The 144,179-nt window shown below is 36.9% G+C and overlaps 7 protein-coding genes, 6 long non-coding RNA genes, 2 other non-coding genes and 1 pseudogene across 23 annotated transcripts; 6 read left to right on the top strand and 10 right to left on the bottom strand.

Moving 5' to 3' along the window:
- Positions 1-15,141: 15,141 nt before the first annotated feature.
- On the bottom strand, positions 15,142-15,932 carry LOC147523769 (uncharacterized). Its single transcript, XR_015196777.1, has 3 exons — positions 15,725-15,932; positions 15,375-15,491; positions 15,142-15,259 (listed from the first exon to the last, which is right to left on the bottom strand). It is a non-coding gene; the product is annotated as an uncharacterized LOC147523769 (long non-coding RNA).
- An 18,900-nt stretch (positions 15,933-34,832) lies between these two features.
- LOC147523768 (uncharacterized) lies at positions 34,833-35,492 on the bottom strand. Its single transcript, XM_086572318.1, has one exon. It carries the CDS (start codon positions 35,490-35,492, stop codon positions 34,833-34,835), a length of 660 nt encoding a protein of 219 aa, XP_086428444.1.
- A 3,379-nt stretch (positions 35,493-38,871) lies between these two features.
- LOC147523767 (uncharacterized) lies at positions 38,872-39,395 on the bottom strand. Its single transcript, XR_015196776.1, has 3 exons — positions 39,316-39,395; positions 39,094-39,239; positions 38,872-38,990 (listed from the first exon to the last, which is right to left on the bottom strand). It is a non-coding gene; the product is annotated as an uncharacterized LOC147523767 (long non-coding RNA).
- Positions 39,396-47,243: 7,848 nt separating this feature from the next.
- On the bottom strand, positions 47,244-48,863 carry LOC147523766 (uncharacterized). The gene has a single exon (XM_086572309.1). The coding sequence runs from the start codon at positions 48,861-48,863 to the stop codon at positions 47,244-47,246; it is 1,620 nt and encodes a 539-aa protein (XP_086428435.1).
- Positions 48,864-49,067: 204 nt separating this feature from the next.
- Positions 49,068-52,511, bottom strand: LOC147523765 (uncharacterized). The gene is made up of 7 exons (XM_086572296.1): positions 52,067-52,511; positions 51,875-51,985; positions 51,655-51,783; positions 50,792-51,546; positions 50,394-50,577; positions 49,485-50,317; positions 49,068-49,391 (listed from the first exon to the last, which is right to left on the bottom strand). Exons 1-7 carry the CDS (start codon positions 52,509-52,511, stop codon positions 49,068-49,070), a joined length of 2,781 nt encoding a protein of 926 aa, XP_086428422.1.
- An 8,806-nt stretch (positions 52,512-61,317) lies between these two features.
- On the bottom strand, positions 61,318-61,399 carry TRNAS-AGA (transfer RNA serine (anticodon AGA)). Its single transcript has one exon. It is a non-coding gene; the product is annotated as a tRNA-Ser (tRNA).
- Positions 61,400-61,697: 298 nt separating this feature from the next.
- On the bottom strand, positions 61,698-64,593 carry LOC147523763 (E3 ubiquitin-protein ligase CSU1-like). The gene is given in 3 exon segments (XM_086599545.1): positions 61,698-62,520; positions 62,523-62,661; positions 64,305-64,593. Coding segments are annotated over 3 exon segments (915 nt in total). The 5' UTR covers positions 64,544-64,593; the 3' UTR covers positions 61,698-61,983.
- Positions 64,594-74,394: 9,801 nt separating this feature from the next.
- Positions 74,395-74,503, top strand: LOC147523762 (small nucleolar RNA R71). The gene has a single exon (XR_015206225.1). It is a non-coding gene; the product is annotated as a small nucleolar RNA R71 (small nucleolar RNA).
- A 4,897-nt stretch (positions 74,504-79,400) lies between these two features.
- LOC147523761 (uncharacterized) lies at positions 79,401-81,028 on the top strand. 2 transcript variants are annotated; one of them, XR_015196775.1, is made up of 3 exons: positions 79,401-79,449; positions 79,549-80,626; positions 80,795-81,028. It is a non-coding gene; the product is annotated as an uncharacterized LOC147523761 (long non-coding RNA). The 2 variants fall into 2 exon arrangements; XR_015196773.1 differs by having other exon boundaries at positions 79,549-80,693.
- Positions 81,029-85,712: 4,684 nt separating this feature from the next.
- Positions 85,713-90,669, top strand: LOC147523760 (DEAD-box ATP-dependent RNA helicase 20-like). 2 transcript variants are annotated; one of them, XR_015217383.1, is made up of 10 exons: positions 85,713-85,939; positions 86,024-86,517; positions 86,612-86,791; positions 86,867-87,028; positions 87,124-87,278; positions 88,455-88,547; positions 88,636-88,721; positions 88,810-89,755; positions 89,918-90,151; positions 90,256-90,669. XR_015217383.1 is itself a non-coding variant. In XM_086599537.1 (10 exons), the coding sequence occupies exons 1-10, from the start codon at positions 85,884-85,886 to the stop codon at positions 90,351-90,353; spliced, it is 1,785 nt and encodes a 594-aa protein (XP_086455663.1). In that variant the 5' UTR covers positions 85,713-85,883; the 3' UTR covers positions 90,354-90,669. The 2 variants fall into 2 exon arrangements, 1 of the variants encoding a protein (XP_086455663.1); XM_086599537.1 differs by having other exon boundaries at positions 88,810-89,036.
- Positions 90,670-93,015: 2,346 nt separating this feature from the next.
- On the bottom strand, positions 93,016-105,543 carry ABCB26 (transporter associated with antigen processing protein 1). Of its 3 annotated transcripts, none has more exons than XM_086599523.1 (18): positions 105,023-105,543; positions 104,808-104,935; positions 104,073-104,115; positions 103,695-103,739; positions 103,426-103,548; positions 103,224-103,327; positions 99,674-99,728; positions 99,517-99,587; positions 99,232-99,334; positions 97,888-98,098; positions 96,945-97,018; positions 95,576-95,632; positions 95,421-95,495; positions 94,321-94,395; positions 93,955-94,236; positions 93,788-93,852; positions 93,650-93,710; positions 93,016-93,509 (listed from the first exon to the last, which is right to left on the bottom strand). In XM_086599523.1, exons 1-18 carry the CDS (start codon positions 105,422-105,424, stop codon positions 93,390-93,392), a joined length of 2,094 nt encoding a protein of 697 aa, XP_086455649.1. In that variant the 5' UTR covers positions 105,425-105,543; the 3' UTR covers positions 93,016-93,389. The 3 variants fall into 3 exon arrangements, with proteins under 3 accessions (XP_086455649.1, XP_086455655.1, XP_086455661.1); XM_086599529.1 differs by having other exon boundaries at positions 93,016-93,470; positions 105,023-105,540; XM_086599535.1 differs by lacking the exon at positions 104,073-104,115 and having other exon boundaries at positions 105,023-105,462.
- A 618-nt stretch (positions 105,544-106,161) lies between these two features.
- On the top strand, positions 106,162-107,242 carry LOC147523758 (uncharacterized). Of its 2 annotated transcripts, XR_015217353.1 has the most exons (3): positions 106,181-106,526; positions 106,633-106,845; positions 106,940-107,242. It is a non-coding gene; the product is annotated as an uncharacterized LOC147523758 (long non-coding RNA). The 2 variants fall into 2 exon arrangements; XR_015217348.1 differs by having other exon boundaries at positions 106,162-106,845.
- Positions 107,243-107,456: 214 nt separating this feature from the next.
- Positions 107,457-109,750, bottom strand: LOC147523757 (putative lysine-specific demethylase JMJ16). Its single transcript, XM_086572290.1, has 5 exons — positions 109,745-109,750; positions 108,909-109,254; positions 108,687-108,790; positions 108,221-108,418; positions 107,457-108,032 (listed from the first exon to the last, which is right to left on the bottom strand). The coding sequence occupies exons 1-5, from the start codon at positions 109,748-109,750 to the stop codon at positions 107,733-107,735; spliced, it is 954 nt and encodes a 317-aa protein (XP_086428416.1). The 3' UTR covers positions 107,457-107,732.
- A 108-nt stretch (positions 109,751-109,858) lies between these two features.
- On the top strand, positions 109,859-110,925 carry LOC147523756 (uncharacterized). Its single transcript, XR_015196772.1, has 3 exons — positions 109,859-110,230; positions 110,354-110,405; positions 110,626-110,925. It is a non-coding gene; the product is annotated as an uncharacterized LOC147523756 (long non-coding RNA).
- Positions 110,926-111,630: 705 nt separating this feature from the next.
- On the bottom strand, positions 111,631-113,416 carry LOC147523755 (uncharacterized). Of its 3 annotated transcripts, none has more exons than XR_015196769.1 (3): positions 113,135-113,416; positions 112,676-112,970; positions 111,631-112,093 (listed from the first exon to the last, which is right to left on the bottom strand). It is a non-coding gene; the product is annotated as an uncharacterized LOC147523755 (long non-coding RNA). The 3 variants fall into 3 exon arrangements; XR_015196770.1 differs by having other exon boundaries at positions 112,676-112,908; XR_015196771.1 differs by having other exon boundaries at positions 112,676-112,905.
- Positions 113,417-115,568: 2,152 nt separating this feature from the next.
- Positions 115,569-116,206, top strand: LOC147523754 (large ribosomal subunit protein uL15x pseudogene; annotated as a pseudogene). The gene has a single exon (XR_015217334.1). The product of XR_015217334.1 is annotated as a large ribosomal subunit protein uL15x pseudogene (transcript).
- Positions 116,207-144,179: the final 27,973 nt, after the last annotated feature.

Raw genomic sequence — 144,179 nt, 5'->3', positions numbered from 1 at the left:
ACCTTAATCTATACTTCCATCCCCTGGTGTGGGCAATGGAACTAATAACTAAAAACATAAATAACTAACCTGATTGGAGAACACCATAAACCAGAAGAATCATTAAACCTTAAGCACCGGCTTCATCTCCTCCCTTGAAGGAGAAGATTAGCCTTCCATAAAGAAGGAAGAACACGAAGAACGAGAAGAAGAAGAGTCAAAGAACATAAGACTAGAAAGACTAATTTATTAAGACTCAGCTAGTTAAAACCGATCTTTTATTATTAATCTCTCTCTGCCTCAAGTTCTGGAGACAAGAATATAAGTGAATTGGAAAATTACATGAGGCACTTAGGTCCTCTATTTATAGGGGTTACAATGAGCTCTAGAAGCATTCCAAACAGTCATTTGTTTCCTAATACAAATAGACTTCTTCCAGAGTCCGACTTCGTCTTCAAAACTGAGAAGGAATTGGCTACAGTGTCGATTCATGCACCTGGACGCATTATTCATGCGTCCCAGACTTAATCAATGCGTCTGGACGCTTAATTTATGCGTCCCAGATGCACTCAATGCGTCTGGACGCTCGATACATGCATCCCAGACGCATAAGCCGATTTTCTCTCTTCTGCTCTATCCTTCTATCCTCTTTATGGGGCTTTGGTCCAAACAACGAATCCTTTGGCCTTGGGCTTCCAAATAGACTTTAAAATAGGTCCAAGTCGCATCTTTAACAGCTCCAATTCCTTGGCCTTCTCCATGATTGTCCACGGGCCTCCCATGTGATCCTTAATGCTCGAATTGCTTCGTTTTTACCCCCATTTTCTCTAATATTCTACAAAACTCTCTTTTCACATGTAGAATCTTAAAACACAACTTATAAACACTATTAGTCCACTAAGATGGCTAAACAAGAGGCATAATCGAGGGTTAAATAGCACTTTTTGAGCACTTATCACAACTCCCAACTAGCCTTTTGCTAGTCTCTTAGCAAATAAGATAAAAAATAGATAAGTGATCAAAATCACATCCTAATAACAAAAAATAAAATCCTAACTCATTTTTTTTAGCAGGCATCGCGATTGCATTTACCATATGCAACAAGGCTTTAAACCTTTATGTTCCCCAAAAAGGACGAAGTTATAGTCTCGTGAGGGTTTTCAAAGTGATATACCCACAAAATCAATCAATAGCATGTTCAAGAATGATAGTATTTTTCGAGAGAGAAATTCCTTACCCACTTAGTGCTTACTCCAAATGCAGACGGTCTCCATTACTAACTACATTGCTTTTAGAAAGACTCATAGATTATGATGGGAGACAAGAAAATTGACAAAATTCTTAATCAAGGCTTATGTGTGTACTTAGTCAATCTCCTATACTCTCCTATCCAAGAAACGGAATCCCTAGTTTACCATAGGTAGATAATCTCGACTTTCAACCCTCTCACCACCATACTCTCGGAAAAGAATCTCTCAGAAGATGGTCTACTATTTTACCTCATGTATGTGGGGAAAAGAATAATGCAACGAACATCCCACATACTACCTTGAAAAACAGACTTCTGAATAAAAGTAGTCTCATGGAAAGAATGTCAATCACATATGAAGTGTCGGGTCCTTCACTTTAGCATCCTCTCACCTATTCTAGACTTCATACCATACTGTAGTGATAAGTCATGGGTTGTAACTTGGCTTGGGTATTGGTTTATGAAGAAAAGGTAAAAAGGATTCTAAGGTTGTTTCTGAAAAACACTAAGGGTTTTGCTTCTTTCTTTGGAAGATTTCTTCAAATTCTGTATTGCAGAGAAAATTCTTCCTTTGTCTTAGCTTTTCCATCCATTCTGTTCAACTTTTTTTTTTTTTTTTTTTTTTTTTTTTTTTAGACTCAGTGGTATATCCTTGATTAGTACTGGATATGCTTGTTTTTCACTAGCTTCTTTCACTTTGAACAGAATGATGGTCTTCATTGTATCTCTCTGATATTTCCTTGTAATCTTCCTTTTGTGGTCTTTCTTCCTCCTTATGCCCCTCGTATTCTCAGAAACATATGGGTATGGATGATAAAGATTTTAGCTATACTCCTTGTCTGGAGTTGGGTAAAGGGTAGGGAGTTTTATGAAAGAAAATGGCTTATTGTAAGGCGCAAAAGGGTTTAACATGATGGTCCTACTAGGTGGGATAAAGGCTGAATGGGTTCACTACTTGGCTTATCAGTCTATCTCCCCAGTTTGATGTCACCGTGATTAACCAAATCAACAAAATAATGAGACTATTTTTAAAACGACATAAAGAACTGAAAGATGTTGAGTCACTAAGACTCGGATTTTTCGTAAGAACTCTCCAAAGAATGGGTATAAAGCTCAAGTCTCACGGGCTAAGTCTAAATATTCTACTTCCAGTTTACTAGGGGTTTAAATCTCTCTTCTAGCAAAAGTATACAAAACTGATCAAGTATTATGGTGGTACCTTAATAAAGAATTCTATCAACAAGAACTATGTCCGAGCATAATAAATAGTCTAAGCGGTAATGAAATCAATAATATCAACTATCTATCAAACTCAACACTAAGCAGTATAGAATATATATCCCAGACTCATCATTAAAATTCATTTTTCTCATGCAACTGATATGGAAACAAAAATATTTTTGTTTTTGAAAACTAATTTTCGAAATTCATTTCTCAAGTACTTCTCAAGTACACCCTCCCCTACTTATGCATGCATTGACCTCAATGTATAAAGAAGTAAATGAAATGGATGAGAAAAAAGGTAGGATATTACCATTGATGCGAATATCGTAATTAGTTCAAGAAACAAATTTTTAGGTCTTTTACGCCGATCCCCAAGACGTAATGTGAGTCTTTTAAAGTCAGATTCTCAAGACTTTATATCATGCATTATCAATTTGGAGTGAAGAGATCAGATTTTCTCACCCAAATCGGCCAATGTTTGTTTGAGGACGAGGAGGTCTCACCTTGTGGGTCATCAAAAATAGTCCTTGATATCTTTGGAAAGATTGTTGGTGAAGTTGCTTCTCTACCTTGAATTATTTTAGGTCCGACGATTGTGTGATAGGCCTTGTGGTTCCTCCGTGTAGAAGATTGATGAAAATCTTTCTTTCTAATAGGATAATAGTATCCGATGTGTCCTTTTACCACCACAAAGAATGATAATGGATGTCCGGGCCGATCACTCAAGGTGGGCGGTAGACCGGTTTACATACTTCTCTTGTTCGGACAATGATGGTGTAGAAGAAGCTTCAACAAAGCAATTCTCCTTATCAATATGGTTCACTTTCTCGCTTTAGAAGACTCATTTCAGTTTTAGATTCTCGTTGTTTTTCCAAAATTTCTTTAAGCCGATTTTCTAGTAACCCATTTTTCTGCGGTAAGTCCGTTGTTCATCCCGAAATGTAGAGTTCATCTTCTCAAGATATGATACTCTCTCTGTCAATTTTCCATTCTTCTCACTTAAATTCTGAATTTTCTGCAGAGATTCCAAGAACATGGCTAGCAACGCCTCGGGTGGGGTTCTCGTGTTCATCACGCTTTTACGTAGATTGAGCACTTTCAATTGTATCTTCGAATGGGATGAATTCTTGTATCATACTATCAAGGAAGTACACCTCTCCACCTTCTCGCTTCATCACAATCCTTATACAACAGGTGAAAGATATTTATGTCCATGGACATCTTACCAAAGTTGATCTTCATTTCACCGTTGTAACAATTTATCAAAGCTTTTAGAATGAGGAAAGGTCGGCCTAGAATAATTGGAATTTTATCAAAGGCTTCCTGGGTGTCTATCACAATGAAATCCATCAGATAGTAGAAATCGGCTACTTGAACAAGAACATCCTCAACTATGCCTCTGGGAATCTTGGTAGAATGGTCGTACTAACTTTAATTTGACTTTTGTAGGCTTTAGGTTCTCCAGCCCAACGCTTGGTACACATGATATGGCAAGAGATTAACACTAGCACCAAGGTCTAAAAAGAGCATTACCCGTGAATTTTTCTCCTATCCCCGCATGATATTGTAGGACTTCCGATCTTTGAGCTTGACCGAGCTTGCGATGGATAATAGATGTTGTTTGTCCAAATAGAAACGCCTTTGGAACATAAGTACTTCTCTTTATGTTGCATGCATCCTTCAAGAATTTGGCATATGATGGCAACTGCTTGATCGCTTTGAAAAGGGGATATTGATGTTATCTTTCTCAAATGCCTCCTTCATCTCTAAAATTGCTTGTCCTTTTTGCTTTGAGCAAAAAAATAGGAAAAGGTGCCTTTTGGTACAAAACACATCACATGTGTTTGCTCTTCTTTCTCTTTGGTCTTCTTGCATATCTTGTCTTGGTCATCTTGACAAATGGGAGTGGAAAGGATTTCCCACTTCCTTTTGAAATTCATTTGAAATCTTGACCCATTGCTCAGAGCAATGTCATCATGAGAAGGTAAGTCAACCTTGTAGTCTATCTTCAATCCTGATCTGAGAGTAGTAACTGAGCTGACATGATCATGGAGGTGATCAATACTAGAAGTTGTCTCAATATGGCATACATCTTCACTCTTCGATATTGGTTCCAATAAGCTAGGTTGAGTGGCTTGTGTCTTTACAGACAAAGCAGTAGTGAGTTGGTCGACCTTAGCCTCTAGAGACTCCATTCGAACATCGACTTGCCCGAGATTGCCGGAGATTGAAATGAGACCGCAATAAGCTCTAGAACACTTTCAAACTTCTGATTTTTCTGTGATAGCAAAGTAATTGCATTCTCCAGGTTGGCAGGTGCGGCATAATTTCTCCTAGGATCAGGCAATAACTCTCCACTTGTATTGGAATTTTGTTGAGAGTATAATTGTTGTTGAGGGACCAACTGTGAAACTTGACTTCTCTGTGGAATATAACTTTGATCTTGAGAACCTGGGGTCCAAAGATTCGCTCCAATAATTACCTTGAAAGTTATTACCACCTTGGTTGGGCCTCTGAAATGAGTTTATATTGTACTCTCCAACTGATGCATGTTGATAGTAACCATGACATTCTAGAGTTGCATGGGAAGTGTCCGAACAGACTTCGCAGTATTGGCTAGCTTGCATGACTGGGAGAGATTTATCTTGAGACTTGTTGAACTTGGAGGGATTCATAGAGAACTGATTAAATTTCTTACTCGAGTTTTCAATCTTTGGCGGGCCAGCCGGCCAATGTAGACTTCAGTTCTTGATCTTATTGTTCATGTGCTTGGTAACCAAATTGCTTTGGCTCCCCCTCCATGCTAGCGACATCCTCGTTGCTAGTAGTCCACTGTTGTGTTTCTTCAGCTAAATTCTCGAGAAAGTTGTAAGCTTCCTCTCCATCCATCGATGTAAACTTGCCTTTGTGCATTGACTGTATCATCTGCTTGTTCATTATCGAGTCCTCGATAGAAAAATGAGCCAAATGCTCTTGTCATATCCATGATGTGGACATGAGACTAGCAGATTATTGAATTTCTCCCAGCTTTGATGATATTCTTCACTCACTTTTCCTTTGAAATTTCTAATGGCTTGCTGCATGGCATCTGTCTTCTGGGGTGGGTAAAACTTGTTCATAAACTTTGTTCTCAACTTCTCCCAATTATCTATTGAATTGATCGGTTGTCGGCAGCTTAACCATTCTGAGGCTTTTACATTCGAAAGTGAGAAGCGAAAAAGAATCAACTTGATACTCTCATCTCAGATATTCTGGTTCTTGAAAGTTCTGAGGACTGATAGAAATTTGTTCATGTGAACATAATGTTGATCATTATCTGAACCGTTGAACTTTGGAAGCATAGAGATTACTGATGCTCTAAGCTCAAACCGTTAGCTTCGCTTTACGAAAAACAATATCGGCAGTGGGTCTCCAATGATTGGTGAATAGAAATCGCTCAACTTCTTCCTCTGTTGTGCTTGCATGGGTGGGATAGCTTCAGGATTATTGGTGTCCAAAACACCTCCATCATTGCGTGCGGCCATTATATCAATCCTGTCTAGTATTCTTGCTATGCGAAGATGATGAAAACTATCCTATTATGCTTGAATGCAATTAAACTAATATGCAACTATTCTAAATTATACTTAATATGCAAAACTACTTTCCTTCAACTTGGTTGGGGCTTGCAGCTAGTATCTCACCGTTGTCTAAAAGTCGTCTCTTCTAGGGTTATGGTGAATCACTTGATTGCTTATACCAATCGCCTACGACGATAGTCCGTTTGTCAAGATTCAGACAAGAAACACTAGAGTTTGATGTTTCGCTGTGTTAGCTTACAACTTCAATTGTTGAAAAGGTCCTAAATGCAATTATACTAGAAAGCAATAAAACTAAACTACGATGCAACTATACTAAGAATTAATGAAATAAAAAGAATGAAGATTCAACTAACCTGGATGGTATATCTTGTCTTCGAGATGTCCTTCAAGTTTCTTTCTTTTTCAAAAGGTTGGATGATGCAACTAAAATTGCCTCAAGATCCAAAGTTCTAATCTTGAAAGAAAACGTTAAACATAAACAACTTAAAACGGCAGCGGCGCCATTTGACACTACCTCTTTTTGTGTGTGTAGATGAGATGATGGGTGATGTAGATAGATGATGATCGTTGAACAAATAGAAGCGTATCAAAACCTAATTATCCCTCAATAAGTAAAGGATGAGTAGGGTATCGTTCCACTTTTAAGTGTATGTTTATATGAAGGACAGGACTTGGAAAGGGGTTTGAGGGATTAAAACTATAATTGTAGAGATTTTAGATTCTAATGCTAAACTAAACTAAACTAACTAAACTTATACTAAAGCTAAGAATTGGAAATAAGGAGAGAATATGAGAGAGATAGATTCAAGAGATTCAAATCCACCAATGCTTTTGATTCAATAACTTTTTTGCTTCATGTTGTTCTCCAAGTAGACTACACCCGGGCAATCGAAGCGAAAAGCCGATGCCTTTTTAGGTGAAACATCGTTAAACAATTAACTCTACTTAAGGTTGTTCCTATGTTCATATTACTAGTATCTTCTTTCCTTTTATGTGAGCTTGGGCAACTATTCAATGAATCACCATCTAAGGCAAACACAAGGAATACTTCCCTTACTTTAAAACACTACACAATTAGAAGAAAAGTAGAGAATAATAGTTTAATATTCAATTACAATAAATAAAACTCTATTCTAGCATTATATTCAATTGCAATAAATAAAAGCATGTTACTAGCAAATATTCAATTGCAATAAATAAAACCCTAAACTAGCATGATATTCAATTGTAATAAATAAAAACCTTAATCTATACTTCCATCCCCCGTGTGGGCAATGGAACTAATAACTAAAACATAAAGAACTAACCCGATTGAAGAACACCATAAACCGTAAGAATCATTAAACCTTAAGCACGGCTTCATCTCCTCCCTTGAAGGAGAAGATTAGCCCTTCCATAAAGAAGGAAGAACACGAAGAATCGAGAAGAAGAAGAGTCAAAGAACATAAGACTAGAAAGACTAATTTATTAAGACTCCGACTAGTTAAAACCGATCTTTTATTATTAATCTCTCTCTCCTCAAGTTCGGAGACAAGAATATAAGTGAATTGAAAATTACATGAGGCACTTAGGTCCTCTATTTATAGGGGTTACAATGAGCTCTAGAAGCATTCCAAACAGTCATTTGTTTCCTAATACAAATAGACTTCTTCCGTGAGTCCGACTTCGCCTTCAAAACCGGAAGGGAATTGGCTACAAGTGTCAATTCATGCATCCGACGCATTATTCATGCGTCCCAGACTTAATCGTCGCGCCCGACGCCGATTTATCGTCCCCAGATGCACTCAATGCGCCCGACGCCGATACATCGTCCCGCACGCATAAGCCGATTTTCTCTCTTCGCTCTATCCTTCTATCCTCTTTTGGCTTTTGGTCCAAACAACTAATCCTTTGGCCTTGGGCTTCCAAATAGACTTTAAAATAGGTCCAAGTCGCATCTTTAACAGCTCCAATTCCTTGGCCTTCTCCATGATTGTCCACGGGCCTCCCATGTGATCCTTAATGCTCCGAATTGCTTCGTTTTACCCCATTTTCTCTAATATTCTACAAAACTCTCTTTTTCACCTGTAGAATCTTAAAACACAACTTATAAACACTATTAGTCCACTAAGATGGCTAAACAAGAGGCATAATCGAGGGTTAAATAGCACTTTTTGAGCACTTATCAGCGAACCAGGACCAAGTGATGCAGACTCTAGGCGATATCCAGGAGCAATTAGCCTCCATGGGAGCTCGTCCTGCACACCGACGCAAGACTCCTGGTTCCTCTTTAGCTGCCCCTGAGGATTCTCAGTAGACTTTTTATTTTCCCGCACTTGTATTTTATTTATGTCAGATATTTTATTTACGTGTTTGCATTTTAATTTTCTAGCCTAGTATGTCTTATATTTCCTACCTTTTCCAAAAAGTTCTGCCTTATCAAATATTATATTAGATCCTATATATTTGCAATATATATATATATATAATATATATATATTTGACATCACACTTAACGGCGAGCGTTACCGTCACTAACGATCTGAAAAACGGTCAGAAATCGGTCAGCAAAACGGTCAAAAAATGGCTCCATTTCCTTTCTATAAATAGGAAGTTCACCACATCCTTCACATTAACTCCTTTCATCTTCTTCTCTCTACATTTTTTTTCCTTAATTCAAATTACGTTTTTTGTTACGTTCCTGCCAAATTTGAGCTTCATGGATGCACTAGAAAAGTTTGAGCATAGGCAAATTGAATATACTACTCAAGTCTTCATGCTAGTTTGTTTTATTATCGTAATGTTGTTAATGTGGCATATAGTCCTATCTAATATTTAGATTTGTATTTTTTTCCGTTATCATTATGGTTTATTTTCACATCTCTATATCGTTGTTTACAAATTAATGTAAGATCTTATCTACATGCTTTATTGATTTATGAATATACAAGTTAAATTACTACCATTGCAACATTCTCTCATTATATTCCATCTCTTCCCACGCCTAATTCACAGTATTAGGGATTTGATTTTCAACCATCTTTTGGGCAAGCACCTTGGCAGAATTATTTTAGGAAATACATGCGGTCTAACTACCATGTGACACCTCGATCCGTATTTTCTAAGCTATCATATTGGTGCCTATATATAGCAGGGCTAGACACCTCTCCAATTCAGTCTTCCCATTTTCATTAAATTAGCTACACCATTCCATTCATTCCATCTTTAATGGCCCTCAATCGAATTTTCGTGCTCGAGCAAAATTTTATGGAAAATTTCCAAAACGGTCTTTTTCATCCATTTTTTGACACATAAATTTTACGTCGAGGATGGTTCCCTCTATTACATCATAAGCAGGCATTTTATTCCAGAGAATTGGTCCTGCTATTCTATACACAAGGTTATTTCCAAAACGGGAAATTCTTTGTCCGTGCAAACGGATGTGAGCGCGAATTGACTCCGAAAATCATCTCCGAGGTCCTTCAAATTCCCATAACAAACCCTAGGGTACATCTTCAGGATTCACCATTCGACAATTTAAGGCATCTAATGTTTGCAACTATCCTTCACGGTGAATATAACTGAAAAAACCACATTGTGTATCAGCAATCCTTGCAAAGGAACCAATTATTTGTGATCCAATGGCTAGCTCATAATGTGCTCGGCACATCCAAGACTTCCGAAATAACAAAACCCCTCCTCCATCTACTCTGGGTCTTGCAGACTAAATGCAATGATTTTTGCATAATTAAATTTCTGCGAACGAACGCAAGCGTGCCAGAAAAGTCAGCTCCTTTGCCAACCATTGTGACACTTATCATGATGCGTTGGGGTTTTCCTATTACTGTTCCTAATACACCTCTCAGAACAGCTAACATTCTCACCATTCACTCAGTTTGTATGAACAGGTTTTGGACTCCAGACGTTGTAAAGAACCATGCCGGTGCAGAAACCAACGAAGCTTGTTCCGCTGTCAACATCTTCACTGAAAATGCAATACACAACATATTTAATCCTATAGAAGGCCTTCATTTAATTCACCAAGGACTAATAACATTATACACACATCAGAATATCATCATCACCAGTCTTCTTGAGTTTCACAATCTGTGGGCGATAAAAGACAAGGAACAAGCACAATTTCTGCACAGCCACAACCAGTTCTTGGCAAATCACACTTTCATAATGGAGAACCAAGCCGAGATTTACCAGACACAGAGTGCCCTATTACAACGGGTTGTTGCACGGATTGACTGCATCGAGAATCTTATAAATGGATTTCTCTCACCTAAGGATCCTCGCCGTTACTTGGGCCATGACACAAATTAGATTATGCAAATTTATGTTCTTTGTCATTTTTTTTTTTTTTAGTTTTTAGTATAGTGCAAAATTTCCTATTGTAATAAATGTCATTTGTTTTTACTTAGTCATTTCCATCGTATTCTAAACTTTGGTTTATCTTTGTCTACAGGTGGTATCTTTCATCACACGTCTTCTGCAATGGCATCTCCAAAGATTATCGCTGAACAATCATTTCATGCTTTGCCGAATTCTCCTGCATATGGACATCTTTTCCGAGTCTGAGACCTTATCACGCAAGTTGGTTGGACCTCCTTCATTCTGCACCCTGAGTAGACATACTCTCCAGGTTTGGCAGCTTATTTTTATGATCATATAGATGATCTACCTACTACACGTGGTTTCTTTTGAACGGATTTGCAACCGTGATTGGTAAATTTCTCCTCCGTGACATCTCTTTTATGAGCCAACAATTGCTATGGCTTTTAGACCTTCCCTATAATCAGCTCAAATCATCCATTCAATACATCATACAAAAACAACTTTAATCACTACTTTTGGGAAGATTTTGCCGACCTCTATGGCTTATGGCCTAACCCAAGTCATTGAACGGGGAATCTACCGATGGCCGATTAAATCAATTTCCTTAGCCCAGATGACAATGAATGCCTGGATCGGCCATGTTGTTTGTCCTTTGAACATCATGGGATCGGCATTTTTCCACTACCACCGGGCGACTTTGTAGGACTTTTCCATGCCTGCTCAAAGAACATACCTCTTTCGACATCACCAACTGATAAGAGTCCAAAAATGTAATATCATTACATTTAGACCAATTATGTGTATAATAAATAAGAGTTAGTACAACAAGCATGGATTTTGTGTGTATTTCATTTGGAGTCAAATATGAAGAAATATATCACTTTTGCATGAGAAAGGAGCAAAAGTTGGTTGCTAAGAAGTTCTATGGTTAGTGCCCCAAGTTTCCAGCAAAAACATTTTTGAAGCCTAGTCAAAGCTGACTACAATTTCGAAGAAGTACAAAATTGTGTATGGCATTCCAATCATTCAATGAGCTCTACAATCGACGACTACACTTTTCTCAATTGAACCCCAACCTTCGAAATCAAAATATTATTCAAAATATATAGTTCTGTAAAATTATATTTTAGCCACGTGGCACATTTCTTAATTAAACTCCAGATATTTACTTTTTGTCGAACTGTGTTCTTCAATGGGTGTGATTCTGTGTATATTATGTACTAATTTCAGTGTTCTTATGAAGTTGTATCCCTATCAGTTGACCAGTGTTCTAAAAGCCCAGGTGGTAGTTGAATTGGTGGGAGGCGCTGGAAGCCTTTTAAACCGATTACCCTAAGCGGGCTGATTTTAGTTTTTTTTTTCCTAATATATATAGTAATACAATATATACTACAAAAATGAATAAAATCATTTACCATAACTCAAAAATAAACACAAACAAAGATATTTATTACAAAAATGCGTAATAGTTGAGGAATATTGACTTCATATAAAACATACTCTTTGTTATAGTGGCATATAATTTACATTAGACTTAAGTCTTTTAAATTCATTCAAATCTTAAGCCTACACGGGTCTTTATTTTTCTACATTTAATCATTAAAAAAAAAAAAAAAAAACTGGATCGGACCGACTAGGTAGCGGTCCACGATTTTTAAATGATTAGGGCCTAAGCGAAGTCGGTTGAACACCGCCTAACACCTAGAGACCGCCTAGACCGATTTTTTAGAAAAGTGCCGTTGACACAACTACACAAAATTAGAAACAGGCTATTATTTCAACTTCACAAAGAAAAATAATAAACTTCCACAGGAACGCAAGCCCACAAGACACTCACGTGGACATGGACTAAAGCAACCGTTATAGGCTCACTGTGCTCCAGCCTCCATGGATTACCATTGAAGATTTGAAGTAACAGTTATAAGTCAGATTACCAAAAAAAGAAGAGTTTTATAACTTCGGGACAAAATCTAATAAGGTGTTAGCTCATTTAGGGTTACACAAGCACTATAACTCAAGAGCCTTTAGACAGAAATCTTTGTTAGAGTTTGAGACATCTTGTTCAGTTAACGGACTTACAATATAATTTGGAGACCCATTCATTTGTCCACTAATTTGGGGTATGCTAACACTTGCTAAGAATTAAGAAAAGAGTCTCTAGTCTCTCACTAAACCTCAAAAGCGGGGTCAAACCATGAGCAAAAATAAATCTTGTTTTTGTTTTAACACGGACTTGTTGCTATATCCTATAGTCTCAATCATTTGGGCGTTATAAGCATCTACGCCTCGTTCCATCTCCCAAGACATCGACTCCAAGTTGGGGCAATTATGGCAATCAATGTAATTGTATACCATTATAGTGAATAGCATGTGATGGAAACATGGAACAATTCATTCTTTTTTTTTTTTCCGCTAAACCCATACTTACCTTTCTTAGAACTTAAAATGAACTTGTGTTTTTTTAGAAGAAAGGCACGTTGAAACCGATTATCACCTTTTCTTTGGTTGTGAGTGGAGTAGAACACTATGGTATGGATCAAACATAAGTTTGAGGGCGATGCAAAAAGAAGAAAAGGATATCGGATGTTGGCTTGATGATTTCATTAGGCTGGGAGAGAGACAAGGATCTACGGCTTCCGGTATCTATGGTTTATGTATGATGCATGAAATGAAAGCAAGAAGCAAACTCAAGTTTGAAAGAAAGAGGAGCGTTTCAGGGGCTACACAATTGTGAATCAAACGATCAAGAGAATCACGAAGCCTATCTTTGCGGAGAACAATCCATCCCCTAATGGTCGGGATCTTCGTCATGTCATAAACAATACTTTAGATTTTAGTGTAAGCCATAGGGAGTTATCTGTAAACAGAATCTCATCTCTTTTGATGGTGCTTTTAACGGATGTGAGAATAAAGGCGTACCACAATATGCAGAAGTCCGGATGGTAAATTCTCAGGCAACATACATGAAATTCAATTGTCAAAACAAATTTATCTGGTGAGAATGTTATGGAGCGAAGTCACAACCGCTCTAATTGAAGCTAAAGCCGGGGCCCTCACTACACGGAAAAGACATTTACTAACGGTTATATCCGTTACTAATATTTTACTAACGGTTATATCCGTTAGTTAAAGGCGTCCTCTCACTTAGGCCAACTTTAGTAACGGATATAACCGTTACTAATTAATAATATTAGTAACGGTTATATCCGTTACTAAAATTATTTGTAACGGATAGCCAACAACTTCGTGACCCCATTAAATTTGTCATTTTATAACGGATATAAGTGTTAGTCAAGTTTGGCGCCGGTTTCTAAGCGGAAAATAATTTGTTTCTCCACGGATATAACCGTTAGTAATGGATGTGGTCACTTGTTTACTAACTATTATTTGTAACGGATATATCCGTTAGTAAACTAACCAAGCCACTAAATAAAAAAAAAAATCACAGGGTCAAATAATATCCAATACAAATTTGGTCAAATAATGTCGGATGAGTAGAAGCGAGAACTATGTGACCGACTTCTCATACTTATATACAATGATATGATGAGTACAAAATTTTCACCGAAATTTGGCAGAGAAAGGAGCTCCCAAAGCCTTCCAGAGTGGTGGACATGAATGTACTAAGTCAGGAGACTATGGAGAAGCAAATTGATTACTGGACCCTCTCCTTCGCCATCGACGCTTCTTCCGAATTCTACAGAGATCTGAAAAGCTTCAAGAGTGGTGATTCTTTACTGATGCTATAGGTACCAGCGTGTATCAGGGGCCCATGTATGACCAAGGTCTAACACAACACAATCTTAACAATAGAAAATCTTTGGACCCCAAGAATACAGATATAAGAAAGAGGGCACCAAAAGATAGAGAACCCAAAGCACAAGTTCTCATCTATAGCCATCTTCACCACTTAGTGACAGTAGAATAGAAGGAAATAACTCTGAAGATTCTTCTCTAGGGTATATACATATGGCAATTTGACTAAGCTTCTGACAAGAAAAGGAACTTGATCCAATTGATTTTAAATGATAACCGAGCTGCAAACAATTAAGCACAAAATTAGAACAACGTTCTTTATCTAGAGGCCCACCACAATAACTATTTAACATCACCTCATTGAAAGACAAAATGCATCAGTATCACTTTAAACAATATAAAATGGAAAGTGAAAGGCAAAAACTGAAACTAGCTAATTTACTGACACTGCACCTAGTCACCTACAAGTGTACAAAAATCGCTATCCCCGAAAATAGCATGTCAACTGTCAACATCATAGATAAAATCAAGGCAAGAGATGAACAGATGCATACTTCCAAGTCCCCATACTACATCAACACTACTAGGACTCGGCTTTTAGATCTTTAGCGTGTCCAATTTAAATATGAGGTATCCGAAACATATGGGTTGTCAATGCAATACAAAAAAAGGTTAAAGCAAGGTTTGGAAAAAGATTTGCAAGCAGCCCGATAATATATTATCAAGAAAATCAAATCATTTAGATTTCAAACCTTTGAAGCCTCAATCTCGTGAATCAGGCATCATCATATAGAGGCCCACCAATAAAGAAACCATCTGGTTCAGTTATGTCGTTTCCAGCACTAATTCACCTTTCTGCAGAGGAGCGTCGCCACTATTATCTGCAGTTACAACTCTTATATCAACACCAGAAATCGGTGGAGAAACTGAACCCTCGATATACAATCCCGATCGACCAGAAAAGGGCAGAATCTTTTCTTGACAACCATCAATTATGGCGAAACCTAGAAAAGAAAAGGTAGTAAATACCATGTTATAGCAACAGCCCACAGATAAGAACAGAGTTCATATTGCTCAAGGAATCATTTTGTACCTCTGTGGCGACAGAAAGATGGCCCTTTCTTCCAGTCTTGTCACCTTTCAACTTCATCTGCAATATGGTTGGCATATTGCCAAGTTAATCAAATAATTTTGCTAAAAATGCTTAATCATATAACTTGTGGAGCGTCCTTATCAATATACCATATTAAGATGCAGCGTTTTACCTTGTAATTATTCTTGTGCACATTAAAACCAAGAGGTTTGGCAGCTTCCTCTATTTTAGACATTATTTCATTTGTAGGGCGCTGAGAAGTAAAACGTGTTTCTCGGCTGACGAGACCCTATAGTTGGAAGGTGTAAACAAACGATTACAAAGGAGCATTCATTAGTCAGTCCGAAAAATGAAATTTTTAGGAGATAAATTGCAAAGGGAAACAGTCATGCTGCTGGTTGTTTTGACCAGTGGCTGGTGAACATAATCATACTCTTACAGTTATAATAACACCACTGAGCACGAGAAATAAAAAAAAAACAAAGCATAAGGGCTCAATTCATCAGAAATTAGTGATCATACCTTTGAGTCGTTAAATACAGCAACAACATCATCGAGGCTTACGTCTTCTCCTTGTTCAAAGTCTGGTGGTCTATACCCTTTCTTAAACCATTCATTTTCTAGTATGTCAGGGATTGTAATTCTCTGGGGAACATAAAAAGGTGTAACATTATAGAAAAGCCAAACACATCAAATCTACGATGCTGATTTCAGTACAAAACGAGCTCAAAGATTGGGCTTGGGGTCAGAAGTTTAACTATAAAACCACTAAGCGTGGAAGAAGCTTTCGAGAGTGGAGACAACTTCTGATAAGAGGATTGGGGTCAAGGATGCGCAATTAGGTTCTTTCTTGTTTGGGCCGAAAACCATGAAGGACACGTAAAATCAGCCTTGTTGATCAGTAGTTTGATGAACTAGATCATGCAACACTTCTCTGATCAAATATTAATATTGAATTAGGAAGGAAATCATATTTAAGTAGTCACCTTTCTGTACAGAGATATTAGATTTGACTCGTCAAAAGGCAAATGCTGCGAGCCATAAGAACAAAAAGAATCACTCCACGGGACCATATATCCGGCTGTTGTTCCATCATAACCTTAATCATTAAGAACCTAATATAAGAAAAACACCCGGGAAAAAATACAAAAATCGTCATAAGATGCAATAGTGAAAACCAATTCATGATTAAAACACATAGAACCCAGAAAAATACCTCTTGAGCAACATAATTTAGTGTCCCACAAGCGGTGTGAAGTAGGCCATCTGCCCTACATAAATTAAAGAGGTTTGCTCTTAGTTTATCATTATCTACCAATAAGCACAAAACAAGTATTTATGAAGGAAGAAAGGAGGAGAATGGATTAACTTTGGAGCCTCCAACTCAAAAAAGTCAAAACCAATAGGCAAGGGGTGGAGTGGCCCCAAGATCTTGGGGCCGATCTCCTAATAAAAGTAGTGCTACAATAAACCCACGGTTTGAAAAGTTGATTGGTAAATAAATTATATAATCCTTTCATTTGGAGCGAACTTTTGCAACCTCTTGAAGAGAAAAACGAATCCTAAAACACGGGCCGGTTTTACTGCATTTTCAAAGCATTAATGTTTGTAATACTATTTCACCTCCTATACAAGCATATAACCTACTAATGACTAACCCATCAAACTGTTTTACGTCCCTATCAATAAATAATGCCAAGTAGTAACAAAACGAATCGATACTAAAGGAACTTCGTAGTAACTATTGTTACGGCTCAAGAAAGCATTAGATTGACACATCAAAAGGTCTACGGTACTTAACAAGAACGGTGTCATCATTTGAAATTTTTGAGCGGATCACTTACCTAGTTAGTGGTTGTGCCTCACAATGGAGCGAAAGGGAGGGTCTTGAGGGGCAGAGAGGTGGTGGAGAATTTACAACATTTGGCTCGAGTGAGAAGCCCAATCCATCCAAACTTATTGCTATGAGAGATTCCAGGTTTGCAGTAATGTCTTGTTGTTGTCCCTAATCTTCTTTCCCTGCGAAGTACATCAACACAGAGACCTCCCCAAGTAAAGCGATTACGCTTCCATTCTTGTCCTCTATAAACAAATTAACATGCCAACAAAGACACAATTAAAAACAGCAGAGATGGATCTTGTTTTAAATAAAAAATCAACCAAGTTGGACAAAAGAAAGCTAGTTATTTGGGACAAAGACCGCTCTGAGAATGTCCGAAACCACAATACTAAAATAGGAAGCTCATTATTACCTTGATGAACCAACGGTTGCACTTTCCGGAATCTCGATAAAGAGTTACGGTATCTTGAAGGACTTGATACCGAAGCTTCAGCACTGGAGATAAGGAAGATAAGTGCATGTAAGAACTCCTTAAATGTCGAAAGCCAATATCATTCAAGGACACATAATCAATTTCTATTACCATGAGAATCTTTGACCGGGAGGGCGAAGTCTTGAGCAGCCACCTGAACATGAAGCCCCACTTGCTGCAAAACAAACAATGATCTTCAATGAAAACATTGCACAAAGGCAAAACAGATTAAACAAAGGCGATAACATGGTCAAATATAGACCTCCATTTGCTTGTTCCTCCAAAATAGAGTTCATTATCCTTGACCTTCTTGAACGAACTAGAATTTCCTTCACTCATCGATCCCTCGTAGGATGTGGACACCGAGCTTTGCTCATATAGCCTCCTTTTCTTAAAAGGATAGCTCCTTTGAGACCTTTGCGCGTGTAACAAGTTTTCCTTCCTGCCCGAAAAAGCAGGCTTCATGTCCCCATCTATAAAATAAGAGAACCCCCAATTAAAATGTGATCATTGAATTAAGATTTAACAAAATACCAACTCAACGGTAGGGGATACGATATAAATAAACCCGAGAAAGAAGCTTACCACTATTAAAAAGATCCCCATCTTTCAATTTCGGGCAACTTTCCGATTATCACGGATGCCAACGGCTTTTCCAGATTCCTGCGGTCACCAATACGTGGTGGTGCCCTAAAAGTCTTCAAAGTCACGGTGCTAGGTTAGGTGCACCCGAAAGAGTTTTCGTCATCATCTTTACTAACTAATTTTACATCATCATGGTACCTAGGAAAAGGACCATGAAGAATGGGGTCGGTGCACAAAGGCACCTTCACACTACTATCGAAACTTACAAGTCGCGGGGGGTTTAGTATCTAAATCCATTGGGTACTTTCAGAACTCGCGTGTCGGGCACATTACCATTTGGTAAGGTACCAATCTTTTCGCCCTCGGCTCCAACTTCCCGTTTGTAGGATTCAGCACATCCCGCGTAACATCTCTTTGTTTTGTTGGTAACCTTCCCAGTTTCTTTTCGCTTTTCACAAACGAATCTTCGGGCAAATACCATTATCCGAACGCGATCCTTATTGCTACCTTGCAAATGAAATTCAGAAGCAAAAACACTCTCATCGAGCTTCCTTGATCCGCGGGGTTCTAGTTTTAGTGGTTTCTCTTCATCTAGCAATTCCTTCTTAATGGTATCTTTGACAATTGTGGGTTGAACTCTACCGAGAAGATACATTACTTGAAGCGAGGAGTACTTTCCCTCTCTTGCAATAACTTTTCGGGGGATACATTACTAGAAATAGGAGTACTTTCTCTCTCTTGCAATAAGTTTCCAAATTTCTGAAAGCAAAGCAACTCAAATGCACACATACTATTGTCTTCAACTTTCTTTTTTATAAGAACGCTTTTCTCCGAAATCGTAAAATACAAATTAGAAGTTGAACCATTTTCATATTTGGTAAAATTAGGAAGACATACAAAAATGGTAGGAGTATTTACCCGAGTTGATCTAGAAGCTTTGGGTATTGTAGGCACGAAAAAGCCATTATATCCATAATCTAGCCTTTTCAGTATCACCATATCTTACAAACATATACCATATAATGATTCAACACGAACGTAGAACCAGCCTTCAAAGACGCATTCACGGTCTACAAAATTGAAAGAAGGCGGATCATTAATTCAAAGAACCCTCAACTAAAATGATCAAACAGACAAGATGATAATGTGCTTGTCACATTACAGCTGACCATAATTCCAATCATAAAAAGCATTGAAACAAAGGAGAAAGAAATGTGCTCCAACTTATGGTGATACTAAGGAGAAAGAAATGCATAACTAACAACAATTCTCTCTAAAAGAAAATGCCTTCACTTGATAAAAAAGAATATTATATAGATTCCACTACAAGTAGAAGCCCATTGAAGATCTCAGATGACACCCAATTCCACATAATGTGCAGCGCCCATATGAAAAAAGCTCAACACCATCACAATTTGATTGAATTGACCAAACTTAAGAAGAAAACTATCGCCTTTCTTAAAAAAAAAAACTGTGGAGCTTCTTCTTTTTTGATGTTTGAGTCCTTTTCCCCTACTATTGTTACTATTATTATCATTAGAAAAAGAAATATAATCAAGCTTTGAAAAATGCACCCAAAACAACAATCTACAAAAATAATTTTTAGCCAACGGATGGTGAGATAAACAAAAAAAAGTTGAATGTCTCGTGTTAACATTATTGTTTCCTTCAATCCAAAATGCACCAATAACAAATCGAAAAATAAAAATATATTGGGCATTGCGGATAAAATTCAATAGCTTGTGTGTTTCTTAATTATTTTTCACTATTGTAACAATCTGGGAGGCAATTAATCGATTGTATTCAAGAATCAAAGCTAAATAATAACTAATTACAATAAAAATCAAATAAAAACAATAAAAATGAAATCTTTATTAAAAAGCAATAAAATAAAACTCACCTCAGTAACACCAGAGAACAAGTCTCCACCGGAAAGATCGAAATCGAATCCAACAACGATTGAATCAGGTTAGTGAAATCACAGGACATATCTCGACCGAATCAGTATGTTAATCTTCCAAATACCAAAAAGAACAAGCCCAATATTCACCACCCAATGTTCATATAAGTAAAGTAAAAAAAAAAAAAAAAATTATACCTGAAAACCCAGAGTAGTTGTTGAACTGCTGTGGAGTTGAAATGGGTAATGGAGATTGTTTCTGAGTTTGGTGGAGTTGAAATGGGTAATGGGAAGGGAGAGTGAAGAGGCGAGATAGTTAGACTTATACTTTCTTTTGATTTTTGGCTTTTAGGCTTTTGTTTTATTTTCTTTTTTTCTCGATTTTTTTCTTTTTTTATCGGTAATTAAAATATATTAAAAGTTGGGTCAAAAAAATAAATTGGGATATATACTAACAAAAAACTTAAGGAGTAACGGATATATCCGTAAGTAAATTGGTAACAGTTATATCCGTTAGAAATGAAAAAAATGGTCTGTTACGAAACAAAGATCGCTTTTTTATCTTTTGCTCTCCTATTTTTTCGTCAAAAGTTAAGCACCGATCACTGATCTTGGGCTTTTTTATCTTTTGTTCTCCTATTTTTTGTCAAAAGTTTTCGAAACTTCCGGTTTTTCACTCTAAATTTTAGTAATTAGTTGTATGACGTGACACTCTCTAAAGGCTCTAAAAATAGAGCCAAGAGGGTTCAGCTATAATATATATATAAGGATATATATATATATGCCTGTTTTATGAATATTTGACTATGGCTTTATATAACAGCTATTAATCTTATTTTAAATGGTGAGTCATCTGGTATCCCAGTCCTTTTTACTATATTTAATTACCAAGTGAAGATTATTATTCTATCTTACACTGAGACAAGTGATTGTCGTTGGCAGTATGCGAGTTAAAATGGCCGTTATGTGGTCTCATTAGCACGTCCTTTTCTTAGTAGGCTCATTTGGTATGTATAATATATTTTTAGCCGAATATTATATTTATTTAAACTAAGTTAGCTATGTAAGAACTCCTTAACAGTTAATTATACAGTAATTGTTGTCTGTTGAACTGGAAAAGTTTTGTAAAAAACACAGTTGATTAGTATTCTTGCCCCAGCTTGCTGCCCGAAAAGTTTTACTAAATCTAGCAAAAATACACCTTCGCAACTGTTTTTTTTTTTTGAAAAAGTTGAAACCATGAAAAAAACTCTGCATTGAAATTTGTTTTCGCATGATACTCTGATTCGTGGGAATTCAAAAGTGTAGTAAGCACACTTACTTGTATAATATAGATCACTTCACCTCTATTTCATAAGAAAATGTAGTGAGTAGACTCTCTTGATGATTTTGTTTATCGCAATAGAGTAGCCAGTTAACTGCAGCAGCTGAGCTCTAACAGAATGTTTATAACAGTACTTGTCATTGATTAGATACTATTTACTTCTACTCCATTTTATGTTTAGACTACTTGCGTCAGGCTGCCAAACTTGCCAAGCTGCCCTTTTTTAATACCTGCAGAGGTTGTGTTGAGAGCTGCACCAGTTTCTTAGCTAAGGAGCCTTGGTCACTGTACGGATCATTCTAGGTGAGGCTGCCTCATTATGGTTTTCTTTCTTAAACAGTTCTGCTCATTCTCCGACCTGTAATTTCTTTAAACTTGGAAAGCATAGCCCTTGTTCCATTCCTTGTTCCAACTGTATATAGTAGTAACTCACATGATTTTCCTTCAGTATTTGTGTTACCTTCACGATCAAGACGCTATAAACTCCTCAGGTCTACAATTTCGAAGAAGTACAAAATTGTGTATGGCATTCCAATCATTCAATGAGCTCTTACAATCGACGACTACACTTTTCTCAATTGAACCCCAACCTTCGAAATCAAAATATTATTCAAAATATATAGTTCTGTAAAATTATATTTTAGCCACGTGGCACATTTCTTAATTAAACTCCAGATATTTACTTTTTTGTCGAACTGTGTTCTTCGAATGGGTGTGATTCTGTGTATATTATGTACTAATTTCAGTGTTCTTCGCAAGTTGTATCCCTATCAGTTGACCAGTGTTCTAAAAAACGCTAGGTGGTAGTCGGGTGGTGGGAGAGCGCCTAGGCCTTTTAGACAGTGCCTAGACGGGCTAGGCGCTAGGCGGTTTTTTTTCCTAATATATATAGTAATACACACATATACTACAAAAAATGAATAAAATCATTTACCATAACTCAAAAAATAAACACAAACAAAGATATTTATTACAAAAATGCGTAATAGTTGAGGAATATTGACTTCATATAAAACATACTCTTTGTTATAGTGGCATATAATTTACATTAGACTTAAGTCTTTTAAATTCATTCAAATCTTAAGCCTACACGGGTCTTTATTTTTCTACATTTAATCATTAAAAAAAAAAAAAAAAAACCGACTAGGTAGCGGTCCACCGATTTTTTAAATGATTAGGGCCTAAGCGAGTCGGTTGAACACCGCCTAACACCTAGAGACCGCCTAGACCGATTTTTAGAAAAGTGCCGTTGACACAACTACACAAAATTAGAAACAGGCTATTATTTCAACTTCACAAAGAAAAATAATAAACTTCCACGAGAACGCGCAAGCCCACAAGACACTCACGTGGACATGGACTAAAGCAACCGTTATAGGCTCACTGTGCTCCAGCCTCCATGGATTACCATTGAAGATTTGAAGTAACAGTTATAAGTCAGATTACCAAAAAAAGAAGAGTTTTATAACTCAGGACAAATCTAATAAGGTGTTAGCTCATTTAGGGTTACACTGCACTTATAACTCAAGAGCCTTTAGACAGAAATACTGTTAGAGTTTAGACATCTTGTTCAGTTAACGGACTTACAATATAATTTCAGAGACCAGCTAGTTTGTCCACTAATTTCGGTATGCTAACACTTGCTAAGAATTAAGAAAAGAGTCTCTAGTCTCTCACTAAACCTCAAAACAGGGTCAAACCATGAGCAAAAAATAAATCTTGTTTTTGTTTTAACACAGACTTGTTGCTATATCCTATAGTCTCAATCTGACTGGACGTTATAAGCATCTACGTCTGTTCCATCTCCGGCACATCGACTCCCGCATTGGGGCAATTATGGCAATCAATGTAATTGTATACCAGTATAGTGAATAGCATGTGATGGAAACATGGAACAATTCAGATTCTTTTTTTTTCCGCTAAACCCATACTTACCTTTCTTAGAACTTAAAATGAACTTGTGTTTTCTGTGAAAGGCACGTTGAAACTGATTATCACCTTTTCTTTGGTTGTGAGTGGAGTAGAACACTATGGTATGGATCAAACATAAGTTTGAGGGCAGATGCAAAAGAAGAAAAGGATATCAGATGTTGGCTTGATGATTTCATTAGGCTCGGAGAGAGACAAGGATCTACGGCTTCCAAAGATCTATGGTTTATGTATGATGCATGAAATCTGAAAGCAAGAAGCAAACTCAAGTTTGAAAGAAAGAGGAGCGGTTTCGGGGCTCTACACAATTGTGAATCAAACAAATAAGAATCAATCACGAAGCCTATCTTTGCGAGAGAACAATCCATCCCCTAATGGTCAGGATCTTCGTCATGTCATAAACAATACTTTAGATTTTAGTGTGCGCCATAGGGAGTTATACAGCAACAGGAATCTCATCTCTTTTGATGGTGCTTTTAACAGATGTGAGAATAAGGGGGCGTCGGCCACAATATGCAGAAGTCCAGATGGTAAATTACTGGGGGCAACATACATGAAATTCAATTGTCAAACAGCTATACAGGCAGAATGTTATGGAGCAGAAGTCACAACTGCTCTAATTCAGAAGCTAAAGCCAGGGCCCTCACTACACCAGAAAAGACATTTACTAACGGTTATATCCGTTACTAATATTTTTACTAACGGTTATATCCGTTAGTTCTGGGGCGTCACTCTCACTTAGGCCAACTTTAGTAACGGATATAACCGTTACTAATTAATAATATTAGTAACGGTTATATCCGTTACTAAAATTATTTGTAACGGATAGCCAACAACTCGTGACCCGATTAAATTTGTCATTTGTAACGGATATAAGTGTTAGTCAAGTTTGGCGCGCTTCAGTTTCTAGCGGGAAAATAATTTGTTTCTCACGGATATAACCGTTAGTAATGGATGTGGTCACTTGTTTACTAACTATTATTTGTAACGGATATATCCGTTAGTAAACTGTAGCCACTAAATAAAAAAAAAAATCCTGGGTCAAATAATATCCAATACAAATTTGGTCAAATAATGTCAGATGAGTAGAAGCAGAACTATGTGACTGACTTCTCATACTTATATACAATGATATGATGAGTACAAAATTTTCACCGAGGCTGGGCAGAGAAAGGAGCTCCCAAAGCCTTCCAGAGTGGTGGACATGAATGTACTAAGTCAGGAGACTATGGAGAAGCAAATTGATTACTGGACCCTCTCCTTCGCCATCGACGCTTCTTCCGAATTCTACAGAGATCTGAAAAGCTTCAAGAGTGGTGATTCTTTACTGATGCTATAGGTACCAGCGTGTATCAGGGGCCCATGTATGACCAAGGTCTAACACAACACAATCTTAACAATAGAAAATCTTTGGACCCCAAGAATACAGATATAAGAAAGAGGGCACCAAAAGATAGAGAACCCAAAGCACAAGTTCTCATCTATAGCCATCTTCACCACTTAGTGACAGTAGAATAGAAGGAAATAACTCTGAAGATTCTTCTCTAGGGTATATACATATGGCAATTTGACTAAGCTTCTGACAAGAAAAGGAACTTGATCCAATTGATTTTAAATGATAACCGAAATGCAAACAATTAAGCACAAAATTAGAACAACGTTCTTTATCTAGAGGCCCACCACAATAACTATTTAACATCACCTCATTGAAAGACAAAATGCATCAAGATTATCACTTTAAACAATATAAAATGGAAAGTGAAAGGCAAAAACTGAAACTAGCTAATTTACTGACACCGCACCTAGTCACCTACAAGTGTACAAATCTTGCTATCCTAAAAATAGCATGTCAACTGTCAACATCATAGATAAAATCAAGGCAAGAGATGAACGGATGCATACTTCCAAGTCCCCATACTACATCAACACTACTAGGACTCGGCTTTTAGATCTTTGCGTGTCCAATTTAAATATGAGGTATCCAAACATATGGGTTGTCAATGCAATACAAAAGGTTCGCAAGGTTTGGAAAAAGATTTGCAAGCAGCCCAGTAATATATTATCAAGAAAATCAAATCATTTAGATTTCAAACCTTTGAAGCCTCAATCTCGTAATCAGCATCATCATATAGAGGCCCACCAATAAAGAAACCATCCGGTTCGGTTATGTCGTTTCGGCACTAATTCACCTTTCTGCAGAGGAGCGTCGCCACTATTATCTGCAGTTACAACTCTTATATCAACACCAGAAATCGGTGGAGAAACTGAACCCTCGATATACAATCCCGATCGACCAGAAAAGGGCAGAATCTTTTCTTGACAACCATCAATTGTAACTGAAACCTAGAAAAGAAAAGGTAGTAAATACCATGTTATAGCAACAGCCCACGATAAGAACGAGTTCATATTGCTCAAGGAATCATTTTGTACCTCTGGCGGCGAAAGATGGCCCTTTCTTCCGGTCTTGTCACCTTTCAACTTCATCTGCAATATGGTTGGCATATTGCCAAGTTAATCAAATAATTTTGCTAAAAATGCTTAATCATATAACTTGTGGGCGTCCTTATCAATATACCATATTAAGATGCAGCGTTTTACCTTGTAATTATTCTTGTGCACATTAAAACCAAGAGGTTTGGCGACTTCCTCTATTTTAGACATTATTTCATTTGTAGGCTGAAAGTAAAAGCGTGTTTCTCGGCCGAGACCCTATAGTTGGAAGGTGTAAACAAACGATTACAAAGGAGCATTCATTAGTCGATCCGAAAAATGAAATTTTTAGGAGATAAATTAAAAGGGGAAACGATCATCTTCTTTGGTTGTTTTGACCCGATGGGTGGTGAACATAATCATACTCTTACGGTTATAATAACACCACCGAGCGAAAAAAAAAAAAACAAAGCATAAAGGGCTCAATTCATCAGAAATTAGTGATCATACCTTTGAGTCGTTAAATACAGAACAACATCATCGAGGCTTACGTCTTCTCCTTGTTCAAAGTCCGGTGGTCTATACCCTTTCTTAAACCATTCATTTTCTAGTATGTCGGGGATTGTAATTCTCACGGGGAACATAAAAGGTGTAACATTATAGAAAGAAAAGCCAAACACATCAAATCTACGATCTTGATTTCATTACAAAACGAGCTCAAAGATTGGGCTTGGGGTCGAGTTTAACTATAAAACCACTAAGCGTGGAAGAAGCTTTCGAGAGTGGAGACAACTTACTGATAAGAGGATTGGGGTCAAGGATGCGCAATTAGGTTCTTTCTTGTTTGGGCCGAAAACCATGAAGGACACGTAAAATCAGCCTTGTTGATCTGTAGTTTTAAAGTGAACTAGATCATGCAACACTTCTCTCTGACGATCAAATATTAATATTGAATTAGGAAGGAAATCATATTTAAGTAGTCACCTTTCTGTAATGCGAGATATTAGATTTGACTCGTCAAAAGGCAAATAGCGAGCCATAAGAACAAAAAAGAATCACTCCACGGGACCATATATCCATTTGTTGTTCCATCATAACCTTAATCATTAAGAACCTAATATAAGAAAAACACCGGAAAAAATACAAACTGTCATAAGATGCAATAGTGAAAACCAATTCATGATTAAACAAAGATAGAACCAGAAAAATACCTCTTGAGCAACATAATTTAGTGTCCCACAAGCGATGTGAAGAAGTAGGCCATCTGCCTCTGATGAAATTAAAGAGGTTTGCTCTTAGTTTATCATTATCTACCAATAAGCACAAAACAAGTATTTATGAAGGAAGAAAGGAGGAGAATGGATTAACTTTGGAGCCTCCAACTCAAAAGTCAAAACCAATAGGCAAGGGGTGGAGTGGCCCCAAGATCTTGGGGCCGATCTCTAATAAAAGTAGTGCTACAATAAACCGGCGGTTTGAAAAGTTGATTGGTAAATAAATTATATAATCCTTTCATTTGGAGCGAACTTTTGCAACCCTCTTTGAAGAAAACCGAATCCTAAAAACACGGGCCGGTTTCTGCATTTTCAAAGCATTAATGTTTGTAATACTATTTCACCTCCTATACAAGCATATAACCTACTAATGACTAACCCATCAAACTGTTTTCGTCCCTATCAATAAATAATGCCAAGTAGTAACAAAAGCGAATCGATACTAAAGGAACTTCGTAGTAACTATTGTTACGGCTCAAGAAAGCATTAGATTGACACATCAAAAGGTCTACGGTACTTAACAAGAACAGTGTCATCATTTGAAATTTTTTGAGCGGATCACTTACCTAGTTAGTGGTTGTGCCTCACAATGGAGCGAAAAGGGAGGGTCTTGAGGGCGAGAGAGGTGGTGGAGAATTTACAACATTTGGCTCGAGTGAGAAGCCCAATCCATCCAAATTATTGCTATGAGAGATTCCAGTTTGCGGTAATGTCTTGTTGTTGTCCCTAATCTTCTTTCCCTGCAGAAGTACATCAACACGAGACCTCCCCAAGTAAAAGCAGTTACGCTTCCATTCTTGTCCTCTATAAACAAATTAACATGCCAACAAAGACACAATTAAAACAGCGAGATGGATCTTGTTTTTAAATAAAAAAAATCAACCAAGTTGGACAAGAAAGCGCTAGTTATTTGGGACAAAGACCGCTCTGAGAATGTCGAAACCACAATACTAAAATAGGAAGCTTCATTATTACCTTGATGAACCAACGGTTGCACTTTCCGGAATCTCGATAAAGAGTTACGGTATCTTGAAGGACTTGATCTTGAGCTTCACCGAGATAAGGAAGATAAGTGCATGTAAGAACTCCTTAAATGTCGGAAGCCAATATCATTCAAGGACACATAATCAATTTCTATTACCATGAGAATCTTTGAATTTGGGAGGGCCGAGTCTTGAGCAGCCACCGAACATGAAGCCCCACTTGCTGCAAAACAAACAATGATCTTGATGAAAACATTGCACAAAGGCGTAAACTTGATTAAACAAAGCTGATAACATGGTCAAATATAGACCTCCATTTGCTTGTTCCTCCAAAATAGAGTTCATTATCCTTGACCTTCTTGAGCGAACTAGAATTTCCTTCACTCTTGATCCCTCGTAGGATGTGGACACCGAGCTTTGCTCATATAGCCTCCTTTTCTTAAAAGGATAGCTCCTTTGAGACCTTTGTAGCGTGTAACAAGTTTTCCTTACTGGAAAAACGGGCTTCATGTCCCCATCTATAAAATAAGAGAACCCCCAATAAAATGTGATCATTGAATTAAGATTTAACAAAATACCAACTCAACGGGCGGGATACGATATAAATAAACCCGAAAAGAAGCTTACCACTATTAAAAAGATCCCCATCTTTCAATTTCAGGGCAACTTTCCGATTCACGGATGCCAACGGCTTTAAATTATCCTGCGGTCACCAATACGTGGTGGTGCCCTAAAAGTCTTCAAAGTCACGGTGCTAGGTTGGGTGCACCCGAAGAGTTTTCGTCATCATCTTTACTAACTAATTTTACATCATCATGGTACCTAGGAAAAGGACCATGAAGAATGGGGTCGGTGCACAAAGGCACCTTCACACTACTATCGGAACTTACAAGTCACGGGGTTTAGTATCTAAATCCATTGGGTACTTTCAGAACTGCGTGTCGGGCACATTACCATTTGGTAAGGTACCAATCTTTTGCCCTCGGCTCCAACTTCCCGTTTGTAGGATTCAAAGACATCCCTTGGAACATCTCTTTGTTTTCTTTGGTAACCTTCCCGATTTCTTTTCGCTTTTCACAAACACTTTGAATCTTGAAGCAAATACCATTATCTGGAACGCGATCCTTATTGCTACCTTGCAAGCCAAATTCGGAAGCAAAAACACTCTCATCGAGAGCTTCCTTGATCCGCGGGGTTCTAGTTTTAGTGGTTTCTCTTCATCTAGCAATTCCTTCTTAATGGTATCTTTGACAATTGTGGGTTGAACTCTACCGGAAGATACATTACTTGAAGCGGGGAGTACTTTCCCTCTCTTGCAATAACTTTTCGGGGGATACATTACTAGAAATAGGAGTACTTTCTCTCTCTTTGCAATAAGTTTCCAGCTACTGATAGCAAGCAACTCAAATGCACACATACTATTGTCTTCAACTTTCTTTTTATAAGAACGTTTTCTCTGAAATCGTAAAATACAAATTAGAAGTTGAACCATTTTCATATTTGGTAAAATTAGGAAGACATACAAAATGGTAGGAGTATTTACCCGAAATGATCTAGAAGCTTTGGGTATTGTAGGCACCCTGAAAGCCATTATATCCATAATCTAGCCTTTTCAGTATCACCATATCTTACAAACATATACCATATAATGATTCAACACGAGCGTTAGAACCGACCTTCAAAGGCGATTCCACGATCTACAAAATTGAAAGACGGATCATTAATTGACAAACCCTCAACTAAAATGATCAAGCGGACAAGATGATAATGTGCTTGTCACATTACGGTGACCATAATTCAATCATAAAAGCATTGAAACAAAGGAGAAAGAAATGTGCTCCAACTTATGGTGATACTAAGGAGAAAGAAATGCATAACTAACAACAATTCTCTCTAAAAGAAAATGCCTTCACTTGATAAAAAAGAATATTATATAGATTCCACTACAAGTAGAAGCCCATTGAAGATCTCAGATGACACCCAATTCCACATAATGTGCAGCGCCCATATGAAAAAAGCTCAACACCATACGAATTTCGATTGAATTGACCAAACTTAAGAAGAAAACTATCGCCTTTCTTAAAAAAAAACTGTGGAGCTTCTTCTTTTGATGTTTGAGTCCTTTTCCCCTACTATTGTTACTATTATTATCATTAGAAAAAGAAATATAATCAAGCTGGAAAATGCACCCAAAACAACAATCTACAAAAAATAATTTTTAGCCAACAGATGGTGAGATAACAGCAAAAGCTGAATGTCTCTGTGTTAACATTATTGTTTCCCTTCAATCCAAAATGCACCAATAACAAATCGAAAAATAAAAATATATTGGGCATTGCAGATAAAATTCAATAGCTTGTGTGTTTCTTAATTATTTTTCACTATTGTAACAATCTGGGGAGGCAATTAATCGATTGTATTCAAGAATCAAAGCTAAATAATAACTAATTACAATAAAAATCAAATAAAAACAATAAAAATGAAATCTTTATTAAAAAGCAATAAAATAAAACTCACCTCAGTAACACCAGAGAACAAGTCTCCACCTGGAAAGATCGAAATCGAATCCAACAACAGTGAATCAGTTAGTGAAATCACAGGACATATATCAGAATCAGCGTATGTTAATCTTCCAAATACCAAAAAAAGAACAAGCCCAATATTCACCACCCAATGTTCATATAAGTAAAGTAAAAAAAAAAAAAAAAAAGTACCTGAAAACCCAGAGTAGTTGTTGAACCTGGCGTGGGAGTTGAAATGGGTAATGGAGATTGTTTCTGAGTTTGGTGGAGTTGAAATGGGTAATGGGAAGGGAGAGTGAAGAGGCGAGATAGTTAGACTTATACTTTCTTTTGATTTTTGGCTTTTAGGCTTTTGTTTTATTTTCTTTTTTTCTCGATTTTTTTCTTTTTTTATCGGTAAAATATATTAAAAGTTGGGTCAAAAAAAAATAAATTGGGATATATACTAACAAAAACTTAAGGAGTAACGGATATATCCGTAAAATAAATTAATAACAATTATATCCGTTAGAAATGAAAAAAATGGTCTGTTACGAAACAAAGATCGCTTTTTTATCTTTTGCTCTCCTATTTTTTCGTCAAAAGTTAAGCACCGATCACTGATCTTGGGCTTTTTTATCTTTTGTTCTCCTATTTTTTGTCAAAAGTTTTCGAAACTTCCGGTTTTTCACTCTAAATTTTAGTAATTAGTTGTATGACGTGACACTCTCTAAAGGCTCTAAAAATAGAGCCAAGAGGGTTCAGCTATAATATATATATAAGGATATATATATATATGCCTGTTTTATGAATATTTGACTATGGCTTTATATAACAGCTATTAATCTTATTTTAAATGGTGAGTCATCTGGTATCCCAGTCCTTTTTACTATATTTAATTACCAAGTGAAGATTATTATTCTATCTTACACTGAGACAAGTGATTGTCGTTGGCAGTATGCGAGTTAAAATGGCCGTTATGTGGTCTCATTAGCACGTCCTTTTCTTAGTAGGCTCATTTGGTATGTATAATATATTTTTAGCCGAATATTATATTTATTTAAACTAAGTTAGCTATGTAAGAACTCCTTAACAGTTAATTATACAGTAATTGTTGTCTGTTGAACTGGAAAAGTTTTGTAAAAAACACAGTTGATTAGTATTCTTGCCCCAGCTTGCTGCCCGAAAAGTTTTACTAAATCTAGCAAAATACACCTTCGCAACTGTTTTTTTCCTTTTGAAAGTTGAAACCATGAAAAAACTCTGCATTGAAATTTGTTTTCGCATGATACTCTGATTCGTGGGAATTCAAAAGTGTAGTAAGCACACTTACTTGTATAATATAGATCACTTCACCTCTATTTCATAAGAAAATGTAGTGAGTAGACTCTCTTGATGATTTTGTTTATCGCAATAGAGTAGCCAGTTAACTGCAGCAGCTGAGCTCTAACAGAATGTTTATAACAGTACTTGTCATTGATTACATACTATTTACTTCTACTCCATTTTATGTTTAGACTACTTGCGTCAGGCTGCCAAACTTGCCAAGCTGCCCTTTTTTAATACCTGCAGAGGTTGTGTTGAGAGCTGCACCAGTTTCTTAGCTAAGGAGCCTTGGTCACTGTACGGATCATTCTAGGTGAGGCTGCCTCATTATGGTTTTCTTTCTTAAACAGTTCTGCTCATTCTCCGACCTGTAATTTCTTTAAACTTGGAAAGCATAGCCCTTGTTCCATTCCTTGTTCCAACTGTATATAGTAGTAACTCACATGATTTTCCTTCAGTATTTGTGTTACCTTCACGATCAAGACGCTATAAACTCCTCAGGTCTACAATTTCGAAGAAGTACAAAATTGTGTATGGCATTCCAATCATTCAATGAGCTCTTACAATCGACGACTACACTTTTCTCAATTGAACCCCAACCTTCGAAATCAAAATATTATTCAAAAATATATAGTTCTGTAAAATTATATTTTAGCCACGTGGCACATTTCTTAATTAAACTCCAGATATTTACTTTTTTGTCGAACTGTGTTCTTCGAATGGGTGTGATTCTGTGTATATTATGTACTAATTTCAGTGTTCTTCGCAAGTTGTATCCCTATCAGTTGACCAGTGTTCTAAAAAACGCTAGGTGGTAGTCGGGTGGTGGGAGAGCGCCTAGGCCTTTTAGACAGTGCCTAGACGGGCTAGGCGCTAGGCAGTTTTTTTTCCTAATATATATAGTAATACACACATATACTACAAAAAATGAATAAAATCATTTACCATAACTCAAAAAATAAACACAAACAAAGATATTTATTACAAAAATGCGTAATAGTTGAGGAATATTGACTTCATATAAAACATACTCTTTGTTATAGTGGCATATAATTTACATTAGACTTAAGTCTTTTAAATTCATTCAAATCTTAAGCCTACACGGGTCTTTATTTTTCTACATTTAATCATTCAAAAAAAAAAAAAACTTGACTGGACCGACTAGGTAGCGGTCCACCGATTTTTTAAATGATTAGGGCCTAAGCGAGTCGGTTGAACACCGCCTAACACCTAGAGACCGCCTAGACCGATTTTTAGAAAAGTGCCGTTGACACAACTACACAAAATTAGAAACAGGCTATTATTTCAACTTCACAAAGAAAAATAATAAACTTCCACAGGAACGCAAGCCCACAAGACACTCACGTGGACATGGACTAAAGCAACCGTTATAGGCTCACTGTGCTCCAGCCTCCATGGATTATCATTGAAGATTTGAAGTAACAGTTATAAGTCAGATTACCAAAAAAAGGAGTTTTATAACTCAGGACAAATCTAATAAGGTGTTAGCTCATTTAGGGTTACACTGCACTTATAACTCAAGAGCCTTTAGACAGAAATACTGTTAGAGTTTAGACATCTTGTTCAGTTAACGGACTTACAATATAATTTCAGAGACCAGCTAGTTTGTCCACTAATTTCGGTATGCTAACACTTGCTAAGAATTAAGAAAAGAGTCTCTAGTCTCTCACTAAACCTCAAAACAGGGTCAAACCATGAGCAAAAAATAAATCTTGTTTTTGTTTTAACACAGACTTGTTGCTATATCCTATAGTCTCAATCTGACTGGACGTTATAAGCATCTACGTCTGTTCCATCTCCGGCACATCGACTCCCGCATTGGGGCAATTATGGCAATCAATGTAATTGTATACCAGTATAGTGAATAGCATGTGATGGAAACATGGAACAATTCAGATTCTTTTTTTTTCCGCTAAACCCATACTTACCTTTCTTAGAACTTAAAATGAACTTGTGTTTTCTGTGAAAGGCACGTTGAAACTGATTATCACCTTTTCTTTGGTTGTGAGTGGAGTAGAACACTATGGTATGGATCAAACATAAGTTTGAGGGCAGATGCAAAAGAAGAAAAGGATATCAGATGTTGGCTTGATGATTTCATTAGCTGGGAGAGAGACAAGGATCTACAGGCTTCCAGTATCTATGGTTTATGTATGATGCATGAAATCTGGAAAGCAAGAAGCAAACTCAAGTTTGAAAGAAAGAGGAGCAGTTTCCAGGAGATCTACACAATTGTGAATCAAACAGTCAAGAGAATCACAGAAGCCTATACTGCAGAGAACAATCCATCCCCTAATGGTCAGGATCTTCGTCATGTCATAAACAATACTTTAGATTTTAGTGTGCGCCATAGGGAGTTATACAGCAACAGGAATCTCATCTCTTTTGATGGTGCTTTTAACAGATGTGAGAATAAGGGGGCGTCGGCCACAATATCACGAGAAGTCCGGATGGTAAATTATCAAACATACATGAAATTCAATTGTCAAACAGCTATACAGGCAGAATGTTATGGAGCAGAAGTCACAACTGCTCTAATTCAGAAGCTAAAGCCAGGGCCCTCTATAGTCTTGGGAGATAATCGTCAGTTGATGGACGTGCTTGCAGGGAATGAGGAAAGCTTAGGTTGGCAAGTAGATGAACATGTGAAGAAAATTTTAGATTTATTTCAAGTTTGTAATATAAATAATGAGTCCAATTCCGAGTTCTTTTGGATAAGCCGTAACACCAATGGAGATGCCCATGAACTGGCCAAGTGGGCAACAAGATATGCAGGAATTGGACCTCCTCCAAATTGGGTATTTGAGTCTGTAACTCCTCTTATGAGATTTTAAATATATGGAAAGAAGTGGTTTATCGGAAAAAAAAAAAAAAATTGAGATTCTGCATACACTTTGGAAGAGGACCCATCCCTTATTTGTGGTTAGCCCATCTGGCCAGGTCGTGGGCCTCCCCATTAAAGATCCTACAAATCCATCTAAACTTACAAAATGATAACTCCAGAAAAATAGTCCTACATATTGAATCCCTAACTTGCTGAAGGTTTTAGTGACATTTAGCATTGATGTCAGAAAGAGCTTTTATTACTTCCTGACAATCTCCTTCGAAAGTATAAGCTGCTCCTCCCAATTTCAGTGCTAGTTGTACCACCACCTCTGCAATGAGTATCTCTGCTTCTTCTGGGCTCCTAGCTTTGAAACTCCTCTCTGCTGCTCCTAATGTTTTACCGTCATGATCCCAAGTAATTGCTCCCGCCCCAGCTTTTCCTGTCTCCCTGTTATAAGAAGCATCAAATTTAACATGGGCAGATAATGGATTACTGACAGGAAACATCCCATCAAAATTTGAGTTGTCCGTATGATTATAGATTGAGGATGAGGAAGAAGCTATATCTCCTAGCTTCTTAAACACATTGTTATATTTAAGAGCGAGGGTATGACTTCTCCTTATAACCCTTGTCCTGTTCATAGTAGATTCTTCAAATTTGATGTCATTCCTATCTTCCCACAAAGCATGCAATAAAGTTAAGGCTAGATTCCCCCTTTCAACTTCTTCTTCCTTCTTACTGCTTGCCCATATAATGAACTCCTTCAACCAAGATCTGATGTCATTACATAATATCTTGTCCACCCTGATTCCCAAACCAGCAAACCATAGGCTTCTTGCCCAATTGCATTCAAAGAAGAGGTGCATTGGCTCTTCCATTTCTTTTTCACAGTAGGGACAAGAGAAGTCTCCTACCATGTGTTTCCTCTCAAGACTATCTCCAGTGGTCAGCCCAAAATTATAGGTCTTCCACAGAAACATTTAAATGTTTGCTGGGAGTTTTAGTCTCCATAGTTTTCTGATGGTGTTGATATCAAAACTTGAGGCATGTTCATTTATGATTTTTGGCACAGAAAATTGTAAGCTGATTTTACAGTGATCTTCCCACTTTTGCTATGCATCCAGATAAGTTTATCTGCCTTTGCATATTTTGGTCTGATTACCATATTCACAATTTGATTACCAATGTAAGGGGGAAGGTGGTTAAAGATCAGATCAGTATTCCATCCCTCCCCATCATCAGTAAACAAATCCTTAACCTCCATGCCTTCCAAATATGCACTATAGTAACCCAAGTCTTTTATACATTTTGGTAGTCCATTACATACTAACCACGGATCATCAGTAACCTTAGTATCCATGTCATTTCCAATAGACTTAAGAAGCCCATTTTTTTTTGGGAGTAAGTTCTATGTACCCCCTTCCAAAGCCAAGAAGCATATGGAGGGGGCTCCTCTTTTTTATCAATCCAGTTTGTCCCATATATGCTAGAGAACACTCTGGTCCAAATGGATTAAGGTTCCCTTATAGCTTTCCAAACTAGAAAGCAGGGGCTTACTCCAACACTTGGAAAACATATAGCTGAGCTGTCATGTTGTCGACGTAAATGCAAAGCTAAAAGGAAATCACCTTCTGTTAGATGGAGTATCCATGATGTGGAAATAGCCTTGAGACGCAGCTAATCGATCCACCATCCTTAGCCGAGTCTCGTCTGCTTGTACATAGAAGAGTTTAAGATAGGGGCATGGCTTGATTGCGGGGGTGTTATGGTCCTTCTTCATTAAACTATTTTGACCACGCCCGACCCACCCCCTCTTCCTCTTGCTCCCCGACCTCGGCATATCCCACTGTCATTACCTTGCAGTTGCTGGTCCATATTTACTTGACGTGGCCGATGCGAATTGAATCGTTGATGCTGCTACCACACATTGGGCTGTTGTTGTTGCTGCTAGTGGATGCAATCCACCTCACGGTATCTGAAATTGCTAACAACAAACGATCTGAAATTTGTCACATTAACAGGTCAAAGAATATATCACTAAATATAACCTAAAAACTAATAACTGCGACACACGGAAGCAATGTAATGTATAGTTATAATCAAAGAAAGTTACCCAAATTGGTTAACTTAAGAGCTTGAGTGCGCAAAACCATACCTTGCACATGCCGTCAAATCCCTACCACCAAGGGGAAATAAGCATACAATGAGCACATGACGCTGCAGAGGTTTCGATTTGACATCATCCCTAATAATATCATGATAAAGTGGTTGGCTATAGCAATTTCAGCAAAAGTATTAAACTCGTCAAAAATGATCCCGGAATTTTCTTGGTCACCGAAAGCCGGTCCGAAAGGTGTGCACTTCTTGTTCTCGTTTCTAATCGTCCTAACCACAGCCTATATATACCTTCCATTAACTTCCAATGGGAAACAATACAACCTTGTCAACCACATAAGGGTATTCAAAGCTTCATCTTAGAACAAAAGAAAAAAAAAAAGTTTTACAGAGAGCAAAACCATATGAATTGCAGAAAAGGAAAACATAAAACTGGAATAGGGAACCATCTTAAAACGGAGGCAAACCATATAAACTGCCGTACGCAACATGACCTAAATCGTAGTATCAGTCGAGACAAACAACGATGGCTATTAGACCATGAACAAATTAATTGACGACAATCAATATCAGACTAATAATTTGAAATATTTGTAAAGTGTTGTTCTATAAGAAACGACCATTTTTGAGAATGTTAGACTCAGTTTGTCAACCATTTTTAAATTATGGAAAAGAAATATGACGTTAATGCATATATACTACTCCTTGCTAATCCATTCTCTACACCACATGTATTCAGAAATTTCTTACCTCTAACGTTTAGTGGCTCAAAGTACGCAAATAAGGGTTCTATTTTTATTTGATGGTTAAATAACAAACAGCAACAATGCATATGAAAAGAAAAAAAAAACATCATTCCCCATTAAAATCAGACCAAGCACGTCAAAATCTGATCCATTTTGGGAAAATTGAAAAGGTCACCTTTGTGACGATTTCGTTAAGCTATACCTGCTGCAAAAAAGAATTAAATATATAGATGAGAGAAATGGGCGCATAAGAGAAATACGTCTAGTTGGCTAGCACCCAAATCTGGTATAAATGGGGAAAAAAATCGGTATTCATGTGAAGGCGTAACATGCGAACATTTTAATAGCAGCGTGATCACATGCCTAGTAGAACCCATAAATTAAACTGGCCTACATTAGAAAGTTGCATAAGAGATTCCATCTGTTCCACATATACCCTCATGTCTACTGTACTGGTATGGCAGTTACAATCCTTAGAATTCATACATAAATGTTTGGTGCATGCGAAAGGGAAAAGTAAGAGATAAATTGCAGCATATGGTACATGAAAAAAAAAACAGTGACAAAAAGATGGAACATAACAATTAACATTGAACTGATATAAAAAATAAATCAAAGTTAGATAGGGAAGCACCAAACCACGAAACGAAACATACAGTGACGATAAAAAAAGTGAAACACAAAGGCACCAGTGAAAAAAAAACATAAAGAGGCACATTTCTCAAACAGTATCCAAATCCCTCTTGTTAAGAACACACATCAAAAGAAGTAGAGTTAAGACAATGTATTGATTCTACAGCCATGGATGTCTCCTGCAATGTAGAAAGGGTAAAAACGTTGACACACACGGACTTTTGATTGTATGCTTCATGTAGACTTTTTTTAACAAACAAAATAAATAAAGTTTTAAATTACAATATCCAAGAGTGTTGTGTTGTACATTTACCTTGAACTATGTTCTTTTTGTTTTTTTTGATGGCTGCATCTCGGAGGTTAATACTTTGCCTGGATCAGCTTCTTCAACAATATCAACAGATGACTCCACATATGCACCTTGGCTTCCCTAAGGTTGTGTAAAATGGTTAAATGTGATTGTAGTAAAACAAATTTGTTATCCGACCAAAAAGACACACATCAAACTACCTGCTCAACCAATTGACAATCGATGACAGCTTGGTCGGGGTAAATCTTCTCAACGGTAAACGATTCAAAACCTTCCTTTGCACTGTACTCGGTAATTTGCACTGGAAAATGTAAGATCGGCCTTCAAGTTTCCTTAGTTCAGTTTGAACCGCTTTCAGCCCTCGGTCCTGTAATTTGGATAAGAATGGGTAATTTAGACAAATGGCCTTCATTTTAAAAATAGACAGAGGCATTGGGTTTTTTAATTAGCTTGCCTTATGGATAATTTCTAATTCTTCAACCGACTTCTTCACCAAGTGTTCAGCATGTTTGTTGAAAGCGACAAAAGTGGTAATGTCTGAGAAATCATTAACAGCAAATCGTAGCTTGTACCTGTTTAGACATTAGAATGTGTATAGGCAAGAAGCAGTCATTTGTCATTTGTCATTTTAAATAAAACTTTAAAAAAACAACATAAAATATATATTTAACTCACTTTTTTTCGCTGTCCACTCTACATTTTGGACAGTGTGTCTTGGGTTCAGCCTGCGCAATCGTTTTCATACAACGCTTGCAACTATTGTAGTACCAATTATTACTGTATACTTTGTCTATAATGGCACTGCAAGTATAACTTGATCCCTACAACGATAGAATGGAGTATATTTTGAGCCAAAGGTATATACATTCATATATGAAAGCAAAAATTAGCATATACCTTATATGATTGATCTCTTCCCATTTCCTTCAATTCACTTATAGTAACTCGCCTGTCTCTAAGTAGTGCTTCTTCAGATAGATTTTCAGCAGGGCCCTCAAGCTCAACCAATATGTTTGCAGCTTCAATGCTAGTGAGCAACAATATAAAAGAATGTACGACCCGCTAAGTTTATAGGACAATATAGCCAAGGAATGGTAGTAAAAAAAATACACAAACCAATTAAAGGGAGAGGAAATTGGCCCAAATGGCATTGTGGTTGATTACAACACATTCATTTGTTATACAAACGAAAAATAGTTTACGTTCATCCACAACAGTTATATGTTGACATAAACTTATTTTTTATTTCCATAACCTCTTTTTTAACGCGTTATGTAAGAGCGAATGCAAATATGTTAGATAAATATCCTAAACTCACCCGCGCTTGTATTCAGTGATGGCGTGGATATCCAGGTTGACATAGATTTTTGTTCCACTAACAGATGAAAGGGTAATCTTGTCTACAACAAAAGACATATTAAAAGTGCGTTGGCTTAGAATAGAATTTAAAATTAATTAATTTTCAATAACAATTAAAGTTGTGAACACTGTAAATGTATTATTACCTTGATAATCCCTTGCAACCAGCGCGTGGCTATAATGATCACATTCTGTTGTGTTAGTATGTCATCCGGAATTGATTTGACCAGATCACCCCATAAAGTAATGGTCACTTCAGCGCGCCTAAAGGGTGAATAAACTTGATTAGGCTACAACAGCATGTTTGGCTGTTTAAATTGATATATAAAGGGTGTACTAACTTCTGATCCATGAGTACTATCTCCTTTAAAACTGATCCAGATTTCTGTTTTGTGCTGCTGACTTTCTTCAACACACCAATCACATCTGCTTGTTTAAATAAATATAAGGTTAGATCTTTGATTATATCCAGTTAACTTTAAGAGACGGTTTAATTTAACAGGGAAGTAAAACCAAGAGGGGATATTTAAGCATAAGGTTGTGATTGATTACCTGATAGAAGAGTTTTCTGTTTTGCTTTGTTTGGCACTGTGTTATACTCAATGAAATTGAAGTTGTATCTTGCGATTTCAGCCCCCCCTTCATCAGCTAACTGTATCAATGTGACTGGTTTGAATTTTATTACAAAGGGATGTACCACTGGGCGATAGGTCGTTGCTAACACCACGTCAAATCTCTCAATGACGTAGATGTTGCCCTCTTCCAACAAAGCTCCTTTTGCAAATTTGTCAAATTCTTTAAAATCCTTCGATTCCAATTTAGCATGTATGTGGGTTCCCTAGCAAGAAGAGGAAAAAATCAGTGGTAAATTCTGAATGATTGCAAAACAAACGCGGTTGATTACCTTAGCATCCAATAGCAGAAAGTCTCTACTTAAGACCTCATTGTTGTTATTCCAATGGATTGACTCCCACATTCTGGTCAGACGAACTTTTATTTTCAAGTTGGTTGTGCCACTACGAAGCGAGGTAAGGTGTTGGAATTCTGTTGTTGCCATTGAGGTATTCCTACAAAACAACCATATTGAATGTACGAAAGAAACTAAGCAGAAATCTTAAACACACACTTTCTAAGAAAGAGCATCTAGATTACATAAGAAAAAAGAATATAATCATCTTATAGTGACATAGAAGAAAGTTTTGATTGCGCACAAGGCGAAGAGTAATATGATTGAGAGGAAAATAATAGTAGGGTATGTAACTCCAACGATTACCTAGAAGATGCAAATATTTTACTTGATAAATTGAACGATATGCTCACAACCTCTCCAGCACAACATGTATATAAACAATAGTATAGGTAGGCTTGGAGTGGAACGGTCTTGACCAATTTAAGAGGTTCAATGTTGTAAGGGTGTTGCATACGTTTTTTATTTTAATCATATGCATTAATGGGAGGCCTGGAAGTTGTATAGATTGCAGGCGTTTTAGGAGGAATGAGGGAGGTAGCACCCAAGCGCTGATTAGTTTTTTTTTCCCGCAATTATTACATATCTATATATTTAATGGGCAAAGGGAAAAGTGAAAACTGCCCACGTATTAAATTGTATTTGGTTCTGGGCAATATGAACAGTGTATGAGGTCCATTATTATTGTTACCTCTCTATCACTCTATGTTTCACTTTTATTTTTTATTTTTTTTATTGGCTCTTAATTTGTTTTTTTTTTAAATTATAAAGATGTTTTAAATTTGATTTATATAATTTTTTCTTGGAATAATCATCTTGATTTAATTGAGATTAAAATGACTGAGTGTGGTGATATGTGGGAATTCATACCGCCTTATTAATGCGAAAATAGTATCAATTTCTGCAATTGTGTTGTGAGGTGCAGATTAGTGACTTTTCTTCGCTTGTGATTCAGATGTACACATTAGGCGTAGTTGGTATACTACAATGTGAATCTACCAATTGGACGAATATACTAATTGAACTGAAAATACGTATATAGATATTGGCAAGAAATGATAACTTGCTCACGTATTGTCTACTAAATCAATATGCCGTTAAAAATAAAACAAAATAAGCAATAATAATATATTGGAAAAAACAGAAAGCAAACTAAAGAGATGTAATCACACGATCACAGCGCACAATAGAAATATTGACTCTCACATGAGGTATAGGGCACGTTGATTGTTATTAAATATAAGAAAAACTGGTGTTTTTGTATATCAAAATGTTTGGTCATCATCGGTACTCTTAAAACATGCTGCAGTAGCATCAATTCAAGGCGGCTTCCATACTCGGACCTGAAACACTATTTGGTTACTTTGATGTACAGTTAACGTTTGGTGGTGAACGTCTACCAGTCTACCAGGAGCATTAATTCCATTTAATAGCCATGAGTAGCCAAGATTGAAGGCTCACTTACGGAATCCCACTTCTTGCCCCTGTCACCGAATAGTTTGGAACAAAAGGCGGCAAAGTCGCAAAATCACCCCTGAAACAACAGGTAGCAATTCATTAATCAACAAATAATTGGATCTATATTACGGTATGGTTCCATGTGTTTTATGTGTATAGTATGTTTAAGGTGCGTTAGAGGCTAACAATGTTGGCTGTAAGCTACTTGTTCAGTTATTGCAAGATATTCTTTCTGAGGTTTTAGAAACATAATGTCCTATGAAATTAAGAGGGACCACAGCTACTTTTGAATCCCTTTCAGTATTCTTGGCTTCCTTCGAGGTTATATGTGCTAACGTAAAGTCAATTGCTTTGTTTATGTTATCCAGTTGTAATGCTATTAAATTGGTAGAAGCGACCATATCCTTTCCAGAGAAATGTGTATGCTTGAAAGTTCAGACGGTAGCTGCATTTGTTCCATAGCAGATGTTCTTATTGGTTCTTATTGTTGTTCATTTAAATTAATGCATAAAAAGTTAAAGTTAGATACAAAAGGGATGAAACAAACTAAATCAAAAACAAATGTAACTTACCTGACATTGCTCAGCATCAATGTCACCCGGTCCTAGAAACCCATGAAAAATCGACACGAATCCATTAGGCCAACCGAAAATAAGTAGATGAACGTCAATCATAGCCTCCAAACTATCAAGGGGAAAAAAAAGGCCAAACAACTAATCAATGACCCTATGAATAATTTGATTAAACAACACAGGAAAAAAATTAAAATCAAAAGCGCTAAAACAAATCAGGAAAAAAGAAATTGCTTTGGTGATGCTACAGGGGCTGCTGAATCTGTTGCCTTAAGTTATGTAAGGTGCATCTACAATCGTTAATACTCTTCTTTTACTGTTCTTTCGTATCATTTAGTTCTGACATTTAGAGAAGCGGAGGTAGTCTGACAGCTATATTAATGAAGTTGCAACCTTGACGCCACATAATATGTTGAGCTTGTTACTAACAGAAATAAGTTGTAGGACTCTATCATATTCCTTTTATCAATGGTGAGAAGCATAGTATGTAGTCACGGGAGAGCACGAATTGAATGGTTGTGGAACTAAGATCGAATTGTGTTTGACCATGTAGGAGCCAAATATGCAGCTAGCCAATCCATGCAGGACTCAACTTGAACAATATTCTAGGAATCTACTTATTGAACAATCTAAAAACCAATTGAATTCTCCTATGGCAGATCAGATAGACTCCTAGATGAAGTTCAAAATGAGATAAACTTAATGTTTAATTTATTGCCACTATCCTTACTTGGCAGTTATTTGCTTCTTGCAATTGGAATCGTTTATACCCCATGCTTGTAACTTTTATTTGCCAAAGAGTTCATAGCAGAAGGGGCATCAAGAAATTTCAACACAGACTATCTTTCATAAAATTTATTTTCTATTAAGTGAGAACCGCAACTTGATATTCTCTTATTTATTCTTAAGCATTTCATAATTACTCGATTCCTACACGCTTTACCAAAGCATTTGGGTTGTTTATAGAAAAAAGATGTTATGGTTCTTGCAGTGTCGCAATATTCCTCCCCATTTCTTTGGATCAGACTAATTCCACAACCACCGTAGGATATTTGGTTGCTTTATTGACTCTGTAGTATCTACAACTTCAAATTTTTTTTCCTAGCTTTTGTTTTTGGACTGCTTTAGGCTTCCAAATATTAAACTTTTCATTAGGTTCTACCACGTAAATCTTCAACAGTGTAGATTAAACTTATTTAATTTATTTGCAAAAGTTAAACTTACATTTTTGTTTCATTTGACTCCTAAGACTATGTAGCGTATATTCATGGTTACAGTCATTTTTTTGTGTAATCAGAAAGCATTTCCTCCAATTAATTATCCATGCTTGAGAGTGTTTCTGACAAAAAAGTTACTTAGCAAGGAGCATGGGGAAAATTTTGGAAATGACATTTTATACTCTGTGCATTTCCGCAATGTCAATACCGTCTAACATTGAAACACCAGCAAAGTGTACTGCAATAACTTATGGTATTGTTATCAAATGTATAAGGTCCCCATGACCCATATGACGCTTCGGTGGGAAAGCCGAAAGCGAATGCAATGTCGGTTTAGAGGACTAAACAGAGCATGGTTTTACTCCAGGTTCAGATGACTGTAAAACTAAAGTAGAAACAAAAAATAGACTGCAAGAAGAGCAGTTACATAGAACGGTGAGTACTGGCAAGTGGAACTTATTAAATGCAAATTAAATTGATCTGTTTAAGACCATAAGATGGAAAGCCTATCACAACTGCAATCAGAACTTTGTTATTTATCTATAAATCAATGGAGTTTCCTTGTCCCATGGTAAGTTCTTATTATAGCAAGGGAGACACGGCATTCAGTGGGAAGGAATGAATATACGGATTTGGGCCTAAGACTGGACGATCAGGTATCTACTCTCTAGGAGTCTAGGTACATTCTCAATGCAATGAAGACTAAGTGTTAAGAGTAATTGTCTAACAGTTTGCCGCATTGGGGGCTCAAATACGGGGTAAATGGATTTTCGGATTCCCACACACCCGTTATCATAATGCTTCATTTCATCTTTGAATATGTGAACCCACCAAGTCTCATCAGCTAATACTCAGCTGAATAACTTATTGCTGTTCCAGTTACAGCTGGAGTTGCTGTTATGCTGACCATAACAATGATCATATGAACGGCACAAAAGATTAATTCTTAGTGTATTCCGAGCTAGCCTCATTAAACGCTCTGAGCCACACGCGCAAGTTTCCTGCAGGATTGAATGTTGTCGTCATTTCAACCCACTCCCTGGATTTGGTATAGGGAGGCCTCTTAGAGACAGGCAAGGTATACTGATGAGCCACACCCTTAAAAAGAAAGAAAGAATTGCTCGACACTGAATAGAAAATAAAGGAAATCCGCCATTCCTATGAATGGCGTCAGGACCAACCCTAACCTGGCCGTTGCTAATCAAATGCCCAAAGTCCTGGCGGGCAAAGAAAGTCACAACCTTCCCGTTTCTGCTAGGAGAGGAAGATTGATCAAACTTACTTGCCAGTTGAGGTACTTAACATTCCAGAACATTACAAAAATGAAGATTTTAAAATGTTAAAACTTCTCAATATGGATGAGCAAGATAATGTTAATGTTTATTAACAACGGGCATTCTCAGAGCAAGCCTTGGCAATTGGCCTGTCCAAGAGAGCGTTGTAAGTTCACCTGGTCGAAGAGAAACTCATAGAGGAAAGGACCAAGATCAAAGGATCAAAGAAACCCGACCAGATAGGCTCTTACCGGCAGAACTCAATGGCTAATCGGTTTCCTACGCTCTAGCGGATGTAATTGGCCAAGGTGCTGTTTTCTCGCCTCGCACAGGGCGATCCGCGATTATTCGGGCCTTAGTGCGGGTGTCTTTCTCTGACCAGCGCTTTCTCCACTACACCTCATAGAGATAGAACCCTAAACCCTAAACCCTAAATTTCACAAAGAGGGATTTTACGAAAGAGAGCCTTCAACGGCCACCCTACTCTACTCCTCAACTCGTGCCATCCACGATGACTTAAAAATCTCTAAAGCCCGGGAGAAGGGCCGGTACAGCTTTTCAGTGGTAAAGGACTGACCACACAATCACTCTTTAGTCGCAGCGTGACCAGTAACTGATGCAGGGGAGCTTATATCTTATATAATCGATGGGATCTGTATGTGACCCATGCCGGGGACGCTTCCCTAAGCTCGGACTAGTGGCATCTATTTGCTCAGAACATTGGCCCCCAGGTGTTCCACAGATGGCTAGGTACCCAAGGGAATATGATTGACCCAATGGATACTACTTCCTTGTGGGAATCCCTTCCCGTGCCCTGACTTGCTAAGCAAAACCAAAACTGACTATCACAAGTGCCTACTGTTGTTGTTAGGTTAATCTGCCCGTATCCTATACTACCCCATTCTTAGGTAAACCATTCGTGCAAAACGTCCACCTAACATTTATCCTCGAAGCCTTTCGACCGAAGAACTCATCTCTGCTTTTTAGTTTGCGATGGGGCATGTGAGCAACACAATCGCCTTTGTTTCAGGTAAGCTCGTCAGCATATTTTGTTTTGGGATGCCCAAGTTGAGTTGATAATTCAGCTGACCTCACAGCCAGCCGAGCATAAGTATCAGGTTTAGTAGCCTTCGTGGTGACGAATCCATCCATTCTACTGAAATTCAGGCCTTGGTAGTAGATAAAGGCCTCAAAAAATTTAAGAATTGGCATAGGCTTCAACATATATTGGAAGCAATAAGGGTAGTAGTAGGCTCCCGACCCTGACACGAGGGTATCCCAGACTCAACAATAAGGTAAGTTAGCTCTCCGCACTCGTACCATTGCAACCAACAGTATACAACGCAAACAGAAGAACTTAAGGTAGTTATAATTACCTCCTCTTCCTTGGCGCTTGTGAAAAATCTGGTGCCTCCAAAGTTAAGTAAGCTGCATTCAGTTAAAGAAACGATCACAAACTGTAACAACACATTATCCACTCCGCAATTTGATATAATAACTTCGCAGCAAACGTAAGCAATGCAAACATTATCTTGATGTAGTGATATCAGGAAAACCTAATTCGCGTAGTTAATATTGCTGCAGGAACACATGCAGTACAATATAAATTCTTTTGGTTACACATGTGAATTGATATGTATAGGCATAATTTCACAAATTTATATATCTTCTCAACAGAAATGAACTTAATGGAACAACATAAAAATCAATTTTTATCTTGGGAAAAACCTATGTAAATTCCTTGCAATAACAAAAAATAGTGCAATTTACTTGTCAAATTGCACACCAAATTATTACACATCATTAAACCTCGTTCGATGGATTAAACGGTGCACAACGCAAGGAAATTGCAGAGGCAACTGTAGTTATATATTGTATACATAAGAGACACAATCAACGTACGAAGTAAGGAAGATTAAAATAACATACAGATATATGAACCAATAATTAGGCAGGTAAGAACAGAAGATACCAACGGCTACTGTGCACTGCAAGAACGGAGGATGTCGTTGTAGACGACATTTTTTGTGTAAGTTCCAGAGAGACCCCTCAATGTTCCCTTCTTAACTAAAACTCTAGTCGAAGACTGTGAAACTCCTCTTGATAAAGCAACATAGAGTTGGCCGTGGGAGAAAACATGCTCGGGTAAATATACTCCAATATTTTGTATTGTTTGACCTTGTGATTTGTTTATTGTAAGAGCGAAGCTTAACTTTATAGGAAATTGTTTCCTAGTCAACTCAAAAGGTAGCCTTGCATCTTGAGAAGGGTGCAACGGAATACGGGGCAAGAAAACTCTAGCACCAGCTGAATTTCCAGTAACGATTTCAGCATCAATTACATGTGTGTCGAACCCTCTACATATTAGTCGTGTTCCATTACATAGGCCATTCTTAGGATCTAAATTCCTCATTAGAATAACTGGAGCTCCTAGCTTGAGTTTCAACTGGTGAGGAGGCAGATCACTGGGACAGATAGAATTTAAGTACTCTTGAGGGTACAAACCACGCGTATCATTTCCAACCGAATCGAAAGAGTAATACGACACTTCTTCACCTGGAAACTGATTAATTATTTCATCATTCACTAATTCAACAGTTTCATTCCTAGGAGTTATTATTGCCCTCTTAATCATGTAGTCAGTGTCACCGACATTTTCATGTAATCTTCGAAAGATCTCATTTATAAGATTCACACGTGAATGCTCATTCTCCCACGACACCACAATGTCTCTAGGAAGTTCAATCATGTCCCCATCAATAAATGGTCTAGTCCCATCGCCTATGCTCATAAGAAACTCCGCAAAAGCGGGATCATTTTTCGCTCGCATGTTTTCTTTAAGACGCACCACATGCACTTTATCCCAAAGTGGTGAGTTTGTAATACATGCGTCAATAGTTTGTGCTCTTGTTCCACGTGAAACAATAGGGAGTACTTGACGGAAATCTCCACCCATAACGAAAACCTTCCCTCCAAAAGGTAATTCACTGCCTGTGATGTCTTTTAAAGTTCTGTCCAGTGCCTCAAACGCATAACGATGTGTCATTGAAGCCTCATCCCATATCAGTATACTCGCTTGTTGTAACAAACATGCCAAGTTGCTCTTCTTGCTTATTTTGCACGTGGACGTAGATGTAATTGGTATTGGAATCTTGAACCTAGAATGGGTCGTACGACCGCCAGGCATCATTATAGCAGCAATTCCCGAAGTTGCTGTCGCAATAGCAATTTGGCCCTCGCTCCGGAGTGTTGCTAGAATGGATTTATATAAGTATGTTTTGCCTGTTCCGCCTGGTCCGTCAACGAAATATACCCCACCCTCTCTCCGTTGGACCGAAGTGATAATCTTTTCATAAGCATTTTTTTTATCATCAGTAAGTGTACTTACAGAAGTAATGTCTTCTGAAGCAATGAGAATAGACAGTTCTTCTCTAACCAAGTTGGATATATCATCTAGGTCGACATGTTCACCGGTGATTGCAGGCAAATCGTAACCCAAAATATTTTGACCATGCTGTTCCAATAACACTTGAAGTTCGCGTAACAAACGATCATGCGATACGTTGAGTTTCAAACCCGACGGTGTAATCTTCACCATATAGCTATGGAATTCATTCCACAAATCACGAACTCCAGATGGATTACAATATACCAAGATTGTAACAAATAATTTCCGTAGAGAAGAGGGCATTTGTATCCTCAATGCTTCAAGCAAACATTCGTGAACATCATTATCCCTTTCAAGCAGCCCCAATGCTTCAGCCGCCTCTTTGAATGTGGGGTATACATTAGATCCGACCGTTCATAGATGCTCAAATGATGTTGGTCCTCGAACATGATTAAGCAATACCCTCAAGTAGTACCGCTCACCTTCAAGAGGGGATACTGCATAAAGCCTTCCAATGACACGATTATGGCCATTTCTTTCTTTCCAATTATTGGACGTCTTGTTCCATACATAATGTTCAGGGATCTCACGATAAAGATATAGCCAAGCAGCCTCATCAATGCTATTAAGTTTAAAAAATTCTGTTAACATCGTGCGGGAGTTCTTATCATCAGCCAAAACATCCTCAATGAGTTGGTTGCCTTCATAGGTAACCTCATGCATATTCTTAAGATGGACCTACAAAAAATACACAGATGGGTATATCTGACTAAGCGGGAATTCAAAAATTCTCCAAAGGGCTTCCTGTGGGCAAATCCAACGTCCATCTACATACTGCTTTATTTCATCCTTTTCTTCTATGTCTGTAAATGTTACTTCCATGGCCACTCGATTTGAACCCTTGTAGATATACTTGTACAAATATTTGACATTTTTAATGCTCGAGCATACCTCCACATTGATATGGCAATTGTATTTTTTTAACAACCACGGGTTATAAGGCACAACCCAACGATTATCGACACGGTAACGACGACGATGATTCTGGACAATTGCAAAAGCACCATTGTCTCGCCTCATATATGTAGCATAAGAATCACTTCCTTGATTAGTTACTGGTGCAAATTGTTTTGGGAAATTTCGTGTACATTTATGATCTTTCATGCAAACACATGTTGGATTCACAACACCACACGGTCCATGAATCATGTGTTTGACAACAATCTCATATAGCTCTGGTTCAATATGTGGATCTGGAATTTCCGCTCTAACAATTTGGTCATAATCGTCTGCAGTTGTTAGCTTGTCATTCTCGTCAAGAATAAGAAGGATGTGTGCATGAGGCATTCCTCTTTTTTGGAATTCAATAACATGTACGTGTGCCATGACTTTCCCAAGAACTTCTTTAGTAAACAAATCATTCTTCAACTCTTCAAGCTTTGCACGAAAGATCCTTACTATCAAATCTGGCCTGTCATTTGGAACTTGACCTTCTAACAACTCATCAGTGATATCCTTCCAAGACGGATTGCAAGTCATTGTGATAAACAAATCCGGCCTCCCATACTTTTGAACTAATGCCATAGCATCGTGATATCGCCGGTGCATGTCACGGGGACATCCAACAAAAGATGCAGGCAAGATTGTTTTGCGTCCAACATTACCTACATTTTTTTAAGAGATGGATATAGGGATGTCTAACCGGTTAAATGGTAATAAATTATAAAACTTAATACACACCTGAATGGATTTCTCCTGAGCTTAAATAGTCTTGAAGTCCTTGATAAAGCTCAGCCCTAATTTCTTGTTGGTGATCACGTATCCACCTTAATCTCAGAGTTGATATTTTAACATAGTTGTCAACTATGTACTGTTGCAAAAGACGGCCACTACGGAGAAGTAGAAGTGGATCATTTGGTCGAATCTAAGAATGGGAGAAGACATTGGTCAGGTAATTGTTTCGGAAAACCAATACAGAACAAAACACTAAATAGATCGAAGTTGAAGGCTTACTTGGAGCAAGTAACAATAAAATTGTTGACTCGTGAGTCGTTTTCTATTAGAACGGAACATATGCTGCCGTAAGGGAGTAGAAGAGGGTATTGAAGTGGATCATAATAGCCGGTCGTGTCGGGGACATTCTCAAACTCTCCAGATATTCTTTGAGCTATGATGTCCCTTTCATTTAGGTTACTTGGATCCTCACCACCAACTAAGATCGCTGCTACTTGAGAAGATGTAGGCATGCTATATTGATGTGCTCCTGTTGGGTGATCTCTAATAAGTAGACGAAGATTCGGTGATGACAACCTCTGGGAAACTTGGCGAAAATTCTTGACATACGGATTCTCCTTTAAAACATTATGAATGATAACCAATACCCGTCTGTCTAACACGCTATTTTCAGCCATACGATTGTCAAGCTCATGATCTGTATCGTATATATACATTTGAAGAAATCTAGGTCTGTGACCAGGACTTGGGAGAAGGCCACCGATACGGTGGTAAATAGAGCCCCGGGCTTTATACGTGTAAGCTCCTTCTCGACCGTTAGCTAGATCATCGTCTATCTTAACCCCCATAGAAGTAAATGAGAAGACATGATTATATGCACGTATGTTCTTCCTAAAATCGACAGCAGTAGTCGATGGAGATGTAAATAAATTAATCAACTCAGTCGGTGCTGCTAAAGCTGGCAAGTTTATTGTCCCATTTGATAAGCAAAAACCAGGAGGTTCGCGGCGGAATAGTTTCGCTTGGCATCGTGGACAATTCGTAGCTTGTGTTAAACGATGTGTCTGAACATCTGAAGAGTTGTCGCAGCTTCGTGCACAATTATGATTCCGCCTTTTTCTAGCCGCGTCGCCCCTCATCCGTCCGATCTGACCGTTATCTAAGGCAACACACTATGCCAAGTCAATATATTAATCATGGAAGCCTAGCAGCAGAAAAGCCTAAAAGACATAAAATAGATACAGTTAATTCAAGGGCAAAGTTTAACCTTGCACAGGAAGCGCTTCTTCTCTTGACCCCTCATGGTCCCCGACATCACCAGAGTGAATTACAGTATTAATTCCATTGAATGGATTAATGACATCAACACAGAAATCTCCGTGATCAGCGTCAGTGTCTACAAAATAAATAAAGGTCCTTGTATTGCAAGATACGTAAACGAAAAGAACAAATTTATTATTGGGTAAAGAGTAAGGTCCACATGTAACCTTCAAAAGGCTCGCCTTCGCTGCCACTGCTGATCTGGATGTCGACCCCATTAAAGCCAACGTTATTAATAGCATAGTCGTCAGGAATATCATCAGCAAGGATGCCCAAACCTGATTAGAGTCTAGTTATTTTCCCTAGATAAATAAGCGGTTGTGAATCTAAGCGGATAAGTAATTAGTGGGGGTAGTTACCGTCATTGCCAACAATTTCCGATGTAGATGCCGTTGCGTTAATACAGTTCCGAGCATATTGCCTTATATGAGTCAGACGTCTTCGTTGCAAATCACTTTCTCCGTAAAGCAACACGTGCGAAACATCTCTAGATGGGTGTCGGCCTTGGATTAACTCGGGAGGCGTCGAATTGTTGGAGTCCAACGATCCATCAGCAAGAAATGATTGAGGGGCATGCCACGCAACACGTATGCGCTCTCTCTGAGAAGTCAATTCTTCATTTCTTTGGTTTCGGATTCGTTGATAATAATTGATCCGCCTACGTTCCCTTCGCTGGGCCATTTGTTCTGAGCTCATATTGCTTACTCTTGCTCTTTCTCGATTACGCCGGTTTTGTTGTTGTTGTTGTCGTACGTCAATATCACTAAGGGAACCCAACCTTGGGTGCTCCTCAGGCGCGTCCATATCTAAATGGTTGTAAACGGAAAATACGTTGGCTGCACAGACTATTTTTCAAAGGTAGGAAAAGAAATGATATCTAGGGAGTTACTAATCCACTCCTACCTTAACAAATTAAAAAATGTAGATAAACAAAACAGCGCACACAAAATAAAATGTAACATATTAATAAAACAAAACGAAAAGATATAATAGTCCACATTTGAATAGAAAACTCAAATAAGTTAAACATACATTAAAGCACACGAGGCTAATAAGAATAAATAATTAAATATATAGTTGTTGATGGTCCAGACAAATAAAATAACATCATCATATTTGGTTAGGTACGCAAGTAGGTCGAAAACAAAAATAAGGTGCGGAATGTACTTATGTTTATACAGAAGTGCACACCGACAAATTTGTTATCGAAATTGATTTAATGTGATTCATGCAAAGATGGTCAATATGAGAATGTATTTCATTTGATTGGAGAGAGGGACATAATAAAAAAGGGATCGTAAATATCGCAATAGACGACTTTTATTCGAACAATACCGGTTCTAAGAAGGAAAAAGATGTTCAAGAGTGAAGCCAACACACCTAAAATGCAAATTGGGCGAAAATTAACTTATCCTTATAGCGATGCACACAACTCAAAAGATCGACAGAGGGCTTCTGAACCGTATTGACTGCAAACAACAAAAGAGAAAAGGTTAAAAAAACTTGTGGAAACGAACAGAAGGCTCTATACACTTCCTAATGGGGGGAAAATTGGTTGTTGATGCTGTAGAAGCATTGCCTATGATGGCTTGATGGTTGCTTCTCTTGATCCTACTTGGGGGCCTTTCTATGTAACACTAATCTAATAATTATAATTATAGTATAAATTTGAAAGGGAACTGGGATCATCCTTTTTTATTTGAGACTCTTTTATATCACATCATCCAATGAATATGTAAAGACAGTGTTGGAATGGTCCTTATAAGGATCAAAAATGTTGTTTATAACGTAAGTGACTTTGATCTAAACAATGTTAATGAAAAACCTAATCATAGCCGAGATGAATAAAAAACTATCCACGACTACTGGGTCGATGACTATGAGGGGCACAATGACAGTTGACCATAATTCTAGTGGTAGAGTAAAGCCGTACGGGCTGAACCACATCAAGCAAAATGAGTCGCCGTAGAGGGATTGTGTATCACGCCACATTAAACATGGAATGGCCTATAAACAAAGCTGTTATAAATAATTAAACATGCATCTATGGAATTAGGTTTTAAATCATTCCAACGAAGAAGTTGGTCACGTAGTGTTAGATTAGGCATATGCCCAAGCATGGTAAAGAATGGGAAGGGACATCAAATATGCGTAGGTATGTGTGAAGAATGGTTGGATTTCTAGTTACCTAATCATTGGAGACTTTATTTTGGCCAAGAATGAAGGCATGTTGGAAACATTAAAACTAAAACACTCAACCTACTTGGTCAAGAATCTAGGCATGTTCAGACACGGTAACAGAACTAAAAAATCTCTAAAAGACAACTAACTATTTTATGAACCAGGTACGAAAACTCAAGTTTAAGTAACTTTATCTTATTAATCCCAAATGACATTGTTCTGTGCTTTTGGTTAATGCTGATGCCACAACCAAGGAACTTAACAAAGGTATAGCAAGAGTCAACCAAAAGCTAAAGCTAATCAAATCAATGACAAATGGCGAACCTTTAAGTAATGTCTGTGTAAAACACAACCACTGAAAATGCAGTGCTTCTCTATAGCAATTATTTCTTGTAAAGAACCTCTGCCAGGTTCAAGTACTGCACAAAACAAAATTTGATACGGACACCAGACCTACAGAAGGAAAGAAGTCTGTATAATTAGCAAAAGCAATAAGTTTGACACGTCAGAATTCAGAAAAAAAATGGGATGAAAAAAATGCATGAACATGAATTGGACCTTCAAATTCAAAAGGTTATATCAGCAGATCAACTTTGTAGCACTGGAGATGATATGCGAGCGGCAAACCTCTGGACCATGTGGATGTTTTAGTCTGTCAAGGGAAAACCAAGTTCACACCTTACGAAAAATGATTTGTTTAAGTACATATATATGAAAAGTAAATATATAGAAGGATATATTCTCCTCATATATGGGATGATTCAACATCAACACATTATTGTTGCTAACAATAGCACGAAGCAGTAGCTCCTTGGCCTACTCGTGTTTCTTTTTCTACATTTTACATAGTTGCAAGAATAAAATCAGATCTGGTATTGCAACAGTGTAAAACTATAAAATCCAGCTATTTCTTGTGTGAATAAGTTACCAATAATAAATATAAAATATAAAATACTTCATGAACAGATAGCTTGAGTTTATATAACATGTTGAAGCAGGCTACATAAACACAATAAAAACAAAAAACAGGTTGGAATGACTTAGAAGATGAGCATGCATTTTTGTTCCAATATTTTGTCAAAGTGTATGCAATGAACACCAAGTATCACCAAATCCTGGAAATGCTTGCTAGCAAGCAAAACAGAACAACATGTGGAGAAGTCCATCTTGAACCATTTTTTTGTTCTGAAACGATAGATAGAAACCATGAAATATTCGGGCTGAAGTCTTGAACCAATGATTTTGGTAATAAAAAAGTTTGCAATCTCTTCAAGATTTACTTTTAAAATTTCAAAACAGATTAATATTTCACGATCCTTCTCCTCAATGACTGCAAGTTAACTTGCAATTAAAGAAGAAAGGGAAAATGGAAAGAAAATAAAAGTAAACTATGAGTTTGGAAGTTTCTCCCAAACTTATTTATTCAATACTTGATGTCTTTAGACCGTTAGTAACATATTATAACCAGTGTAAAGTCCATAGGTTACTTACATCTTCAAGCTCCTTTGTATAAGCTTCGGCCTTTTCAACATTTTTTATCATTTTCCATCAATCAAGGAACTTCTAGCTCTTTCAAACGCTCTGCTCGATGAACAACAAAAGTTGGGGAGGAGTTGTAGCCATCTAGCAGATTCTCAGAGTTGCGAACCTAAGCAGAGGAGACAGAGATGGTTAAAGTTCAATTGGATAAAAGGCTTCAGACTTATAAAGCATAAATTATATCAGCAGTATTTTGTAGAAGAATGCACAATTCTAATTTAAGTGTTACCCGCTTTGTAGCAACTCTTTGCTAAACTTCACCGAGTAGCCCTGTAGATTCCAAAATTGAGAAAATTTATCAATTAAAAGACATAATTTATTAAACACACGATAAATGATATCGACCTACCTGCATTAAGTGGGTGATGATGTGATTCTTATCAACGGAAATGGGGTCACGGGATCTTCTTTTGACTCCTGCATAATCGTTAATCAGCTTTAAGCGAAAAAAGGATGATACCAAAAAAATTTAGGAACCGGAAAATCAGCTCAAAATTAGCATGGACTAACATGAACCTGGATGATTTCAGTTTCCTGGTCACTTTATTTTAGTAGAAAATATTAGCATGTGTCTGCACAGACACACATAGGATCTGGACAGTTTGTACCTATTTGAGGGGTGATCATATGGGTAAGTAAAAACACATGCGACTCTAAAGTTCGTAAGCAATTGAGGGCAATCAAGAATATATGCCCATCATGCTGTCATAGCACATAAACAGTCAAGATCATTTGCTAATTTACCATGTCATGTCAATTCCAATTATGCAATATCCTTCTTAACTTGTCATCGGACCAAGTTATCGTTCTTGCTTCCTCCACCCTCCAAGCCTCTTCCTAATCCAGTAACTTTAATGTTTTCATATTCGCGTCGTACCTTTCTTTGGAGAAACCATGTAGCCACCAGCAGTGCGATGGAATTTCTTGTGCTTCCAGTTGAAGTTCTGTTGCACAACTGGAATATTCAAAGAACATTACATCCTTCAAAATAGAAAATCGCAATGAGGACATAATTTTAACCGTCTCTCTTCAAATAATCTAAAAGAACTATAAAGGAACTAATAATCTTAAATCCCACTGAGGAGATATCCATTACCATAGAACTATAAAAGAAATAATCTAAACCGTCTCTCTTCAAATAATAGCAGTGCGATCAAATCTTTAGCTAAAGCAGGAAAAAGGAGGTTAAGAAACAGAAAAGCCTACTTGAATTGTCTTGATTGGTTGAAGGCTTGGTTGAAGAGAGAGAGAATGATGGCTGATTTTCATTTTGCAAAAGAGGGGGAGCCGTAAAGGGAAGAGAGACGGTTGGTATGTTGAATTTAATTTCATTAAACGTAATTATGTGGGCAATCAATGATGGGTATCTGGCGAACAATTGAATAGGGGCGTATAGTTGATTTCCAACCTGAATTTACACATATGTCCTTATATTATTATATAATCCTGAGGGTATAGATGGTAGTCAAATATGAAATGACTAAGCAGTCCTTCTTAGAAACATTGAATAATTGATTGATAATGTGCAAATAACTCTGCTCGACTGTTTTTACAGATGCTTGCGCCCTGAAAGCTGAAAACGGGGTACTGCAAAGACGATGTTAGTTACTCCGGTAAGACAAGTACTAAAAATTCGAAATTTTTTCAATAAATTACCGATACTGTACAGATCAACTCTGTAAAATTTCAGAATTTTTTGAAATTTATAAATACATTTTCTGTATTGTTCTTTTCTGTTAAACAAACACTAAACTTTATAAAAATACTTTCTACTATGCAAATATAATTGAATTATGCTAAATTAATATAATTATGCTAAATATGCAATTTAAACTATATGAATTCCTAAATTAAAGTAAACTAAATTAAAATATCACCTAATCAATTTAGAGCAGGCAGCTGCCCATTGAAAAAGCACGCAACACGCTATTATTTATAATTTTTGCAAATCTTACTTAGCCTATTAAATATTAATTAGTATAGTGGCTAAATAAATCCTACTCTAAATAACTAAGTGATGATAATATAAATTTCTAATCTAAATTACTCTAATGGATGCAAGTAAAAGATGTGGCTAAGTAATAATTAATATATGGTTGATTTGATTTGAGATTTAAACTATACATAAACTAAACTAAATTAAATATATAAATATGAATCAAGAGAAAGAATATCTTGGGAGAGATGAATCCACCAAAATCATAGAATTAGTCTAATAGATCTATCTATCATGTTTAATATAAATCACCAATAGAAACTCACCATACCTACAAACCTTATGCTCATAAACATGATGATAATATGTGGCTTTCAACGTACTTTCTATCTTTCCATCAAATACTTCTTCAATCTCCAATAATATCTTCTATCAAACCAAATTGTGCTTTAAGTGACATTCAATATACAACTCTAGGTGCCATGAAAAATCCACATGCAGCATTAACCGTACAACTAATTGAGGTGCCATAAAGAATCCAATCATCACACTAGAACACTAAAAACTAGAAGAAAAGAATCTAGGGTTTGTGGTATTTGGCTCTACACAATCTTGAATTACCCTAAGACCTCCTAACCTCCACAGGAGCGTTAGATCAATGGACGAATAAGAAGAAACTCAATGAGAGATTTAAACTAAAACATGATAGAAGAAGAACTAAACTAAAACATATGAAAAAGGCTTCATCTCCCCTCCCAAGAGAAGGGAGATTATCCCCTCATACTATGCTACGAACACAATATGAAAAGGAATAATCTTTATAGCTATTAATGGTGAAAAGGTCTAAACTTTCTTCTCTCTTAATTCTAGATCTAAGATGCAAACACTAAATTTCCTAGATGATGTAAAATGAGGTTTTTGTGCCTTATATATTGGCTTACATGCTCGTCTGGATAGAGATCCGAATCCTATGTTTATTTGGTGTCAAACTCTCTGTAACCTTTCTAGAAGTAATCCTGAAAAAGTTAAATTCAGTTGGACCAAAGTTGGACGTGGCCCACTTTGCCCTGCATGCTATTTCCCAAGCTGCAGCTTCTTACAGCTTTCAGTTTCCTAATTCTTGTGAAACTCTGACTTCTTTTCCATTGTTGATCTCATCTTTCTATGAAGTCGAAATTAAGGCTTTGAGATCAGATTGAAGACTCTTCTAACTCAATTATTATTCTCTTTTAGAGTCTCATTAGGCTTGGCACTTATGGAGACAAATATGACATTTTTGTCCTAGGCCTTTAGCTGTAATTCCCAGTGACTCCTTTTTGACTTATTTGACTTCTTTTCCCTCCATATTTTATATTTAGATTCTTTGACCTGTAAAAACACAAATTGCATCATATTATAATATTTAATTATAAAATAGAGACTAACATACACATAATTGGGGTTATAAATCATTACTTTTGAGCACTTATCACATTGCTCATTAACTACTTGCTTAATGAGTTGCTTAATAATAAGAAGAACAAGCAAAACTCTTAAATTTGTATTGGTCTTTCTGTTTGTATGTACATGACTGTGTATCATATTTTTATGGGAATTACCATCCCAGTGAGCTCCAATTCGACTTTGTATCTTTCTCCTTTTATTAATGAAATCTTATTTCTCTAATGAGAATATTATCTTAAACTAATTTTGGATGTGTCCATGACTCTATGCACGACAAAGTGATTTTTCAATGTATTAGATCATGGCCAAACAATAATGTCCCACTTCGTTTGTATTTTCTATTAAACAGTACCAAATGGATTTGCATAGACCGATTTGTTTAGAAATGTCAAAAGAATAGAAGGCACTATTGTCCTATATTAAATATGATCGAAGTATCTAATGTCAGTTTTAGTGATAGATTTGGGCGAAATTTAAAATGTTATGCTGATTCAAGAAATTTGAGGAATCTTGAAATTAGAGGCACTAATCACATTTCAGAGATTTGGCAAGCTGATTACAGCTACAACTTTGTTGGCTCTTGCAGTTTGAAGACAAGATACACGCCTATGTAGTCTCAAATTAATGTACCTACTACCTATCCATATCGTCCCTCTCTATATTTAGTACTTCCATGGACTTATTCATATTCTCCAATGTTCATTTGTTTAAACTTACAGAAAAGGAATTCACGTTTCACATTTTTGTGCTAATAAGTGATCTTTTTACATACTCTTCGGTATGATTTATTTCTACCCAACGTGCAGAGAGCACGTGCATTTGGCTAGTTTACATAGTCACTGGAGCTATGAAAACTTAAATTTACATAGCAACTTGATCTTTGAAAATTTAAATTTAGAAGAGTGTGTTTAAAAGTATGCAAACAAATAAGAAACTATGCATGATAAATTGTTTTCACATAACATTTCTTTGTAATTGACCAAATCTAACATCTGACAGAACGAACTCATGTAATTTTATACGACATGTTAAAATGTATTTTTACACAGTAGATTACTACAACTGATATCCGACATAACTGATCTATGTAAATTTAAATTTACACAGTAACTTGACTTATAAAAAATTATATTTTCATAAAGAAAACATATCGATCATAACCTATGCGAAATTATTTTTACATGGTATATATTTCTTAAACATAACAAATCCAACTAAAAAACCAAAACAGATTCCCATTACATCATCTACTAACAATACATTAAGCCAAATCAGCCTTTTTAATTACATCCATAATTCAAACAAATATAGTTATTACATCAAAGATATAACAAATCCACCAAGAGCTAATTAAATAAAATCAACTCATCATTTCTTGCATTATTCTTTTGGATCCCATGTTCTATGTTGGGATATGATCAATTCTAAGTCTTTTCTCAAAATCTGCCACAAGACCAAGCGTAGGTAATACGGAACCTCTAAAGGTCTTGTACGACTTATGCTCGTTTATATTCTGTTACAATGAGAGAAAACCAATTAATAACAAAGATTATTTATGCAAATTTTAAAATACATAAATAAATTACCATGCAAATTTAAAAGTGCAGAGTAAAAATATTATGCAAATTTAAGAATGCAGAGTAAAACTACTATACGCACTATACAAATTTAAAATTGCAGAATAAAACTACAACACAAATATGAAAATGCAAAATAAAACTACTACGCAAATTTAAGAATGCATAGTAAAACTATTACCCAAATTTTAAAGAATACAAAGTAAAACTATCACCCACATTACATAAACATAAAAAAATAGAGTAAAAATATTACGCAAATTTACAAATACAAAGTAAAAACTACTACGAAAATATAAAAATGCATACTAAAACTACTACATATACAAACATAAAAATGCATAATAAATCCAAACTTGTAATTGCAAAACTATAAAAACTATAAAATACAGAGTAAAATCACTAAATAAATGTAAATTCATATTTACAAACTAACTCACATATGAAAATTCATTTTAATTTTTCATACAAATTTATAAAAATATGATTAAAGGTAAGATTCTCACCATATTTGGTTTGTTCACCGTAGTTTTAGGAGCAACCATCTTCTCAATTTCATCTCCATCTCTTCTAGAAATTAAAGGTTTGATTTTTGTTTGTTTGGATTTTCAGCTTTTTCGAAATTGTAGATCGAGTTCTTTCTTTTCTCTGTTATTGCTTTCATATTTTTTGTTAATGATTCATCCACTTTATTCTATACTATGTGAATGTAGACTTGCAGGAGAAAATATTTTGATTCATCCACTTTATTCTGTACTATGTGAATGTAGACTTGCAGGAGAAAATATTTTAGATATAAAAAACCGGCCGGGTGCATAGATTGGTAACATCCATCAGCGTAATTTGTGATTTCTTGTACTCCATTATTTCACGTTAGCATGTCTAAGAAAATATTTTTCGACTGGAAGCTTTCACCAACAAAATTAATAAAAAGCGTGGACGGCAGGATTCGAACCTGCGCGGGCAAAGCCCACATGATTTCTAGTCATGCCCGATAACCACTCCGGCACGTCCACTCTCCTTTGTTATGAAGACCACAAACATTTTATAATTCCACTTATCTTGACCAACCTTTATAGCTAATAAGTACTCAATCCGTTTCCATCAAGTAAAACAACAATATTAAACAAATTAATCCGCTCTCTAATCAAATGAAATGAAAATCAAACGGCTCCTAATTGGGAACTAAAATCAACGTGCATGGCATGAAAACCTCTGAATAAATTGACTTTGGGTAGAGATCTTTTTGGTTAGAAATTTAAATTTTGTAATAAAAAGTAATCCACTACTCTTCTGGCTAAATACACAAGCTAATGCCGAATAACAACGTTGTCCGTCATATAGCAAAAGTTTTCTCAGGGGAGAGTTATTAGCACACTTACATATGACGTATATCAACTGATCAATTAGATGACTACATGTATAGCAACTGATCAATTAGAAGACTACATCACCCTGCTGCTATTTTTCATACATTGTCCAGGAAAACGCGTACAAGCACCACGAGTGATGCATAATATGATAATAGTCAAACAAGAAGAAAAAAAAAACAACTTAACAGATCATCAAAGCACAATGCACAGAACAACTGAAAATGAGTTTAGGTCTTCACAGCCGGTCTCACAAGCCCCAGTCCTGAACCACTTCCCAAATGCTTGAAGTCAGTAGCCTCGAGATGATCATCATGTGCAGCAAATCCAGTTCCTCCTCTTTCCAAACAGACCAAACTCCTCTCTTTGCAACCCTTGTTGCACACCAAACAGACTTTATCAACAGCCATAAACCTATCTGCACACTTCTTGCAGAAGACGTGCCCACACGTGCTTAGTGCAACGAGTGTTAGCGTATTAGTAAGAGTAACCTTGCAGCTAGGGCAGATGAAGTTGGTGTTAATAGAATTGGACTTCTTCTGCTCCTTGTTCTCTTCTGTTAAGTAGATGGGAAAGAGGGTCTTTAGCTTCAGCTTCTCTTTGCCTTCTGGACAGATGGTGGAGGTGGAGGGAGCTTGAACTTTAACTGGAGCTTCTGGTGTTGCAGAGGGAAGCCAAAATGCTTTCATGTTGCGAAGAGCTTCCGCTTCATATGATGTGACTTTAACGCTGTTAGCACCATGGAAGCCATTTTTGTCTCGAAAGTGTAACTTCTGTCATTGTACTGAGGAACTGCGCCATGGTTTTGCTGATCAAATGCTTCAAGCTCCTTGGCTTTCTGCAGCATTAACTTCTCCTCTTCTTCATCATTTTCTTGCTTCTGTTGGAGAGCATGAGCAGCAAGCCTCCTGGAAAAACAAGTTATGAAGTGTTCCAAAATGAAAAATTATAGATTTCTTATTAAATGAGTAATAACCCAAGTACCCAACTAGGAAGGCCCCAATGAAAACTAGAAAGCACATTATACTGAATACATCAAATTATAATGCACTATAATTGGGCCTATAAAAAAATTACATTGACTAAAACACAACAAAAAAATGTTTTGTATAAATTAACTGGTGGATCATAACCATATCACACTTTCTAAACTCTGGCACTTCATATTGTTTTTTATAATTATGTTTTTTCCTTTTCTTCTTTATTTTTTCCTTTCACTTTTGTTCAGTAAAAATCTATATGTAGTTTAAATTAGTAATGATTAGCAAGTCTTCTCTATGATCTAAGTAAGCAAGGAGCTACTCTTAATCTCTCATACTCCTAAATACAATAAGATGATTTTGACATACAAATGTATCCCAAATGCAAATAGAACTTACAAAACGCACACCCTTGTAGAACCAACACAAGCCCAGAAGCGCCTCAATCATTGGTCTCCAGCTAACCACTAAACCTTGGTTGAAAATGGTTGCACTATCATATCCCTGGCCAAATCCTCCTTGACGTTCAAAGTTGGCGTCCAAGGCCTTGTGAAATAAAAGATGATCCACACTTTCCTCCACCAAATTGTAAAGAGAACAAGAAATAGGGATACTCGATCCCCTTCGACTTCTGGAAAAAACATAAAGTCCTAAACACAAAAGAGATTGAAGACGTAACAAAAAGATGACCCTCACTTTCCTCCACCCACTTGGAAAGAGAACAAGAATTAAGCATATTTAAGCCCCTTCGATATAGGTTGTCAATAGTTTTAATTCTTTCCGAGAAAAAGAACTGCATATACTTCACAAACTCTACAGTCAAGCAGGGAGGTAGCCTCCCACCGTCAGACATGAGGACAAATTTTGAATTAAGAAAAGAAATAAACAAAATATAACTTTCAGCATATATGATTAATATACTGAAGCCTATTGGTGCAAACGGACGCAAATAAAATCTCGATATCTAAGATACTGACACACAAAATATTGTTTGCCTATCTCTCACAAATCGCAAAATTTCATGGTATTAATAACTATGGTTAGACCATCTCCAACCACTACAATTCCAACTTCCTGCATCTGTACAAAACAGTGTTTGCAGATGCAAGTAAGCCTGATTGGTCGTCTAACAATAACTGCTGTACAAGACCCCAACTCTCATACGCCATCTCAACTGGCATCTGATGTTCATAAATCAGGAAGCCAAAGGTGCTTTGCGTCTGGATATCCTTGCTACTACATAGTACATAGTACATACCACACTGTGTCTTCTTCCCTCTTATCACTCCATTAACCCACAGAGAAGCTTCACGGATGTTTTCCTCCTACATCATATGTATGAACTGCTTTCTCTTACATTATTTTTCCCATAACAGTACTTAATCCATTTTTTTTAATGTTGACAACAAGTAAACACTCTCCAAATCTAATAATTTTTTTTTTCAATTTTATTTATTCCAATCTTGGAAGGGCAACAATGCAAGAAAGGCCATAGAAATAACGACCACCCTTACTTACAACAATTAATTAATTAATTAATTAGTCAATTAAAAAGGGGAAAGGGAGCATACCTCTGAATGTCTTTCTTCTGAGAAAGTAAGCATTCGAGAATACATTCTTTACAAAACACGTGACCTTTCTGACAACAGAGTGGGTCAATCAAAGGTTTCAAACAAAGACAACAAGCGTCAAAGGGTTTGATTGAATCTCTTCCAAGTCTTTCTTTCTGTGTTCCGTAACCGAGCTTTTTCTTCTCATCGTATGTGAAGTAAGCTAGGTCGTTGTTGTTCTTCGAGTGTCGTTGAGGCATATCGATTTGTCTGTTTTTTTGCTTCTTTGTTCTCGTTCAGTTCTTTTATATATGCTAGCTTATTATCGGAATATATCGTTGACTCCTTGGGTTGCCTAGCGGTAGGGGTGGCAATGGGTCGTGTTGGGTCGGGTTCGTGTAGTATCATACTCGGGTCACGTGTTAGGAGAGCAAACCCAAATCCGACCCAATTACTAATCGTGTCAAATTTGTCAAACCCAAACCCAACCCACATATATAACAGGTTACCCAACGGGTGACCCGCTAAGCCAGCGGGTCAATTTCGGATCGGGTTAACAGATAACCCGTAAGCTCTATTTTTTTTTTTAGATAAAGAATATTTATTAATCTAAATAATAAAAGAACTTGCAAAAGTGCGTAGAGTTGTTGAAGCACATGCATCTGTTGAACGCCTTAACCAAACAAGTGAAACAACCTATTAGCCAAACAAAAAACATAACCAAACTAGAAACAACAACCATGCATGTCCAGTTTATCCACTTTGCTACCTTGTGGGCAAACCTATTATTAAATAAATGCAAATATTATTGTGACTTTGACGGCTTCATTGTTCTCTTTATATAATTGAGACTAGGGTAAGGGTTCAATGTTAATGTACGTGATAATATATTTTATTGAATGAATCTATAATATTCTATATCTTTGGATTGCTTATCCTTCTAAATCTAGTTGATCATTTTACGCTTAGTATTTTCTTTTAGGTAATTGGGATTATGAGATTTAATAAAATTCGGAAACATATATGTTTAAGGACTTAAAACAGGTCATACAGGTCACGGGTTGATGACCCGACCCATTGGACCTGGGAACTAATCGGGTATACTAACGGGTTATTCGGGTTAACATGTGTGACCCTAACCCAACCCATTTATTTGATGGGTTTGGCGGGTCAACCCTTAAATGACCCAAAAGCCTTTTTTTCCAACCCAAACCCGCTAATTTCGTGTCGAATTCATGTCGGGTTAGCGGGTCGTGTACAAAACTGCCACCCCTACCTAGCGGGATGTATAGTTCACATGTTGACACTTGTCAGACAGACCACCGACCTCAAGGTTGGTTCGACCAGATGCCGCATGTTAGGGTCGAGGATGCGCATCAACTGAATTCAAATAAGCGATTTCGATTGGTCATTTCATGCGGATGACACGACGGACTCTCAAATAGTGTCTACTAAAAATGATTCAAAACATGTATCACAAGCCTTCTCTCATTGACTATTTGAGAGGCCTACACCTCAAGGCTCTTAGGTGTTTTATGAGCATTGGGGACTACGACTAAGACAATAAGAATCACATTTCATGAAAACACTGTGTTGTCAATGTTTAAGCTCCCTTAAGGCACAATGTTGAATTTAATTTAGAATGACTTGATTCTCACGTCTTCGGTTGAACTTGGGTTGGATAATGGAGCTCGACTGAAAACTTGAGCTGGGTTCAGATTGGAAAGTTTAAACACTGGCCAACCCCAGCCCACAACATTTATATGAATACAAAGGCTTCGGGTTTGAATTTTTGAATTTAGTCCTCTTTTCTTCATCAGATTGGACTACTAAGGGTACCTTTGTTTGCCAGGAACCCGTAATGGGGTCGAGGATTACTTGGGTGCCTCCCGCTCAACTCACCATCGTCTTCAACCACCACTCTTCCAAAATGGTATTCTTCAAATTCTGGCAGAGTCCTGATCAGATAGGTATCTCTATCTAACATAAGTGACAATGATATGTAAATGTAAATTTTTGTTAGATCACAATTATCCACCAACAACCACAGAGTAGAGACCTCTCTGAAATCCCCAACAACTACATCTACTTTCTCCAGCATCCCAAATTTGCATACCAAATTCTGGAAATCTTCCAGGTACCATTGATGCACCAGCACTCCTAAAAATTTGACCCATCTCCTTCTTTTCTTCAACCAATCAAGATTAGTGGTTAAAGAATCAAATTGCCACTTGTGAAATCCTAATCTAACGCCATGGATAGACATATCATGGATCTTAAGCATCCTCTCTGCCTCCTCACTCTCCACTTCTCAAGGCCCATTGTAAATTGAACAAATCTATGACCCAATGAATGCACTCAAGATGTTCGGGGAATGACGTTAGCGGACACCTAAAACCGTTCATTAATGTACATTAAAATCGTTTTCATGGATCTCCAAAATACTACCACTACTGGAGCAGTCGAACCTATAACAATTATTCATAGAAATAACGACCACCCTTACTTACAACAATTAATTAATTAATTAATTAGTCAATTAAAAAGGGGAAAGGGAGCATACCTCTGAATGTCTTTCTTCTGAGAAAGTAAGCATTCGAGAATACATTCTTTACAAAACACGTGACCTTTCTGACAACAGAGTGGGTCAATCAAAGGTTTCAAACAAAGACAACAAGCGCCAAAGGGTTTGATTGAATCTCTTCCAAGTCTTTCTTTTTCAGTGTTCAGAATCCGAGCTTTTTCTTCTCATCGTATGTGAAGTAAGCTAGGTCGTTGTTGTTCTTCGAAAGTGTCGTTGAGGCATATCGATTTGTCTGTTTTTTTTTTTTGCTTTGTTCTTCTCATTGTTTCTTTTATATATGGTAGCTTATTATCGGAATATATCGCTGAAAACTTATCGTTGACTCCTTTGGGTTGCCTAGCGGGATGTATAGTTCACATGTTGACACTTGTCAGACAGACCACCGACCTCAAGGTTGGTTCGACCAGATGCCGCATGTTAGGGTCGAGGATGCGCATCGACTAAATTCAAATAAGCGATTTCGATTGGTCATTTCATGCGGATGACACGAGGGATTCTCAAATAGTGTCTACTAAAAATGATTCAAAACATGTATCACAAGCCTTCTCTCATTGCCTACCCTTCGGATGGATCGAAACTATATAGCAAAACCGAGTGCGCTGGGCAGAAATAACCAAGTTAGGGCATAAACAGACCGAGTTAGGGCCGAATCAGACTGAGTCACACACAGAATTTTATAGATCCGACTGAGTGGCACTATTTCTCTAGTGTAATTCATCAATTGAGAGGTGGAGAAGAAAATCATAACTCAAGTTGACTGATTCGTGCTCGGGATAGCCGGCTTGAGAGGTGAAAAAGAAATGAGCTTTGGGAAGAAGACAATGAGCTGAGGCAACTAAATTGGTTAGTGTGTTTCTTCTCATCAAGTTATCTTTAGAGTTGAATCTGGTCAGTTTTTTTGCTCCCAGTTTGATGGCGGTGCCTGCCGAAGGTGGTAGTTTATCCCAATGTTACGGCAGCCTAGAGTGATTTCGGTGAGATCCGATTGACTCCGACCATCTTTAGGCCAATTCCTAGTTGTATAAAATGATGATTTCAGTTCCGAGTAGCTAATTTTTTTTCAATCACTTTCCTGCACCTTCTCTGGAATTGTTTTTTCTACTGGTTTTCAAGTTTCTGGTCCGGTTTCTTCTGAATAAAGTTTGTAGTGGAGGTGCATCTGTTGTTGTGCATTTATATCAGTGGCCAATTGGGTTAAAAGTGACGATAATTCCGATGACAGATTGTTTTGATGAAAGGAAACTAGGTCTTGATCCACTGATTTCCTGTTTGTGAGTTAGGGATGAATTGCTAGATAGAGGATTTTTCCATTGATAGCTGGGATTTTCTTGTGGTGGAGTGTATGTCATTTTATAGATCTTTCGGAACTGGTGGAATATCATTTTATGGATGTTTTTGCTGAGTTTCTATTCAGAGACAGTGGTCCAGATGCTATATTTTTCTTCAGTTTTGATGAGCCTTCTGGATGGTGGCTAGAAAGTGATTGAATGTTTTTCTCTTCTGGGTTTGTGAAACAAGTTAACAGCTACGTTTTGATTTGATTCCATCTGAGTTTTTCTGTGTTCGATTAATTTAGTCTCTGTTTCTTTCTTCAAGGACTGGAGTTGGATTGTGTGAGTAATTGCTTGAAAGACTGGTGTGTTAGTTGGGTTTTGGAAGCATACTAGAGGATGTATATCGGCCACCATGTATAGAATGTTGATGTGGAATTGTCGGGGTATGGGAACCTCCACGGTAGCTCAGACTCTAAAGGAAATGATTCGGAGACACAACTCGGATGTTATATTTCTAGTAGAAACTAAAGCTAGCAGTATTAAAATAAAGAGTTTACAAAAATCCTTCAGGTATCCGAATGCTTTTGTGGTAGATGCTGAAGGTCAGAGTGGCGGTTTGGCTTTGCTATACAAGGACAAGATTGATCTGGAAATCATTGGAGCTGAGAAACATGCTATCACAGGTAAAATTTTCAAACTATCTTGCGGAAGGTGACTGGTTTATTACTTTAGTATATGGTCATCCCATTTCCCACAAATGCAATTTAGTCTGGGATCATTTACGTAATGTTGCTACTAGTTGTGTGGGTCCTTGACTGTTATGGGGTGATTTTAATGTTATTCTCAGCATGGATGAGAAACTGGGAGGTAGTAAAGTGAACCTAAAAGCCGTACAAGAGTTTCAAGACTTGACTTCTGATTTGAACCTTGTTGATCTTAGTTTCTCTGGTTCTAAGTATACATGGTGTAATAATAGAAAAAATATAGCTAATATTAAGGAGAGACTTGACAGAGGCTTAGCTAATACTGATTGGTTTAACCTCTTCCCACAAGCTAAAATCCATCATCTACCTAATGCTGCATCTGATCATCTCATTTTACTTCTCAACTTCTTTCTCAAACAAAAAATCAGGAAAAAACCTTTCAGGTTCCAAGAGATGTGGGTTAGAGAATCGTCTTGTTTTCAAGTTATAAAGGAAGCCTGGATTCTCTCTGTTTCTGGCTCTCCCTTTTTCATTCTTCACTCTAAGATTTCTAATCTACAAAAAGCTCTTTCTCACTGGAATAAAGAAATTTTTGGTAATGTTTTTTATCATATAAGGGTATGTGAAAATAAACTAGCTTCTCTCAATGATCTTAATCCTTCTGATGCTATTTATATGTCCACCATTAGCATTAGGGCAACCTTGGAAGAACTTTTTCTCTGAGAAAAGCATTATTGGAGACAGAATTCTAGGACTATCAGTATTAAGTGTGGGGATAAAAACACAAGGTTCTTTCATACCTATGCTTCATATAAGAGGAGTAAGAATTCTATAGATAGGCTTCTTCTAGATAATGGAACTTGGTGTAGTGATCCTAATATCATTGAGAAGTCTGTTAATAAGTATTATATTGAAATGTTTACTTCTTCTGAGCCTTCTCCTAACCAAAACATTATCTCTCTTTTTAATCCATGCATTTCTGAGTCACAAAATGATAATATATTATCTCCATTCTCTCTCCTACCGAGATTTTTAAAGTCCTAAAAAAATTGAGTAATCTGAAAGCCCCAAGACCTTATGCCTTTCAGCTTGTTTTCTATAAGAAATTTTGGAATGTAGTCAAAACAGATATTATATAGGTGGTTCAAACTTTTTTTTGGAATGTGGTCAAAACAGATATTATATAGGTGGTTCACAGCCTAGATTTCTCTACCAAATGGATAAAACTCATTAACTTTTTCCTCTCCACTGTCTAATATAACATTATTGTTAATGGGGTTTCTTTAAATACCATTTTTCCTTCTCGTGGCATCAGACAAGGGGATCCCCTGTCACCCTACTTCTTCATTTTGGTATCAGAATCTTTGTCAAGACTTTTCTTTAAAGTTGAACAAACTGACCTCATGACAAGTTTGAAAGTCTCTAAAGGGGCTCCTGGTATTACATATATGGCCTATGTGGATGATTTGATAGTCTTTTGTCAGACTTCTATTAAAGATGTTGAGGTTGTGAGTGATATTATAGATAAGTACTGTGAAGCATCTGGGCAACTAGTGAATTATGACAAGTCAAGTGTTTCTTTTAGCCCAAATACTCATGTTCACCAACAAAAAATCATTAAATCCATTTTCTATATTAACTCTGTTGGTTTGAAGGATTTATATTTGGGTCCTCCATTATCTTTCTCAAAATCCAAAGTTCAAGATTTCTCTTTCCTAGCAGACAAAGTTTCTAAAGTTATAGATGATTGGCAAAGCTAACCTTCTTTCCCAAGCTGGCAGAACAACCTTGATCAAATATGTTGCCCAAGCTATTCCCATTTATACCATGTCCACCTTTGTTATTCCCATTACAGTTTCTAAGAGATTGGATAAGATTTGCAGAGATTTCTGGTGGAAGGGCACCCTAAACTCCAAGGTCATTCACACTTGTAAATGGGATAAGATTTGTCAAAGGAAAGAAGAGAGATGGCTAGGGTTGAGATTTTTCAAGGAAGTCAATTTAACACTTTTGGGTAAGTTGTATTAGAAGGTATTAATAGGAGAGGATTGTTTGTAGACAAAATTGATGCGAGCCAAATATGGGAAATTTCTTAAGCCCATGTCAGATGATACTTCTAGACCTTCTAATTCTTCTTTCATGTTCAGTAGCATCTCTAAGGCTAAGGAAATAGTGGCCACAGGTATGGCATGGCAAGTCGGCAATGGAACCGCTATAAGTTTTTGGAATGATCCATGGGTGCTCTTCTTAGGAGAGTACAAGTCTCTGAAGCATTGGGTAGAGAGCATTAATTATTCAATTGTGACTGTTCAGGATGCCCTTCTCCCTGATGGAGATTGAAATATAGCTTTTCTCAAAAGTCTGCCTCCACCTATAAAAAGTGCCACCATATCCATTAAAGCAAGACCAAGTCTCCCCGATAACCTTATATGGCAATTCACTAAAAATGGCAATTTTACAGTGAAGTCAGCCTATCAGACAGCCATCACCATCAGGAATAAGGCATCGAACGCCTCTTCCAGTGGTTTTAATCCCAAGATATATTCTCAGATTTGGAAGCTTTAAGTCCCTTTGAGAGTTCAGAATTTTATATGGAAGGCTTCTTATAACATCCTTCCTACGGGTGAAGTCCTTGTGGCTCACCACTTAAATATTGACCCCATGTATTGTTTTTGTAACAATACTTCAGAGGATCTATACCACATTTTCTTCTTGTGTTCATGGTCTAGAGGAATATAGTGTTTATCTAGCTTTAGTTTTAGAACTGAAGTGGAAGATTTTGATGAGATAGACTAGTTATCCTTCTGCATGAATTTAAAGGAACCCACTAATATAGGTTTCTTTAATCCTTCTATGCTTTTCTGTGCCATCTTGGATGCTATATGGCAAGCTAGAAACAAGAAGAGATCAACTATTTATAGGAAAACTTTCATAAGTGATCCACGTCGTTACTAGTCCTAATCGTGAAGCTACAACTTCCTGACGCTGGGCAGATTTCAACTCCTATCTTAAGTCGAATTCCAAAATCTATCGCACTCTCCCTCTTTTTCCTTGCACGAACTAGGTTAGTTATCCTGGTTATATTGGAACTTCCCTAGTCCTCTATCATTGTTTGAATTGGATTTGGAGAAAGCTATTCACAGTTGGAAATATAAAAAGCTCAAGAATCATCAACTTACCGAATTCTTTAGCTTTATATTTTCAACACAGGTTCAGGTACACATCTATTTTATTTTATTTTTGTTCGATTTTCTTGCCATGAGCTACTATCTATTTAAATTACTTGGGTTGCCTCCCATAAGTGCTACGTTTAATGTCGCCAGCCGACACAGAGGGGGGAAACTTAAGGTTACCCCCCTAACTAGCTTAGGTAATTACTTTTTTTAAATTTGTGGGTCTTTTATAGTCAGATTCCCTAGACTTAAAACTTGTTTGTAATCCAGTCTTTGCTCTTTTTATCTTTCTTCTTTTCCATGCGTGGCCTATACATTTTAGTAGAGGGCGAGTCATCTTAATTAAATCTTTGATAAATCTACGATTAAAAGTAGTTTGACATAAAGATGCTCAAATGTCTTCTATTTTTGTATGAGGTTGACCAGTGTCTAGCAATGTATTAATATAGTGCATAACACTATCCTTGTTATAATCCATGCCTAATTGTGATACACATGATAAAAATGGATCTTTGTAGTGAGTGTTCTTAAAACTTTTATTAGCTATTGTGTGTACTACACATAGATCATCCATCTTTTCCGTATCATCGTCAGGGTTTCTAAATAGTGTAAATATGTTTACATCTACTCTCATATTCCCGAAAGTGATAGACATGTTCCCATTCCTACAATTAATTAAAGCTCCTGCTGTAGCTAAGAATGGTCTACCCAAGATGATAGGAATTTGGTTTCCATTCGTAGGTAAAGTGTCAAGAACTATAAAATCAACGGGGTAATAAAAATCAGAGACCTTGATAATTACATCCTCGATTACCCCTCGTGGAATCTTAACAGATCTATCAGCTAACTGTAGTCTAACATTTGTTAGTTTCAAGTCTTTTAGCCCTAGTTGTTTATAAATTGAGTAAGGTAACAAATTCACACTAGCACCTAAATCCAATAATGCTTGATCAGTGTAGTCCTCTCCTATTCTACACATAACTGTAAGACTACCGGGGTCCTTATGTTTTACTACGGCTTGGTTCTGTAGAAAGGATGAACACCCTTGTGCAAGGAAAACTTCTTTTGGGATATTTGTTTTCTTTTTTACTAGGTCTTTTATGAATTTGGCATAGGAAGGCATTTGTTTAATTGCACTTAGAAAAGGAATATTGATATGTAGATTTTTAAAAATATTCATGATCTCATTATATTGTGCTTCCTTTTTGTTATCTTTTAACCTAGAGGGGAATGGTGCGGGTGGAATTTTTTCAGTTACCTGCTCTTTGGTTTTCTCAGTTTCAACTAGCTTTTCCTTATCTTTTGTTATAACAACTTCATCGGAATCAGGTATGTCAATTTTGTTATCTACTTTCTTTCCTGACTTAAGGGTAGATATCGAGTTAACTCCCTCTATGGGTGCGGATGAAAGGGTGGTTTCAACTTGATAAACATTTCTACCTTTTGGGTTTTGTTCAGGTTGGCTTGGTAAGGTTCCTTTGGGTCTCTCGGCTAGACTAGCTAGTATATGATTGAATTGTTGGCTTATCTGTTGAGTCATAACATCAAATTTTTGGTCAATCCTTTTGAATTCATTCTCGGTCTTGGTGGCTAAAGCTTTCATGGTTTCATCTATGGTGTTGGGTTGGGTTTGGTAATTAGCCATAGGATCAATGGTTAATTCTCTGTTCAAGTTTGTTTGTTGTTGTTGTTGTTGTTGTTGTTGTGGGTAATACTGTGGAGAAGGTGCTACCGCGCCTCTATTATTCATGTATTGTTGCCTATTGTTCCCTTGATTACCTTGAAAACCATATTGGTTTTACTGTGGAGACATGTTTTGTCTCCATGAATTGTTTAAGTTATTCCTAAGATCTGGGTTATAGTTATTGTTGTTGTTAAAATTATTTTGATAACCCTGTCTTTTGAATGTATTAAAAGCACAAACATCATCAGTACCTTGAGCAACAAACATAGAGCAAATTGAGGTGTCATGATCTGTAGTAAGGCAATTTTCACAAAATTGATTGACACTCATTGCTTGTTGAGGTTGATTATTCTTTGGAGGGTTTAAAGTGAATGAATCAAATTTCTTGTTTAAGTTTTCGATTCCTGTGGTTAAACTAGCAATGGCACCTTCAAGTTTCTCATTGAGTTCGTTTTTAACCTCATACATACCTGGTTTACTAAAACTTATCTCCCCATCTACCCATGCCATGTCCTCATGGTCACTACTATTGGCCCAATCCTTAGAACTCTCAGAAAAGTTTTGCAAAAAAGTGTAGGCTTCATCAGGAGTAAGACTAGTAAATCTTCCTCCATTCATTGATTCAATTAACTGACGGTTCATATATAGGTGAAAGACCTTTTATAAAGTAATGTACTATATTAAGTATGTCAAAACCATGATGTGGGCAACGGACAAGTAAATCATTAAATCTATCCCATGTTGTATGAAACTCTTCATTAGGTTTTCCTTTGAAGGTTGAAATAGTCAATTGCATGGCCTCAGTTTTACATAAAGGGTAATATTGTTTCATAAACTTTTGTGATAGTTGCTCCCAAGTAGTTATAGAATTAGAGGGTAGGGATCTATACCAACGTGAAAGGCATCCTCAAAAGTCAAGGGGAACAACCTTGATCTAGTTTATTCAGGGGAAAGATGAGGTGCTTTAAAAGTACTTAATATGCTCAAGAACTTACTCAGATGATTATACGGTTCTTCATTTGTTTTGCCATAATATCTTGGCAACATATTAAGAATGGTGGGCTTAATCTCATAGTTATTGTTATTGTCGGGCATCACTATGCAGTTCGGTGGTTGAACCGCGATAGGTTGAAACAAGGTGCTAAGAGTTCTTTGATCAGCCATGGCGGCTAATGGTACTCTCTCTGGTGTATCTTCTAAGTCTACTAGTGGTGTGTATGTTTGATTTCGTAATCGATCCTGAGTTTGATGGTGTGGTCTCCTCCAAAACCAGAATTGTAAGATTGTTACAAGAATTAGCTCTTCTGATTAAACGTTTATGAGGTGAATCACGAAACCAAGTTTTCATGCACTAGATAATAAAGCTATGTAAAATAATCTAATATCCACTTAATTAACTAAATTATATTATCAAACTATATGATGCTAACTATTAATGCTAATTATGAGACCGCTAACAGGGGATTCACAGTACTGTTACAGCAATCAAAACAAGTCCAAAAATTTTAAAATTTTTAAAGCTGCTACCTGATACGTCCAGGAAGTAGCCTGTAAAATTTTAGAGCAATCAGAGCTTGCTAAGTTCCTTTTATGTATTGTTAAATCCTGCAGAGTCTAGTGAAGAAGTTTTCTACACACACTGTAAACAATCGATTAAATAAATACATAAAAGAGCACTAAAAATCACGAAATGTTTACTGAGTCTTTTGACGTCTCAGGGATGATCCTGTAAAATTTTTGGATTATTTGGAGTTTGACAGATCATTCTTCTCGACTGTTCTTCCAGAGACCTTGGTCCTGAAAAGCTGCAGAAACACACTGAAAACAAGCAACTAGTTAAGTGGTCAAAACAGGTCAAAAATTACTCAAAGTTTTATTGTAAGCTCCTGACGTGTCAAGGTTCCTCCTATAAAAAATTTAGAATTTTTGACATTGTGCAAATAACTCTGCTCGACTGTTTTTACAGATGCTTGCGTCCTAAAAACTGAAAACGAGGTACTACAAAGACGATGTTAGTTACTCAGGTAAGACAAGTACTAAAAATTCCAAAAAATTTCAATAAATTACCGATACTGTACAGATCAACTCTGTAAAATTTCAGAATTTTTTTAAATTTATAAATATGTTTTATGTACTATTCTTTTCTGTTAAACAAACACTAAACTTTATGCAAATACTTTTTACTATGCAAATCTAATTGAATTAAACTAAATTAATCTAATTATGCTAAATATGCAATTTATACTATATGAATTCCTAAATTAAAATAAACTAAATTAAATATTATATCACCTAATCACTTTAGAGCGGGTAGTGGCGCCATTGAAAAAGCACGCAACACGTAATTATTTATATGTCGTTGTTTGTGTTACGTATCTTTTGCAAATCTTACTTAGCCTATTAAATATTGATTAGTATAGTGGTTAGCAAGGTATCAATCTTACTCTAAATAATTAAGTGATGATGATAGAAATTTCTAATCTAAATTACTCTAATGGATGCAAGTAAAAGATGTGGCCAAGTAATAATTAATATATAGTTGATTTGATTTGAGATTTAAACTATGCATAAAATAAACGAAATTAAATATATGAATATGAATCAAGAGAAAGAATATCATGGGAGAGATGAATCCACTAAAATCATAGAATTAGTCTAATAGATCTATCTATCATGCTTAATATAAATCACCAATAGAAACTCACCATACCTACAAACCTTATGCTCATAACCATGATGATAATATGTGGCTTTCAACGTGCTTTCTATCTTTCCATCAAATACTTCTTCAATCTCCAATGATATCTTCTATCAAACCAAATTGTGCTTTAAGTAGCATTCAATATACAACTTTAGGTGCCATGGAAAATCCACATGTGGCATTAACCATACAACTAATTGAGGTGCCATAAAGAATCCAATCATCACACTAGAACACTAAAAACTATAAGAAAAGAATCTAGGGTTTGTGGTATTTGGCTCTACACAATCTTGAATTACCCTAAGACCTCCTAACCTCCACAGGAGCGTTAGATCAATGGACGAATAAGAAGAAACTCAATAAGGGATTTAAACTAAAATATGATAGAAGAAGAACTAAACTAAAACATACAAAAAAGGCTTCATCTCCCCTCCCAAGAGAAGGGAGATTAGCCCCTCATACTATGCTATGAACACAATATGAAAAGGAATAATCTTTATAGCTATTAATTGTGAAAAGGTCTGAACTTTCTTCTCTCTTAATTCTAGATCTAAGATGCAAACACTAAATTTTCTAGATGATGTAAACTGATGTTTTTGTGCCTTATATAATGAAATATTTTTCAAGTTTTCTATTTGATTTGGCCATTCACTTCTTATTTCTTACTTGAAAATTATTTTTTCTGGCCATGGAATATGATTGTTGTTGTTCATGGTTCTTGATTTTTGCCCATACATGCAAAGTCAATTCCTAATCTGTAATGATGATGCTCGCTAAGCAAGAGGTGTTTTGGTCCTAGCCTCTAGACATTAGGCCAGTTCAAAGACCAAGTTCGCATTACCTTCAGAAGATTATGGGTGCAAGCTAAAAATCGTGTTAAGCTTCTATGCCCTATCCAACTCCGAAAACAATTAGTTGAAGTCTTAAAGTATACTTTTTGAATTCTTATGAAAAAGATAACAAAGGCATCTAATTGAGTTAATCCCTTCTTTCACTATCCATGCAACATTTAGCTATTGAAGGGGTTTCTGGTTAGGTTTAATTGAGTTATTTGGTGTTGATTGGTTTTGAGTTAAAAATCATCGAATCGGTTTGTGTTTAGGTGGGTTTTGAATTAGAAGTGAATCGGTTTGTGTTTTGTATAGTTTTGAGTTTAACGTAACCTTATATGGAGAATTTTGAAATATTCAGCTTAGTCACATATGGCTTACGTAAAATGATTAGCTATCATTATTTCATCGTTGTTAACTATTACCAGTTTGAGAAGCTATCTTGGTGTTGCTCCTTTATTATGTTTCTTTTTTGCTTCGTTTGGTAGTTTGTAATTGAAAACACCAATTTAGTTGTGTAGTTTGAAGTGATCCATATCTCTTTTTATTCAAATTTTCATATTATTTATTGTTGCTGCTAAAAGTTCCAGTTAGACGTGTTATTCTATTGATTAACTTCCGGGCATTACTCTGCAGGGATATTCTCTAAGACTATTCCCAAGTTAAGACGGCGAAATTCTGAGACCCTTCGAGCTCAAGATATCAATAGCAAAGAACTTCGGTGCAGCTTCTTCATCCTCTGTTGTAAAAAACTGTTCCTTTTGACACTATATTGGAATCTTTGTTTGTTATTTTCTCAGAAAGAGCCAACATTTAGTTCGCTTGGCTGCACAAAGGGGTCGTACCGCTCAATTTGATCTTTGTGATATGAAATGCATATCTTTTTCTGATTCTCACAACTTTACATTTCAGTTCTAGCGATATTGAGTTTATCCGGTCCGGTTCTCATTATCGGTTCTTCTCGCCTGCCTTTGCAATCGATAAAGCCGGGACTAAAATTGCTCAAACAATCACCAAAGGGGCCTTTAACGACCTTGACAAGTTATCCATGGCAAATGTGGAGGTAAGATTTGTTTTCCCCTTAATGCCTTTTCATCTTTCTTCGCTCACATTGCACTAAATAATTGCATGTGCCCGTTTACTATCTCTGAGAACTCTACCACCCTTAATGATTTCCCTTCTGCCCCCTCCCCAAAATGGATAATAAATGCATTCACTAATATTTTGTGATTTGTGTTAAAATAAGTCCACATTTGTGAAATTGCTATATGTTTGGTCTCTGTCATCATTGTATTTAATTTACTCTCATCATTCTCCTTACTCATCATTTATGGCAGTTTACAAGTATTTGAGTTCCTTCTAGATTTAAGTATTCTCTGCAGAAATTATAGGTAGCACAATATGCTTCAGAATATGGGAAGAGTAGAACTCAAGCATCGATGATGTCGATCGCTGCCTCGTATTCGAGTAAACCATCATTCTCAAACACTAATGTCAACGAACATTTTGCTTTAAAAGTTAAAAATAGCTGAGTTCACCATTTTTTTTCAAAGAGAATCCCATATTTAAAAAAGCAACCAACTCACAATGTCGTGCTTAAGTTAACATTTTATTTATGCAAATCAGTTTTCTGAAGGTCTGAATCATCACAGATCACTGACATTATAGTGGAAATAAAATGTGGAAATAAGCTTTGGTCACTCAAACCTAAGTAGAAATCTGCTAAATATCGTGGTCGTGGTCAAAGAACTATTAGGTTAAGTTTTCTATTTGTAGCTTTATATGTGTTCATCCATCTATGCAAGACGGTAGTCTTGAGACAACTTTATTCTTCCTCCAATGGACCAACATCATGTAATACGTAAGTGAAAAATAGGAGCGTTGTTTAATCACATGTCCAAAATTCAATAAAGGTTATCCTCCTAATTTTAAGACTCTCGTGCACTCCTATATAAACGACAAAGATGCAATAAAAATGGATATCTTTAACTTTATTTTGAACTTGCTAATTATGGAAAACACACATTGACATATTTTAGGAAGCAAGAAATTGTTGACTTAGATGTAAAACCAACTTCTTTACAATGCTAACTCCTTTTGTAGGGCCTTAGAGGATCTTGATTCTTTGTTTCTTCGTGCATCAAGGAATGACCAAGAGGGCTTCAAATTGAGTTAATGAAGGCAAAGATCTTCACTGCTTTAGGTGCATTGGACAGGTATTACATCTGATCCCATATCTATTCACGTATATTAATTCTAGGCTATTGAAATGGCTATTATATTGTTAATTCATCGACTACATCACCTGCTTTCAGGACGATGTTTCCAAGAAACTAAAAGGGATGCGACTTTGACGGCATGGAGGACTCTATCCTACTGATTTTGTTACATATATCAAAGAGACTTGGCCTGGTGCTATAAGTAGATCCGACACTATTGGTATGAACAACTTTTTCTTACGAGTTTTAGGTTATTGGAATAGAATCCGAGTTTTACAGTTTGTGACTATGTTGTAATGGTGCTAATAACTTGAGCATACTTCTCTAAAATTTATCTCATGGTGCTTGATATAGATTCAAATAACTTTAGTCTATGGAGTTCTACTAATCTGATGGAATATTCCGCTGCTAATGATCGTTTCGAGGGTACTCTTCCAACTGATATTTGTAATGCAGTAAGCCTGCGGAGGCTTATTCTTAGTAACAATCAGTTATATGGGACCTTACCCAAGGAGTTTGGGAAGCTCACTTCACTTTCAGATCGTCGTTGAGTTCGAATTCTTTCGAAGGGGTGATTGGTGATACAAGCTGAGCTTACTGATTGCATTGCTTTGACACACTGGATCTTGGAAATAATCATATGAATGGTTTAATTCCACCGGGACTAGGTGAGCTTGCCAAATAAAATACAAGTGAGTAGGTATCTTAGTTGGAATAAAATAATTTTGGGGATTTTTTATGGTCAATCTGATTCGTGTATATTGAAGAGTGTATAACATATGAAAATTTCAAATGTTATGATTATTGTTTTTTATGCTACTCACGTAGCAAGTAGCAAGTCCAGGGAGACTTCATGCTCTCAATCACAAAATCTACGGGTAAGCTCATAGTCTTTGTTTGTTCGTTACTTCTCTAATTTTCAAAACTTCAGTTGGCTTTTGGAATAGTTGTAATCATAGGAAATTATTAAACTTGGTTTTTATTGATTATTAGATTGTTGAATTCTAAGTTTTATCAAATCTAAGAATTGTTTACTATCCCAATGCTCTTGCAGGAGAAGGTTCTTTATGTGACTAAGCCAGAGAAAAGAAATGTCCTGTCTAAAGAGATCTTATACTGGAAATTCTGCGCAAAGAGGAAGCATTGTTGGGCTGTGCTTCAGTTGGTTCTAACGGTATTACTCCAAGTGAATTTGCTTTTTGGATGCTATTGTATTTACCATTCAACAAGTGAGAAGATATGTATGCATCTCATATCACTATAGTTGTGTTCTAAATTTTGACAAGTATTTTGTTAAAGAACCAATTGCTTAGAAACTAATATCAAACTTTGAATTTCACAGGCAATCACAAGACTTTCCCCTTCTATTTTAGAATCGCATTCGACATTAAGGTCGGCCAGATAATGTTTTGCTTAAATGCCCCTCTCTTACGAGCGCTCATTGTTAGTGTTTTGGATGGTCTTATGGAGCTTTTTATTTATTTTGTTAAGTCCCTTAAACACTTTCAAACACATTTAATTTTATATTCTCTTTGTTTAACTTAGTTTCGTTGGATGTGATTTGAAACTGCTTTTTCTTCTTTAGCATTTTGGTCTATCAAGACTTGGAGACATAAAGTGCAAGCTTGGGTTGTTCGAATAATGTTTCATTAACACTAATGCTCTTACGCTTAAGGCGAGGGTTCCCATCCTACAATAATTAAATGGTATGTGTTGGTTAATTAGTCTGTTATCCTAATAATCTTGTGTATTACTTGGTTAATCAAATTGGTTATGCAAATAATATTATGGATTCATAATGTTATACTATCATATGTATACTGCCATATAGAATATTGTAATACTTCACATTTGACAAACTTCTATACCTCTGTTGGTTTTCATTTCCTATGGAAATTTTATCTGACATTATTTGTCCAATCAAAATGCATCCAAGTCAATATGGACTATTTAGTAACTGATTGGATGTTAGGAGACTTTCTAGCAAGTCTTTATGCCAAATTTGTAGAGTAAATCCAAACCATTACTATGTTCATTGAACTTAGTTTTCATGCAAATATTATTGTTTTCATTAAATTTCTTAGTTTGTTTTCGTTGTGTAAAATAAGAAGTTTTATCTCATATCTATCACAAATTTGACAAGTTTGTCAAACCGTTGGTTTATCTACATTTTTTGTATTGATTTATAGGAAGTTTATGGGGACATGTATCATGGTTTCAATTATCCATATATGACATATTTGTCGGGATCTCCACTTCCTACTATTGATGTGATGGTCAGTTATATGGACCTTCGACAGTACCAACATACCTATTACCTATGGCCATCCCCTCCTAATGAGCTTTGCAATCCTAATCAAGCCCCCACTATGCAAAGTGTTCTATCCACTTCCATCATTGCTGATAAGTCGACTTAGTCAAATTGAAGTGCCTAATGAAATTATGGAAATGCCAAAGGAAGTGCGAGTGGAATCAGTATTGGGTTAATACCACTGAATTCAAGCCAGCCAAACTCATCTCTGAACTGAAATGGTTTGTACGGGTGATGGGGTTTGAATTATGAAGGCATCCCTGCCTGTTTCTGGCTATTAGGACCCACAATTTAGTTTTGATAGGGTGAAGTCGCGTGTATACCTCAGTTAGATGGCCCAGCTTATATTGATTGGGAAACCTAGACCATGTCACATGTGGCACCTATTTTATGTGGTATCACATGCCAACAACATTTAGGCTTGAAGAAATCAGAATCTTCGCTTGCTTCCGAATCTTAAGGTAACCATTACTTCTCCGCCATTTTTTTTTTATGTTAACTTTAATGTGAGAGTTGAGATTTTTTGTCTTGTGATTGTTATGTGGGATGCTCCATTTTTGTCATTCTACCCGGGTTGGGTGTTTTAGGGATAACTTAGATTATGTGTTTGAAGTATATTTGTGAATTTGAGTGGTTTGATTCGGAAGTTGGGTTTTCGTTGAGATATATATTTACCAGTAGAATATAGATGTAAAAATATGACTCATTAGTATTGGCTGCCTATCGTTGATTATATAATGTATTCTTGGCTCAAGGGATGCAGCCAATATGTTACAACACTAATTTTTTTTATGAATGATGTAGTTATGAATGTATGCAAGACACAACCCAATATGTAAGAGAAGATAGTTATTAATGGTGATATATGTCATTGGGTTATAACATGTGGTATTGAGTTATGTGAGCATCACTAACAGTCCCCTACGGCCCTACTCCTAGAGGATACAAACTTCACCTTTCTTTGAGTTTGGTCATGATGTTCTCTATAGAGCATCCTTCCGAAAACACAGGTCTTAGAGGCTTCGCTAAACCAACCATCTACAGTTGGGTTGCTACATAAGGGGTTACCTTCCTTGACCGTTACGGACTGAAATTTTACATCCTTCATTCGTCTTACCTTTTGATGGCTAATAGTACGGTTTCCCATGTCGGTAACCATGGTAGTCGTCATGAAGAATTTTATCATCAACAAGGGCAGAGTCAAGGGGCGTCAAGAGTGTGCAGTTGCTCAAACTGAAGTTTTAAAGTACAAAAATCTATGGGTCTACCTTTTTAGTTGCACACATGCACACCCATGAATCCTAGCTTCCTTTTCTATTCTTTATTAATGTAAATTGGCATATTTAAGTAAGCTTTTTTCTCATTCATGAAAGGGTGTCTTTACTTGAAAGATCAAAAAATTCCCAACTAGAACAAGAAAGACTGTTTGACTCTCATGCCTTGCTAAATAGGAGAGAGAAGTGCATGAGCTGAAAACATTAATGCTTGAGTATGTTAATTTAAGAAAGAGTCGCCGGATTCAAAACCCAAGATTGACAAGGAAGAAACAAATTAGAACTTAAATTTGGCCACCCTTTCAACTAGGTAAGAGATGTTGGTTTCTATTTCTACGTGCACTTAGGATAGCAATTGTGGGTGTTTGAATATCACTAACACTTGCAGAGGTGCCCCGACAAGCTATCTCCTCTTTTATTTTTTGTTAATTGGATTATTGTTCTATTTGGAAGCATATTTACACAGTGAATCCTTTCTTGCTATCGCTATTAGTATAAAGGAAGCAATGCTTGATAAAAAAACAGAGTTACTTTATGCGAGGAAAAAGCTTGCTAAATAGCAAGGAGCTTGTAAGTGATTCTTTTAGGTTAACAATAATATAGTCACATTGTTTTATCAGATCCCATTGATACTTATGTTTTGATAATTCAAACCCAGGAAATATTGTGGTTAATGATAAGCCACACAAGTTGAGGTTCAAAGTCTGATGGCTAAGCATGAGAGATGAACAAATTTGAACTAGAAGCGAGATGGAGCGAAACTCATATCAATGAAGGATGAGACGGAAAAGAAAAGACGGGGTTGTTAGCTAAAGGGAGGTTGATCCTTGATTCCGGAAATGGAGCAGGAGACCGATTTACAATTAAGAGCTCTATCTGAGAAGGAGATGTACATAACTGACAAACTAAATTTGCTCCAAGAAATAGAGAAGAACCTCCTGCGCCAAAAGAACCTATTGAACTAGAGAAGCTTGATTTGAAAACTGTCTAATGCGTGCAAACACTCAGATAGAAGAGTTCAACTTCTTATTTTTTTTTATCATATTCTCCTTTGATTATTTAATTTCTTCAACAATCTTTTATATTTTTATTCTTATGTGTATATTCCACCAACACCATTGGATTTGTATATATATTCATGTAATAAATTTTAAGTTGGCTAGGTTAATGGAAACCAAACTTTTCTTGATATATTTTCTCAAAACTGGTACATATCAACAGCAAAAGATTGTTGTTGGTTTTTTTTTTCCTAATGTCTAATATTATCACATTGCGAATCTTTTATGCTTTGCGTTATTAACTTTTAAATGTCATTGTTTAATCTTTGCTGTCAATTTGTTGAGTTATTGTTCCCAGTTACTTCATGTTTTGTTTATTTTGAAATCTACTGAATCACAAATAGGATGCCCCTCACAAATGTTGAAACACAGGGAGGCATGGAAGGAATCTTTGAATTTCTTTGGTTCTAGATACACTCATTCTGTCTAAAAGTTTACTAGATTCTTAACAATTTGTTGTCTTTGGGACAGAGGTATTACAAAAAAAATTCTTTATAATAATTTTTCATGCGAATGTATTGGTTGTCTTGATTGTCTTGAGGCCACTATTGCATGATGGACTCGGAACCTCTTCTTACTCTGTAGTGTTCATGTAACACTTAAGAAAAAAAGAAGTATGTAGTGTTCACGGAGATCCAACACATATTGTGGTTGCAACCTTTGATGGTGACATATACGTGAATGACCGAATTTCTGGTGATATATATATAAGTAGGAATCCATTTAAAGGAATATGTATTACTGCTTGGATTGCAATTTGTGTTTGCTGATCATGTAAACCTTTGGTAATCCGCAGTTTTATTTACACCGTCAATTTTTTTAATTACAACTTGATATCGGTGGTCTATCTATACGGATTTGCATAATCTTTTACATGTGCAGAGCACGTACATTTTAGCTAGTAATTGATAATGATTGATCATGGAGATTGGAGATTTAAGCGAGTGCCACATTTATTTCCTGACTTGACCACTGCCAAAAGATTGAAATGACTTGACTTCCTGAAAATCTGTAGAGATAACCTATCTAATAATGACTTGTACGATTTTTTAGTTATAAATACGTATTCATTCTCATCATACAATTCACACATTTCTCATTCTGTTTTGAACCAACAAAAAACAAAGTCTCATTCTCTCTGTTTTATTCTTATTTAGTACTAAGCTTGTTTATAGCAATGTCTTTTAGGAAATCGTCATCTAACCCAATGGAAGACACGATTTTGACTGAAGTATGGTTATAGTTCTCTATTGATCCAATTACCGGGATCAACCAGTCCTACAACATGCTATGAGATAATATTGCAAATCACTACGAAACAGAGAGATTGAAGTTCTGTTATATTCATCGAACCTGCAAGAAAAGCTTGGAAGGCTGTTGGGGAATTATCAACAAAGCTATAACTTTGTTTCATGGTTGTGTCCATCAAGCTGAATTTTTTAACATTTCTGGAGCAAACGATGCATATATTGTATTGTAAGTCCCACCGACATTGTTAAATTTAATTTGTATTAACAATATCTCCATTAACAATGTGAATTTCACATCACCCGCGTCGGTAAACATTGGTGTCGATATTGGGGCAACACCTGATTCCGATATGCCGGCAAGACAAAGCAAAGCAAAACAAGTGGAATACACTCTATATTTCTGAATAATATTCTCTTTATATAGAGAGTCATATATAAAGAGGTATTGACCCAAATAAAATATAAAAAGTAAATCTTGATTGGAAACCCGAACCCTAAAAAGTTTTCCCCCAGTGAGCAAAAACAAAACAATCAAAATATGAATCATTACGACTACAGATTATCAGACCCTTCCTCATACCGTGACAGAAGAAGGTAATGAAATACAATATTTACACTTTACTTTATTCAAATTGATTTACTTTGTTAGTGAACTTGTTTCTATTTATCATTTTTTAGTGATTTAATCTCACCCCATCAACCAATGGGTGGTGGTCGTAGTGTCGGTGGATCTGCTCCTTATGGTGGAGGAGGAAGAGGGGTTGCTTCTTACGGAGGTGGTGTGGGACCCATTAGTTATACTGGGGCTTCCAGTTTTCAGCCTAGTGGTGTAGGAAGAGGGTTTGATGTTGGTCGTGGAGGCGGTAGAGGGTTTGATTCTAGAATGAGTGGTGGACGTGGTAGTGGGGGTAGAAGTTATGGTGGGGGTCGGGGAGGAGGTGGATATGGTGGAGGAGGTAGTAGGCAAAAGGGAGATTTAAATGATATTTCACTGCCCAAGGCGAATTTTGGAAACTTGGTCCCATTTAAGAAGGATTTTTATATAGAGAGTCCTTCTGTGAGACTAATGACTGAACATGATGTATTGCTATATCGATCGAGACGTGAAATTCGGGTTGAAGGTAGTGATGTGCCGAAGCCAATTAGGATGTTTGAAGAGGCTAATTTTCCAGGTATTTTCTTAGGTTTGACTTAAAACTATTACATTTTGTTTGCCTTGGAGTTTGATGTTAACTTATTAGCTGAATGATTTTGTTTGATTGTTAGACGTCTGCCTGGAGGTTATAAGCCGATTGGGTTTCGTAGAGCCAACACCAATTCAGGCTCAAGGATGGCCAATGGCTTTAAAAGGCAGAGATTTGGTTGGTATTGCTGAGACTGGTTCCGGTAAAACACTGTCTTATCTGCTTCCGGCTTTGGTACATGTTATGGCGCAGCCTCGACTGGGTTAGTTAATTTTGTGTTTGTCCGTCTGTAAATATGTTTTCTTTTATGGGGTACTGAAGTTTAGCTTTTTGTCAGTACAAGGCGAAGGTCCTGTTGTTTTGGTTTTAGCACCTACTAGAGAATTGGCTGTTCAGATTCAAGAAGAAGCAAGTAAATTTGGTTCAAGGTCAAACATAAGAAGTACTTGCGTATATGGTGGTGCACCCAAAGGACCACAGATTCGTGATCTTCAAAGAGGTCTTGTTCTTTCACAATTTATATTTCCCCCCTTTTTAGGATGAGATTTCATACTAACATTATTTTCTTAATGGCTTACTGTTTTTCTTTTCCAGGCGTGGAGATTGTAATTGCAACACCTGGACGATTAATTGATATGTTGGAAGCTAACCATACAAACTTGCGGAGAGTGACGTACCTTGTGCTGGATGAAGCTGATCGTATGTTGGACATGGGTTTCGAGCCTCAGATCAGGAAAATAATATCACAAGTATGAATCTTACTTTGAATGAGTTCATTCTTTCATGTGATATTACGTTTGGTAGTAATATCATTTGATTCTTAATACTTTAGTTATAGTTTCAACCATGTAATAAGCCTCATTTGAGAGTTGTATGCATGAAGCCTTATTGTCATGGCTGGTTTTGAGTCACATTACATTTCATCTAGTTAACCAGTATCTAGTTCATTACACTGTGTGTCACCTATCTCCATTTACTTATCTCTCACTCGTCGTTCTAGTTTATATTCCTAAACTTCTTCATTGAGTTGTACTTTATTCTATGTTGTTGCCATTTATACTTAATAATTTCTATTTTGAAAGCACTCTTCATCGTTATGATTGTCTCTGCTTGCTAATCGTAGCAGAGATATTAGAGGGGATGCAAAATCAATTAAAACAAAGCACTTCTGGACATGCAGAAACGTTAATTTCGTTTGTTTCTTGCTTTTTCTCGTAAGTTCTACACAATTTCACACGCTAATCACTTATATAATTGGATCTATAGCTATTAGGTGTGAATTATTATTCTAGTAAGGCCGTCTTTGCTCGATGATGATTGATTGCTTTAACCACACTGAAAACAGATCTTTAAAGGAAATAGCTCCCTTTCAAATGTTCATTAAGAGAGGGCTAATTTTATGCTTAGTGTTGCTTTGTGATCCTTTTTCTTTGAGACTGGGACTGTTTGTTTTCCTCCCATTTTTAAAGGAGAAGGAGAAGGCTGTATCAAGCATAAATGTGGGTTTTTTCTTGATGTTTATAGGTGAAGGGAGTATTTATTTTCTCTTGGAGATCCAATGTGGAAAACCTTTGGCCTTTCAACTGAGAGCAAAATTATAAAACAAAACGAAATAGAGCTGAAAAAGAAGAAGTTTTCAGTTCATTGTGTTTGATTGCAAGTTTATTCATCTCCTTGAAGCATCATAGGATTTCTCTAGAATTTGTATTTGTTAGTAAGCTCTTAGAGTCCTTGTAGGTTTTTATCAACTCCTTTTTCCTTACTTTGTGCTTATATGCTTCACTTGATTCTGAAGAATCTGAAACTTTTGAAATTAAATTCCTGGTTTATGCTTCTCCTGAGGCACCATCTTTGGTAGTTCTTAGTTCAGTTAGTTGTATTTTTTATATGATACTATGGACCTAAAAGGTATTACCCATCCACAGATACGGCCTGATAGGCAGACACTATATTGGAGTGCCACATGGCCAAAGGAGGTGGAGGCTTTGGCAAGGCAGTTCTTACACAATCCCTACAAGGTGGGTGCATCGGAACCCCTTTTTATAATCCTTGCAATCTTCTATTGGACGCGATTGATCTTATATTTTGATCTGGATACTCTTTTAGGTGATTATAGGATCATCAGATCTGAAAGCCAACCCATCTATAAATCAGGTTATTGAAGTCGTAACAGATGGAGAGAAGTACAATAGGTTTGTCTTAGAGAATATTGTAACTGACAAGTTTGATATTCTTTTCTCTTGCTTTTCTGATGCTGTTAGTGTGCCTTCTCTTTTCCAGGCTTATTAAACTACTGAATGAACAGATGGATGGAAGCCGAATTTTGATATTTGTGGAAACAAAAAAAGGATGTGATCATGTCACTAGACAACTGAGATTGGATGGATGGCCGGCTCTGTCCATCCATGGTGATAAAGACCAGGCTGAAAGGGATTGGGTTCTAGCTGAGTTTAAAAGTGGCAGAAGTCTTATAATGACTGCCACTGATGTAGCTGCACGTGGTCTCGGTAGGATGACATAGTATTAGGTGTCAAATCATTTGTGTTTCTTTAGTTGCTGAAGATAGTAGAGTCAGCGGGCTGCTGTCCAGTTTTCCCAGGATTTAATTCGTGGTTTGGCGGTACAGGGAGGTGCTATGACAATAATGGTTGGAACTCTTCTCTTAATATTTTTGTTACGAGAGTGCACCTTTGGCTTTGCAAACAGTTAGGTTGGGAAGCCATGTGATCACTAGTAAATCCAATAGAATGCTTCTGCTGGAATACCCCGTTATTGCTGCTCATGTTAGATGTACACAGGGAGTACTTGTCCACGTGTGGACTCAGTGTTTGAATTTTTCTGTTTGCAAAGCCATGTGATCATTAGTAAATCCAATAGAGTGCCTCTGCTTGAATATCCCTTTATTGCAGCTCATGTTACATGGACACAAGGAGCACGAGTTCACGTGTGGATTCAGTTTATGTGTATTCTACAGTTCTTTTGGAAGAGTGATATTTGAATGAGAACTTGGATAAAAAGTATTGTAAGGGTCTTCTGAATTCACTAGAGTGTCCAATGGGCTTGGCTCCTATCATCAAGTGTCTAAGTAACATGGTTGACGAGTGATTGCCGCCTCTCCACGGTTTTTAGCTGGTTGTTGTGGCAGCCCGGTTGACTCATGCAAGCCTGTTCATTGGTTTGGTTTGGGAGAGATGGTGGTGCTGGTCCTTATCCCTGCAAGGTCAAGGTGGGCACATTTACTTGTTGAATGTGTTATCTTATGTTTGATCCAGAGCTAGGGTGTGCGGGGATAAGAGGACAGTTAGCGTTTTTCTTCTCATTTGGAAAAGTGATAATGTGGAGATCTTTACATGCAAACTTGCATTAATTTTGCCTTTGTTGCTTGCAGATGTGAAAGACATAAAATGTGTCATCAATTATGATTTCCCTACTAGCCTTGAGGATTATGTTCACAGAATAGGACGAACAGGCCGTGCTGGTGCCAAGGGAACAGCTTTCACTTTCTTTACACATTCTAATGCGAAGTTTGCTAGGGATCTTGTGAAGCTCCTACAAGAAGCTAGGCAGCTTGTCAGTCCAGCATTGGCGACCTTAGCGCGTTCAGGTTTTTCTGGTGGAGGAGGTATGCTTCTGTAAAAACTATTGAATTTTTTTAGACCGAATAATGTATTTAGAATACGTTACTGTTTATTGAAGCCTTTTGTTCTTCAATCTGCATTTTGGCAGGTGGTGGGAATTTTCGCTCTAGAGGCCGTGGCTTTGGTAACCAGTCCCAGATTTCAGGATCCAACACTATACCAATAGGTGGGAGAAAGCAGTGGTAGTTCCTATTTATGTCCACAAAGCACCTAACAAGTTGTTGTGTAGAAAGTATTCACTGCTACATGTGCTGGTAAACTTGTTTCTTATGCATTGTACATTGTTCGTCGGCCATGTATCAACTGTATGCCTGAAGATGTGATGTGGTTGGTGAAATATAATCTGTTAACTCATTGGGATGTAACATTTAGGAAAGTTCGTGGTGATTGAAACTTTTTCATTGTGATTGGAGATGGTTGTACACTTCTACTGAAGTTAGTTCTTATTTTGATCTATCATCGAAAAAAGAAAAAATCTTTTGTTTTGATTGGTAGAAGAAAATTTTGCTTGTTTTGCAGCGCAATATCAAAACTTGATAAAGTAGAGTTATAGACCCTAATTAACCTGCCCATTCTTAGCCCGTTTTTATTGAGTGCTAAAATTTGTTCAACCTTTGTTCAATTTGCGAACACGAGTTGCTCAGTCAATCTTTGGGGTGTTTAGCCCGTCTTAGCTTTTGAACAGGCACTTGGAAAGTTGGAATCTGTTCAGGGTAGAGTCTTTAGGCAAGACTGAATAGCTGTCATTGTTACGGTGTCATATACTTGAGCATCCAAAAGAAGCAACTAAATGTAAGTGATGGGCCTGATGGGTTATAACATTACACAGGCTTCCCTCAGCTCCTTGTATATAAATTTTGTTTTTGTTGTGTAGAATCATTTTATTTCTCATCGTACAAAGGACATGGATGGATTTTGGTGATGGATGGTTATCGGATGAAGTGCTATGTTTGATGTGAGAACGAACTATGATAGCTAGCCCAAAAGGGATTGCACAAATGATGCACTAGAAGGTAATCTCATTTTTTGATCCTATTTAAACTTGATTCCTTCCTTTTTCGCGTGAATCACTGCTAGCTGACTTTCCTTGGCTAGCCACGTTTTGGAAGTTGGAGGTCCACGTTTTTGACTTTCCTTGGCTAGCAACGTGGCCTACCTTGGCTAGCCACGTTTTGGAGGTCCAATTAAAGCTTGTAAATAAATAGAGAGCATGGCAAAGGCATCCGGGGTAATGCAATACAACAATATGGAGCCATGCTTCAATAATCTCAAGTTTCTTATTATAATGCTGGTTGCTTTCTGGGGGTGTTCAATTGTTAGCGGCCTACCGTTTAAAAAAACACACGTGTATTTGAAAAACGAAATAGGAAGTGGTGTATTGTTGAACTACCATTGCCAATCCAAAGACGACGATCTTGGTAATCGCACACTTGCTTACGAACAAGCTTGGGGTTGGGGGTTTCACACAGCTTTTCTTGCTAACACACGCTTCTGGTGCTCCATGGATTGGTGGGATGACAAAAACAAAGTTCAAATTAGAGGAAGCTTGGATATATACAACGAGAAGAGAGATATCAGTTATTGTGCTTCGTATGGCACCGTATGCCGTCGGGTTGCGACTGATGTTGGTGTATTTGGCGGCATAAACTTACAATATATTTGGCCTAGGTAGAAAAGGCCGAAACAACAAAATCAAGATCAAGCCTGAAAATGCACCGTGTTCATAGAATAAACCCATGTAATTTCGTCAAACCTATATATAGTGAAAAAATTACTGGCGGTTTTCCGTGTACCATGACTTGGCTTGGTAAAATGAATTTCCTAGTTTAAGTATGCACTAAACAATAAACTGCAATAAACTTCAAGCTTACAGTTTAAACACACGCTAACACGCACCTCAAATTACTGAAATTTAATTACCAATAGAGGGGCAAAACAATTATAAAAGAAGATCAAGGCAAACAGTCATTAAATTAAAATAAAATTAGGGACAAACTCGTCACAAAAAAATGGAAAGAATAGACCAAGAGTCTCACATAAAAAAAAAAAGAGAAAATCTAAAATTAGGGACAAACTCGTCACAAAGAAATGGAAAAAATAGACCATGAGTCTCACATAAAAAAAAAGAGAAAATTTAGTGTGCGCAGAAGAGTGGTGTAGTCAATCGAGGCCTCATCACACCAAAAGGTGTGTGTATTTCATCACAAAATAGTGTGCAAGAGCCTAGATTCATACGTACCGGTGCAACAGGCGTACTCTAAAACTGCTACAAAAAATATATTATAGTACTATGGTATCAATGTAGGTGGGAGTGGGATTTTTAAGATAGTAAAGATAATCAGGTGCCTATAAATTGTAACTTCTCACCTTTAAGAATGTGGTCTGCATCTTTCTCACAATGCAATTGCATTCGCAACTCGGCTTCGTAGTTAGTACCGGTGCTTTTGAAAAGAGATTTTTTTTTGAAAGGCAAGCAGGGTTTTTTTTTGTAAGTACCTTCTAGTTTAGTTGGTAAGACTTTTGGATGATGATAGTATGGGTTTCGGACCCCGCTACACACTATTGAATTACTGATCTCTTTAAAAACAGGCTTGCCCACACATTTTTTAGGAGTAAGATACCTCTCAAAAACCCTTCTTGCATTTCAAATAAAAAAAAGAAATGATATTGTGCGTCATTTGACGTTTCACTTTTTCTCACATCTGTTCTGCAAGTGACCAGTAAAGAACAAGAGATGGCGAGACAACTAACCACACCATCAGAATAGGGTATTATCCCTCATTACCTCCTGTGTCCTGTCCCATTAATTTGCATATTGCTAGGAAAACATTATAGAAGATAACTGGGATGCATCAAATGCCGATTTATTACAGGATTAAGGCGTGTTTATTATGTTTACAAGGCGAATCCTATACAGTAGAACTAGACAATTTAACTGCACAAGCAGTTGAATGCTTTATGTACTGAAGAGTTTGTTCTGGTTCTGCTTCAACGAATCATTTCCTAATATTTTCTCGTTGGTGACTACAAAACCGTTTGATTCTACACGTATTCTATGCTGGGCATGCTAGATAGACTGCCGGAGAATGGATATACTACAAATTCTTGTGAAATAGGTCTCTCTCTGTTTGGTACTCAATCGTGAAATGAAGTACTTCATGGGCTTTTCCATCTTGAAAATTCGTGAAACAACCCTCACGTGCATTGAGCTCTTCCCCAGAATCATGTTAGGGCCCCTGTCTGTCTTTTTGTTAATCTTGCATACAAGCCATCCTTCCGAAGTAGTTCGATATGTGAGCCCGTCTGCATGTTCCACACATACTTAGGAAATCCTTGGTGCAGCTTTAAAATAGAAAACGGAAGTATTTGTAACGAGTCATCCATTACACTAATCTAGTAAAAGCAATTAAATTCCATACACCATGTGCAATTCCAGCCAATTTCATAAGGTAGATAACACCAATTAGATTCAACGTGCATACCTCAGCAATTTCTCCTTCATTCATTACCACCACTCTGTCAGCTGCTTGTATAGTTGATAGCCTGCAAAAATGAACGATGACTGAGGAACTTTTATTTAGATATGCTGTGGCGTAAAGTGAGACGGAAGGAAATGTAACCTGTGTGCGATGACAATGACAGTTCTCTTCTTTTTGGAGCCACTTTTAGCGGCACGGAGGATTCCCTGATGTAAACAACGATGCCAAGAGTTATGTATTGTTAACTGGTAGATATCACCAAAAGTCCTAGGTGTTGACTAATGTATGGCAGATTGGTAATACAATACCTTGACATTATGTTCAGTCTCAGCATCCAATGCACTGGTGGCTTCATCAAGGATTAAAATAGAAGGGTCCCTCAGAATGGCTCTGGCGATGGCAATTCTCTGCTTTTGTCCCCCGCTGAGCAGATCATCATCAACAAGGGTTTTGTAACCATCAGGCAGAGAAGAAATGAACTCATGTGCATAGGCCTGCTTCGCAGCAAATTCGACATCTTCCTGATTAATATCTTTATTGCAGCCATATCTTATATTAGAACTGACATCCATCCTAAAAAGGCGGGGTTCCTGCTACAGATAGAACTGTTAGTGAATTATTCGTACATCTGTTTTAGTTTTCTATTGTAGAGGCGGGGAAGCACATAGTATGACCTGTCCCACAAATCCAATTCTTTCTCTGAACCACTTGATGTCCAGCTCTTTTAGAGGAAAACCATCAATTAAAATCTGCAGTTTACAAGCAATAATCTTTAATCTTGTTAATGAAAGATTTCAGAGTTTCATCAACCAATTGTGGAAATGCCAAATGGTTGTAAATAAGTAGGACTGTAGGAGATTTGATTCCCAATATTGAAGAAGCATCTTAAATCATACTTGCCAGATCCTTCTGCAAGAATTTGATTCATTAACAAAATCCTTTTTTATTCAGTTACAGATTAAATCTATTCTAGATTGTTAATATTTTCGATCTCCATCCGCCTATAACCAACACGATATAGGTGTTGGACCAAATACTACATATCCTTGTTCTCATGAGGCACGGAAGGCCTGAAACTCTTTAGTATCATCATAGTGGGTCAGGTCAGGTATATCAAATACACAAAAAACTATTTAAGCCTTTTGTGAAATTCTTGGTGGAATCCCCTATTTACATTGGGAAAATTAAATTGGGTTCTACTCTTTTTACCTGAGAATAATCAATTCAATTCAATTCAATGAAAAGGGGAGAGAGAGAGAGAGAGAGAGAGAGAGAGAGAGAGAGAGAGAGAGAGAGAGAGAGGTGAAAATATACACCATACACTTGTGTGTAAAATTCGAGTGGCTCCCTTGTGGAAGCTTACATGGCAGTATCAATTTACACCCCCATTGGAGATACCCATAATTCATAGATCAAAGCATATAAAAAATACTAAAAATGGTATGCTGCAGATTAAAATGATTGTGTTCAAAACTTGCCTGGTATGTTAAAGTTTCAGTTCAATATCAGATCCATATAACTTTATGCCGTAGGATATCGAGTGCTCGCAATATCTATCAATTTTCAGGGATAGGATTTAAATTACATGGGTCAATATTCGTGTCGAAAGTACGTTAAAAATGAAATCATGCAACACAGCTGATGAGATATTGACATCTGCTGAGATTCAGGGATTGAAATTCGATGATATAATAACTAATCTGCTTAACACTCACCAATTAAGTGTTACTTTTTCCAACTTGTCAAGGCAAAAATAATAAGACGGGAAACGTACCTGACCATTTGTTGGTTCATAGAGACGAAGCAAAAGATTTATTAAGGTGCTTTTCCCACTACCGCTAAGACCGACCTGATAGAAATAAATAGTAGTAATGAATGATATGAGAGAGTCTGTAACAAAAGACATGAGAGACAGAGATTCTTACTTACTATTGCAACCACTTCATTAGGGTGAATAGACATATTTACGTCCTGCAGAATGTGTGCCTGCTCAAATATCAAAACTGGTAAGCATGATCCTCATAAACTAGAAGTCTAAAATAATGATAATTTGTATAAGAGTCAACTAATGCAGGCATCAGAAATTATTAAAAAAAAATACGTAAAGACTTGGAGCACATTCGTCAGAATCGCAGGGAAGTAAAACCACTGAACCAGATAACAGAGTTCTTAATTATGGCTCTGAGGTTCAAGACTGCAAAGAAGCACCATATTTGCTAACAGTCCCATGGTCGAGCTTTTGGGAGCTGCTGTTATGGAAACAATGGTCTCAGTTCAAAACACAATGTAACAGAGTTTGCCATAAGGACGGAAGGTTTAAAACCAATCTTTGTAAAGGAATGATTTATCAAGGTGTGTGTGCGGGGAGTCTCAACAATGTGTAGCATATTGGGGAGACAATGTGGGCCTGATTAAAATTTTGGAAGACTTAGCAATCTTGGTAAGAAGTGGTATCGACACTGACACCTATCTGATTCCAAAACAGAGTGAAGATGGCACTTCCCTATGACAAGACCCCAAAGTTCTTTAAAAGAGGATATTCAGTCCAAGTGGGACGGGGGAGGGTGTGTCTAGATACTGCAATAGTCACTTCTTTGTTTTTGTGTATCGTTTTAGTTGAGGTAGCAATCTCAACTCTTTGGCAGTCTTGCACTACTCTGTCTACTCAGGAAGCATTTTGGAGAGCTACTAATTAAGAAGGCTGGTCTATTATTATGATAAAGAGAATATGTCACAAGAATGAGTTGACTCACTGTTCGCTTCCATCTGACGCGATAAGGGAGAAGCCAATTTCACAACTGATTTGGCATCCATTCATGACTTACTGAAGATATTGATAAGAATTTCCTCTATTAAGTAGATCTCCATTTATCGATCAATGGAGGATCCACTTGCTTTTCATAAAATTGGTTTAGAGATGAAAGTGATTTAATTGAGGCATGGAGTGCTAACTTAGTTGGGATGTAAAATTTCTCCTCTATAGACACTATATAATTAAAGTTACTTCCCTTTTTGCTCTTTATAAAATTCTTTCTTACTTTAGGGGGAAAAAAGAGATTGATGGAGAAAGTTTACTTTATACCAACAGACTCCATTATGAAAAAGGTCATGCACGCAACATGTATCAGAAATTCAGAGCTAAGTTTCATTACATGAATTTTACATATCAATAACAATGGACGCCACAAATCCTAATTTTTACACATCAGTAACAATGGCACCAACAAAAAACATTTATCATGCATGAATATCGTCTTTTATTTTGACCTTCAAAGAAGTATGCATTTCAAGAACATACCGTGTCTCTCAAAGAATAATGAAAAGATACATCCACAAACTCAATGTGTCCCATCAGCCGTTGCAATTTAATACCTGTGATACAGTTGCATTCCAAAATAGATGAATATGCTTCGAAGAAAAACCAAGCACATGACAACCAGATGTAAAACGAATTAGAATTTAACGTTGATATGAAACTGGTGTGTAAAAAAATTAAAAAACAATTATACAAAAACATTGGTAAGAAAACGTAAAGCAAATTGTTCTTCTAATTTCTCCGAAAGTGATAATTTGTTGTGTCTTTTCCTATTAATAAATATAGCAGGGACTTGTTGGCTTAATTTAAAACAACTATAGTTTCCGGAGCCAATGGTTCATAGAAAATTATAATATTAAGTACACCACAGTTGGAAATCTCACTGAAAAGTATTACATAAGACTTTCAAGAAAATATAAGTACTTAGTATATATAAAGGGGACATATTTCATGCTCAAGAAAGAATGTAACTGGAAATGGATAATAAATACTACATAAAAAGAATTGTGTAACATGGACTTTCAAGGCCATCACCTTCATTTTCAAAGACAATGAGTAGTCAGGATCGACATATCTACATCTCAACCTTTTTTTTTTTGGTCTTCTTTGAGCACCTATCTAAACACAAGGCATTATATAACCACGCCTGACTTTTGATTTCAACCACCACCTCCTCATCTCTTACTTCCAAACAGCACTACCACAATTTTGTTAAAACAAGTAAAAATTCTGAGTATAAGGTGACAAAAAGTAGTCATATCATGGAGTTTACTTAGGATAGGTACGATAGACAACACCACCTTGTTATGCATGTTACATTCAAGAGCAACCATGGCATAATTAAGGATCATTAAGTGTAAGATGAAAAAATGGTTTATGACTACCAAGAAAAACATTTCAATGAAGAACTCCACTAAGTGCTTGCCTTTTGATAAGAATTGATCGCTGGGCAAGAGATCCATCAAACGGAAAACCTTTTCACTTGCCCCGACAGACTGCATCAAAGACGATAGATTGTCTCCAACCCACCACGTTGCATAAATTAACCACTCGCAGTACAATATGAACTTTGTAAGCTGCTCAGCTGTTATATGACCAGCCATAATTGACGCTCCTCCTACCAGTACAGCAATAACCTATATAATTTAATAATCCAGATGAAGTAAAAATTAACATATCAAGCACTATACGCTAACTTCTTCAAACTCAATATATTATAAGTAATCGGCAATTCATTAGTCAATGCCTCAATGGCATTAGTTTTTGAGTGTAGGTGATTAAGTTATCAATTAACCTGAATATTTGTTTCCCTGGCAGCCAAATGCAATACAAATGCAATGAGCAAGACCATGAAGAATATATATGACTCTAGTTGCCGAGTGAGGTGAAAGGCAGATTAAAAGCGACGACACTTCAAAGAACTCAACATGTACATGTATATGTTCATCAATATTATTGTGATGATCAGTAACCGTGTAAGGTTGATGGTAGGCAGTATAAATCTTTCTTTAACAATATGAAACCTAAGAGCTACCTGATTTTTAACTCCACATTCCATATCATGGGTCCTCAAGTCTGTTAAACCTATTGTCTAATCAACCCATTCAGTTTTTTATCTCTTAAAACAAATTACTGACAAAGCCCATTATTTGGTTTATTACTTTATTTGCATCACTTGATTCATTCTTGGGTTGCAAGATCAAATTATCTGCTTTGACTGAAATGTCCTTACATAGTTACATCATCATTGCTGTCACCACTGAAATCCCCCGTGGTTTTACTGCCATAGTTGTAATGCATCATTACTTAAATTGTGTCTTTTTAATCCAAAAAAAGTTGATATACTGATATCATGCAAACCATTTACAACAATACTTAGGAATTAGCTAGGAGCTAATAACCAAAGATTCTAAGACCAGGCAACGCAGCCCTATTTACAATGTAAGCACAAATAAAAAGAAACAGCCCAATCATAAAGAAGAAAGACCAACAACAATAAAAAAAAAAAAAATGGCAAAAGAAAAAGAGAGAGCACCTAAGAAATGTTAGCAACTAAAAAAGAACACATTGCATCGATTAATGAAGATATGACCTGTGATTAAGACGTATCCTAATGTTTATCATAACTCTTCAAGTATCAAAAAGGACCTTGAACTTACTGTATACACATGTTTCACGTTTCATGATAATATATTAATTTGGGCCGTGGAGTAAACCTAACATTTTGCTCTTCGAAACCACACTCTTAAAATTTTATGGAAAACTAAACCTGTGTAGAATGATAAAGGGTGTTGAAGCTCAGATTCCAAAATCCGTAAGCCACACTTTGTCGCAAGCTTATATCAGCTAATTTTTTCAGCCATAATTTGTACCTGCACACAAAAGTGAAAAGTCATTAATTTGTTAGAATGCTCTGCTAGTTCCACATATGTGATTGCTGCGTGTGGTACTCTGTGTCCATTCTCTAATTCTAGTACTCCATTTAAAGGAAAGAATATGTAACAAAATTTTCAGATTATTGACAAAAAGAATGATTACTAGTAGCATTTATTGCCTTCCGAGTTCTTCTATCTCTGTTCCATACACTCTGACAGTTCTTATCAAAGAAAACGTCTCCTGCGTAACCTGAATATCAAAAGGGAAGGAGATATTGCTCAAATTCCAGAAAATTGTTCAAGCTATAAAAGTTCTAACAAGGTTTTAGATGTTACTTCGTTCGCAGAAGCAGTAAACTCCTGTGTTAATCTTGCAGCTTTCTTCTGGTACCTGGAGAAGGCAAAAGAGATGGAAGTTGACTAATAATAATATCCATCAAATCCCCAAAACAGGCAAGATAAATCTATCCAGAGATGTTTGGAAGTGATTTGAAACATTATATTAAAAAAATTAAAAATAAAAAAGGCAGAGATAAGTAAGATCATAGTCTGCAGCATATGGTCATGCAATGGGCACCAGCCCTATCGTAGTGGCTATCTTAAAAGGTTTACCGACTGAATATTCTGATTTTAGTACATTTGAGGTTCAGACATTATCCTAAATCAATTAAAGAATTTCACAGACTTGCTTTAAGTGAAGAGTTCACAAATCAGGATTCAAATAAGGCAACCAACCATCTCACTTCAGATCTCTCTAATATGCCAGTTCTTTCAGATTACAAAGGCTCAGACTAAATCACAGTTGCCAATGCTCAAGGCCTGTCCATTTTACGCACTGGCTCAACTTAATTATCACCTCAAATTATAAGTTCAAAATGCGTAACATTCTTCATGAACCTCATCATATCACACACTATTTGCTTAGTGTTCACAAATTTGTATCAGATAATCATTGTGTTCTGATATCGCTCCAACTGCCTTTTAAGTCGAGGATGTTTTTCCGAGGTATAACTGATAATGGACTCTACCCTTTTCATGTCACTTTCAACTCTCAACACACATCTCCTACTGCATTCATCGCCCTCAAGGCTTCAGCTTCTACATGGCACAACAGGCTAGGACACCCTGCTGCTGCAGTTCTACATTAACTCATTCAAGCTAAGTGTGTTGACATACAAGGCTATCTTTTCTTTTTGTTCTGATTGTGCACTAGGGAAAAGCACTAAACTTTTATTCAGTTTTTCTACTTATAAAACTGTTTCTCCTCTGCAGTTGTTACACATTGATCTATGGGGACCATCAGCTATCTTCTCAATAAATTGAATGAAGTTTTATGCTAGCATAGTTGATGATAACTCTAAATACTGCTGAATTTTCCCTTTATCTCTAAAGTCTGATTTTGAACTAGTGTTTCAATCCTTCAAAGCCTTCATTGAAAATGTTTCGAAAGAGAAAACTAAGGTTGTTAGAGCTGATGGTGGAGAACAGTTTACTAGCAATAATTCTGAAGATTTTTTAACTCTTCATGGCATACTCCATCAAGTCTTCTGTCCACATACAACAGAATAAAATGGTTAGCGAATAGGATACAAAGGTATATGGCCAGAACCCTCATGTCATAGTCCTATGTTCCATTTAAGTACTGGGTTAAAATCTTCTCCATTTCTTTCTCAATGCAGAACATTTCACCATGGCAAAAGCTTTTTAATACTCCACCAAACCATTCAATACTCAAGACCTTTGGATGTAGGTGGTACCTTTGCTCAAATCCTATATATCAAACAAACTTGAGTTGAGGTCGAAATGTTCCTAAGGTACAGCACTACAACTTATGTCATAAAGGTACAAGTGCCTGATACTCCAACATGTAGGATTTATGTCTCTAGACATGTAGTTTTTAGCAGGAAAATATTCCCAACTTCCCATATAAACAATCTCTTTCAATTACTTCTGACATTGAGTCCGTTACATCTTTTATTTCTTCTGACAGTCACTTCATCTGCCATTACATCCAATTCTATTTCTAACAATCCACAAACTCAAACTTCTAGTATCATTCATTCTAATTCAAGTCCATCATCTGACACTATAGAGTCCTCCAACATTTCCTGTCAGTCATCATTTTCTACTAAATCACCCTACACAAATAACATTGTTTCTGACAGAAATAATGTCACAACAAATCACTCAGTGCAGACTAGATCAAGAGTGGCATATTCAAACCTAAAGCTCTTGTTTCCTCTAAACACCCTATCTCACGCACTGAATACATCACCTTTATTCATTCCCACAACTCCCACATGTGACTCTCAAGCTATTAAAGACTCTAACTGGAGATCAACCATGGTACTTGAGTTCAATGCATCACTTAAGAGTGGTACACGGAAACTAGCCCCCTATTTTCCAAAACAAAACATAGTTGGAAGCAAATGGGTGTTTAAGTTGAAACAAAAAGCTGATGGAGCTGTTGATAGATTCAAATCCAGACTTCTTGCCACGGGATACCATCAAAAGAGTGGATTTTATTACCAAGAGAATTTCAGAACCAACAACTATTAAACTAATTCTCACTTGCAGTAAAATTTAACTGGAATGTCAGATAGCTTGATGTATCAAATGCATTTTTGCATGGACAATTGGACAACTTAAAAGAAGAGGTGTTTATGACGCAACGCCAAGGTGTTGTGGACACTTTGAAACCTACACATGTTTTAATCTGTTAATGTCTCTCTATGGATTAAAGCAGGCTCCTAGAGCCTGGTATGAAGAGTTGTATCAAGCACTGATATGCGTTAATTCCGTCATTTGTAAAGCTGATCATTCATTCATCAAGAGAGATTCAACTTCTATGACCTATGTCTTGGTATATGTTGATGCTATTACTGGGAATTCACCATCAACTTATCATCATATCATCAGACAGCTCAGCAAGACTTTTGCTATGAAGGATCTAGAGTTTATACATTTTCTACATAGGCCTTGAAGCACAGAGAAGATAATAAGGGTGGGTTTTCCTTGATTCCGACCAAGTACATATTTGATCTGCTCAGCAAAGCAAATATGTTAAATGCTATTATGCTAAACCAAGTTCAACTCCTACTTCCACTAGATGCAAGTTAAATAATCATACAGGAAAACAAGTTATTGGTCCTACAGAATATAGGTCATTTGTGGGAGAACTTCAGTATTTGACTTGGACGCGACCTGACATTTTCTTTGCAGTAAACACGGTATGTCAATTCATGCATTATCCTACACATTCCACTGCCTAAATGTCCTTTGATACAATCTGATAACACCCGTGCTATTTCTCTAGCTAATCATCCTGTATTTCATGCTAGAATACAGCATGTAGAAATAGACTATCATTTTATTAGGGAATTAGTTACAAACAAATTTTTGGATGTATAATATCTGTGTAAAGAGGGAAAAATAGCAGATATCTTTACAAAGGCAATATTTGCACAAAGGTTTCAATTCCTAACTTCCAAGCTTTCAGTCCATTCCTCTCTCGTCAGCTTGAAGGGAGTTTTAAGGATATATATGATTCCAATCAGGCTCATCAGTCAATGATCAAGGTATCATAGCAGGAATAGTCAAGACAGATAAACAGATAACAACTTCAGTACAGAACAGCTTATGTAACCAACAATCTGTTATCTGTGACAGTTTCTGATCAAGTGTAACTAACTTGTCATCAAGTATATAAAGTGTAAACTGTAAACTAACAGAATTATTTATTCAGTAGGAATAAGTTTCATTCACTTTGCTTACTTTCAGAGTTTATTTAAAATGACAGTAACAGTATGTTGCCAGTATGACGGTTCCAAATGAGAATGCAGGATTATAAGAATAAATATGGAGGCAGCAAAAGGTAAATTCTTACTGGCCATAGAATAGCATGATCGTTGATAGGACAGAGCATATTGCCAATGTGGATAATGCCAGAGGCCATGACAAAATAAACAAATAGATCAATGCACCAGTCCCCTACGGAGAAAGAAAAAAAGATGAGAAACGAGAATTTGCATAGTCAGGTTATGGGCATATTCAGATCATACAACAGATAGGGCGACAATAATAGCAACCTGAAGGATATTGCGTAAAATCATATTGAGATCATTTCCAATAACACGTGACACTTGCTGACAATCTGATCCCAGCCTACTTGTTAAATCACCAACTGTTTCTGAGTCAAAGAAGGATATATCCTACAAGACAGATTTCAAATATACAATGAAGTACAACGAAGTGAAAATGTATTAAATGTAAACACCATAAAGTGCACCTGCATATAATATGAGAGAGCAAATTGCATCAAGTACATAAAAAAATAATCTCAAAATGTGTCACAGACCTGGAAGAGGAGAGCTGAATATAACATTTCTCTCATACGCTTGACCTGCAGAATAACAGAAACACTAAGTTTGCATCTGGCATAAGAATTTCAGAAAATGCTTGACTAGGCTTACAGAAGAGATGGTCTTTGTGTTTGGGTTTTGCAAGGATAAGTTTTTTGGTTCCACACAATAGATTTGACAATATGAACTCAATTCTAAGACCAGAAACAACCAAAAGAATCCCGTTCGTACAACAACAATAAGTCTTAACTTACTGGCACTTTTTCCCTCCAGAACTTAAATAATCATTAATAGAAAATTTCCACAAAGTCCTGACTGTATAAACAACTAGACATAATATTTGCAAACAAAAACACAGGATTCAGTTAACTCACCAGGATCATATTTGCGATGCTAAAACAGCAACCACGTAGACCACTGAAATTTACAGAAAAGAACTTAGAGTTCATTATTTTTTTATACCATTCAATGTGTGGCTCAAGTTTCCTAGGTTTATAACCTTTGGTATGAAGACATTTCTCACTATCGGTACTCGAAAGGCACGAAAAAACGAAATACCTACTCCGAATGTGCTGATAATGAGGGAAAGAAGAAGGCTGGCCCAATAATTTAAGGAAAAAGAAGAAAAAAATAAACATAATATCCTTCAAAGTCATTGAAAATGAAGAGTGAAGAGCTAAATTCTTCTCCAAAATAGGCTGATAAAACTACAATTGGGATTTTTGGATAAGCGGAACTAGGAATGAAATATACAGAATAACCCACATACATACACTGCCGACAGATTTTTCTTACTAATCCTATTTACACATAGCAAGTTATCTATATGTTAGTTGCAAGCTCACGAGGCTTATGACGCAGAATCATTGATTTATTTGTCGCACACCTCACCTCGTACCTTCTCGTTTTAAAAGATAGTTCACATCTTTTGAATATCAAAATTTTCGCATTGTTAAAGGATATTTGTCTTCTAAATTAATTCATGTGGCCTCTCTCGTATGGGTATGTAGTCCGACCTCATTTTTGCCTTCGTTTTGTTATTCACAAACCACATATTCATTAAACAAAAACTTCAATATAGCACAAGATATACAATACAAGATATTCACCTGCAAATGCCTGAGGTGAAACACAAAAGAATCAATAGCCTTGCATTCCCCTTGAACACCACACTCGAACCACTTTGCGCAGAAAAAATAGATGCTGTCAAATAATGTGGAATTGAAATCTCTGAAAGCTGGACAAAACACACATAACTTATTAACAAATGAACCAATAAAAAACAAAAGTATATCATAACTCACATAAAAAAAAAAAAACTTACAGCAGCAAGAACTAATGCAGCAAAAGCAGAATAAATAACCCATCTATCATTAGCAACTAAATCCCACATTCTCCTCAACGCAAACACGGCAGTAACCGGCTTATTATTCACAACAACTTGTTGATGCTCAGGAAAATTCCAAAAACTCCCACCATAACCAATTTCCCTAACCAAAACACTCCATTTCTTCAAATTCTCAAAAATCCCATCATTAGCCCCTCTATCAAAACTCCCTACACTAAATTCATCAAAAAAAGCTGATTTAAGTTGAATGGGTTTTTTGTAAATATGAGTTGAAATGCAAGGGTATAATTGGAAATGAGAGTTTGTATGGTGAATGGGGAAAATGGGTTGTTGTTTTGGAGAGAATGTGAAGGTTGGATTGAAAACAAGTAAAGCCATGTGAGAAGAACAACAAGGGAGAAGAAATGTTTGTGGATAATAATAATATAGTGCACTGCATGTGTTTGATTCAAAGCCTCTCAATTTCTTTTTCTTTTTCTTTTTTTTTAAATCGTTTTCGGTGCAAAATATCGCGATGTTAATGTGATATTTGTTGAAATTTCAGGAGTTTGGTGACTTTGTGTGTGTGTGTTGGATATCTGAATAATACAACGTTTATATTTACACAATAATAAGAATTGAAAAACGAAATAATAAATACACAGTTATCAACTCTACCACTGCCGCACCATAGCTTGGGACAATGAAGAAAAGGTAGTAGGAGCAACAACCAGGATATTTAAAGCCAGGTCAGCAAAAAAAGCCGAAATGGTGGCAGCTGAGGTAGCAATTTTGCTAGTAATAGTTTTCGGGTGGACTGCAGTTCTTTTAGAATGAGACTTCATCAAAGCTTTCAATAGCCCTATTTGTTCATGGCTACTTGAAAGCCTGAGATACTATGTTTTAAACTTGAGTATATCCTTTACGTTTTGTAAGTTTAAGTGGATCAGTAGGGTGTCCAATGGAGAGACACATTTGTTGGCGAAATGGTCTAACCATTAGCAACAAGTGTGTCAGTTGCCAAGATGCCTGCTAAAAACAATATTATGCATGTAATGTTTTAGTGTTTCTCAATATATATATCGGGCAGGCTAGAGAGACAGCAAATTTTCGGACAGCATCTAAACAGCAAAATATCAGCCGTTGGATCAAAACAAATCAGATAAAAATTAAAAACCAAAATTTCAAAATTGAACCCAAAAAATACGAAATTTCAGTTCTCACAAAATATGAAATTTTGAAATTTCCTACCAGCAAACAACAAACTCACGATCGCGAGGGTTTTGAATTCTCCGAATTCATACAAACTCAACAAACAACAAATCATCAACAAATTCAAAACCACCGAAATCCCCATATCATGTTTTAAGCACTTGGACTACTGTAACAGTTGGAGATAGAAATTTAAAGACTTGAGTTAGACTGTTATGATGTTGTAGTGAATTTAAAGAGTGAAGAATTGGAGAATCAATTTAAAGACTTCAACTGTTGTAGTGTTATGGTTATTGTTGATCTTGTTCTTTCTTGGTTCTCCCCGTTTGCTTATTAGAAGAATAGTGAAAATTGTGAAGATGTAAATGAATATTATTGATTTGTTTCTGCTGCAGGTGAAGGATGTTATGAAGAAGCAAGAAGAACTTCCTGTCTGCAGGGAAGGAGATCTGATAATGGATCAACTAGTAGAGCTGACTAGCAAAGGATGTGGGTGTCTTCTTGTTGTCGACAGTGCGCATCATCTAATTGGGACTTTCACAGACGGAGATCTGCGACGGCAGTGGAGAAGGCATTTTTAAACTTACTGTTGGAGAAATGTGCAATAGGTAAGAGACTAAGCCATTGAATTATGGCACTAAGAAGTAATATGTTTCTCATTCTTTCATGCCTGTAAATATGTCCACGCTTTGGTTTTGACAGGAACCCAAGAACCATAGGTCCAGACGCAATGGCAGTTGAGGCTATGGAGAAGATGGAGTCTCCCCCATCTCCAGTGCAATTCTTACCTGTCATAGACCATCAAAACGTTGTGATTGGTATCATAACATTGCATGGATTGGTTTCGGCAGGCTTGTGAGTTATGCAGGCATGTGTTATGTAGAATTCAAGGCAGCAATTCTTTGTAATTCGTTGTAATTCGCAGATTCCCTAAGGAAGCAGGAGGGTTTCTATTGTATCACCTTTCAGTATTTAAGAATACATAAATCGTGAGAGTTTTACTGATTTGCTGCTATGAATCTCTAGGCATTCATGTTTCCTCCATCTTCAGTTGAGATTCTTTTTCAAGAAATTGTGATTATGCCGTTTGTTTGATATCTAGAAACACTCATCTGGGAAAACAAATCTGCAAATAAACGTTTGAGATTCTTGTTTTCGAATAGCCCCAAAATGTAGGGGAGATACAAAATAACTCAAAATAAATTAAAGTCTCGGGAAGTGTACACCAACAGTTGAAAATTGTATATTCGATTTAACAAATGGACTACTGTAAGTACAAATTTATGAACTCATTGCAAAATTTGTATTGAGCATCGTGGACTAAAATTAGTTGTCCAAAAAATGAATGACAGTAGCTTTACAGAGTACTCCGCTTCTCCATGCAGTGTTACTAAACTCCTCAAGAATTAGGGTCTAAAAGAATGTGGTGAGATTAAAAGTGGCTAGTTGGCATTTACAAAGTGTAATGGACCTGCATCAGAGATCAGACCCAGTTTTAGAACTCATCGTGTGAAGCGTCAAAACTATTTTGGACGATTCTGAATCTCTTCCGGAAGGAGAGCTGAGTCACCAATCCTATATCAACAGCAGGTTTATTGTCACTCAATATGCTGTACAGTGAGTGAAACTCTTCTGGATTAGCCTTTTTGAACAAACATTTGATGGGATTGGCTTTATCATCTGCCTCCAAATTTGCGGTGGGGTCTCCCGCAAAAGAATTGTGTAGCCTCTGAACCAGTGGCCTGGATTTCCAATAGTCTGTACAAACTCTATTCATGTCAATTGCCTCAATAGCCTGTTAAAATGAACAAGAAATAAGCAAACAACCAGATTTTCAGCTCCATTCAAGTTGCGTAAAAATTTATATTAGCATGAATTCTATCTGAGCTGCAAACATTAATTCTAGGAAGTAGCACCAGACAGAGCCTCCAAAACTAAGTCTTGCAGTTACAATGAGATGACAGGTTCCTGCAGTAGATTTACCTGCATGATTGCTGGTGATGTAAACCCAAACATCTCAAGGCCATCAAGACTCCCTGGAGGCTGTAACGGAGGAAGGTGTTGTCTTCCCAAGGTATGTTGTTTCCTTATTTCTTTATTTACTTTGTCCCTCACCATGTCCCAGTATCTGGAAGCTGAAAGGTGTACGAATACCTTGGTCGGACACTCCTCAACCAAAACCTGAAATAGGCACATAAAGTATTACGTGACTCAAGATTGCTAAACATATTGCAAAAGCTCCAAGCTCTACATTTGAATTTGAACTAAGCAGGAAAATAAGAAAAGATTCCATTTTCCAAAGACTAGTAACGAGGTAAGCTCGTTACAGAAATCGGGTTTCAATTAGGGTACTGAATTATAGGTTGGATGGTTTTCTAGTCCATCAGGAAGAAGCACTAAAAGAATATATAGAAATTCGATATACCAAATTTTAACGGAGTTCAATTACCATAAACAGAGGCCCAAGAAGTCCAGCATCCACAATTCGTGAGACGTAGAAACACTTTTTTGTTGGATCTAACACACTTAAATAACTGATCCTACTCTTAAAGCCTGTAGTGACGAGGAAAACAAAAGAATGTATATAGAGTAAGTTAATAAATGTGGATGACTCCAGCTCTAGATCATAGCATCTTCATTTGAACATGAGAAATAAGATACATCGACATACCCTTGGGAAATATGGCCTGGCTGCTTGACCATGATTTTCCAGGAAGGACCGTCCCAAATTCCGAAGGCTCGACACTGCAATTAATTCTCCGCACAACCTTTGCAATGCGAGGACCCTTCTGACGATAATACCTGTCTAAATTGTTTGGGAAAAGTGGCGAACTTCCTGTTAAAGGCTTTGCCTTTTCAGCTAAACTTAAAGCAGAACCCAATCCTTTATTCTCATTTCCCCCCTCATTGTCCTGCTCTGCGTTACCATGCAGTTGTGAATGCTGAGAGTGACTACCAGCATTTGCAACAATACAATCACTTGATTCTCCAATTGAAAAGCCCACAAGGCCATAACACTACAACAGTTGAAGTCTTTAAATTGATTCTCCAATTCTTCACTCTTTAAATTCACTACAACATCATAACAGTCTAACTCAAGTCTTTAAATTTCTATCGCAATCCAACGAAATCTAACTCTATACTAACGCAACTTAAACTAACTAATTGAAAGAGAATTAGTCTAACCTTACGAATAAAACTCGGGGTGAGCTACTCTTAGGATATATCTCCAACTGTTACAGTAGTCCAAGTGCTTAAAACATGATATGGGGATTTCGGTGGTTTTGAATTTGTTGATGATTTGTTGTTTGTTGAGTTTGTATGAATTTGGAGAATTCAAAACCCTCGTGATCGTGAGTTTGTTATTTCGTATTTTGAGAACTGAAATTTCGTTTTTTAATTTTGATTTGATTTGTTTTGATCCAACGGCTGATATTTTGCTGTTTAGATGTTGTCCAAAAGTTTGCTGTCTCTCTAGCCTGCCCGTATATATATATATATATATACTTTCATACAACATCCAAACAGCAAAATGTCGACCGTTGGATCAAAACAAATTGCACCAGATCAAATGCCAGATCTGCTCTAAATTAAACAAAGCAAATTAGAAGGGCAGAATGGTAATTTTTGTTTTTTTCTCTCCCAAATCACTTCAGCTCTCCAAAATTAAACCCCAAAATGTCTCTCCCAAAATTTCTCTCCAAATCAAATAAAAAAAAACCAAAATTTGACTCCTCCAAATTCTCCCAAAATCGTTTTCTTCAATTGCTCACCAAAAATTGAACAAAAATGATGCAAGTGAGACTCTCCTTAATTTTCAATTTTTAATTTTCGATTTTAATGAAATGGGCTCGGTAATGGTAGAACTTGTAGCAAATATTACCAAACACAAATTCAAGACAAATTAATGGTGGGTTTGTTTCGGGGATTGGAACTAGTGATACATTAGCAGGTGCGGGGAAATACCTGGAAGAGCAAAATCCTGATTTGAAGGTGAGCTTGATATATTTAATGAATATAGCATTGTGTACTATTTTGGATGCATAGGCATGTTTTTCATGATAAGTTATGTTATCTATAGGACGCCTTACTAATTGGATGTATGTCTTTTTTTAGATCTATGGAGTGGAACCTGTTGAAAGTGCAGTTTTATCTGGTGGAAAGCCTGGTGAGGAATTCGTTTTTTACTTTCAGATTCTGTTTTTGTATGCCATTATTTTCGATTTTATATTTTGTATTACAAGTATGACCATATCATATTTCATATTTGCATTTTTTGGGATGAATGATGCAATTAAGAAGCATATGTATGTCAAGCGGAATGCCTTCTGAAGAATTTATTCTTTGCCATTTTGTGTAAACTGATCCGTTGTTTCTAAATTATTTAGGTTTTAACTCGCTCAAAGGGTATCAGGGCTTCTAGTTTGTTATAGAAGGCATTACTTGCATACCTGTAGTTTTGGATTGAATCTTGCGGTGTTTTTATTTGTTGGGAAGACTTCAGCACTTACAATAGATGAATGTAGCTGGTGTTGTGAAAGATTGGTTATTGATTGCGTTTTCGTGGTCTGTTATTAAGGATACCGTGACTACTATTAATTTGGTTGGATAGGGCGTGGTGTTTTTGGGTGTTTGTTATTACAATGCAGCTAAGTTGAAGGCACTTAAGGCCAAGGAAGCACATAAGAAGCCTCGAAAGCAACGTAACGAACATCATTAGAAGTAATGATCAATTTTTACGCTGTTTTGAACTTTCTTTCTACGATCCAAGAGCATTGGATTCTATGCATTACCTATTTCCCCCTTTGTATATGACTAGTTAGTAGAAATAAGTTGAGCTATTTATGTCCTTACCTATTTCTGATCTTTGTAACAGTTCAAGTTTTTATTTAATTAGCTAGGGCTTGGTTAGTGTAAGTTTGTTATGCATGTCAGAGTTACTACCTTGGTGTTTGGTAGGTGAATTGTGAATATTGATGATTGTTTAATAAGAAATTGTTCTTTATTTGTCAGAGTTACTATCTTAGTTCTGATCATGACAATTGTGAAATTTATCAGATTTCCTTGCAGTGCTTGTTCACTGTGATTGTTTTCGTTTTTTGTCTAGCATTCACAGCACAGCCATTATATTTGATTAGCAAAATACAAAAGAATGCAAGTTTTATTTGGCTTAGGTGGCGTCAGACCTTGTGACTTGCTTAGAGGCAATCCAATACCATGGGACCTGCTTAAATAGTTGCACCATGCAAAAACTTATAAATTACAACCTGCTTAAAGAAGCTCTGAAAAGCTACGTCCATTCAAAAGTGCGACGAAATGCAACAAACACATACAAGTAAAAATAAACAGAAGTAAAAATAGAACATAACACAAACGAAATACCAAATAAAACAGAGATTATACTAACTTTTACTCAAAATAATACTTCTTTCAAGATTTACACATACTAAATTCCACTGTGTTCAACTTTTATACTGAAGAACATGTTCCAAGACATTTGCACTAAACCAAATACCCACCACTTTAACATTCCATACAAATTGAGAACTCAATCAAAGATGCCATACAAAGCTGCCATAGACACCTGAATTTCCCGAAGATACAGTTCACAGAAAAATAAGTAACCTCACGTGGGCATCCATCCCAATCCGTCATACAAGCCATCTCCGGTTAGAACACAGCAAGCTTGAATCCAAAGCCCCGAGTCTAACTAATGAACAATATTTCCTGCATCGTAAGCCACTTGAGAAGCAACCTTGATACAATGAACCACTCTCAACAGTCGAATGAAGAAATGAGTCCGACCCACACCAATACAAGATTGTTTGATCCGAGCACGAGTAAGAATTAGTTTATCTTAACAAAACACCAAAACAAGAATCTCTGAGATCAGTGTGCCAATAAATGGGAGTGCCTAAAATGCTAATTATATGCATGCTTGATGCCAGTTTAACACACCGAATTATACTGATTGAACTTGTAAAGTTACTCTTGTTAGTGTCTAAACCCTAATTATATGCATGTTTAATGCCAATTTAACACACCAATTTATACTAATCAAACTTCTAAAGTTACTCTTGTTAATACTATATTACCACACCATTTAGTCTACACATGCTAAAAAGTAGAACTGAAACCACCCATGAAATCAATATGGATTTAAAGTCAATCCAATTGCACCAAAATTATTTAAACTCAAAGACGCCGGAATTGAAACTTTGCTGAGAACCAATATTCATCTTATAAGAGCATAGAAGGATAATTTTATAGATGCTACACATCTGAACCAAAAGGGAAATAATGCAACAGAACAGGAGAAAACAAAAAAAAAAAAAAGATTAAGTCTCATAACGAGGCAGATCAGCTCATCCAAATTCATAAAATAAATCAATAAGAATAAATTACTTTTCCGCTATGGAATGAAATAAAGAAAGTCACCTCGTCATATTCCAGTTTTACTCGATCTTTGGCTTGAGCACCCATCTTTTGGAAGTAACTTTTGAGATCATCCCCTTTGAAATATGATTATCATTGTCATCAGAAGGTTCATCCTCATCATCCAAGAAGAAAATAGTAATCTCATTGGTGCAAGACTTCAGCTGTAATAACCCAGGTACCATCCCTCCATCAGAGTATCAGACCATCACACACAACATTTCTCGTTACAACTACTACCACAAACATTTAAAACAAAGCAACTAAAATGGCTTTCAAGATCTACATCAGCTATATCCTAAAAAAAAAAATGGTATTAAATATTCAAGAACACCAATACAAAAATTACCAAGAAAAATTGCTTTCATTTAATAATTAAAAAAACGGAGAGAGAGAGAGAGAGAGAGAGAGAGAGAGAGAGAGAGAGAGAGAGAGAGAGAGAGAGAGAGAGAGAGAGCTCACCAGTAATTTGTCTTGAATTTGTGTTTGGTAATATTTGCTACAAGTTCTACCATTACCAAACCCATTTCATTAAAATCGAAAATCGAAAATCGAAAATCAAGGAGAGTCTCACTTGCGTCATTTTTGTTCAATTTTTGGTGAGCAATTGAAGAAAACGATTTTGGGAGAATTTGGAGGAGTCAAATTTTGGTTTATTTTTATTTGATTTGGAGAGACATTTTCGGGTTTAATTTTGGAGAGCTGAAGTGATTCGGGAGAGAAAGAAGCAAAAATTACCATTCTGCCCTTCTAATTTGCATTGTTAATTTAGAGCAGATCTGGCATTTGATCTGGTGCGATTTGTTTTGATTGAACGGCCGACATTTTGTTGTTTGGATGCTGTATGAAAGTTTGCTATCTACCTAGCCGGGCCGATATTATTGAAAAAAAAAAAAAAAAAAAAAAAAAAAAAAAAAAAAAACCTCTACCACATAACTAATTGTCCCCTAGAAAAATTTGCACTCTCTAAATTTTTTAGCAAACTTCTACTACCGCACCCCTAAAAATTTCACAACTATAGTGATAATATAATCAACAAAAAAAAAAAAAAAAAATAGTATGAAAACAAAACTAATAAAAAACATTCCAATAAACCAACTTTTTTTACTTCACTTTTTGCCTTTACAAAATCATCATTTATCATTTATTTTGAGTAAAAAACCATTAAAGATGGACAAATGTGTATTTGAATGTTTGATTAGTTAATGAGACTAAAACAAATACCCAAATACCCAAAGTCCAACCGACTAGTTTGTATAATTCTAATCACCCATAACAAACCTGTAAGCTCTCCCTCATTTCTTTCACTCTCAATTCTTAAACAAGCGTCAGACCTCAACAAAAAAATACAAAAAACAATAAACAAATTCATATATAAATGACTTGCATTGCAACTTGTTGCACGCTTGTCATAATTATTTGTAAAACTCGTTATCATTATCAATAAAATTTTCACTTCAAAAAACAAACAAAACAAGGTAAATTTTTACTTTAAATGTTAATATTTCATAGTTTTTTCCACATTATAATATGGTGTTATATAGACTTATAACATTATAAGAAGTTAACAATTTGTTGAATTGTTGTATACTTGTGGACTAGATTATATATATATATATATAGAAATAGTATCAATTAATGGCTTAAGCAGTTAACTTCGCCAGTCCATGTTAAATTTTTAGTAGTCAATGCACTATAGTTTTGTGAATTGAAATAAATGCATCATTTTGTTGATCTTTATTGTTTAGACTTTACAAAAATAAAATAAATAAATAAATAATTTTGTTTTTGTGGGGTGTGCACATAATCTCACACCCCCTAGATTAGAATCCTTGACTCCGTCCATGGATCCAGGTATAACTTCAACTACCAATAGAAGATTCACCTCAGATCATTTCATAACTTCTTAAGAGAAAAAAAGAGAGTTAGAGAAAAAAGTGTAATCACCATAATTGATGATGTCATTAAAACTTTATTGAATAAATATTACGTTTTTCTTGTTCTATACAATCATCATCCAACATACTTGCTACATACATACGGTTGTTCTTCCATGATCGAGATTCACACCCACATAAATGATGGACTCATACGAGAAAATGATAGACACACCAACAATTAAATCTTCTTATTGTTATTGTTTGACTTGACACTAATTTTTTGTTTCCTCCACTATTCCATTACAACAAAATACTCTATTCTTTTAGGATGTGAAACAGTGTCAAACCAAAATACCCAACAAGCATATTTTTTTCCCATATATTGATGCATGTCTTGAAATCTTGCTTTCATTCATCTACAAATATATAACTATTGATAAACACTTTAACGATGAGAGATCATCATAACTTGTGAATGAGAATATAAACACTTAATAAGTGTGAGGGGCAGTGACAGTAGTCGGCCCAATGGGCTTATTTTGGTATTCATTCCCATTACTTTGGTATGTTTGATTCAAATCAAATGTGTGTTTGTATGTTTATTAGTGAGAAAGATGTTGCTAAATAAGAGGTTATTGGAGAAAAAATGAAGATATATATTTTTTTATAGAAAAATAACATGTTATTGTTTTTTTTTAGTTACAAGTGAAAAACTTAGTATTGGTCCTTAATGTATTCTAATAAATGAATTGTTTTGTTATGGACACACCTAATAAAAAAAAAAAGATAATTTAGGAATATAAACGTATCTAAAACAAATTTATTTATTTATTTTAAAATGGGGTGTTTTTATAGGTGTGTCCAAGATTACCCTTTACAAACAGTTTAAATAAGATAACAGAGATATCATAACTGAATATAAACACTTGGTATAGTAGTCGGCCCAATGGGCAGATGGGCCTAAATCCATTTCTAAAAAAACCCATCTATCTATATATAAAAAACCCTACACTCGTTTTAATTCTTTCTTCATCAGCCGCAAAAACCAGTGGTATCCTCATTTTTCCCATGACAACACGTTTCAAGAAGAACAGAAAGAAAAGAGGCCATGTCTCAGCAGGTCACGGACGTATAGGCAAACACAGAAAACATCCAGGTGGAAGAGGAAACGCAGGAGGAATGCATCATCACCGTATACTTTTCGACAAATACCATCCAGGGTATTTTGGTAAAGTTGGTATGCGTTATTTTCATAAACTAAGGAATAAATTTTACTGTCCTATTATTAATATTGATAAACTATGGTCAATGGTTCCACAAGAAGTGAAAGATAAAGCTACTGTTGATAATGCACCATGTATTGATGTTACTCAGTTTGGGTATTTTAAAGTTTTGGGTAAAGGTATGTTGCCTGAGAATCAACCTATTGTTGTGAAAGCTAAGTTGGTTTCGAAGACGGCAGAGAAAAAGATTAAGGAAGCTGGTGGTGCTGTTCTTCTTACTGCTTAAGAAGAAGGGTAATGGTACATTGTTTTAGGAAGTTTTGTATTTCGGATTATGCTTTTTATGTTACGGAATTTTGTCGAAACTTATTGATGTTTTATTGGATTTGGTTAATCAGTTCATGGTATTTTATATATTGTTGATAGTATTATTTGCTGAGTTGATAATACAAATGCATGAGATATATATATGAGTTTGTACTTACGAAGAGAAAATGCTTGTTTATATAATGTGTATGCTTTTTTGTATATGTGAGAATGCGGTGAAAAGTATATTTGCTGCATGGAATACTTTCGTGTCTGAGTTTTACGGTTTGATATTTTATGCTTGTTGGTGTAGTATCTAGGAAAAGTGAAAAGTATGAAAACTTGGGGTTGGATCTATTTTAATGGTTGGGTTGATCTTGGTACATCCTTTTTTAAGTTGTCCATGAATAATAAGCTTAATTGTTTCTATAAGGCTGCAGTAGAGTGAGAGTAGGAACTGTGTTAGTTGAGGAAGATACTCTGCATGCATACTGACAAATGTGTTTAAACATAATCGAGTCATTATAACTGTGACGGAGCAGATTTTCGGGCTGAAAGTCTCTCAACTTTTTTAAAAGGGGCAAACTGAAATTCAGTAGAACTAGAAATTCAGAACCTTGAGAACTGAAATTTCAAGTGGAATATTTGTAGTATAGTTGTAACTTGTTACATGCTGCTAGTTCTGTGCTATTAGATGACGTGGTTTCTGTTTCGGTTGCCTTGAGCATAGTGAGTGCTGATGTGGGTGTATGATGATGTGGTTTCTGGAAGAGTTTATTCTGCATAGGAGTGTAGGACCTTGCCTGTTGGTGCTGCTCATGCATTTGGAGTGTTTGGGCATATTATTTGCAGTTGGAGTGTGAATCCTTGGTGGTTTGCTGTGCAATTCTTTGTTGTATTCAGTATTCACTGGTCATTACTGTGTCATTGTGCATGCACACTGACAAATGTGTTAAACATAATCGAGTCATTTTTTAACTGTGACGGAGAAGATTTTCTGGCAGAAACTCTGTTAACTTTTTTAAAAGGAGCAAACTGATAATTGTTTGTACATTCCTAAGTAAACGTCACATATAAAGGAGCAGTCTCATATTCCATTGCCTTGTGGAGCAGCGCTTTACCTCTTGGGATTGGCCATGGGACGTCCATTTCTGGTGAAGTTATAGTTACAGATTGTAAATCAGTAGCTTAGCCTAATATTGATATTACTATCGTTGGTATGATTAGGAACTTAGTATCATAATCAGTGTTCTAAAAAACGCTAGGCATTTCCCCTTCTAGGCAGTGCCTAGACGGGCTAGGCGCTAGGCGGTTTTTTTCCTAATATATATAGTAATATACACATATACTACAAGAAATAAAGAAAATCATTTACCATAATTCAAAAAATAAACACAAACAAAAATACTTATTACAAAAATGTGTAATAATTGAAGAATATTGACTTCATATAAAAACATACTCTTTGTTACAGTGACATAATTTACATTAGACTTAAGTATTTTAAACTCATTTAAATCTTAAGCCTATACGGGCCTTTATTTTTCGACATTTAATCATTTAAAAAAAAAACTTGACTGGACCGCCTAGACCCGCTAGCCGCCTGACCGCCTAGTCGGTTCACCCATTTTTAAACGACTAGGGCCTAGGCAAGTCGGTTGGACACCGCCTAGCGCCTAGAGACCGCCTAGGCGGCCGCCTAGACCGATTTTTAGAACAGTGATCATAATTGCATTTATGCAAATCTGTGCAATACGGTTTATGATTATTAATCTGTTTTAGGTGTGTATGTTTGGATTTCGATTCTAGAATGTTTCTTCACTCAGTATATGTAGGCTTGTTGCTATTAATTGTGTTTTACATATTGATGTCCTTGTTGGATGGTCCTGAGTCATCTGCTGTTGTTAAGTGGTTTCCAGTTGATGGTCCGAGTCATATACTTTTGTTAGCAAGTGTCTACTCAAGCTAGGGGAGTCATTACTCACTAGAACCTTTCTCACGGTGCTGCTCAAGCATTTGGATTTGGAGTGGGTGGGCATATTTTTTGCTGTTGTAGTATGAATCCTTAATGGTTTACTGTGTAATTCATTGTTTTAGTCAGTATTAACTGGTCATTATTGTGTCATTGGTAAGAATGTGATTCTCGATGGTCTTTTAGTTTTGATAATCAAATGCATAGAGCTGAATGTGTTGCAAAGTGTAAACTGCACTGGCCTTTCATAGTTGCGTAGTAGGGTCTGATATCTGTCGGTCTGAATTGATATGTCGAATGTTACACCTTTAGGAAGCCCTTCATATTACTTTCACATTTGCTCTTTTCTTGGTCCTCTGTACAATCCTTCATATTACTTTCACATTTGCTCTTTCCTTGGCCCTCTGTACAATACTATGGTCAAGATGGAATCAAGAGCCCCCCTATGTGCAAGCATCTGATTCTTAAAAGTTTCAGCAAGGTTTGCTTTGGGGTTTGGAATCTCCTTTAAGCGTTTTACATTTTGGGGGAGTAATTGTTTTAAAATATAATATGCTTTGCAGATTGATTAGCCTAAATGGCCTAGCAGATAATGTGTTCCAAGAAGTTATATTTTTTTGGCAAATGATCCAATGTTTCTGGTTCTCGTGGGGTTCTGGATCTGGACCCTTAAAAACTAGTGTTTTCTCTTTATTTGAAGCGGTTGGTCATTTCTATCATCAATCCATAACAAGATGTAGCTACATCTGTATGCTTCAATGTTAATGTTTACACTTTACACTAATTGTGCAAGTGGGCAGTTGGTTGACTTTTGAAATGTTCAAAAACTGATTCTTTACTGTCAAACCACAAAATTGGAGTTCATAATGTGATTGAATTGCATTTTTATTTTGCATTATACTTCAGTACGATTTAGATCCCCTTGCTCCGTATTTGCAACTTCAAATACTAGAGGAGAGGAGAGAGTCCGGTTTTGCTGTCCCAAACTATGCTATCCTAGCTCAATTTCAATTAAAATAGGAGTGTTTTGTGATTTAGAATTCTTATATTATCTTGAATTTGTATCGAAGTCCCTACTCTAACCATCACGTTTTTTCTCCTCAGATTTTAGCTCCTACTTGCCAAAACTAATCCAAGAAAATAGGATAGCTTTTATTAAAGGAAACAAGTTACTTCTTCCCCATTGTTACTCCCATTTTCTTCTGCTTAATAGTCCTAAGGAACTTTTGAGTGAAAATAACAATTGCTTATGGTCACAAACATTATTGTATAACAATTAGTTTCTTCATTGTTATTGTGCACAAAGTCGCTTTTACTGAAATCACTAAATTTTCCTATGTACAATTACTAGTCCCATTTTTAATGACCATATGAATTATAAATTAGGTGCTAAACTAGGTGTTGGCTACATCATTAGCATAATTCATTCGGAATTAGAACTCTTGATACTTGATAGAGTTTATGACTATTTAGTACCATGTACTTTCATTTTTTTTTTTTTCTAATGGTATATGTACTTTTTTTCTCGCCTATTAGTACTCCGAACTCTCAATTTGTTTCAATTTAGTACCTCAATCTCTTTTCCGTCTCAATCCGTCCAATTTCGCTAACGGATTTACTATTCAAATTGACTATTCACGTGAGCGTCTTAATTCGTCTAATTTCGCTAATGGATTTACTGTTCAAATTGACTATTCACGTGAGCTCGCCATTAGTGAAATTGGACGGATTGAGACGGAAAAGAGATTGAAGTACTAAATTGAGAGTTTGGGATACTAATAGGCGAGAAAAAAAGTACTGATACCATTTAAGAAAAAAAAAAAATGAAAGTACGTGGTATTAAATAGTCATAAACTCTACTTGATAAGAGTCTTTTAAACTCGATTAAATCTTGGGACATAATCTGTTTTGGTATTGGATATATGACCAATTTCGTTTTCATAAATAAATTGCGATATCTGTTATCACTAGCTTTTGAACCCATCCTATAAACGGGTGCCGTTATAAAAGTATTAGCAGCTATGTATAACTATGAGATATGAATATTATATTGACCACTAATCCAAATTTCTTGCAATGTGAAAATACCACTTTCAATAAAAAGAAAGAACTCACTTTTGATAAAACTCTTCGACTATTTTTTTTGTTGCTTAATTAATAATATAAGTTTGATTGAAGTTTTGGGAGAATGTCCAAGAAGGCCAAGATTACATTGACACTAATTAAATAGCAAAACATTACGATAAACACCATTTTAAATGCAAAACTATACTCGTCAAGACATTCCCATTATATATGATACAATTATGTTTTGAGGTTAGTTTGATGTATTTGCATTCAGTTTCCGAATTCTCGTTAATTATTCCATGAGGTAAGTTCGATGCATTTATATCATGTTGCCAATTTCTTGTTAATTATTCTTTGGGGATAGTTCGATCAATTTGTATTTAGTTTATGATTTTCCGTTAAATATTTTTTAAGGTTAGTTCATTGCATTTGCATCAAGTTTTCGATTCCCCATTAATTATATTCTTTGAGGTTAGAATAAACCTTCAATCATGAAGAACAATTCCTTTAGAATAAATATTCAATAACAAACAACCATCTAATGATGAAGGCCTAGTTGCCTTTATATCATAACCAATGTTTCTACTTCTATTTAGAAACCAAAATAGAAACCTTACTAATTAACCTAGATCTAGAACAAATAAGAAACTCTACTAATTCAATATATAAGACTACTAATAATATAATTAGAAGCTTCTATGCCCATGCATCATACTGCCCGGCTTGAAGGAAACTCATCCTCAAGTTTGGTTGCATGTAGACTTGCGAAATATTTTGCAAAACTTTTGTACTTTATCATCTTCCCATTAATTATGTTTTGAGGTTGGTTCGATGCACTTGCATCAAGTTTCTAATTTTCAGTTAATTATTCTTTGAGGTTAATCCGATGTATTTGCATCCAGTTTCCGATTTCATGTTAATTATTTTTTGAGGTTAGTACGATGCATTTACACCCAGCTTCTGATTTCCTGTTAATTATTCTTTGAGGTTAGTTCCATGCAGCTGCGTCTAATTTCCGATTTCTCGTTAATTATACTTTGAGGTTAGTTTGATGCATTTGATACCAGTTTCTGATTTTCCGTTAATCATTTTTTGAGGTTAGATCGATGCATTCACATCCAGTTTCCGATTTCTCGTTAGTTTTTTTTCTTTGAAGTTAGTTCAATCCATTTGCATCCAATTTTTCTATTTCCCGTTAATTATCTTTTGAAGTTAGTTAAATGTAGTTACAACCAGTTTTCAATTTATCGTTAATCATTCTTTTAGGTTATTTTCATGCATTTGCATTCAGTTTATGATTTCCAGTTAATTATTCTTTGAGGTTAGATTGATGCATTCAAATCCTGTTTACGATTTCCCGTTAGTTATTATTTGATGTCAGTTCAATCCATTTGCATCCAATTTCTGATTTCCCGTTAATTATCTTTTAAAGTTAGATAAATGCAATTTCATCCAGTTTTCAATTTGTCGTTAATCATATTTTTAGGTTAGTTCTATGTATTTGTATTCAGTTTTTGATTTCATGTTAATTATTCTTTGAGATTAGTTCAATGCAGTTGCATCCATTTTCTGATTTCCCGTTAATTACTTTTAGATGTTAGTTGGATGCATTAGCATGGTAGTGGAACTAGGATGGAAGCATATATGGGTGGAGTTGGATTCCACTGCTGCAATGAAGTCATTTAATAACAACCAAATGTATTGGTGAGTGCGAGCGGCATGGAAAAAAGTTAAGCATCTAGTCGATTGGATTCTAATCACCAGCACATGGCGAGAGGCAAACTTTGGAGCAGACATTTGCTCTAAAACTTGGCAAAGGGGGAAACAAATGGTGGGTCGGTACTCCTAATTTTCTATACAAGATAGAAGACAGTAATATGACCTACATACTATAGATTTATAAATTAGCTATTTGTCGAAATGAAGACATGATACCTATATTAACTTTAACTCCTTTTTGAAACTTATAACATTTTCTTAATCAATACAATTATCTTTAGCGAAAAAAAAAAAAGATTTCCCGTTAATTACTCTTTGAGGTTTGTTCAATGCATATGCATCCAGTTGTCGATTTTTCATTAATTACTTTTAGAGGTTAATTGGATGCAATCGCATCCAGTTTTCGATTTCCCATTAGTAATTCAAGGTGGTATTCTATTAATCCTTATGCTATTTCCTTCCAAACATGGCTTAAAAAAATATCATACAAGTATATGATTCACTATGTTGGATCATAAAAAAAAATTCAAATTTCCCGTTAATTATTCTTTGAGGTTAGTTCAATACATTTGTATCATGTTGCTAATTTCCCTTTAATTATTCTTTAGGATAGTTCAATTCATTTGCATCTAGTTTCTAATTCCCCGTTAAATATTCTTTGAGATTAGTTCTAGTTTCTTATTTCCAATTAATTATTCATTGAGGTTAGTTCTATGCAATTGCGCATAATTTCTGATTTTCCGTTAATTATGTTTTGAAGTTAGTTTGATGTATTTGCGTTGCATGCAATTTTTGATTTTTCTTTAATTATTCTTTGAGGTTAAATTGATGCATTCACATCAAGTTTCTAATTTCCCATTAATTATTTTTTGAAGTTAGTTCAATGCAGTTACACCTAGTTTTTTATTTCCCGTTAATCATTCTTTTAGGTTTGTTCAATGCAATTGCATCTATTTTTTGATTTCCCGATAATTATTTTTTGAGGTTAGTTAAATACATTTGAATCCAGTTTGTGGTTTCCCATTAGTTATTCAAGATTTGAAGGTGGTGTGTAAGACCAACTTCTATTGATTATTCTTCTGTAGTTTCCTTGAAAAATTGACATAAAAAAAAAAAAATTATACGTGATTCACTAAGTGCGACCATCAAAGATTATCTAATTTATGATTTTCGTTAATTATTGTTTTAGGTTAGTACAATTTGCATCCAATTTTTGATCTCCCGTTAATTATTCTTTGTTGTTAGTTTCATGTAGTTGCGTCTAGTTTCCAATATCCCATTAATTATTTTTTGAGGTTAGTTCAATGCAACTGCATCAAGTTTCTAATTTCCCATTAATAATTCTTTGAGGTTAGTTAAACGCAGTTGTATCCAGTTTCCGATTTCACGTTTATTATCCTTTGAGATTAGTTCAATGCATTTGCATCTTGTTGCTGATTTTTCGTTAATTATTCTTTGAGGTTAGTTCGATTCATTTGCATATAGTTTTCAATTTTACGTTAATTATTATTTTTAGGTTAGTTCGATGTAGTTCCAACCACTATCTGATTTTTCGTTAATTATTCTTCGAGGTTAATTCAATGCATTTCCATCTAGTTTTTGATTTCCTATTAATTATTCTATAATAATATTTCAATATAGTTGCATCCAGTTTCTGATTTTCTATTAATTATTTTGTAAGGTTCGTTCACTACATTTGCATCCAGTTTCTAATTTCCCATTAATTATTTCTTGAGGTTAATTCCAAGCAGTTGGGTCTAGTTTCTGATTTGGCAATAATTATGCTTTTAGTTTAGTTCGATGCGTTTGCTTTAATTTAGTTTTCAATTTCATATTAATTATTCTTAGATGTTAGATTGATGCATTCATAGCCAGTTTCCAATTTTCCATTAATTATTCTTTGAAGTTAGTTCAATGCAGTTGCATCATCTACTTAGCTTGCTCATGTCACTGATAAAGTGATCTTCCAACAAACCCTTCCCTTTCTTACTGATCCAAAAGAAATTTTTTGTGGCTGTCTCTAGTGATGCTGCGACATTTGGTTCAGTTCAGGAGCCTGCTGTCAGTGATGATTGTGTGATCATTGGCGGGAGGGGCCCTGAACTACCTCATGAACTGCTGGCGGCCAACAATTTTAAAAGGGAGGCGCGTGCGTCCAACCGTTCTAGATTGAAGAGATTTGATACTGCTTCTGCTTTTGATGTTGCCCCATCTAGTAAGAAAATAAAATTTCGTCCTCTCACCGTAAATGAAGAAACACTTTTCAAGGTCCTTGCTAGTATTCCCCCACCTGTTAAGTCTTGTAAGAATGTAGTTTATTCCCTATCGGTTCGGATCCTCTTGCGGTTTCAACAAACTGGTGACAATGTCCCTCTGACTGTTGACCCTTCCCTCCCTAGTAATCGTAAGGGGAAGGGTATTGCTGAAACAACTGCCGTAACTATCGCTCTCCCTCCTCTTCAATTTGGTGATAGGAGGATGGGGAGTGATGACATCCCCTTCTCGCCTCGATCTCTAGATTCCCCTGAAAGGGAGATGATCGTAGAGATGAGGTGTTGGGGACGAACTGATGAACTTCCTGTTACCAACAAGCATTCTGTAAATGATGTTGACATCGTGTTTGGAGTTCTGGAAGCTGCGCGACTTCCTGTTGACAAAGCGGAAGCCAGCATGGCTGGGAGCTTGGACCTGTCTTTTCATCGATCTACTGTTCATCTTGCTAGGGTAAAATTTTCCCTCTCTGTTCAATATTATGTTTCTCTCATTGTGTCACTTACGCACTCTGTATCCTTTTTCAGTTAGTGAATGACTTTTTAGCCATGAAAGAGCCTATCTTCGCGGCCTCATCCGATCTGAAGAGGCCATCGATGACATGGCTACTCTTGGCCGTAGAGAGGAAATTTGATTCAAAAATAAGAGAGATATGATCTCCAACTTTTGGCGAAAAAGCTGCTATAAAAAAGAAGTTGATGACCTCATTTCAAAAAGCCGAGACCTCCGAAGTTCTATTCCAAGGTAGTCAGGGAGGTGAAGAAGAGATCAAGAAAAAATACTATTCGCTTTGCTCTTCGCTTTGTACTTGGATGTTTCAAGAGTCCTTCAATGCGCCAAACAAGTAAAGTTTGAGGAGGCAATTGAGGCTACTTGCACGCTTTCTAAGTTGGATGATCAAGGGCGGTAACCAACCTTTTTTTTGTCTTGTTTCCCGATGATGGACACCGGTAACCAACCTTTTGCTATTCAAACCGAACTTATGCCTGATGCCTCCTTATCTTCTGAAGAAGACACCGATGATGACATGCCTCCCGTTCAACTTCCTTTTATGCCAGTTCCAATTTTAGGTGAGTGTTCTATTCAGCCTTCAACCGTTCTAGCTAATCTAACCACACAGTCTGTTCTTGAGAGTGAAATAAGAGTTCTTGATGATGGTGCAACAACAATCACTAATGGTGAACCAAAGTTTGATTCTACCCCTGCTTTATAACCCTTTCAGTTGATGATCCACATAAACAATTATTTTTAAACAATTATTCTATGGGTCTGTAATATTAAGCTATGTAGCTTACATACAATTTACTTACTGAGCTCTGCAACTCCTCTATTTTATGCATGCATGCTATTTACTTACTGAGCTCTGTATCTTTTCTAGTTTATGTATACATTAGAAGCATTTTATGTTATATGACATATGTTAATTATGCATACTCTACCCCTGATGCCCCCAAAGTTCATTTTGAACAACAATAGGTGACCCTAGTAAGCTAAACAGATTAAAATGAGGCATGACCAGAATCTGATCAGGATATCATGGAAGCCATTCAAGTTAACTGTAATTAGAAGTTCGATCACAATAGAGTCATATGTCTTTGTGAAAGTAACTTGGTGCCATGAGCACGACACTGCGTTTAATAATGATAGGTTCTATTTATTTAAAAAATAAATAGGGCATCGCCAAAACAGCAGTGGGGGAGTCTTCCTCAGCGTTATCATGTCGATACAGTTCCAGGCCCATGATTTGCGTGCTAGGATCTGGATCCAACCCAGATCTTTGTAGCAACTCCTATGTTGATGTTTCGAGAGTGCCAGGAACTGGCATACAGTTCAGGCTCTCAAGAACACTATATCTTGCCCCAAGTCAAATTGGCATACAATTTACTAAACAATTAGTGTGGTCTGTTTCCCTAAAGGCTTAACCCATCAAGGATAATTGCAGTTTGAAAGAACTGGCGTATAGTTCTAGCTGCGTGGGAATGGGAAATGATCTGGCATACAGTTCAATTTTCCCATACTTAGTATCACTAGTTCTAAAGCAAATTGGCATACAATATTCTTGAACAGATAGTGAGAAGATAATTCCTTAAAGGCTTAGTCCATTGTGGATAATAAATAAAGAATTAATGCAAGGCATAAATTAGATGGCAATGTGGAGAACTTTATTGATGACTTGGAGAGGAGTAAACAATGCGTAAAAAAGCATAGAATAACAATTTACTGATAGTACTTGTGAAAGTGCTGCGCGTTCCATGGTTTGTCAAGAATGTCCCTTTCAACAGTGCGTAGATAATAAAACCAGTTCGATCAACCTTGTCGATAATGTATGGTCCTTCCCAGTTGGGCCCAAGCTTGCCGTTGGGCTCTGGGATCTTGCGCAAAACCAGATCTCTAGATTTGAGAGACCGAACCCGGACTCTCTTGTCGTATGATCTCTTCAGAATTTGCTGGTTAGCAGTTAAGCGAAGTGCGGCACCTTCTCGCTTTTCATCTAGGAGGTCTATTTATCTACATAACAACTCCTCATTGTCCAGAGTGTGCACAACATCTGACTTCTGAGTGGGAGCTACCAGTTCTGGAGGTATGACTGCTTCAGTTCCGTAGGTCAGTGAAAATGGAGACTCACCAGTTGACCGTCTGGGTGTAGTTCGGTATGCTAATAGGACCTTAGGTAGTTCCTCGACCCATAAACCTTTTGCGTCATCTAATTTACACTTCATGTTATCCAAGATAACCCTGTTAGAGGCTTCAGCCTGGCCATTATCTTGTGGATACCTTGGAGTTGAGAACAGATGGGTAATGTGAAACTCCTCACAGAGTTCAGCGACCTATCCTCCAGCAAACTGTTGGCCATTATTTCAGATGATAACTTTGGGTATTCCAAAACTGCAGACAATATGAATTTTCTGACATTCTGTTCTCGAATGAAGACAAGGGGAACTGCTTCTATCCACTTGGTGAAGTAATCCGTCGCAACCAGTAAGAATCAGACATTGCCAGGAGCAGGTGGTATAGGTCCTACGATGTCAGTTCCCCACTGTGCAAATGGCCATGGGCTGGCCAATGGGTGTAATTATGTTGCTGGAGCATGCATTAGCGGAGCATATTTTTGACATTTTTCACATTTGTGGGCAAAAACCTATGCATCATTTTGCATATAAGGCCAAAAGTACCCTTGCCTGAGGATCTTGAGAGCTAGTGTTCTGCCCCCAGCATGGTTGTCACAAATTCCTTCATGAACTTCTCGCATAACCTATTCAGCGAGGTGTGGGGAGAGACATCTGAGATGAGGTCCCAGAAAGGGCTTCTTGTACAAATCGTCTCCAACGAGAGTGAATCTTTGTATCTTTGCAAGCAGGCGCCTTGCTACATTCTTATCCTCAGGGAGTGTCCTGTCTTTGAGGTAAGACTTATATGGATCTACCCAGCTTAGAGTAATGGCTGGAACAACACAAACTATTGTAACTGGGATCTGAATGCTAGATTTCTCTTGGAACTTTATAGGGATGGAACGTGACTCATTGTTGCCCAACATCGAGGCAACATATGCCAAAGCATCTGCGTGTCGATTTTAGGATCGAGGCAGATGATAGAACTGAATGTTCTCAAACTTTCCTTGAAGACCCCTCACCAATTTCAGGTATTTGACCATTCGTTCGTCCCTGGCCTCATACCCTCCATCAACTTGGAACACAACTAGTTGTGAGTCACTAAAAGCTGTGAGGTGTGTTAGGCCCAGGTTGAGGGCCATTGTGAGGCCAGCAAGTGTCGCTTCATACTCTGCCTCATTGTTAGAGGCGTTCCAACCTAATCGGATGGATTTCTCCAGCCGCATATTGTCAGGATCGGAGTAACTAACACAGCTCCAACTCCTGTGCCTTTGTCATTTGAAGATCCATCCACAAACAGCAGCCATCTGGAGCTCGACTCCCATGGGTTTGGACGGGTGTTTAGAGATTTAGGCAGGAGGCCATCATCGGAACTGGGGTGGTTGAGTCATACCCTGTGTAGGTCATTGGAAAATCTCTAAAGAATTCTACTAGTGCCTGACCCTTCCCTGAGATTCTGAGGACGTAAATAATATCATATTCTGATAGTTGCACAGACCATTTAGCTAGCCTTCCCGACCAGTTGGTCATTCCAGAACTGATCACAATTGGTACTCTGTGATCACTCTGATGGTGTGGGACTGGAAGTACGGTCGTAATTTCTCTGTGGCAAAAACAAGTGCTAAAGCGACTCTTTCGAGTTTAGGGTACCTTGTTTCTGCTGGTAGGAGTGTTCAACTCAAGAAATAGACAAGTTTTTCAACCTTCTTTTCATCCACACGTATCAGTATAGAACTGATGCCGTAGTCAGATGAACAGAGATAAAGACCCAGAACTTCTCCCTCAACATGCTTTGAAAGGATTGGCAGTCCCTCCCCCAAGTATGTTTTGAGTTGATTGAACACCTTTTGACATTCTTCCATCCATGCGAAGGAGGTGTTCTTTTGCAGTAACTGAAAGAGGGTTTGCACTTATTTGAACTCTTGGAGATGAACCTATTCAGAGTTGCTAACTTGCCTGTAACTTTTTGAACCTCTTTCATGTTTTTAGGTGAGGGCATTTCTATGAGCGCTCAGATCTGATTTGGGTTCGCCTCAATTCCTCTCTTAGTAACTAGGTACCCTAAAAACTTTCCTGATGATACAACGAACACACATTTTAATTTGCAGGGTTAAGCTTCATGCGATATTCTCGAAGAACATCAAATGCACATTGCAAGTGGGAGAGATGATCTCCCCGTTTCAGACTCTTGATCAAGAGATCGTCTACATACATCTCCACAATGTCACCTATCAATCCTTCAAACATTTTGTTCACCAAATGCTGGTACATGGCCCCTGCATTTTTTAGTATGAACGACATGACCTGATAACAGTACAGGCCATCCTCAGTTGTGAAACTTGCATGCTTGTGGTCTTCCTCATGCAATGGGATATGGTTGTATCCAGATGATCCATCTGTGTAAGATAACAGTTTATGTCCAGCCATCGAATCCACCAACTTGTCGATTCGTGGAAGAAGGTAGCTGTCTTTTAGACATGCACGATTCAGATTCGTGAAGTCAATATAGATTCTCCATGACCCATTCTTCTTTCTTATTGGGACAATATTAGAAATCTAGGTGGGGAAATTGATTTCCCTGACAAAATTAGCTGCCTTTAGTTGTTCAACTTCAGCTTTTACTGCTTTGGATCTGTCAGCACCTATCCTTCTCGGTTTCTGCTTGACTACTACTGCATCACTGCGGACATTGAGCTGGTGGCATGCCACGTGGGGGTAAATTCCTAGTATTTATTCGAATGACCAAGCAAACACATCTCTGTGCTCTTGGAGGAACTATATTAAAGCCCGGCGCTCTTCAGAACTCAACAAGGTGCCGATGAAAGTAGTTTTTGGCGAGCTACCTCCTATAATTTTCACTTCCTCTAACGGCTCCAGTAAGGGGGGGATCCTCCCTCTCTCGTGGGACCAGGTCTGGGAGAGGTGGATCCAACTGTAATTGCTATTTAGCGGGTTGCCCCACCTCAATTGGTTCAAAAGGGAGTGGGGACTGCTTCATCGCCAGCGCGTAGCATGCTTTGGTAGTCACCTGATCCCCTCTGATTGTCTCAATTGTCCTGTTATGCGAGAACTTTAAACATTGGTGATAGGTGCTAGGAACAGCTCAGACTCTGTGCAGCCAGGTCCTGCCCAAGATCATATGATAGGGTGTGTTAGCTTTTACCACAACAAAGTTTATGATGAGGAGTCTTGGACCGACCAAGAGCTTCGGTAGTTGGATCTCCCCAACTGTTAGAGCTTTGTCCCCACTGAATCCATATATGTTGGAGTTGGTGGCGACCATTTCAGAATCAGGAATCTGCAACTTCTTGAATGCGTCGTAGTATAACACATTTGTTGAGCTGCCTGGATCAACCAATATGCGATGCAAATCATAATCTCCAAAAGGAAGTGTCAGAACAAGCGCATCCTCATGGGGGCTCTGGATGCTATAACAGTCAGCCTCAGTAAAGAGGATGAGCGGATCTTTGTGAGGTACCGCATTAACCTGAGCTCCTGTAGTCAGCTCGATGTTCATGATCCTCATCTGCTTGGCGATGCGCATTTGATATCGCACACCCTTTTCAGTGATCTGTCCACTTTGTTTGCTTGCTTTTCCGGAAATCATATTTATTTGGAGTCGGCTATTGAGCGGTCCAGTACCTGGGGGATCCTGAACTAACGTGCTAATCTCCTCAGGCTGTACTGCATTTACCTGTTCATGTGGCATAAACTGTTTCAAATACCCCCTTTCAATCAGATCCTGTAGTTCATTTTTCAGGGTCCTGTAGGCTCTGGTGCTGTGACCCTTACTCTTATGGAACTTGTAGTAGGTCATTTGGTCTCTGGTACCCAGGGAGCCTAGCTTTAGCAGAGATGGCCATTTGAGGTAACTTTGAGTTTTGATTGAGTCCAGAACCTCATCTGGCATTTTGTTCAGAGGGGCGAAGTTTCTGTCCATTGAGGGAAGAGCTTCTTCAGTTCCCTCCACATGTGGCTTCTTCTGTGGTTTTCTATCTGCATTACTGACTACATTTTGGTATTGCCCTATGGGCATTCATCCCTTTGATGGGGATTCGGCCCTTTGGCGACCATAATTACGATCTCTCTTAGATTTTTGAGGGGAAGAATTTCCATTCCCTTCTCGAGGAACCCCAAGAACTGTCCGACTAGTCTTCTTCGCTTCCTGATGTCTGTTCAAGACATCCTCTTCCCACCCCGCATGAGTTTCAACCCTGTCAAGGAGTTCCTCTAAATCGCGGGGTGGTTTCCTGTAGAGAGATCCGAATAAGGCATTGTTTTTATCCAACCATTGTTTGAAAGCTATTATAGCAGTCTGTTCGTCACAAGACTCTATTTGGATTGAGATTTCCATAAACCGTTGCATGTAAGATCTCAATACCTCTCCATCCTTTTTCTTGATGTTGAACAGTGCATCGATCCATTTTGGCTGATGCTTGTTGCATGAGTACCTGTCTATGAAGATCTTAAATAGTTCTTCTGAGGACATGATCTGACGCTCAGGTAATCTATGGTACCACTGGAGAGGAGATCCAAATAGGGAGGATTTGAACTCCTAACACATGACATGGTCATATCTCTCATATTGTCCCATAGTGGCACGATACCTGAATACGTGATCCACCAGATCTGACTTGCCACTAAAGACACTGAACTTTGGTTGTCTGTAACCACGGGGATATGGCTTTCTCATCACCCGTGATGCAAAAGGAGATCTGCCTGCCCCCATTATGGCGGATTGAATAAGGGAGTCTTGCATTTTTCTCCCCTTGCCTGTCATCTGATGCATCTGACGGATCAGGTCATTCATCTCAATTTCCCATGCACTTTCTTTGGTAGAAAGTTTCCTATTTTGAGCTCTTTCACAGTGTCGAGGGTCGACATCATGATCCTGGTCGGTGGACTCCGGTTATGAGGTTGTTCCTGAGTCCTCATTTGAGTTGTTGTATTCTGACTCAGATGGCTCACGTCGTACTGGATCCCCATGCCTTGGGTTCCTAGCACAACCACCTTCCGGAAGGTCGTCATCATCGAGATCGATGAGTGGCTCCTTCTCTGTGTCAGACTGATATAAGTGCCTTAGCAGCTGTAATTCTCGCTCAAGGTTGCTTCTTTGCTGTTCCAGAGCCTGCACCGCCTGACTTGCCTGAACAGACTCTGGGTTGGTGAGGACAACATTCTCACCATTTTGACGTTCCTCACGAGCGTTATTTCTGGGACCTACTCCGGAAACAACTGGTCCATTGGGGCTGGTCACAGGTCCTTGGGGGGGATCATTCTCATCTTGGTGACCGACATTCTCACCCCTTTCAGGCATCTTGTGTTCTTCTTCTCTGATGGCGACGCTGCACGTGGTAGCGCCATCCTTTGTTTTCTTTGCTCCTGCCATCACAACAGTAAGAGTTTTAAGACTAAATCATTCGTTTAAAATGAATATTTACTTGCTTTCATCCCCACAAACGGCGCCAAAAGATGTAGGGGATATTCCAAGTATCCCCTGATCTTCCTCTGTGCCTTATGATCTTGAAGCCTCTACTGAATAGAAAAGGGATGAGATGATGGTGAGTTCAGGGTTGAACCGTCTGATGGCTACCTACATATCTCCTTTGTTCTTAAAGAGAATCAAACCCTATTTTGCATAGTTCCTCAGAGCGAATCCTTATGGTTTATATAGGAAGGGCTACGAGAGTCCTAGGGTTAGGACTATCCTCACCGCTTGTGAGTTCCCTTCCATCTTTGGACTCTGCCTTCCTATTCCGATTCCTCTTCTTATAGAAGTCTGAATCTAGACCATATCTTATGAGAGGTAAGTTTCCTTGTTGATCATAATGTCCCATCGTGTATGGGAAGATTATATCTAAAAGGTAACTCCTAAGATATGTCATCACGATTCCTTCCTTATCATCAAAGATCACCATCTTCAGTTTCCTTATGTTCAGGAACTGTCTATATCAGTTCCTAATGACTGGGGTAACTGTTATGTTTAAAGGCGGTCAGTCATGTGCCTGACACATGTCCACTAAATACTCGTGCTAAGCATGAGATCACTTATTAACAGAACTGATCCGATGGTCCTCGTCTCATTTTGGACATCTATAGTTTTAGGTTATTTCCCATACACGTGTCATCTGTTCAGTGACGGAAAATCCCCCCTACAGTAGGTATTTGAAGAAACGTAGGTATTTGAAGAAACAAGTTGAATTTTTGTAGAGATATTATTTGTGGTTAGTAGATCATATCATCAAAAGATTAGGTTTTAAATAATTTTGTAGGTGAAGTTATGGGTTGTTTTAGATTTAGTCCTTATTTAAGGTCATATATATATATTATAAATTAACCCAATTAACCTGCGGCGATGCTACTCGATTGTCATTATGAGTAAAGTTTTTAAATTAAACGCCATGTTTAAATATACCATATCATTTTACACCAATTAAAAAAAATTGGTTGTGGTTTTCCCTATTCTTTTGCCATCTAAAAAGAACCAGTACGTGTCATATTAATATTAGACATGAAATGTAGGAAGAAGAAAATATAATTGTCTAACAATTATTCTCTCAAAAATACATCTTACATATAAAGTAGAGAAATGATAGTGATAATACTCGTGAAGACATGCTACTTGCCAAATTTAACAAAAAACATCTTCGATTTGTATAATAGGATAATTCCACTGCAAGAATAATATTAATAACTTTAGAAGTAATTTTGTATAAACTTTAAATCTTGTATAAAAAAAAATTGAGAAATAAACATCAAAAGTTACAAAATATACCTTCTCTCAAACTAAAGCAGTACTTCGGATAACTAATATTCCTCTCCCCTGTTTTAGAGAATAATTAGAGAATAGAGGGTACCTGTTATATATCTCCACTGTTTGATCTGAAGAAGCTTACTGAAGAAGACTTGGAGGAGTGTCTCTCTTTTGCACAATCTACTTAGTGAATCCTACAATCAGAAGTTGAGAAAGTAATGAGAGAAAATACCGAGAATTGCAAAAAGTCCATGCTCGCGATCACATTTGCTATAACAAAGTGAGAAATGAATAATTTGTACCGAGTTATATATAGTGTTTAGCTCTAAAAATACAGAGACGTGATTGAAAATAATATGGTTCAAATAATTATCCAAGAAATAAAAATATCAACCCCATAAAAACTTTCATTAACAAAGAGGGTACCTATTACTGAAGAAAAGCTGAAGTGGGAGTGGCTTGCTTGGGAGTGGCTATTTTTTCAAGTTTTTTTTTTGATGATGACGTGAAGAGAAGGAACATGGGTGAAGTGGCGAAGGAATGAACTTTGTAAACTGTTATTTTATTTCGGTGGTTTAGTGTACAAATATCTCTTAGCCTTTTTCGTTTTTGGCAAGTTTTGTTTTATAGTAAGTATGACTCTATTTCGGTTTTTGGCTAGATGTTTATAGTAAGTAAGACTCAGTAGGACTCTTATAAGAAACTAACTATTTACTGTAGGATCTCCCAAAATTGTAACCAAGATGTGTTATATACGAGTAGGTTCCTGTTTCGGCAGTAAACTGCTTCAACACAACGAGAGCAATGGTGACGAACACACTAAGAAACAGAGGAATTTGATGTTGGGGGAGATGAAACTGAACCAAATAATGGCTGCCTACGTACCCAAGATCTATTCTCTAGGTGTCACACCCCGAATTTCGACAGAATTCGAAAAAACATTATTTGTTCCCGACTCTTCGATCTCCGAGGTGTGATGCACTCTCAAGTCCCAAAAAAACCCATAAACAGTTTAAATATGCGGATAATAAAAACCAATAAAATTTTTAACTTAAACAAAAGTCTTCTTCATGACAAAGATTCACAAATAAGATTATGTTACAACTCTCCTTTCAATAACTCTTTAATAAAATTTACAAATGAAAATACAAAAACATTGTCTAGACGGAAATTCTATATCACCTCAAGGGAAAACAAAACAAATCCTGAGATGCAACGCTAACGCAAACCACAAGCAGCAACCACTTTTCTTCAACACTAAACCTATCAAAACTTATCAACTATGTTCATTGAATGAACACACCCGATAAGCAAACATGCAAATCGGGTCAGCATTATAAAAATGCTGGTGTGAGTAGCTCTAAAAACAACATATACTTATACAAATATATACATAATCCATAATGCAGCTTAGTTCCTCCACCGAGGCGCCTTAACTTTCAACGACTAATATGACATACTCAAGTACAATAATTAAGGCAGGTAGTTCCTCCACTGAGGCGCCTTAACTTCCCACTAACCACACAACAAACTATACGCATCATAAATAAGGCATGTAGTTCCTCCATCGAGGCGCCTTAGGTTATAACTAAACAAATAACCAACCAAGCATATTACCATAATTAGATTATTTCAGGCTTTCTTTGCGTGTCCCTAAAATTCACGTCGTATCTATGTCTTACCTAGTTTCCCTGGCTACCACAATCGCTACCCAACGCCGAACATGTACATCCACATGCCTCCCCTTACATAATGAACCACTCCATGCGTAACCACCTCGAAATGGGATGCCGCGACACCGTAAATCCTCACACGGAAGCAATTATGTAAGTAATGCCCTTATTCGCATAAAATATCGCTGCCTCGCTCTCTATTTTGCGAACGGAATAATCAAGCCACTATTCGCCACGCATTGCCCAACACATGGGTCAATCAACATCTCATATATATACAACATCTTATATATCAACATCTTATATTCAAGCCACTTATTGCCCAACGATTGGTCAATCAACATCTCAATATATACATCTCATATATATATAAACATCTTATATATCAAGCCACTATTCGGCTACGATTGCCCAACACATGGGTCAATCAACATCTCATATATATACAACATCTTATATATCAAATACGCCCACACACGGCAGATCACATGAGTTGTGGTAGTCAGGTTCTAGGATTTTCGTTCGTAATTTATTCAGGTGTCATACATTTATGACTCATAAACGTTCACTATATCAATGCATGTCAAATACATTATTGCACTAAGCCACAATATTTAGAAATGTCTCAATATATCTCATAACCATTTTCATTCTTTCACGTGCCAATATATTATTGCACTAAGCCACAATCCCGTAGGCAAATATTCACCAATCATATACTATCTCATAGTAGCATCTCACATATATAATAATGGAGTGTTTATACATTTATTTCTCCCAAACATATTGCATTATATATATATATATATCCCAACATATTATATAATGTCACAATATCAACGTCAAATCTTAATTAGATAATGACCACCAAATTTATACAAGCTTCCACAACATTTTAGCATTTGATTTGTCCATACAATTTTCAACATATAATGCAGCACAATTAAACAGTCCACAGTCCACAATCAAAGCCCAATATATATAAGCTTTACACCCTACTCACCTCAAATCTTAATTCGATAATGACAAACAACGTTATATGATGTTTGACAATATTTTATTATTATATTTGTCCATATTCTTAAATATGTGAAAAACAGGAAAAAGTCAACATTCCAAAGTCAAAGGTCAACGGACAAAGTCAAAGTCTACACGTCATGGTCAAAGTCAAACTGGCATGGTCAAAGTCAAACTGGCATTTCCATGTTCGACAAGTTTAGAGTCATAGCCATGGTTCATGGCTAAGGTCAATGTGCATGGCTCATAGGCTCATGACTACGGAAACGGTTCGGACCCAACTAGCCGAACCCAAACCTTAGAACCCGAAAGTCTAAAACCAACTTATTTATTACACCTGACCCAATTGGGATCTATATTAAGTCCTATGGACTGGCCCCAAGCAATATTAGAACTGGCCCAAAACAGTTAAGTGGTTCGGTCTAAAAATAACTAATGTGGTCCGGTCCAAAACAAATTAAACTCAAAGAGCCCAAACAAAACAAATAAAAGGTTGGCCCAAACAACTAAAACAAACCGGGCCCAAAAACTTAAACATTTCGGCCCAAGCAACAAAACCAAAAGGAATGAATTCGGCCCAAAACCTCAGGCCCAAGAGAAACCAAAATAAACAGGCCCAAGAGAAACCAAAATAAACAGGCCCATCAACTAACCCACCTAAGGCCCAAGCCCAATTCGGTCAACAGTTACTGTTCATCTTATCCCACCTGTTCTCTCCTCCACCACCACAAAAATCGACCGGCCACCACCATCTCCCATTTCATCAAGTCAGTTTTGATCCTCCTACAAAAACAAACAACATTAATGAAAGCGAAAACCCCAAATTGTTAAACCCAAACCTCACCCAAAACTAGATCTAGAAATCATTCCCGCCATTAATTAACGCCTATACAACCTCAAGATGCCCCCCATTCAACATCAATACCCACACTACACTAACCACTTCAACCCATTATCCATCAACCAACAACATCAACCAAAAATGGTTAGAATTAAATTTATCGGAGGATCGCCCCGCGTCGCATTTATTGACGCCTCTAACAGCCTTCGACAAAGACACCCACAACCCTCCAAATACCACCAATCGAATCCCACTACCTAACCCACACCACCAACAGTTATATAAACCGGTATCGGCGATTTCTTGGTGCGCCATTAATGGTTCTTGAGCTTGAACAACTCATCCAAACCACAATAACCAACCTCAAACATATAACCCCCGACATAATCCAACACATTCCAAGCCACAGTAAAGAAAACAAATGAGTTCAAACAGAGAAACAGATAAACAAAGAAAAATGACGATCTATAGACTTGGCTTTAACTGCCCTTAACCGGCCATAAAGCTTGGACAGTTCAAATTTGATTTCCTATCCTCAATAGAGTGTCGACAGTTTAACTAATATGACGGAAAAATCGACAAAGATTACTTAACCCAAAATTATATCGAGCCCGGTTAAAACTCGACAATACCGTAGGTTCGGTGAAAATTTAAAAATATAACCACTCACCGGTATTAACAGCTCCTACGAATCCTCCTAGTCCAAATCATCGCGCTCCACCCTCTAGCAATCCAACTTTTATCTTTGCCTCCATTTTTATTATTTTATTTTTCTTAGAACCCTATTCTCTATAACAATGTGTTTATATACTTGGGTCTGAAACCCAAGCCCAACACAGACTCGGGCCCAAAAACCAGGCCCACATGTCCCGAGTCCAATCCAGCGAAATTTTGAAAATAAATAATTTAATTAATTAATTAAATAGATAAAAACGTATTTTAAAAATACGGGCATTATACTAGGGATCAAGTTTCAACGTAGTTCCTTATGAAAAATAGTTTGGTATTTATATAGGTAGAGTAGAGAGTCCTTGTAACTCAAGTAATCTTGTTGCTTGAGTAATTGTGATAGAATATAACTATCAACTGATAATTATAACTTTGATAAGAAATGAATCTGGACATAAATCAATGTACATTAGTGGCAAGCCATGTGGCTAAGGTTCAGCCTTAGACACATGAGTTAATGGGCTGTAGATTGATCCATGATATTGCGAATTGGGCTTTAGCCCTGTTGATTAAATGAATAAAATAGAGACCCCTACTAATGGATGTTTGCAACGTAGGTGGGGGTCGAAACACCGCCCCTTCTTTGTCATGCGAACAAAGTTCATATGGCAAAGAAGAAAGAAAAATGAGCGGAATGTATAACGAAGTGTCGTGCGAAAAGAAATAATTGGAAAATTGACTGTCGAAAAAAATTCGTAAATTATCGGAAACGAAATAATGTCAAACTAACGTATACGGGACGCAATGTAGTTAAATAAAAGACGGTCGAAAATGTACAAAAAAAAATAAAAGATGCACAGAAATAAAATTGCAAAATAAATTGATTGCCGAAAACTGTACCGAACGCATCACGTAACAATACGAAAGTTGATTACAACGACGCGTGCCAGCGAAATAGCGATACTAGGAATAGACCGTTGAAATTAAACGTAGGGGCAATTTAGTAATAATAGTAATAAAAGGAAGTTAAATACGAATTGGACTCAAAGTATTCGGATGAGATAAGAATTGAGAGTAGAGATGAAGTTGGAGTTGGTGAAGAATCCCATCAGCACTGGAAAACCCGCTCGTAAACCTATATAAATGCTGGTGCCGCACATCCCAATCCATAAAAACACTTTACGCTCATCCAATAAAACAGACGTAAGGAAAACAATTTTTGACGTCGCACAAAGCTCGTCTCTTTCCGTCTTACTGCTGCTGTGTGGCGCCTTCCAACGAACTAGCACTGTTCAGCTCATCTTGGATTCTCGGTAAGTTAAACTTATACTTTATACTCAGCTATAGCAACAATGTTACTACCAAAGGTCCAAGCGATCATGGTAGGAAAACCTTGTTCTTGTGGTGTGTCTGGAGAATTGTGTGAGTCGTCTCCATCATCATGAGCATGGTAAACACAGGAGAAAACTCCTTCGGCAGTTACATTACGCACATGAACCTTTCTAATGCCAACATCCAAGGTACGACCTTCAAGCCCCACTGTTCTTCTGGTTTTTTTTTTGTATGCATGGCCTTGAACTGTTGCATCTTGTCCTTAGGAATACTCTGTTTCGAACATGTGTAGAAGACAACAAAAAAGGAATACGTTTTGGTGTTGTGCGCGACTTCTTCATGAGCTGCTGAAGAGTGAAGACGATGAAGGCGCTGTATCCAAACCAATATTAATCAAACATGATACGGTGTAACGCCTTCTAAGGAAGGGCATCGTAACCGCTTTTATATAATCTGGACCGGTGCATTTGGAAGATTTAGTAACAAACATGATACGGTGAAACACCCTCTAAGGAAGAGCACCGTACCTGTGTCCCATTGATCTGCTCTAGTTCACCCTTGTGGACTTACTGAACCCGATTTTTTTCCCGATTTTTTTTCTCGCAGGTAGAAACGACCGTATTACACCGATGAAAGATAACCAAGAAGAAAAAAACTCGACGACGATCGTAGACTTGGTGAGGTGGAAAGAAGGTGCCAGATATAACGAACACACGACGCTGTGGCGATGGTCACTTAAAGAACTACGGAAAATATTAGCACTCGAGAGATTTGAGATGGACGAAGTGTATGAATTTGAAACGAAAGTCAAAGAAGATGAACTAGTAATGGCTTACTCACAATTAAGTTGCGGGAGTGCAATTCCGTTAAACAAAGAAATTGCGCAATAATTGAGTTATATTGGGCTGTCGAAGAAGACGGAGAAAAGTTTGGAGAATATGACAAAGCGGTGGCAAAAAAAAAAAAAATCGATAGCATGAAACAAGTATGTCAGTATTTTTTTTCCCAGTTAGCTTCACATTTTGGTCAAGTCTGAAAGACTAACGAAAAGATTTGTATTTGCGTCGCAGGTTGAAACAGCGGAATTACGAGCAAAAGATATTGACGAAAAGTTTCGAACGGAAAGATCACAATGCCGTAGAAAAAATAATAATAAAGAAGCTGAATAAAGTTTTCGCTTAGAAAGTTAACGTAATGTGAATTTTTGCCACACGGAGAAACGACAGTTGGACGAGCCTCGGAAAGTTTCGCTCAGAAAGTTCGGTTTAATGCCTTAGAAAAATAATGAAGCCAAAAAATTTCACTTGGTAAATTTCTCATAGAAAGATCGGCGAATGCCTTAGAAAAATAATGATCTTGTGAAAATTTTAAAAATTTTCGCCGAAAATTTTTCGAGAAAGATCGCACAATGCCATAGAAAAAATAATGATACCGAAAATTTTATTTTCGCCGAAAATTTTTCAGTAGAAAAAGATCGGCACGCGCCTTAGAAAAATAATTAAAATTCGAAAAATTTTTAGCGAAAATTTTTCAGAAAGATCGGCACAAGAAAAAATAATTAAGAGAAAAAATAAAATTTTTCGAGGAAAATTTTTTCGCCGGAAAATTTTTAATTTCGATAAAATTTTAGGGCGGAAAATTTTTTATGAGAAAGATTGACACAATGCCTTAGAAAAAAATAATGAAGTTGACGGAAATTATCGCTAGGAAAAATTTATCGTGAAAAAGATCGGTACAATGCCTTAGGAAAAAAAATAATGATGCTTGTGAAAAATTTTCGCCGAAATTTTTGAGAAAGATCGGCACAATGCCATAGAAAAATAATGACGCCCGACAAAAATTTTCGCCGGAAATTTTTTCAGAGAAAGATCGGCACGCTGCCTTAGAAAAATAATGAAGTTTAACAAAAATTTTCGCCGGAAAATTTTTCAGAGAAAAAAATCAGACAATGCCTTAGAAAAATAATGAAGTTTGTTTAAAATTTTTGTTCGGAAATTTTTTCGTAGAAAGATCGGCACAATGCCTTAGAAAAAATAATAAAGCTGACGAAAATTTTTGCTTGAAAAATTTCTCGGAGAAAGATCGGCACAATGTTTAAAAAATAATGAAGTCGGAAGATAGTTAACCGAAAATACTAGCGAAACGAATGCAGATTTCGAAGAAGAAAACGAAGATTTAATAGAGCGACCGTAAGACAATTGACAGAGACAATTGATTAGGTAATTGTGTGAATGTAATACCATAGAGCTAAAACTTCTTTTGATGAAAAATAAAAATAAAGATGGATTTGCTAGTGAATATTGTTGTTGTGTTAGATAACATACCTGGAGAATACTGACAATGTTATAGATTTATGTAATTGAAATGAAATAGAACGAGAAGCCCCCATGTAGAGAAAAACGCCCCCAATGCGTACTTAACTTTGCAAACTTAGGCTAAGCGAGCATAAAAGCGTTCAAACTTAGGCTGACGAAGCTAAACGTGGTAACCTCGTCAGATTTTGTCGGAACGATAGTAATGGACTAAGCGAGCGTAAAAGCGTTCAAACTTAGACTGACAAAGTTAAATGCGATAACTTCACGATTTTTTGTAAATGAGCGATATTAATGAACTAAGCGGCGTAAAAACGCTCAAACTTAGACTAGCGGTTAAATGTAGTAACTTCGCCGATTTTGTCGAAGCGATAGTAATGAACTAAAAGCGTAAAAGCGCTTCAAACTTAGACCGACAAAGCTAAATGTGGTAACTTCACGATTTTTCGTGAATGATCGAATGAACTAAGCGAAATTTAAAAACGTTCAAACTTAAACTGACGAAGCTAAATGTAGTAACTTCGTTAGATTTTTTTTGTAATTATAGTAATGAACTAAGCAAGCGTAAAAGCGTTCAAACTTAGACTGACAAAGCTAAATGTGGTAACTTCGTCAGATTTTTTCGTAATGATAGTAATGAATTAAGCGAGTGTAAAAACGTTCAAACTTAGACTGACGAAAAGATGACTGCAAAAGTGATGTATCAAGCCCTTCGCTTCTAACGGCGACGGATAGATAAGCCAATGAATCTGCATGACGTAAGTCATTTCGGGGTCTTTGAGTGATAGAGATGCTATCAAATTGTCGAGCAAGACTATGTATTAAACTAAGATAAGCCGCCATACGCTCATCTCTTGCTTCAAAAGACCCACCAAACTGATTTGCAGCAAGGCGAGAATCCATGTATAACTGGAGCTTTTGCGCCCCCAGTGTCAAAGCTGTTCTCAAGGCACAAATGGCATCCTCATACTCGGCTTCGTTATTTGAAGCGGCGAAGCCAAGTCGCACAGATTTCCCAATCTTTTCTCCACCGGGTTTAACAAAAACACATCCAATTCCCGACCCAGATTTACTATGGGAGCCATCTGAGTAAACAATACATAGGTCAATGGGTTTAGGAATTGCGTTTTCAAGTTGGTCTTCGTCGCCCCCAGTTATTGGCGGCAGAATGTCTTCCATAGATTCTTCCTGGCGCAAAAAATCATCAATAGGAGAATCATCAATCGAAAAATCAGCTACCAAAGAAGCCAGAGCATGTCCTTTTTCAGTAGTACGACTTTCAAAGACAATGCTATATGCATTAAGATAATTTTCCCATTCGGCTAATCTACTTAATTCTGATAAAAAAAGACGGGTCTACCATCATCAATGAAAAGAACAGCACTAATAGCTTGAGTTGTAGCTGCTAGGTATATGCCACTAGGTTGACCCGTTGAAGGACTTGTCAATATAGGAGGACCTGCCAAGTATTTCTTCAGTTGTTGCAATGCCATCCACAATCAATGTTCCAAGTTGCCGCCCTCTTTAAAGTCTTAGTATCCTTCGATTTAACGACTATATCATCGATATAAGCCTCTATTATTTTTCCCAGCAGATCGAAAAAAATTGTATTGAAGAGTGAAATCCATTTCACCCAGAAGATTTAAACAGACAAACGCTCCCGGTCGAGCTTATGTGGAAGATGACACCTGCCATTACCTCTTACAAGAGTTAGAGATTTTAGGCGGTACACACTTTCGGTCCGACCGAGATTGTCTTTTTTTATGCGGTAACCAACCTATCTAGGTCGGTAGTTTGTCCGGATTGTGGTCTTCCCTCTAGTTGCTTCAGGGACACCTTCATCCCCTCCCGGGTCGACACATGCGGGATGGCGCTTTTCTCAAATCACAGGAGGCAGGCCTTCCTTGTCAGGTCGGTCCAGTCTAGAATGAAGGTTTTCATTATACTTTCTTTTGTGACGCCTTTTTCCCCGTCTGCGGATGGACTGCCTAGGATGGCGATTTTCCGCAAATCTGCGAGGTCGGCCTTCCCTGTCAGGTCGGTTCAATCTTTGGCGGTACACACGACCAGCTCCGACCGGTGATTGTCTTTGTCTATCCCCTCAGAACCAGCTTGTCTAGGGTTCGTGAGTCACCCTTGGCCGGGGTTGGTATAATTATACCACTTCTCCATGTTTTGTTGTTTTGTTCGATGCCCGCCTTCCCACCATGTCGGACATATCTCGGATGGCGGTCTTCCCTGAAATTGCTTCTCAGAGGTAAATCTTCCATTTGAGATCGGACATGTATAGGGTAGTAGTTATCCCTGCCAATCCGATTCTCTCCATAAGTACGGGTAATAGGGTCATTACTCTTTAGAGTGTGCACCGGTTGATTGTGTTTGAGAAATAACACTGCCGTGAGGACAATGAAGTGGATCTTCAAGACGGTCCCATACACCGGAATGACCTCGTCCGCCCCTTCGCGGTGGTCGCCTGATGTTGTTGAATTTGCGTAGCCTCGCCCACCGGCCTTTGCCTTTTGCCAGCTTCCTTCTCAAGTTCCTATTTTAAATTTTTGATTTTTGTCGTAACTCCACGCCAACCGTGATTAGGAGTGGCGGTAGCGAAGGCAGTGGTGGTGGCGGTGGCGCTGCTACGGTTGGATGTTGAGAATTGATCTTACCACTAGGAGCAACTTGATTGTTCAACGGTTCTTGCATTGGCCGATTTGAATTTTGAGGGTTGCAATTCCTATTAGCAGGAGGAATATGTTGACTATTTGGTCTGCTTCTTGTGCTTACCATCTTGATTGTTTCACGTGATAATGAATTCTAAATTCCCCACGACGGGCGCCAATTATGTTTCGGCAGTAAACTGCTTCA

This window comes from Coptis chinensis, chromosome 1, assembly GCF_015680905.1.
Source record: "Coptis chinensis isolate HL-2020 chromosome 1, ASM1568090v1, whole genome shotgun sequence".
In the NCBI taxonomy this organism is placed as follows: domain Eukaryota; kingdom Viridiplantae; phylum Streptophyta; class Magnoliopsida; order Ranunculales; family Ranunculaceae; genus Coptis; species Coptis chinensis.
The sequence above is the reverse complement of the archived record's forward strand: the minus strand, read 5'-3'. Positions and strand labels throughout refer to the sequence as shown.

Coding starts and splice junctions, on each gene's coding strand:
- LOC147523768 (XM_086572318.1), bottom strand. CDS start 35,492: ATGGAAGAGCCAATGCACCTCTTCTTTGAATGCAATTGGGCAAGAAGC.
- LOC147523766 (XM_086572309.1), bottom strand. CDS start 48,863: ATGGTGAAGATTACACCGTCGGGTTTGAAACTCAACGTATCGCATGAT.
- LOC147523765 (XM_086572296.1), bottom strand. CDS start 52,511: ATGGACGCGCCTGAGGAGCACCCAAGGTTGGGTTCCCTTAGTGATATT. Junction 51,784..51,874: donor CGAAGGCGAGCCTTTTGAAG/GTTACATGTGGA, acceptor TTTATTTTGTAG/ACACTGACGCTGATCACGGA. Junction 51,547..51,654: donor AGAAGCGCTTCCTGTGCAAG/GTTAAACTTTGC, acceptor GTGTTGCCTTAG/ATAACGGTCAGATCGGACGG.
- LOC147523760 (XM_086599537.1), top strand. CDS start 85,884: ATGAATCATTACGACTACAGATTATCAGACCCTTCCTCATACCGTGAC. Junction 87,029..87,123: donor GATTCGTGATCTTCAAAGAG/GTCTTGTTCTTT, acceptor TTTCTTTTCCAG/GCGTGGAGATTGTAATTGCA. Junction 88,548..88,635: donor TCTTACACAATCCCTACAAG/GTGGGTGCATCG, acceptor ATACTCTTTTAG/GTGATTATAGGATCATCAGA.
- ABCB26 (XM_086599523.1), bottom strand. CDS start 105,424: ATGGCTTTACTTGTTTTCAATCCAACCTTCACATTCTCTCCAAAACAA. Junction 103,740..104,072: donor GCATCGCAAATATGATCCTG/GTGAGTTAACTG, acceptor GTTATTCTGCAG/GTCAAGCGTATGAGAGAAAT. Junction 97,019..97,887: donor CGATCAATTCTTATCAAAAG/GCAAGCACTTAG, acceptor ACTGTATCACAG/GTATTAAATTGCAACGGCTG.
- LOC147523757 (XM_086572290.1), bottom strand. Junction 108,419..108,686: donor TTCTTGGGCCTCTGTTTATG/GTAATTGAACTC, acceptor TGCCTATTTCAG/GTTTTGGTTGAGGAGTGTCC. Junction 108,033..108,220: donor CATCACCAGCAATCATGCAG/GTAAATCTACTG, acceptor TCATTTTAACAG/GCTATTGAGGCAATTGACAT.